This window comes from Chroicocephalus ridibundus, chromosome 3, assembly GCF_963924245.1.
Source record: "Chroicocephalus ridibundus chromosome 3, bChrRid1.1, whole genome shotgun sequence".
Taxonomy (NCBI): Eukaryota; Metazoa; Chordata; class Aves; order Charadriiformes; family Laridae; genus Chroicocephalus; species Chroicocephalus ridibundus.
The window spans coordinates 67,536,589-67,675,996 of record NC_086286.1 but is presented as its reverse complement, the minus strand read 5'-3'; the positions used below and the strand labels follow the sequence as shown (position 1 = coordinate 67,675,996).

The window sequence follows — 139,408 nt, the reverse complement described above, 5'->3', positions numbered from 1 at the left end:
GGAGAACTGCATCCAGCTCTGGGACCCTCAGCACAAGAAGGAGATGGACCTGTTAGAGCAGGTCCAGAGGAGGGCCACAAGGATGATCAGAGGGGGCTGGAGCACCTCTCCTGTGAAGACAGACTGAGAGAGTTGCAACTGTTCAGTCTGGAGAAGGCTCTGGGGAGACTTTATAGCAGCCTTCCAGTGTCTGAAGGAGGCCTACACAAAAGCTGGAGATGGACTTTTTACAAGGGCATGTAGTGATAGGATGAGCCGTAATGGCTTCAAACTGGAACAGGGTACATTTAGATTAGATATCATGAAGAAATTTTTCACTGAGGGTGGTGAGACACTGGAACAGGTTGCTCAGGGAGGCTGTGGATGCCCCATCCCTGGAAGTGTTCAAGGCCAGGCTGGATGGGGCTTCGAGCAGCCTGGTCTAGTAGTCCATGCCCATGGCAGGGGGGTTGGAACTAGACCGTCTTTAAGGTCCCTTCCAACCCAAACCATTCTACGATTCCATGATTTACAGTATTTAGCTGAGAGGGGGGGGCGAGTGATGCCAGGAACAACGGAAAATGAAGGGTGCACTCACATAACAGCCATCAGTGGGCCCAGTGGGCCAGAGGAGCAGGCCACGCATGGCTACCAGGGCAGCAGTAGCAGCAGCGGCACCAGGGAGTGACGGGAGCAGAGACGTGGGCAGACCCAGTCTCCTCATGGCTCAGCTACTGGAGGAGAATCATCAGGTGAGCCTCAAGGCTGTCTGCATAGTAGCTGAGGCACTTCTGCATCCTCCCCAGTTCTTCAAAGGGAAAATTATAGGACCAGATGCTCCCCAGAGCCCTGGGGCTGGGCTCCTTCATCTGCAGGATACCCCTGTGCACATTAAATACCACAGGGCATGCAGCGCCTGGTTGCTGCAAAGGCTGTCTCCTCTGCAAAGGCCAGCCTTGGCTAAGGGAAGAGATGCAGAAGTTGGGAAGCACAAGTTTATTTCTGCTACATCATAGATCTCGGTCATCACTAAGATTTAGAAATAACTAGAGCAGTGGAAACCTTAATAACATCTTAACCAAATAAGACTAATAAGCAAGTCCAATAAACTACCAACAAAATAGAGTGAAGTAAAGGCCTGGAACAGACCGACTACCCTTTACGTAGGTGGTTCTTGATGTATCTCAAAGCATGCTGAAAGGAGAGACAACACAGCCTCTGAGACTTGTACGTAGAGTACATGTGTTTCTTATGTTAATTGATGCCTGGAAATGTCCTTTTCTCACTTTCATAAATTAAAGTTACTCAGAAAAAACATTCTGATATTCCTACTTGCTGCAGGAACACTGTATACATCTTCATTTTAGTTTTAATAAGATATTTTGATTAGAAAAATGATTTTAGCACTGCTATACACACAGGTGTTTGTCCCCATACAGTTGACATAGCAAAGCTGATCCAAAATGATCCCACTAGATGGTGCGCTAATTAGAGTATAATACATACCCCTTCTGAATTAAAGCCTCACCTTGATCTTTATCTCCAAGTGTTTCTCATATTAACTCTGTTTATTGATCCCAGTCACTCTTGTATAAAGCTTCGGCTGAGCTCACTGTCAGTTTTTCTCCAGAAAGCAATACACCTTTTGCTATCTGTTTTCAGATATGTACTTCCAATTAAAAATTGAGAAGTGGCCCTTTGTCAGTGAGAGTACTTTATCTAGAGATCACTGCTTCGTTACTTTTCTTTGTAGCTTGGAGGTAATACACAGTTATCACTGATCACTGTTCATTCTCATGCTATGGAAAAGAGGTATCTGAACACCTTTCTAGTGATGCTGTATGTTTTGTGAAGGAAATGCTGGTGCTCACCTGCTCAGTTATCATCAGCATCCACCTTTTATTGTTCAATAACTAACAATCTTTGTGATATGATGCTTTAAAGTAACTGGTTGCAGCAAAGATACTGCAGCCTGGGTGGAAAAGCTGGATCATGAAACAGACTTTTCATTAAAACATTGTCCATAGTATGAAAATATTTAAATGGCCTCTTTAATATAATCATATAACATAATTAGGAAGATGCAGTTAAGAGACAAGCCAGAAATTGACAAGCCTTTATTGATCAGATGCTCCTAAGAGCATGGTATGTCCTCAAAAGATTTTTGTTAACTCCTATAGAAAAGCTGTTGGCTGGGAGAAGGTGCTCTGTTTCACCCTTTAGATAAAACAGGAGGATTCCTTCGGTTTCCACATGCTTTCCTTTGCTAGCAAAGAAGAATGTTTTCAGTGATGTGTAATCCAGGGACAGAAGTTGTAAAGAAGCTGTCTCTAAGTGTTATTGTCATAGATGCTGAAGAGGAGTTCTGTCTCTAAACTTATTTAATTGGCTTAGTTCTAGAGCTCCCACACCTGCGTTGCCTGGGGTTTGAGTTCAGAATCACCTACTTACGGACTTTTCCTGTTGCTTTTGGAGCGTGATCAGATTTTAATTCATTAAATGAAATGGGGAAAGAAAGGGGAACATGTTGAGACCCTGCTATTCACAGGTACAGCGTACCATGGAGGATGCTCTGGAGATTCGCTAGCTGAAGATCAGAGTATGTGGCACTTATATTCCTGTTGATGTATGTAAAACTGAGCTAAAAGGGATGCCACTTCAAACACATGCTCTTTGAGGATCCATACTCAGTATGGCATCTGATGTTTAAAGAATTGGAAATTAAACCAAAACCAGCAGAGTGTGATTTTGAAAGGGCCTGCCTTCCTCCTAGCCCAGTATCTGAATCTTCCCCACCTTCCTGACTCCCTGTTTCTGCCTCCCACCCCCTGCTCCCTCCCTGGCACCGCACCAGCAGGCACACAAGCCCAGCAGGGTGGGTGGCACAAGCATCGGGGCCGCTGGTAACACAGGAACATGACACTCATTCCCGTGCAGCTCCCCGTGCCCACATGATGCATGATGAAATGAAGGGGAAGCCGCCCAACCCTAGCCTCATATTGCCGATGAGTGCCCTCTTTCCGAGGCGTGAGCAGTGCCTAAGTGGTGGGTAATTTACCTTATGGGCACATTTCATTCTCTGCTGTCACATTGTACTTGAGCAACTCTAACTTTATATAGGGAGGGCAATGCTGACAGTAGTTGGTACCGATGGCAAACCACCTGTCAGAGCTTCCCAGGCAGTTGTTACTGATGCATTCCACCAGCTGGAAGAATTCCTCTTATTGTTGTCGTCATCTCCATTTGCTAATTTAGTTAAAATATCCGGTCCAGAGCCTGAAATAAGATTAGGTTCCTATTACACCTGATGCTGTACAAAATTATGATGGATAACAGTTTCCAGCCTGAATGAGCTTATGAGTTAATTACATTGCAGAACAGCATGTAAAACCTATTTGTTTAAGAAAAATGTAATGAAAAATGTATTGACCATTTGCATGTTATTTAGGCTGGTACTTGCTCTCCAGCAGCAGTAATTAACGTGATAGCATAGAATTCTGTTCCCAATGTTGATAATGTTTCCTAAAAAAAAAAAAAAAGAAGAAAATGAAGTTTACTGGCAACTAATTTTCAAATCTTTCTTTGCCTTTCTGTTTTATTTTCAAAGACTATAATATAATTTAATCTGCACTAGTGAAATAAGCTGACATTATTATTTCAAAGCCCAGTCTTTAATTAAGAAGTACCTGCAAATACATAATCTTTCTAACTTCAGCCAAACCATTTTAAAATGATGAAGAGTTACAAGGGGCATAAAATTTAATGGTGATACTTTGTTCAGATAAAGAAATACAAATCTACAGAAGGAAATATATTAAAATAAAATGTATGGACTTTGAGGTCAGCAGCTAGCTCTGATAGGATCGAGTAGATTGTAATTTGGAAAATGAGGTCATTGTTGAGCAATTGATCTTCATCATTTTACAGCTCCTCCTCTTCATCATCATCATTTTACAATTCATAATTAACTTCATTGCTTTTTGAAACCATGGAGAAAGAAAAACACACAGAGAGATCCTGACAGAATTTGTCTGTGTAAACCAAACGGACGTCAAAGGCAAGGGGACAGAGGGGGAGTTACAAACATGAGGAAAGCGTCACTTAATGATAGTTGTGAAATGCAGTGTCAGAAAATCAGGAAAGCAATCATGGCTACTCCCAGTGTTTTAGCAGCTTTTCCTTGTCACTTGTTTGCTCTGCCACTGTTGCTGTACATATTGGTAGCCTAGTTCTGCTTTTCCCTCTCTCCATTGTTCCAGCCTGCTGTCTAGCCAAAAAGGAGATATAGTAACACCAGGTGTTATACAGTAGTCCTTATACTGTGACATAGACCCTTGTAACACATCAAGGGAATAATGCTGATCCGCTTCCACAGGAGAAAAGAAAACTATAAAGACAGATTATGCAATGGGACTCAAAAAAGAAGTGGCCAATTGAATACATTCATGTCATATACCGTCTGTAATCTGTTGAGAAGTGGTAGAAAATATCTCAAAAACAACTAGAAACTCAGTGGAAGCTTTCCCTCTTGCTTTGACTGCAGTGAGTTCAGAGCAAAAGGTGTCAATTAAAGATGTTAAGATGCCCCTAGGACGTGACGCTGTTCAAGACCTGCAGATTTCTACATAGCTAAATGTCTAAACTCTATTATATGCCTTGCTTAAACTCGATGTCCCACAGGTGGGCATCTAGTGCTGTTTTAGATGCCCAGATTTGTCCCCCCTGGTTCCCAGCTGCTGCTTCGTTGGTGCTGGATGCTAGCCCCATGTAGACATCTCAGGTTCTCTAAGACACCTTAGGTGGCACTGAACAAATGATTCATATCCTAAATATCCACTGACTACAGCCTGAGTTTAAACAGCCATTCTGGCTGGAGCTATGATCAGTGCTTAGACATTTACCATAATTAAAAACACCTACCCATGCACATTACATTTAAGAGTCTTAATCTCGAAACTCGTCCCACAGCCTAGGTCTTTCAAGAACTACTGCAGCTTTCCTATATATTTCTATGGTAATTTGGCACCTGAATTTTTCTAAGAATCCGATTCTGCTTTTCACTCTTTAGCCTGATCCCTGGCTTTGGTATCCTTATTATAGAAAGTCTACAGCTGTATGCAATAGGGGTCAAGTTTTTACCTTCTGCTACAGCATGAGTAGACAGAGGAACAGTAGAAGAAGCCTTGGCTTCTGCCCTAAGAAACAATGAAGGTTAATATAGCAAACTGGAAGTATATCAGACGCTGGGAGAATAAAGTGAGATTAAATGACACTCCAACTCCAGACACAGGGCTTCGTAAATGTCTCAGTTTAAAAACACCAACATTTTATGGTCACTTGCTGAAAATAATACATAAACCCTCTTTCTTTTCACCTTCCTCCAGACATGTGCGTTAGATTTAAATATTTTGAATACTGGTATTTTTTCCTGACTGGGGTCTTAAGATTATGGACAAAACCAAAAAAGGGTTTGAGGTAAAGAGATGTCAGAACAGATTACAACATCCCAAAGCTGCATCTCATTTGTATTAGTAGAGGAAGCTGTTCTTGCCATGCAAAACCATAACGAGATAAAAAGGAAGGAAAAGAGTTTTACCATTTAGTTTATCGCATACATTAAAATATGCATCTGCTACAATAATCACTGTATTGCATTGTTTTCCTACAGAATATCTGCTGTGCAATTCCTTCCTTCTGTTCTTACACATGTAGGGCCTGATTCATTTGCCTACCGCATTTAGTGAAAAATGGACCACTCTTCTCAGTAGGCTGTAGGGCATCTGCTGGTTTCTTACTATTAGTTACGTGCTTTCTGTAGCTGCTCATTCTTTTAGTGTTTGTCACTCAGAAAATACACAGCTGGCTATAGGGCAGAATGACTTCTTTTAGAAGGCACTAAATTTTGAACAACCTTCAAACCTAATAGTAGTTTTACATACCATTAGCAGAAGAAGACAAAATTACTAGAGTTGTTATTTAACTGCTTGTTAATTTTTTATACAAGAGTTACTACTGCTTACTACAATTTAGGGTTTTTTTCTGATAAAATGTTCATACCAGTGAGATAGAAAATAACTTCCTTACAAACAGTACAAAGTTTTACCATGCAGCTTGCTGCTGAACTGAGATCTCAATTTATCAGCATCTACAGTTTTAAAATGGGCTTCATGAACGCACATAAACAGAGCTGAAGAAAACTGAGAACCTACACTGACATTTTTTGCTCAGCCCAAGGATGTAAGCATATGTTATGTTTCTAAGCAGATCTACTCATTTCTTTGGAAACAAGCAAACAAAAGAGTATGTGGCATCCTAGGATTGTCAGGGAAAGAAATTAAAAGAAGAAAACATAAACCAGCATAACACCTATTGGTATCTGGAGCTGGAGTACCCAGTGCAGTTCCTGTCCTCTCTCTTCCCCCTTCTTCTACTCCCCTTATGCAGTAGGAGTAGAAAAGATACAGAGCAAGGCAAAAAGGGTGTACAGAGGTGTGGAGCAGCCACCTTGCACAAATGGTAAAACAGACAAAGGTTCCACAGATTTCAATAGACACTGCTGAGGAATTCAGGCTTGTGTCACCCGTATGTAGCCTTCGTCTCAGGGGCGTGTCCCTGTGGGCTAGAAAAAGAATGTAAAAAATATCAGTATAATCTTACTTTCCCACCTACTGTTGGCCACTAGCTTAGGTAGACATTTGTTCTTACCTGTAGTTGCATCCTTATGCCTTTTTGTGTTTAAAAACTGACATACACTCTGTGTAACTTTGTAAATCAACATCTCTTGCTTTGTGTAAAAATAAGACAAATAAGACAATTGCCTGAGAAGAAAGTCTCTTCAGAAACAGGCAGCAACTATTTAAGGATGCCCGAGGAATAGTATTGACAGGAATAGTATGAAGAGGAATAGTATCCTCTTTATATCTGATTACAGCCAATTTTCAAATGCTTGTTGGCAACAAATAACAAACACAAGACTTTAATTAGGCATGTGTGCTGGGACAATTGTTGTGGAAGGTGAGTCACGGAATGGCATGTCTATTTAAACCTGGGATCTGCCCAAGCCATCTGTTTTAAGAAAAATAGAAAATAAGGAGAGAAATACTAGCTAAGTGTATGTTGAAGAATATCCATGAGAAATGTTGTGATATAGCTTACGGTATTTTCTACAGTGCGCATGGAGGTTCTCGTCATTCCTGGTACAAGTCTGCTGTAGATGTCTTGGAACAAAAGATCCCATGAGTTAAGACTAGTTTCACAGCTTTCCTGAACCAACGGTAGGAAAATACATAGATCAAGGGATTGCAGGCAGAATTGAAGTAAGCGAACCAAATTAGGATATCAAACAAAACTGGGGGGGTAATGAAATTCAGAAGACTGTCTACCATAGTGTCAATAGTAAAGGGCAGCCAGCACAGGAGATAGACTCCTACAGCTATGCCAAGGGTCTTTGCTGCTTTCCTTTCTCTTATGGATGCTCCTATGTGTAGCTGAGACCCAATGCTCCTATTCATGTTGTTTATCAGCCTGGCTTGCCTATTAGCCACAGTAAATATTTTTACATACAAAACTATCATTATGAGGCAAGGGAAGAAGAATACTGGGAAGTTCAACCACCCCCAGAGCCTGTTGAACAGCAGCTGACAGCTACCAACACAGGGCATGTCTTGCAAAAAACGGCCCAGTCCTTCTTCAATCGCTTTAGCGTAGAGGAAGACAGAAGTATAAGCCATAGGGACTGACCACCCCACCCCAATGTAAGTGCAGGCCACTCTTACGGTGAACTTGGTGGGATAGAGCAAAGGGTCACAGATGGCACAATGCCGATCAACGGAAATGAAACACAGATGAAATATGGAGGTCAAGCAAAAGAGCGTGTCCAGAAAGGTGTGCAGCCTACAGAAGTCCTCTCCGAAATACCAGCAGCTCTCTACAGACCGGATGGTGCTAAAAGGCAGCACGGTTAGCCCCAGGAGGAGGTCGGCAAGGGCGAGGGAGAGGAGCAGGAGGTTGGTGGGGGTGTGCAGCACTTTGAAATGGGAAATTACGATGACGACAAGCAGGTTCCCCAGCACTGTGATCAGCGTGCCCAAGGCACAGGCCAGATAAATGGCCAGCTGGATCCTGAAGGGGTGTAAGGTCCTGTAGCAGGAGTCGTTTGCCTCGTAGCACAAGGTGACGAGCATCCCCTCCTCAGCAGCAGTGCCCTGGGCTGAGCTCATGCCAGCCTGCCCAGCTCCCACTGCCTCCCCTGGCTCTGCCACAAACCTGGAAAAGGATTCACCTTCCAGCAGAAGTGCCAAATGACTAACCTAAAAAAAAAGTAATAAAAAGGCAGGTTAGAGGAGAGATGTCTTTTAACCAAATACTTTTATTAAAGCCATTGGGGAGTTTCCATTTTTCAAGTGAAAAAATGAGCCTGTTTTATCTGTTCAGACCAGTGTGTTCAATTTTTGTAGCATCCTTTTTTTATATTTTGGTTTTCTTTCAGCCAACACCACGAGTAGTGCAGGAAATGCAGCAAATCCAGATATGTGTGGGCAAGCGGTAAATAAAGAGAAGGTCTGCCTTAGAAGGAAAACCAGTGCTGAGTAACAGGCACTGTAAGCCAAAGCTCCTTAAGGGATTTGAAAGCTGACTCAAGTATAATGGTACACTAGTTCTCTTGAACTTCCCTGGAAATGAAGTTCCAATTTAGTTATGATTCTTTTTATTAAGTGGAAGCTGTGAAGTGATTATTATGAAACAATATCTGATGCCCCCTCAGGGCAAGTTGCTCATTTTATAGTGTTCTGGCTATGGGGATATATACAGATATCCATTTTGTTGATGACATAAATATTCAGCAAGGCAAACAGACGTATTTGTATATGCTCTAAAGGTTTCTACTGCTTTTTTCTTATGAAATTGCTATTTAAGTTTTAAGTTATTTAATTTTTAATTGGAACTGTAAGAAATATATTAATGGATTATAATGGGTTATTCCACTAGTCTTTGATAAATCAGATAACTGAATGGTACAATAATTTACAGTAGGACAGCTACAGTTAAATACATGACATTTTTCTATGTGTATTCTTTTTCTTGAAATGACTTGTATGATAGCTGGAAATTATTCCTACCTTTCCCATCCTTCCCTGCAGCAACAAAACATAATAGCAAATCTCTTAATTGTGTTTCCATAAACTTTTAAATCAGGAATACTTACAGTGAAATACCTCTTTTCATAGAATGGGAGCTGTACTGCAGTGCACCGAAATCCTTTTCTAAGTACGTATCTATTGCCTGAGTGGAAAGCAGGAGACGTTATATAAACCAGATGGAGAGACAGTCCCTATGGATGACTAATGTACCTTAGAGGCATAGAGGGACTGTTGTGTATTTGGACAAATTTGCCATTTTCTAAGAAGTTTAAATGCACACATACCCAGCTGCTGAAGATTTATATCAGAGTTTGTCTGTGGATTTTCTTTCTTCAGGTATTCCTGTAAGAAGATGCAGCTAATGCCAGCTCATCCTGTGGCATCAATGACCCTCATCTCATGGAGGCCTCCTGGACAATTTTCTGATATTTCTTTGATGTAGTGGAATGGTCTGTATTAACGTGGATATTATAAGGACAAATATCACTCAGGAAAGTCCTGGATTTTTGATCCTAAACAGGATACATGGTTTTAAAAAAAGCTTCTCACTTCTCAGTGAAAGTTTTCCCAGTGCTCATATCCTCCACTCTTGTCTCCTGCTCAGTCAGGGCAAACATATACCAGCTCCTAAAGGGACTCCGATGGTACGTCTCTCAGAGCTTGGCTTCTTCCCTGCTCTGCAATCAGTTTTTTACAAGCTCTCCAATGTGACTGCTGTCCTTCATCTTCCCTACTTTGAGTTTCTTCAGTTAAGAAGTTGCCTGCTGCCCAGCTCCCCTCCCTCTTCATCTTTTTGAGACGCTCTGTGACAAAAGCTGCTGACACCCAGCAGAGACACTGTTAGGATAAGGCTGAGGCAAGTTTTTAGACTGAGTTTTTAATACAAGAAAGCTAAAGTCGGCATCAGTTTCCATACCATTCTGGTTTATGTCAGGACATGAGTAGCAGCTGTTACTATAGGGATTTAAAAACTCCTACAAAGCAAGAATATTTTTTTCCAGTTATGCTTCAACAACAATTCAAGGTGACATTTCCACACTATTGAAAATCCTAGTGCCAAAAAAAGTATAAATTGGGCATAGTTCTATGAAGCACTGTGCTTAGCTGGAACTTGCCATAAAACTTCAGAGAGATTAATTTCTGCTTTTCTTATTTCCACATTTTAATAAATGATCATTTATATGAAGATTGTCAGAGGCTTTTGGATAGCTCTTGATGTGAACAATAGGGTTTTTGTCCTTGGTGCTCTGACATTTTCATTAGTTTTCATTTTTCCTGTATTTTATATGCAATAAAGTATCATCCTCATCCAAGTACTTTGTCTTTCAAATTCCAAGTAAAATCATGTACTTGTCAAAATCCTTGCTATCATGATGCTTCTGAAGTGATTATCACCAACCTTAAAGGGAGCAACCTGTAACAAAACAATCACAGCTCGCCCTTCCTGCACAGGTTACTTGTTGGAATCACTTTGCATTTTTTCCCCTCTCTTCTCATCTGGTCATGGGAAAGGAGACTGGTTCACGATTAGGAGAAGACTCAATGTAAGTCTATAGTTTGAAACAAGAAGAGCTTTTTAACATGTATCAACTCTCAACGTAAGAATGCTATCATAAAATAAAAAATGCCAATCATACTCAAGATGTTTCTTCTCTTTACCATTGCTTTTTCAGATAAAATTGCTGGATTTTGTCTCAAACCAACCTTTTGTTGAATGTACTATGCAGCCTCGTAGTCCACAGGAAAACACACAAAATAATAGAAGGACAAGTGTGCTATCTGATATGGTTCAATCTTCAGGGAAGACATGCAGAGCCAATATCTTTTTTTATTGAAACTGCTGCACATAACTCTAAGGTCTAAATTCCTCTAAGTAACCTCTGAGTCTGAGTTCCTTAAAATAGAACAAGACAGTTTGAAAGGATTACGGACTTTCTAAGAGGGCCATCATCAGTGCCCCTTTGCCGTGAAATTTTTCCTCACAGCTTCCAAAAGAGTCAGTCTGGGATCCCTAAATAGAGTAAAATAGTATGAGAAGGCTATGGGTTTACTAAGATGACCTACATTGAGCTAGCGAGCCTAAATCTCAATCTTCTATCATGTGTATTACACCATATAGCCTATAGTGCAGCCTTTTGCTCTCCCTTGTACTAGTGAGCATCGTTGTCTCTGAAGAGGTCGACATAACATCTGTGAGTGTTCTATCATTACTGCCGAGTGGTGGAAATGTTTATACATACCCAGTCCAGCTTAAAATTCTGCTAGGTGTAGCACACCCCACTGTGGTGCAGGCAGGGGATCTCCCTAGGGTACGGCGTGTATTTTTTTCTTCATTTTTCTTACACAAATAGCATCATTTGGCCTTCAGGTTTGTAAATATAGACAATTCTCGCCCACAGCACTCACAAGAAATTGTTCCACCTGCCGCATCCCATTTTTATGTAACTTTTGCTTTTGTGTTTTCCTGCTCTTGGTTCCACTGGTCTATGTTCTGTCCATTCAAGTACTCATATAGGACACGCCTATATGAGCAGTTTTAGAAGCAGTACCTCTGTAAGCTAACTGCAGTGGCTTAAACCGTGTTAAAAATGGAAGTGGAGAGAGCGGAACTCACTGGCGTTGTCAGATGAAGGATTAAAACCGAGGAGATTGTGGATTACAGAAGGAGTGAAAAAAGATATTTTAGTTCAGGAAGTTAATAAAAAGAATTAATAAATTCAAATATTTTATCTTCTGTCTTTGGACCAACTCATATATTTGTTTCAGTCTAGGATTGTCTTAAGCCAAAATAAATTTTTTTTTCTTTCATTTTATTTATATTGTTACCCTTTTATTGTCTCCTTTTTTTTTCCGTTTATGTCAAATTTGAGATTAATATCGTAATAAAGTGAAAAATCACAATTGTTCCTCATCTTCAAAACTTTCCCTCTCATCATTTTTTTCTGTCCAAACTTTTTTTCTAAAAGTGGCCCCAAAGTGCAGTTTTTAGTGAATTTAGTGTTTAGTGACGCAGCACAGGAATTGCAAAAGATATGACAGAAGAAGTCAAAATACACACAGAAAAAAGTTTAAGGTGACATACTGTGGTTCAAGAGTTCTCTGCAGAAGAATTCATTAATAACAAGTGTTAAAGTTAATCCCAAGAGCGCAAAAGAGGGCTGCAGGTACAACCAATAGAGCCCTTCCCCAGAGCACCCAGTTCCCTTTGCTGTTGTTTGCAGCCAGCAAAACATGTGGCAACTGGGAATAATCTAACCAAAACAAGCAATATGTTAATAGGGCCTGTTAATTCACATTTCAGAAGAAAAATTAGAAACTTGAAGTATTTTAAGCTGTTAAAAGGGGAAGGGAGAGGAAGAAGTAAAGTGTTGTGCTGCACAGCACTGGCAGAACAAAATAAAGAGTTAATACTGAAACACAAACCACCAAGAAGCCCAGCCTGTGAAAAGCATCAAATGGCCGTCAAACACCTGGATGTGGCCCATGCAAAGCTTCCTTTTTATACTGGGCAATTTTTTAGAATAGAATTGTTAGAATTGTTAGGGTTGGAAGGGACCTTAAAGGTCATCTAGCTCCAACCCTCCTGCCATGGGCAGGGACATCTCCCACTAGATCAGGTTGCTCAAAGCCCCATCCAGCCTGGCCTTGAACACTTCCAGGGATGGGGCTTCCACCACCTCTCTGGGCAACCTGTTCCTGTGTCTCACCGCCCTCATGGTGAAGAACTTCTTCCTAACGCCCAATCTGAGTTGTCCCATCTCTAATTTCAATCCATTCCCTCTGGTCCTACCATTACCCGACATCGTAAAAAGTCCCTCACCAGCTTTCTTGTAGGCCCCCTTAAGATACTGGTAGGCCACTATAATGTCTCCTGGGAGCCTTCTTTTCTCCAGACTGAACAACCCCAACTCTCTCAGTCTGTCCTCACAGGAGAGGTGCTCCAGCCCTCTGATCATCCTCGTGGCCCTTCTCTGGACACCTTCCAGCATGTCCATATCTCTCTTGTAGCAGGGGCTCCAGAATTGGACGCAGTACTCCAGGTGGGGTCTCACGAGAGTGGAGTAGAGGGGGAGAATCGCCTCCCTCAACCTGCTGGCCACGCTTATCCTGATGCAGCCCAGGATAGTGGCACAAATTGGGCAGGGGTGGCCAAAATCCCCTGGGCACGGGCAGTTCCTGCCACCTGGGGTAGCGCAAGGAGCAGGAGAGCACAAGGCAGGCTAAAGCAGACCTCCCTGTCATCCATCTTCTGCTGGTTCAAGGCACCTGCATAACAATGACCTGCAGACAGGATTCTGATCCCAGACCAAGCAGATATCACTCACTCCCTGCAATTTCCACCAAAGGAAGCAGAAATGGCCAATCTAATTGCCCACAATTTCTTCCTTGCTCAGCTGGTGTAGGGCCTGTGAGACTCGAGGGGATGTTCTGGTCCAGGGCTGCTCCATGGGCACAAACCATCACTGTCAAACCCTGTAGAAACACATTGCCTTCCTGTCCGACCTGGCAATGTTGCGCTGCTGGTAGTGTTACTTGAATGAGATATTGATTTCTGCTAAATTGTCACAATGAGGAATAAGAAGCACTTGTCTGCCCATAATAATATTAGAAAAGCCAGATGCACTGGAATGTCCTGCGTCACCAAACAGGACCACGCTCCTTTTGTACTCACACAGCGGAGCAGCGGCGTGGCAGCACCCAGCCATCACTTCGGTGTCCTGACCGTGGGGAAGGGGCACAGTGCAGTGACCACCGGGGAGACAGAACTGAAGCTTTGCCCGGGAAACACTTGACAAATATGATAGGGAGTTTTTATTTATATTTTATTTATTCCCTTTTTAAAACTCTAACCTTTAATTCCTCTGAGGGAATGTACCCACCTTCATAGGTGACTATTCTGATGATAACTTGTTTTCATAAGCTGTGCAGGGCAGCACATGGAGAGAGAGGCAGTTGTTCAGAAGCTGGACCATCATACCCTAAATGAACATACATTTAAAATATTTTTCAGTTACAGATGGAAAAATTACATTTACAAAAGCAGGTTGAGGTCGGTTTACCAGCACTTGTAAGATTGTGTCCGGAGTCCTGTGAGTAGATAAAGACAACGGAGTGTTTTCAGCTGGAAAAAATGTTTTGGCTTCATTCTGCTCCCTTGGTTCGTTTGGAAAGTTTGGCTAATAGATGGGGATGACTAGGGTGCTAAATTTCAGATAATGATATCGGAATAATTACCTCATGTAGCTTAAACATGAGAGGTCTTGCTGGCCCTTGGACATAATGGTTCTTCAGTGTCATGGCCACGTAGCTTGTCTCTGTGCGCAGGGCAGAGAATCTGGACAATGTATCCTGTATAGGTTGTCAGCGTGCTGGGTCATTTCCTAGCATCTGGACTCAACATTTCCAAGGATATTGTATTATCTTGCTAAATGCAAGTCCACCCATAGGTTACCTATTATTGGTTTTGGCAGTATATGAAAATACTGTAAAGACAAAAGAATACATAAAAATATTTACAAAATAATTCCAGGAGTTGCTAATTCATTTATAAAGTATGTGACTAGTTAACCAAGTTTTTACAGAAAGGCAGTGGAGTACATTGAAGATAGAAGACTCCGAGTATTGCACCTGCAATAACCATTTTCAAAGGTTTTTTGAAACAAAGGGTAAAACAAACCATAAATGATAAGGCTGCAGGCAGAGCTGAAACAACCCAGCCAGAAGGTGGCATTGCACAAGTCCTTAGGTGTTGAGAAGTTAATAAAAACGTCAACTATTGAGAGAAAGGCAGCCAACAACAACAACAAAAACAACCAACCAATGAAAAAAATACCCAAATTTCCATGATTATGCATGATGTTTCCGTTACTTTGTCCTGGTTTTGAAGGAACTCTGATTCTTGTGACACATGGAGAGTTTTAGTAATTTTTCTGGAATGTTTTCCTGCTCGAAACAATAAGTGGACTTGCATCTCTACTATCAGTGTACCTGGAAAAGACAAAGCAAAGGGAGAAGCCAGCACTCCTCAGCATTTGTTAAGTGTGAGAGAAACACAGAAACTGCTGCAGGTGATGGGTGCTACATATTCTTCAACAACGTCAGTATTTACCCCTGAGAAAACCATGCTAAAGGCAAACAAGAATAAAATTGACTAGCTATCTAAGAAAGTAACTTATATCATAGGGATGGTCTTTTTGGTGATGTAATGAAATGGGTCAAAGACAGTATAATTACAGTCAAGAGAGAGAAATCAGACAAAAAGGAGAGGCGCTATACAACTGCATCGCAGGAAGCGTGGAGTTTGCAGGAGAGAGCCCTGAGGTACCAGCATGATTTGGTGGAGCTGGCTGTGCTGTGGGGCATAACATGACACTCAGGAAAAGCCAGTTTTGACCATGGAGCAGACCAGAAACTTGGTGGGAGAGTGGATTGCTGGAGCTGATGGATGGAAGCAGTCATAGACATATTTCCCCCCCCCATTTTGGACAGGACAGTTCCTCCCGTGTGCATGTAAATAGCACAGGGGCAAAGCCCACGCCTTGCATTTCTAGGGTCTAAACTCTTAACAAAATCAAAGCAATACTAGACCAGCTCTGAGGTCCAGAGGCTGGATGAAGTCATCATTTAGCAGCATGGATTCTTCACCAAAGCATTACAATGCAGCCACTCCTGGGGAAGAAAACCAGACAAAATAAAATTGTTTAAATATTGAAGAACAAGATTTGTAAGGGAAAGGTTTTTTTGTGGGAAAAAGTGTTCTTGAGCACACAATCCCTTCTTTCGATCAAATCTTGCCTCTCTTAATTTATTTAAAATGTATCTTGATATCTTTAAACCAGCATTATTACAGTGTTATATCAGATCTAGAGACAAATACGACAGTTGCAAGTGCTGTGACTGTCCCTTCTGTCACTCGGCATCTGACCTGAAGGACAAGGGGACAAAATCTGTCCCTTAGCTCTGGTGATGTCATGTACCTGCAGTGCCAGCGTACTTCAGTCATGGGCGGGCTCTCAAATGGAGGTGTCTGAGGGCAGGATCCCAAGCGCAGGATGGAGCTCAGGAGTCCTATGAACATGCTGATGCGGGGTGGGGGCACAGGGTAGCTGTCACCCTCCTTGCTGGCCTCGCTGAGAGCTCCTGCGGCCACAGCCTCTGCGTGCAGGCAGCGAGCGAGAGAAGGGTGCTCCCCAGCAGAGTTAAACAAATATATTTGCCTGGTTTTCCCTCCAGCCTCTGAGGGTTCCCTTCCCCTGCCTCTCCATCTCGCTCCCGTCTATACCTCAGAGCACTCCCAGATTTTTATTTTGTGTTTAAATATGCTTTCTCATATTAAAATCCGAAGCTGCTTTGGATTTTCTCAATCCTGCATTTTGGTGGAAATGTGTAATTAAAAATACAACTGAAAGCACTCCTCCTTTCTTACAAGAAAAACTGGGTTGCTCTTAGTTGATCTATTGCTAAGAAGTCTCATGGCTGTCCCTTGAGAAACTGCACGTCCTTTTCTACGTCAGTTTACTCTGTAATGCTTCATCGATGCTTTGTTGCTGCTGCAGCCAGGAAGACTGACACACAACCGATCCAGTGGGAAGATGATTTGATTAGGTTACGTAAATGGAAGAATAAATAAATTATTTTAAGGTATTACTGTTACAGCTGTATATGTCAGGAGCTTCTTGGAACAGTTACTTTCATTTACTTAATTTTCACTAAAGCTGATTAAAATGTTGTGGGGGTTTTGTCAAAAAAACATTGTAACTGAAAATTGGGTGCTGACTATTGGGCATTAATTTACCTGAACTTATCTGACTTCTTTGGCATATTTTCATTAAGAAGAAAAAAATAATGTCTGTAAACCAAAATTTTTAATTTAAATCTTGAGGAATTTATTTTGGAAATGCTACTGCAGTGTCTCCAGAGAATTGCCATTTGGATGTTTTATGTTATTGCTCACTTTCTTCACCTCCAGAACATACCTGCCTTCAGAACCAGTTATATCAGTGACTTCATGCTAAATATTTGTTAAGTGCTCTGCAGTATTAAGTTATAAAATAAAAATCAACATAGAGCTTGCAAAAATCAATCAATCTATTTCTCAAAGTTTTCAGCTGGTATTTTTGCAACCCAACCTGTCTTAATGTAAGATGTCGATCTTTTTCTTTAAAGCTGCTTTTGCCTATGGACTCCACAAGGGGGTGGGAAATCCTTTCTCACGGTTTAGGCTGTGACAGAAAAGATCAAAAGAAAAAAGAAAATAATAGTGAACTTAACTATTCTGACCGCAAGCAGGCACTGCAGATAATACCTTACAGTTGCTGAGTTGCAAACCATTAAGAACAGAAATATAGCAATTGTTTGAATAAAGATCACTGTCTTTGAAGACAGCTCTGAATGTTGCTGTTAGAGGCAAACATGTGAGGATTACCCGGCTGGGATGCCTTAAAGCATGTCTTGCTGTCCTGCGTATTCAAACTGGGATGTACCAGAGAGGAAGAGGACCATGGGGGTGCTCTCAGACTGAGGTGCCCACCTGGATGCGGCAGCTTGAACTCCCTCCTGAATCTGGGATTGGAAATATATCCTCCGAGGGCAATGTTAGAATCATTCACAGTAAAAAACATAAAAGAAGTCCCAACCCTTCTGGCTGCCGCCCTGAGGAAAAGAACACGGTCTGGATTTGATATAGACCAGAATTCATGCTAAAATGGTTCACTATGTTGTTTGGAAAAATAGATTAATGGGTGAGCATGTGTTTCAGAAAAAATAAAACAATTTACCATGATATTTAAGGAGATGAAGAAATTAACAGGTCTGCAGTGTTTGCATCTGAACATAAATGCTGTACCGCATTGAATTGAATGTGATGAATATGTTATAGCAAAACCCACAGCCACTCAGGTTCTGCTGTGTACCAGCAGATCACCTATGCTATGAGGACAGGCTGAGAGAGTTGGGGTTGTTCAGCCTGGAGAAGGCTCCGGGGAGACCTAGCAGCCTTCCAGCACCTAAAGGGGGCCTACAGGAAAGATGGGGAGGGATTCTTTACCAGGGATTGGAGCGATAGGATGAAGGGTAACGGTTTTAAACTGAAAGAGGGGAGATTTAGATGAGATACTAGGAAGAAATTCTTTCCTGTGAGGGTGGTGAGGCAGTGGAACAGATTGCCCAGGGAAGTTGTGGATGCCCCATCCCTGGAAGTGTTCAAGGCCAGGCTGGATGGGGCTTTGAGCAGCCTGGTCTAGTGGGAGGTGTCCCTGACCATGGCAGGGGGGCTGGAACTAGATGGTCTTTAAGATCCCTTCCAACCTGAACCATTCTATGATTCTATGTGGTCCACAAAAAAATCCCTTTTACTCTGATGCCCTAGGTTTTGTGCAAAGCAGTGCTTTTAACAGCAGATGGAATGGCATGTCAGTTCAGGAACGTTGAGGAACCAAACCCTATCATCTGACAGATAGGCAAGTCCCATTGGCCAGAAGAACTGCTGAAGAACACCTAGCTGCAGGCTGCAAGTTGTGTAGCAAGACTGACTAAGTAGATACTCCTTTAACATCCAAGGGCACACACTGGACATACAGAAGGACATGCCACACTGAAGCCTCAGAGATAGTTCAAAATTGTTCCCTGAAGATTTTCAGTCTGGAAGAAATGTTGTCTTTGTAGGAGATGTAATGTATTGGGCTGATTCTGAATGATATGGTGTAGGGGAGAACATTGTAGAGTGGGGCTGATGGTTGGACTCGATGATCCCAAGGGTCTTTTCCAACCTAAATGATTCTGTGATTCTATGATTTATACTATGTGTTAATGAAGTAATTCAATCATTACTTAAAATGTCTCCAATTGCATCATGTGTCACCAGCTCGACATTTAATATATAGAAGAATTTTCATAAATGCCTAAATGTGGACTTAGAGACTTAATTAGACACCTAACATTAACTTAACCCATTCTTGTGTAACTAGCAGAAGGGATTCAAACTCGCTCTGCAGAATAATTGAGTACAGTGGCAAATACTGCTCAGAGCAAACATTGTGAAGACACTTAAAAAGGATCTGTAGGTGCCTCCAAGTCTAGCATTATATCTAATTTTTTGTGGCCCATCATCTGACTCATGGTTTCACTGCTGGAAGTGTGTCAGGGACATTTAGCATTTGTTAGCTTTCAATTAAAACCCTTCAGGGATTAGTCTTAATACAAAGACAGATCTAATAGTGCTCAAGTTTCTCTGAAGAAGCCACACTGTGCTGCAGGCAGACATGACCTGGCACAGCTGGCCACGACACCATCTCTACTGCCTCCCCCATCACCTGGCATGGAGCTTCTCTCTTCCTGCCAGCACCGGCAGGCCGCGGGCTCTCCGTGTCACCCCCAAACACTGTGTAGCTACATTTCATGTAGCTCAGCTGCAAAAGGAGATGTGGAAAGTCCCTGACAGCATCCCAGATGGTACCCTGGCAAGTAAGGCGTCGTGTGAAATGTATGCAAGGTTGTCCTCTTCAACAGAGCTTCCAGAAACCTGGCCCTGAGGAAGAACACTGTAGGAGCAAAACCAGACTAAGATGAGTCTAGACAAACCTGAGGCGACAGCACAGGCTCTGAAAGTCAGGGCTGGGCTGTGCTAAAGAGATCCAGCTCTCTAGAGCTGGGCCATTGGCTGCGAGTAACTTGCTGCTCAGCTTTCTTGCTCAGCCTGAGCCCCGCTCCTGCTGCCCTCCTGTTTAATCCGGGGGTCTCCCTGGACACATATTGAGCAACAATATGGGACAATCTATTATCCAACTTCTAGGTGCCTAAAGTCTTTGTTGCATCCGGCCCTGCTCTGTCTGTTCAGCTAGTGGCAATCGCACGCAGGGAGAGTATTTGCATCAACCTAAAGGCCTTGGCTTTTATGTTTTTTATTATGAAAGTTTAGAACCTTACACACCACCCCAGACAAGTCTGTGACCTTCCGTCTCCTTGTTGTCTCAAGTGTTTCAGGGTTGGGGTGAAACTGTGATTCTCCAGATCCAAAATAGAACATGTTCATGTTATCACAGATAAAATAAAATGTTTTTAGCAAAGAAAATGAGCTACCACTGATATGCCATGATATAATAGATGTAATAAACAAAGAAGGGAATGAACATGTGGGTGGCTTTTTGGTAGTCAGACTTTAATAAGACTTTAATACACTGTATGCATACCGTGAAAGGTAAGTCAGAGGTATAATTCACAATAAAAAGACTGTGGTAGCTGTGTCCAGTACAACAGCTCAGCAAACCTTATTTTAAGGATGTAACTGTTGTGAACTCTGGCAGGGACTCTTACTGACTTCAGAGGGAGCTCGGCGTGGCAAGGACCTCAGTTAAAGCCTCCAGATCAGGGTTAAAGTTTGGTGGGGTGAATATAGGGTGGACTAACAGCAAGAATATTTTATAACATCTGGAGCGTGATGTCTAAACAAAGAAAGGACAAGCATATACCTGAGTGTGAGCAGTACTCTCGTTCCCAAGTACTCCTCCCCAAGTACGAGGCACACGGAGGATAAGGGCTGAAAACCTGATTCTGTTGTTTTCAGGGGAAATGATCGACTTGAAGCCAAAATTATGCTTAAATTCTATTTGCTTGGGAATAACAGAGACTCTATACATCTGCTAATGCCCAAGTCACAAAAGGGTGACAAAGACTGCCACCATATTAGTCTGGGATGTATTCAGATTATTGATGAACCTCAAGAAAGATTAGCTGCACACGTACAAGATTAGGTGAAATATTGAGTTTATGGACTGTAATTAAATACTTTCTGAAATTAAAAAGAACAACCAGTGCATTAAGATATTGTAGAAAGGCTTAAAATTCTGAAACACTATCAAGGCATTAAGAGTGAACACAAGAAGTAAATAAGTATCATATAAAATGAGTCTGATTTTATTAAAGAAATATTTGATGAGATAATTCTTCAGGACTGAGTCATATAATTCTTATTGCACATTTCAGGCTTTTACTGAACCATGAATATCCAGTAATTCACTGTTTCTTTTTCATTTCTAGAGCTACTGTCAATAGTAGAATCTGTAACTATGACTGATCTTCAGATAAAATTTTTGTTGTATGAAAATGTGGGTTAAATATTTTACCTTTTAAGATGTATTTAAAAGTTTTCCGAAACCATGGATAGAAAAAGCCATATATTAATGGATTGCAGAAAGAATTTAAATACCCAAGCCAGTTTAGAGCATCAAACAAAGGTAAAGGAGTAGAGAAATTTAAAAATGGATCAATTAAGACTGTGAACAAACAAGGAAACCAGCATATTAAGAAACCCAACATAACTATACTCAAAGTCTTGGCAGCTTTCCTATCTTTGTTCTTAGAATGCTCATTTTTCATATCACTTTTTGTGTGCCTGTGTGCCTGGCTCAACTCGCATGTGTGCCTTTGGGAGACTGTGAAAATTTTCACATAAATCCCCATCATAATACAAGCAGGAGCAAATAAACCAACTGTAAATAAAACAGCCCCCCACAGTTTGTTGAACACAATAGGGCACAAGCTTGAGCATTTAACCAACATCTCATAGCCCTCAATGCCGGAAGCATAAGCTTCTGAGAAAACCAGACCAAAAGCGAAAGCCGCAGGCACTGACCAGCACACGGCTACGATTTGTTTTATGGCTGCGATGGTCATGGTGCTGGCGTAATGCAGAGGGTGGCAGATTGCGTAAAACCGATCCACGGCAATGGAACAAAGGTGGAAAATGGAAGCTAAGCAGAGCATCAGGTCGAAACTGTAATGAACCTTGCAGAACGTCATCCCAAAATACCAGCAGTTCTCCACAGACCTCACCATGCTGTAGGGCATGATGGCAAAGCCCATCAGGAAATCTGTGCCGGCCATGGATAGGATGAGGAAATTGGTCGGAGAATGAAGCTGCTTGAAATACGAGATGGAGACAATTATGGCCAGATTCCCTAAGATGGTGAGAATGAAGGCTGCTGTAATGAGTAGATACATTACCCCTCGTACTCCTGGTGACCTAAAGCTCTCAGGACAGGATCTGTTTCCAAACTCAGAGCAATCAGTCAAATCCCTCGAGATATTCGGAGAAAGCATTATCAATCCTTTATTAGATTTTTCTCTTGGACATGAAGTTCCGCAGGCAGATTTAATTTTCACAAGTTTCCAAAAGCTTCCAAATCCTGATGTGAGAACACAAGATAAAGTAAGTCAAGAGAATGAATTAAATTACTGAGTGAAATGCAGTAATTCAGAGGCAAACTTTCTCTTGGCTTAAACAGGGACCAGCTGCAACCCATTGTTTTTCTGAAATGGAACATGAAATCTGATAACTGGAAGCTATTATAAAATTCATTGCAAATAGTATTTAAAACAAAGCAGATGAAAGTAAACTTAATTACCTCTTAAATTAACCAAATTACATGATACCATCAATTCCATCAATTTTATTCTGTGCATTGTATTGTACCTGCAACATTTTGTAAAATATGGTTCTTGTATTTGATATACATCATAATATTAGTAATTTTTATGTGGCGGAAGAAAAAGATGCATAGGCAAAGAAAACTCCTAAAGTTCATTTCTGTCTGTAAATACTGTGTATATTTGTCTCTTCAATCTTAGAATGCCGATCTTTTTCTATAGGAAAAATGTTACGCGAGCTCACACACCTCACCTTTCTTGGAGATCTCAGTTAATGAGCTATTCACCTAAACACTCATCTTAAGAGAGTCACAAATCAGCTGCCAAAGTCTCCTTTTCCAAATTATGTGTGATGCTAAACTCACCTGCTGTGGATTATGAAGTACTAGCAATGAACACATCTGATGGAAATCTGTTGCAAAATTGGTAAGATAAGAAATATTCCTTTCTTTCCCTACATATACGCTTGTTTTCTGTCATAATTCCACCAACTGAAAGGGAGGGGAGATAGGCTGTCTCTCGTCTCCTGTAATAGACTGTGGTCCAGCTGCAGTAGTTCTAAATTAATACACTTGTGAATATTTTCAAGGGTCAGGAAATTCCCTTCATATATCTGGGGAGAACCAGACGTATTTCTACCACCTCTTTCCCTGATCGCTTGTTTGGGGCTAAAGGCATATTTAGAAATAGAAGCAGAAAGAGATACTCCTCTCCACAGCAATTTAACCCACTTAAAAGGAACTTGGGAAGCACCTTGGTCCACTGACTTTTTCCAATAGGTATCACCCTGAAATGAAAATAATAAAGAAATAGGCCATCAAAAGATTAAAAAGATTGCTTGGAAGTTAGTTTTATAGGCTAACCCTACCTGCATCTGTTTTAGTAATACCACCAATAGATTCTTTAAGTAGGCTTTTTCCTGTTTTGTTTTTGTCCTGCAAAACTGCAGTGTCTGTAAAAGGCAGACCTCCCTTGTAACTTGGCTCAGATCAATGAAAGGTGGGAATTTATTTTTCTTTTGTGACATTACATTGAAGTCCCAGGAGATTTTGAGTTAAAAAAATATGTATAATTTAGACGTTTACATGGACAGGAGATAAACAAAGCCAAGTGTCTGCATTCCCAAGACTATTATTTTTGTGTGCTCTATTAATTCATTTACCCTCACGTATAGCTGAGCTATTTTGGTGACCCAAAGTAGATACAAGTCATATCAAAAAGAGTCTTTGAAAGGAGAGGGTAAAGGTGAAGAAAAGGTATTCTGGTTTTTATCTTTTTTAGTGGCCAATACATTCTAGCTTTCACATTTTTTAGTAATGACCATTTCTAATGAAACTTCAAAATGAAATATTTAATAACCTTGAAGAAGATTGCCATCTTGTAATTTAATGGGCTGAAACAGCACTTTCTGTCATGCTGGCTGTATATGCAGCTTTCACATAATGTACAGAAAATCTTCACCAGGCATTACACAAACAGATAAAAAGAAATGTTAATTTAGGTCAATCTACCATTGTTATTGGACTATCTATTATTTATACAAAAATAAAAGTAAGAAAAGTAGCATTTATTTTCTTAAAAAAAAAAAAAGACAAAATGAATTCATTATTAATGTGAATAAATTGAGTCCTGTGAGGTCAGAGGTGGATGGTCAGACTTAATGCTGAGCCTTATGCAGGTGTATTGAAAATGGATTACAAATCCAAGCAGGGACTAGATTTTTATTGAATGTGATATACACTATGTCATAAGAACAAAGCAGAAAATAAACAGGAAAAATAAGAACGCTTAAAGGATTCTACCTTTATGGCAGTTGCTCTAAAGACAAACAAGGGAATTTTCTGTTGGGAATGCAAATCTCTGGGATTATCTACAACAGAATCATTTACAGAATCCAAAAATAGTAAAATCTTGTTATTGTGTACAGCAGAAATGTGCTATCTTTGAGATCTGTCAGTATTTTTGAGACAGGCATGTCTAATAACTTTAAGTAATCAAGTGAGAGATATGCAAGCTTCACACAGGTGACCCTTTATTAAAAGAAGTTACTAAAACATAAATCCATGCAGAAATCTGTGCAGACACAATTATATTACATTTAAAACATAAATAAATCTGTGGGTAGAGGCTACAATTCAAAAAGCATTGCCTTCAGAAAGCAGTGTCCCGTGCACCTCACCATTGGCCCTCCTTCAGCATGGGACAGAAGACGGTGAAAGGGGGAACAGTTTGACACCTCGTGTCTCAGAAACGAAATGACTAAAAACTGATAACAAATGTATAGGAACTGAAACATTTATAAAATAAGCTGTTTAACAGAAAGGACCTTAGAAATTGTGTTTGAGAATTAGTCATATGAGGCACTGCTGTACTGCAAAGGCAGTGGGGAGAGAAAATTGTTGTAGTCATTATTTTCACTGCTAAAACAGTTCAGTTTTATTACAGCCTATGAATTTCCTTCATGTTATACCTCATCATTTCCATGTTGTTCTTAATTATTGGTTGGAGAGGACTATTTGGTTACTTGTTACTAACCGCTCTTATTCCTCTGGGCTGGCTTCAGTAAAGCAGAAATCACAGCAATACACAGCAAAGGACAAGCTCAATTTTTCTCAAAGAATTGTTTTCTCATGTTGGTAACTAAGAAAGTCCAAAGGTATAGGACACACTCTGTTATCAGTGATTGATGTATTTTTAACTGGCAGATATCTTTTAGTTAGTATGCAGTCACTATTCAGTGTTTAAGCAGATTGATTTTTCCTGTATCTATGGGAAATAAGTCTTATTCTAGGAGTGGGTTGTGGAGTTCCCACTAAGTTACCTGTGGATCCAGTCTCTTAGCAAATGAATTTGTTTTACAAAGGCTATTGCATGGTCATCACATAGAAACATTTTCAGCTACCTACGCAGTCAGTTGGATTTAAAGTGGCAGCACGAAGGTGAAAAGATCTTATTAAAAAACCTACAAAGTAGGAAATTAAATTTAGTTGGAAAAATCTAGTTATGCAAGACTATGTGGCATTATGCAAGACAGTAAATATTGTGGGAATTAAATTTCGTAGAATCACAGAATCACAGAATGGTTGAGGTTGGAAGGGTACACTTTGCTCCATCATCCAGATCAAAAATGAAGATGTGGAACCGGATTGGACCCAGTATTAACCCCTGGGGTACACCGCTAGTTGCTGGCCTACAGCTGGACTTTGTGCCAATGATCACCACCCTCTGGGCCTGGCCGTTCAGCCAGTTTTCAATCCACTTCACTGTCTGGTCATCCACCCCATACTTCATTACCTTCTCTATGAAGATCTTATGGGAGACAGTGTTGAAAGCCCTGCTGATGTCTAGGTTGACAATAACCACTGCTCTCCCCTAGTCATTTCATCATAGAAGTTTATAAAATCTAGGCTATGTCTAATGGAAACAGACTAGTCAAAATGTGCTTACAGATAGGCATAGTTGTCTTCTGAATTATGTCTTCAGATGCAGTAGGGTAGAACTAGTGTTGTAGATAACTAAGATGATCAGAAAAACTACAGAAGTAAGACTTTTGGTAGAACGCTAAGCATCTTATGTTTGAATGTATCTAGTATTTTCTTCCTTGTTGAATGGCTATTAATGCATTATAGAGGACAGAGAGTGCACAGTGTGCACAACCTAGATGAGTTAATGATTTAAGGAAAGTCATACACTTTGCAATGTTTACACAGTTTGAGAGCCTGAATTTTCTGTTTGAACACTGCACTAATGTATTTTTTTTTATCTACATGTTTAAAATACTCCATTTTGGAGCAAAGTTTTCCTTGTGAGGCTTATAGAAGGGTCCTGCTTGGAGAGTTGGTGCTCCTCCTCTTCCCCCGTCCTGCTGCATCTGGTGACTGAGGGGCAGATGGGAGGCTTGGCCGCAGGTGGGACCACCGTGCATGAGGCCATAGCAGGTGACAGCCCACAGGTTGCAGCACTGTGTTACAACCACCAAAACACGAGCTACAGGCAGAGGGGACAGGCTCAGGTCCGTGACTCTGAAATTTACTGTCAGTTTCGTACAAAGCATGAGAGGAAGGTGACATTGCAAAACGTGCTCACTGGTGGCAAAATGAACAGACATAGGTTTACTGGTGAAACAGATCCTTTCATCATGCTGGAGTAATTGCTTGGCTCAAGTTTTCAGGGAAGTTAAAACATATGAAATCACCCACTGGAGACTCATTTGTTTTGAAAAAGGTAGCCGTCTGGGAAGTGTTTAATAAGGTCACTAATTAAATGTGTTGATAAGGAACTTAACAATACCCTTTGCACTTCATTTACATGATGACACTTTGAGATTGCCATCAGGTAGATTTTGCTTCACCTGACCTAGCTCATAATCTGATTGGACAACAGCATGAGGCATTTTTCTTGTGGTCTCCTAATTTATCAAAACCTGGGGTTCAAATAGAGACCCTGTGGCCTCATTAACACACCTCATTTGTACATCTCCTTCACAGCAAGAAATAACTTTGTGCTGCCTGTGATTATAGCTGATGAGAGAAAGTAACCTGGGATTTGATTAAAGTTGCTCTGCCAGAGAAGGCACTCTGTAAACAGAAGGCAAGGAGGCTCTTTGGGGAAGTGCCACCCTTAGGTAATAGGACACCAGAGGAAAAAAGTTACTTCTAAACTTTCTCAGCTGGGCCACACACAAAGCTAACTTATACTTGTAGGTTATTAAGAACAAGGAGAACTGCCTTCTAGGTGTGGATGAAGGTCACCAGCAGTCTGCGTGTGGAAGTCCCTTCTTACTTCAGCAGAGAATAACTGTTGGTGACATCTTGGCTAGACTTGCTTGCAGGACAGTTCTTGGTTTACATACTGAAAATTTCTTCTTGTACTATTTTCATTTACACTAAATAGATTGTGGTGATCTTGTGCAGCCACAATGCTGGGAGGCCCTCTCTGCTGGTTTTGTCTGGGATAGGGTTAGTTTTCTTCGTAGTAGTTTGTATAGCACTATGTTCTGGATTTGCGATGAAAACTCTTCATAACACAACTATGTTTTATCTCTTGCTGAGCAACGCCTCAAGGCCTTCTGTGGGAGTAGGCTGGGGGTGCCTCTTGTGCAAAGAGGTTGGGAGGGGGCAGAGTTGGGACAGCTGACCCCAACCGACCAAAGGGATACCCCACACCATATAATGCCATGCTCAGCAATAAAACCTTGAGGGAAGAAGGAGGACATTCAGAGTTCATCTTCCCAAGTAACTATTATGCATGGTGGAGCCCTGTTTTCCTGGAAATGCCTGAAGATCTGCTTGCAGGTGGGAAATAGTGATGAATTCCTTAATTTGCTCTGCTTGTGCACACAGCTTTGCTTTACCTATCAAACTGTCTTTATCTCAACCCACAAGTTTTCTCGATTTTACCCTTTCAATTCTCCCACAATCCCACCAGGGGAGTGAGCAAGGGGCTGCGTGGGGCTGAGTTGCTTACTGGGGTTAGACCACGACACCCTCCAGACTTCTGCGCAGCATGCATGGAATGGCTGAGACTCCTCTAAGTCAAGGTCTCCCCTATCTGCCCTGCCTGGCAGCTCACTCACAATAACCTGCTGGCTGTTGACAATTTTTGACTTGCTTCCCTCCTGACGTGCTCCAGGGCAGGACATAAGGAACTGCATGTGTGCCTCTGGGACTTCACAAGCCACTGTCCCACCACCGTCTCCCAGCTGCAGCTATTCAGGCAAATCTCCAGTAGTAGCTCCACAGATCGCTGCCTAGACCCAAAATCTCATTTCAGGGCTCTTGCTAGTTAAGAGTTGGTCCTGAGAAGACATCTAACTGCTAGTTCTAGAAAACTGGCCTTTGACACATGCATTCTTGGAGTCCCAGGGTCATCTCAACTTTTCCACGGTGTAGGATTTACCTATACTGAGTGATCCTTATCTCAGCTACCTAAAAAAATCTATCTAAAAGCATCAAAGCATCCATTCTAGTGACTGAAAGATCCCTCTTAGTCGTAAGAAAAAGAACATCTGCAGGAACAATTCATCTTACCTAAAAATGGATAAGCTGGTGCGATAAAACACCCCACAAAGGTGACTGTTTTTCTACAGTGAGTTTAAAGAGAGCTACTAACACTAGAGCAGATGTGGTGCCTAACTTTTAGATGTCTAAATTTAGGTTAGATAGCTATCAGTCTTCAGGAGCGTGGGTCTGGTTTTTATGGTTTTAAGTGGATTAGCTTTGCACTAGGGTCTAGGCACAGATTGCAGAGGCGTGTGCTCTATTTAGACTAGAGGGTATCCTGCAAGCAAGCTGGCATCATATTCACTCACAGGCTCCTCCTGCAACCAGAAAAGATGCCAGAACAATTTATGAAGAGAGACTGACCAGCTGTGAACTCTGGTACAGCTGAAATTCTGGAAATACAGTAATGCTTCCATATTTTCAGGCAGACAGGCAGTAGATGAGGGGAAGGAAATAACTTCTCCATTGACTTCCTGAAGGGACTATGTTAATATGCACTGAACTTACCAAATATACTTAAAAAGCCTCAGATGGCAAAATTCCTCATAGGGAAAGATCACTTTCCCATTCAATCTATAATGCTACCAGAAGAAAGGCGTTATTACCTGGCAGCACTGAAACTGCTATTTCAAGAGAGATCAAGATGTCCAAGTGATCATGCAGTTCATTACAGAAGGTAACACTGAGCATAAGAAAATTAACTACATCAGGCCAGTCTCACTGGGGATGAAAGAAGAGGGGAATTACCCATTAAGTTACCAGAAAGATAGATTTTTTTTATCTTAACTTGCTTTATTTCTGTGAGATAAAGTATTAAAGTACTCATATTGTCACTCACAAGGAACATCGTCCACAGCGCAGGTGCTGATGTCGTGTTTTGTTCATTTTTATGTCACTTTGGAAAGTGCAAACTTACAAGATGGCAATGAAACAGTAAAAAAGACAATTTCAGATGCTGATATTTTTCTCTGCTGAAATGTTGCATCATTCAACTTTTATGCTTTACTGCATAGGGTTTGCTTCGGTGCTCTACAAAACACAGAAAAGAAAGCCAAGGTACACATACTGCGTCACTTAAACAAGCAACATAAATGGAGGACATAATTTGCTGCTAAGCATAGCTCTCCAGTACAGAGTCATCAGTTTCTCTCCATAGTCTCTTCTCAGGTACTAATCCTTTACTGTCCATCTCCAGGACTAGTCCTTCATGGTCCAACCAGATATCACAGGATCAGGTATTATTTCCTTCTGCTTGGCGATATGTTGACTCTAGAAAAGTCAGGTCATACATTAAAAAAAACCACCGTCTGTGGGTCTTTGTCAGCTGGTGATCATGTGCTAGTTTTTGACTTACTTGCCAGTCCTTCGTTCTCCCATCTGGGTGTCCTGAGAAGCTGCCCACAGATGTAACCTTGACAGTCTGCTCACCCAGGTGCCAGCACCCCAAGCCATCCCTATAGGCCTTCTTCTGCCACTTCTGGTGCTTCCACATCCACCCGGCCCCATTCACCCTCCATTCAGGCCACTATAGCATTTCTTCACAGTTCTCTATATGCTTTCCTCACCAGCTGTCACAGCGTTGCCATCAGACAAAATAACAACATGTCCAAGCTAAAGAAAAAGTTCTGTAAGATGCAAATTGGCAAATATTTTACATCAAAACATTCGTTAGACAAGCATAATTTTTTGTCCTTGTCAGGTTCAATGTTGCTTTTCACTATTGCTTGTCATTCCAGACATTGTGTTTTCCTTGTCTTTGATCCTGTAAAACATGCTTTTGATCTCATGAAGCAGAAAAGCATTTAAGTGACAAACTTGTAAGTGACAAGCACTAGCTGAAATAGAAACAGAAAGAGTAGCACGACTTTTTTCTGACCCATCTTCCCTCCTTGGAGCGTGCTGGTATGGCTGGTTATGTGCCTGTTTTGACCTCTGCACATGTACTGAAGGAGAGGGACAAAACTTAAAAGCTTTGGATTATTACTCAAAGATGTCTAGGAATTCAAAAGGAAAGGCTTTCCTGCTCTTTCTAGAGGACAATAAATAAACACTAATATTTTAATATGAACACATGTTGTTCAATAAATTCATCTGTTGTATCAGAATAATTTCTTAATTATTAAGAGCAGGGATATAATCTGCTCTAAGTTTTTTGTAAACTTAAGTCTTGCTCTCCCGTGCATTGCATGCAAATAGCTATAACCCAAACACCACATACAATTCCCAATCTGGAATGAAAGAAGATGTAAAGCACAATAGTGGCTTATATGCTTGAACCAGATTTGGTAAATGAGTAAACAAATAGGTGTTTCCTTCATTTTCAACTCTTACATCTGGGACTTCAGCCTCCAGACAAAAATTGAAAGCCATGAATCCAAACATTTAAAGCAAGTTACTCTAAAAACAAATGAGTCCTGGATGAGTCCTGTTGAAAAACTTTTCCAAACAGAATCATCTTTAATGCCCTGCGAAACCACATGTAAAAAAACGCATAAACAATCGGGTTAAATGTAGAATTTAAATAACCAAACCAAACCAAAGCATCAATGAGAATAGGGGGTATCACATAATTCATAAATGGATTGGTTGCTGTAAAGAAGAAGAATGGACTCCAGCAAATGAGAAACACTCCTATTATTATGCCTAATGTCCTGGCAGCTTTCCTTTCTCTGCGTAATGAAATGTGGTGCTTCATTTCAAATTGCTTCTTTTTTTGGCTAATTGCGTCAATGGATCTTGCCTGACTCTTGGCTACAGAGTATATTTTCCTATAGATGTACAACATAACAAATCCAGGGATGTAAAAAGAGACTATGGAGGCCACAACACCTGAAGTTTCACTAAAAAAGACAAAGCATCCTCCTGCACAGTGGACATTATTATAAATCTCTTCTGCCCCTCGCAAGTTTAGGTCTAGAAAGATCATCCCAAAAGCAAAAGCAGCAGGGACTGTCCAACTTACAAATATCATGACTAGGATAACAAAAGTATTTATCTTTGATTTGTATCTTAGAGGGTCACACACAGCATAGTAGCGGTCGATGGATAAGAAGGAAAGATGGAAGATGGAAGCTGTGCTCAGCATAATGTCCGTGCTCGTGTGGATCTTGCAGAAGAACTCCCCAAAGTACCAGCAGTGCTCTACAGAGCGCACCATGCTGCAAGGCATGATGAGGAATCCCAGCAAAAAGTCTACTGTAGCCACAGAAAGTATCAGGAAATTGGTAGGTGTATGGAGCTGCTTGAAATGTGATATTGAGATGATAACTGTCAAGTTTCCTACCACTGTGGCCAGAATAATGCAAACCATGAAGATATACATGGAAACACGGATACTGTTTGACCAGCTGCTCCGTATGCAAGAGCCGTTTACGGATTCACAGCACAGTTGCATCCTTACTGAGGTCTCAAATCCACATAGGTATGCAGCACAGGTACTGTTTTTCCTATTGCTGAGATACATTTACGACTGGTTTTGTCCTTTCTATACAGGGAGAGCTGCAGGGAGGAAAATAAAAAAAAGATAGTTGTAAACACCTTCATTTATTTGGATGTGTAAGAGATTCACATTTCATTACTTATGAAGGATGAAACTGTTTTGCAATTATACTTTTAACAGAATGACACCTTTATCATTAGACTTCCCTTGAAATGGGAATCTCATTTGATGAAATAAACTGTACAATAGCAGTGGCTCCCAAAGGTGTGCACAGGACAATATCTTGTGTAGTGGTCAGACGAGAAGTCCTTTTCATTATTTTCTGCTTAAACAGTCCTACTCTTCTTCATCAAAATTTTGGAGTCCTGTATCTCCACTTTGCTCTGGAAAATCAGCAATTTTAGATCCTGAAGCTCCCTCAACTTACTCTTTTGATACATAAGTCTAAGATCTACAAGTTTAAAACAGAAGGCTAAAGTTGAGGAGCCCACGCTCAACTTCTCCTCCAGCCCTGTCCTGACAGCGACAACTGAACCCTCTATGCAGCCTGGCAAAACCAAAGAGTTCCCACAGGCCCTCAGTTTTTAGGCAGATGGCACTGCCTGAAGAGGAGAAAAGAGGAGAAAAAACTTTTCTGACCTTCTGCTGCCAAAATATAATGTAAGAGCCCAACTAATGTGAAGCATTAGCTGCTGTATAAGCAAATGTCTTTTCTGTCTGGCTCTTGTTTATTTCAGTGCTAGTAGTTTTGCATTGTTTTGTATATTTATTATGTTAATACTGGTTTTATCCAAGGCACAAACATGAAGGGAAGCATTTTCTGAACATTGGTTTAGCCTACAACTGATGTCACAAATCCTGGCTGTCCTCTCTTGTATGCAGTAGCACATCCCTTTTGCGAGTCTCTCTACAAAGACGTTTCATGAAAGTACTTAAGCACTTAGCAGTCTATATTCATTCTTAAAGATCTGGTTTTCCTTTAATTAACAGAAAAATAGTATTGTTGTGAAAAATAAAGAACATTAGCATGTGATATTCACTAGCATTATCGTTCTGGTATAGCGTGGTTGTTTAAGTCAGAAGAATACTGACACGGCAATTTAGCCAGTACTAATTTAATCCATTTGCTTCAGGATTTTGCGACCTCTGATTATTCCGGATAGAACACAACAGAATAATTAATTTTTTCCTATGTTGAAACCAATGTTATTACAAGCACACCATGTGATTAGAAGCTGAATGGAAGCTGAATATAGATGATAAACTATAGCTTGCAAAACCCTGGAAGCTACAGGTTTATAACTAACAGCTTGCATTTACAGAGTGAATTTCCAGGCAGTGGCACCCAAGTGCCAGGGAGAAGGTGCATCCAGAGGCACTCTCTGGAGCACAGGACACAATCTGAGTACATTTAGTTACTGTTTGGGGTGCCTCTTGCTTCCCCCTTTTTCTACCTACTAAGGTTTAACTCTATCTCTGCTCTTTCCACCTCACTTTAACTATCACTTCATATATATCAATTTTGGTCAGTCTCTTCACGTTTCTTTTCCTGCCCAGCATTCCTTCTTTTGATGTATTTACACCCAGATAGAAGGAGGGCAGCCAGATGGATCTTTATTAACTCAAATCTTCACTTTTCACAGCAGAAAGAATTAAATACTGATTTAACTGTATATACTAGAAATAATTATAAAAGCTTTAAGCTCATTCAGGTTATAAAGGTGTCACATAGATTTCAACCTTCATTTGTTTTATATGTAAATAAATTAAAAAATATGGTAAAATAGGCTATGAAGCCAATCAAAAAGAATTAAGATGCTATCTCTAGTTTTATATTTAAAAGATGAACAACTTCCCTATTGTTCTCTCACAGAGAAATTGTTTAGCTTAAAGAAATATGATCTCCCCTGGAAACAGTTCTTCTTTAAAAAGTCTTATTTTCAGGAGATTGTGGTTTTCGTTAAACAGAAAGAAGAAACTCCAACCAAAATATTGAGCAACCTGAGATCAAGTGTGTGGCTTTGCATGAAATGGAAACAAAATAAATCAAAACTCATGGGGCCAACTGCCCAAATAAGCTAAACACTGAAGAAGTTTTCAACAAGAAAGCAGAACACTTCTCCACCATAATTAATTACAAAGTTCAATAAAATGGAAATACGGAGAAGCATCCTTTTAAAAACATATCTTCCTACCTTTCTCCCCTCACACTGAGCTGAAGTCTTCTCTTGGTGCTCATTTGTTTTCTGCTCATTGAGTGGCACCGCTTCCTTTTAAAGACCATCTCAAGAGACAGCTGAGCCTCTTCACTATTGTAACGGTTCTGGGTGACACAAATTTTGAGAGAACAGGCACTTAATCCACAGCCAGAGCAGCTTCCAGAAGCCCCCGGCACATTGCTGGAGGATGTTGGGTGCAATGAAGAGCGTTCTTGGCCCCTTGCTCAGGAACAGCTGCTAATTGAATAGTAGCTCAAACTGTTTATTTTGTCACCCACTTAAGAACAAAATCATGTCTGTAACGGTCATATTTATTTAACGGGCCTTATTTATAGGTAAATTGAACACATTTGAAGTGCGTTTACTTGTTTTATTAAATGTTGTGGTCACATTGTGAGCAGCCCAGGATTATCTAGATGCAGAACAAAAGCCACCATGTAGTCTTCCTTCCATAAGCTTCTAAAATACGTAGCAAAATACGTATTTTACGTAGCAAAATACGTAAGTATAGGTAGGTTACAGCAGCACGTAAGATTTCCCTGAAAAGGTATATTGTGTACAGATTACCAGTCTAGTTCTGATTACTCTACTGAACAAACAGGTTTAATCTAACAGTTTAATCAGTTAACAGCTATTTGCAAGGTACCACTACTAAAAAGGTGTTTAAAATAAACACCTATTATTGGCTGTACTGGAGTCACAGATGAGGAGAATCAATTTTTTGCTCCACAAAAGACCATGCAGCCTTTTAAAACAGTGATACTGCTTAGCATAAAAGACAATGTTACTGTGGTGACTATCAGCTAAAGCCCAGTTATGCGGGGTGCCTCAGTGACATAGGCAACAGGGTAGATTAAGATACTATTTCTTGCAAACTATGTTGCATGACCTGGGTTAGCTGCTTCGTTATGTGCACAAAAATCAAAATGAATGCAAGCAACTCACTTTTATTTTTCTTGAGGCTGCACTTATAGAGGGACTGCGGTGTTGCAACACAAGCTTCTCCTTGCTGTGGGAAGAGAGTTTGCCAAGTAAAAAAACTGCAGAAACAACCATGAGGCTGAGTGAGAAACTAGTTGAGAGAGTCACAGAATCACAGAATCTTCAGAGTTGGAAGGGACCTCTAGAGATCATCTAGTCCAACTCCCCTGCTAGAGCAGGATTGCCTAGAGCACATCCCTCAGGGCTGCATCCAGGCGGGTCTTGAAAATCTCCAGAGAAGGGGACTCCACAACCTCCCTGGGCAGCCTGTGCCAGTGCTCTGTCACCCTCACTGTAAAGAAGTTTTTCCGTGTATTTGAACAGAACTTCCTATGTTCTAGCTTGTGCCCATTGCCCCTTGTCCTGTCACTGGGAACCGTTGAAAAGAGTCTGGCACCATCCTCCTTCAACCTTACAAGTACCCTTTAGGTACTTGTAAACATTAATCAGGTCCCCCCTCAACCTTCTCTTCTCCAGGCTAAAGAGTCCCAGCTCAAGAGGATAAAGCGAGGAGAGGGCAAGTTGCTCAGAGTTGGGGAAATGTTAAAGAGACGTTAGGCACCCAAATACTGGTCTCTGAGAGAGGTCTTCACCCTTTTGAGATTCATAGCTGTGGGCCTTCCTTGGAGCCAGGCACTTCGCTTTGAGGAGTGAAAGTTTATGCCTTGATAATTGCCATCTTGACATATATATTTTATAGTAAGGTAAAATTTAGGTGAGCATGTCCATGTTGCCTTACTCTATACAAAACTCGTATCTATAAAGAAGTCTGGCGGCCAGCTCATTATGGGGAGTTAGTGGAAGGACATCTGTGCACACACACACTGCTCTCCTGCTGCGCCTCTCCGTCGAGTGATGCGGTGGCCAGAACTCAAGGGGACAATCCAGAAGGGCAGCTCTGCTTGAAGCGTTCGTTTCAGAAGCAGCTATCTGCCAGCAGGCAGCCAAACCCTTGGGGGAACCTCTGGGTCTGGGGAGACCTCCCACTGCCACGGCCAGCTCTGCTGGGCTGCAGGAGGGCAGGCAGCTCCCGGAGTCCAAGTTTTCGCACTGCCTCCCTTCACCACCAGATTTTGAGTCCGGTCAGGGAGCGTTTCCCTCCAGTTTCTGACTTGCAATAAAATGCAAGAACAGCTTGGCATTCTTCCTCTCATGCGTGACTTTTCTCCAGGAGGCAACCTGCTTCTTTTTAGACCCACTGAGGATTTTGGAAAGGTTAGGAGTCCTCAGGGAGATGAAATAAAATGAAGAGGAAGATTCAAAACCCGATGATGCAAAACGATATGTTGTAGGGTTATTATATTTATCAGATGGCTGTACAACAGTCGTATCTTTCCTGCCTGCACTGTGCCTGCACTGTGCACTTAGCACTGCAATATGCTGGCCGGGGGGGGAAGTTCAAATAACCAATCTGAAAGCAGACAGTTTGAGCCCAGGTCCCTGGGGCAGGCCACGTCTGCTCTCTAGCTGACTACCGGCAAGGCCTATATACTTTAAAATAATTAAATGCATTTAATCAAAAAGAAAAAAATGCAGAGAAAGGCACCCGGTGACACTAAAGGTGAGTTTTGTCCCTGATACCAGCATGTCTGGGCTCTCGCCTCCATGTTACCTCTAAAGAAGAGACTTATCTGTGGAGCCGGCCAGCCTTCCTGCTCCTACCAAATTCCTCTTGGGACCAAGGGCTGCAAAACACGTGCCACATACTTTGCAAAGCAGAGGGGAGAGAGTGGGCTGGGGCCAGGGGTGAGCGTGACTCCCCGTGGCGGGGACAGCACCGGGGCTGGGTCCAGCAGGTGCCTTTGGCAGCACCATGGCCACAGGAGGCTGCCCGGGGCCAGAGCCGCTGGAGGGCCACGGGGGGGCTACTGAGCACACAGCAGGATGTCTCTGCATAGGCTGTTTTTGGAGGTGCCCTTCGTTCTTCTACCGAAGACCAACGCACAGGCATAGCACTTCACACTCATTATTTCTGAATAGGCCAGCTTGTACCGCAGGACCCATACAGCTTGGAAAGGAATGATCCACAGACCTAGAGGTTGCTGAGAGTACAGGAAGGGTGCTATTTACTGGTACATTTACTGAAAAGAATGTAAAGTGGCAGCTTATAAGATATCAAGATACTTAAGTAATTAAGCAGGCCAAATTGTCAACTGATTTAGAGCAACAAGGAACGCTTTGGTAAGAGGCTTTCATGCTGTTGGCGCCGGTTCTTCAAACAGGCATTTGCTTGCGGCTTGGTGGTGATGTGGATCATGAAAATATTCTCAAACTTGCTATTTATAATATGAAAGAGAAATATGTCAAGCTCTATTTTTGGGAAACCTCAGAGCACTTATAAATAGTCAGTGGTCCACAGTCTTTTGAGTCTGTAATATAGTAAAGCAGTTATACATCAAAATGCAAAGTAAAAACTTGTCTACAAAATTGTTGCTGTGGCTTTTTTTATTTTCTGCAAAATTTATATTTCTCTAATAATTAGTTTACAGATTTTTGGAAAAAAACAAGAAAAAGAGATGTTGTCACACTGTCTAGCATACCTTGGGTCACCTATACTTCCTGTCTGTTTGTTTTTAAAAGAGAAAAGAATTAAAATGGAAAAAGGCAGAGAAGCAAATGGAAATAGCACTTTTGCCAGACACCAAACCCATTTGGACAATGTGTTAAAAACGATTCTGTCCTTCTTAGGCAGGACTGTGAAAGGGACACTGGAAATAGGAAGGAACAGAATGGGAATGAGAACTTGGGAATGAGAACTGTTACCATGAAAAAAAATTAAAAGGCAGGACAGCATTGATTTCTACTGTGATTCTTTCAGCTTGCATTTCAAGAGTACAGTTTGGTCATTTGGCAGAAAATATCATTTTACAGTATCCATTAAAGAGAGGAAAGTTTCTCATTTTCATATGGTTCATTTTAAAAACTGGTTCTCTACAAGGGAAACTATGAATTTAAAACTACTGGAGGCTCTAAGGTGGCCCCATGGTTGGAGAGAAATTTTGAAAGCATATCACTCTACTCACCATTTATGCAGTCCTCAGGAAAAAAAGCACAGCATTACAAAAAATTACCTGCTTAAATTTACATTCATATGTTTGAAATCTGAGGGGAAGACGCACAAGTTCCCAATGAGTTATTAGTTCAAAATAAATATTTCATTCTATGGGTTAAATGAGAAGATGTGCCAGCCACTACTCTGAATGCTGTTGCTGCAAACCTGGCATAATTCCACTGAAGACAATCTGAAATCAGCCTAGATTATACTAGAGGAATTTAAAGAACAGATGAGGTGATTGACCTCTAGATCTTTCCCCATGGCTTATATTCTTACTTTTCAGTGGAAACCAGCACTTTTCCTTGGCAAGTAGAAATAGCTGTTTATACAGAGTAATGCGATGTTTGTGCTCTTTCTCAAAGTGTAGTGCTCAGGATCAGGACTATAAATCCAAATACTAAGATAAATGCAAATCTCCGAAATGCACAGAGGAATAAGAGATTCCAAGAAAATTATGTTTTTACAGCAAAGGAAAACATGTCCATCCAAAGCCAAGAAACTATCTCTGCATGGCGGGGAGAGGGATAGGGGGGTCTACGTGTTTGATAGCCCTGCTAAGTAATGCCAAAATGCAGCCCAGGCAGTGCGGCAGGTCCTCAGTGTTCCCATGCATCCATCAATCCCACGGGAGTGAATTTAGGACTCTGGCTGTTTTTTTGTAGGTTTTAGGCAGCCTCCAAACACCATCTCTAACATGAAGGCGAATGCGGAGAAGGAAGGCGGTGAGCAGTAAGCAGGTACAATCCCAGCTTCATCATTCTGCATCCTCATGGCTTTGGAATAACTTCACAGAAAGTAAAGAGCCTTACTCTGAACCCATAGCTGCACCTGAAAAGAGTTTTGCCCCCTAACTATGCTTCTTTTTCAGCTATTGGGAATGAAAAACTTTAAATTGTCTTCCCAGCCACCACCAAAACCTCATTGCTGTTGGTGCTAGTGCTGTTTGCTACAGAAAGAACGCAGTGATCCATGCTATTATCCTCAGTGCTAGCCATAAAAGATTCATCTTTGAAGCAAAATAGTTTCCCAGACCAGCATATTAGCAGCTCACCGTGTTTCAGAGTGCGTGACACGGAGACGGTACCTGCTCAGGAGTTATTTCCTCATCACGAACCGGTGCAGCCTGTGGATGCAGCGCGATAGTGACAACCCACATGAATCCCACAGCTGAGCGGCTGCACGCTCGGTCTGACTCTGGTTTACAGCCTGCTGGAAAAATCTCATCAGCTGCATGACGTAAATATTAAATATTCAGAAAAGATAAGCAGATAATAAATCTATTCTGACATAAGCCACTAGCGTCTGCAAAGATGAATCCATTTGAATTGAGTTATAAACCAAGCTCATGGAAAGAAACACAAAATAAAGACAAATGTTTATTATAGTCAAAGTACAGATGAAGCTAACAGCACTGAACTATTTCTCACCCTCCTTCCAATTTTGTGTAACTTTGCCAAGCCTTAGCAATTTCAGTAATCTTTAAAAGTTTTATTTGTCTACCCCATACTGGATATTTAAAAAAAAATTCTGACCACAATACTTCAGCAGTGTCTGAGAACAAGACCAATTAAAAATATATTGTTTCCTCCTAATTAAAAAATTGTCTTTTATTTATGGTGCTCTGGTGCTTATATGCTTTGTAGCAGGGACTTAAGGGATGTTGACTGCCTGTTTGTGTATCTTTTACCATACCAGAGGAACTATACGTAAATATGGCCAAATTACAAATCAGAAGTGCCCAAACTGCAACTTGTTGCTTTTTAAAGCACAGCTCATTGACCAGCACCCTCATCTTCAAATCGTAAGAGTTTTAGTATCGCTGTGGAAACCGAGGAGGAGAGTCCTTCCAGAAAGAAGGAATCCCAGGGAGGAAAACTGACCCACTTTGGGTCGGTTTGTATGCATCAGCTGGTGGGCTGTGCTGGTGGAGAGCCAGCCTTCCAGCTCCTGCTCCCCTGAGGTTCCTCTGAGCCCTGAGCAGGACCTGCTCTGTGGGCCGTTTTTAAGGGGGATGACCTGCCGGTGCCATCCTTTGCCTCCACAGTTGTTTACTGCTGCAAGAAGCATCAGTGCTGTGCATGAGCATCTCTGGCATCATGGCACTGCAGGAACAGCAACTCAACTAGCACAGAAACTACCAGTGTTAGAGGCTGTGCCCCTTCATGCCCACCATCCGCTGCCCAGTCTCGGGAAGAAATCCCTGGGCAACATGATTTTTCAACAGAAGAGCTTCATTTATCTTCTCAGTAGCTGCTGTATGTCCTTTGAATATGCTTTTTGGACCACCAAAGAGGGGCATAAGTGTGCACTGGAGTAATTTAGAATTCAATTTATTATATATTATCAAGTCCCTGCTTGCTAGCCATCTCCTGCACAATACCTGGGAGACTGAAAGGGAACATCTGTTTGCAGCAATAGGAGTTTTAGCCATTCGAATGTACCTCTGCCACTCTATCAGCCTGCATAACTTTTTGCTCATGCACGTGACAGTTAGTGAAAAGAAAGTAAATCTCTCTCTCTTTTCTTCTCCCCCTCCCCTTTGCCCTCCTCTGTAGTCCATTTTCTTCTTATCTGCAATTGTTGCCGCTTCTTCCTCCTGTGCATTGCGAGCCCTGTTGTCCCAGCTGCCCACGTGGGCTAATGCCCTAAAAGGACCCCCTTGTACAGATCCCTTTCCTCCTTTCCCTCTTTTCTAACACGCCGTGTATGTATCTGTTACCACATGTTATTAGGTGGGTCATTTCATAACACAGGTTTTGAAGCTTTGACTGAACACGTGCTCCTCATTTTCCAGGTGCATGCCAGGACTTGGTTTTTACAGGTAGTCAGCACTTGTAGCTAAAGTCAGTGACAATCACATTTTGACAATATACACAGTACTTTTGTAATATGAATTATTCTGGCATGTCAAGTTAGCCGCCTGAATTACTGTGAACTGTAAAGATCAGTTCCTTTGCTCTTCATCCCCTCATCTACATTATAGGATAAAAATTATTCCTAGCTTTATGGAAGTGCTGTGATTGCAAATGTTTGTAAGACCTCAAGATGTTATCTAATGATGAGCCTTGGCAAATCAAGGAGGGGTACGGGTCTCATCCTTAGTGATAGAAGAGCAATGATCCATAAGAAAAGACTAAGCAGAAAACAACTGGCACTGTAAGACTCCCTTGGCAAAACACAAGAGTGGTTACATTAAGTGTTGCATGACCCTCAAATTAGAGAGTTTCCATGCCTGCTTTTTGTTTAGTCTAACGCTGAACTTGGAAGAATCCCTGCAAACAGAAGCTAACGTTAACATGAATAAACAATCTAAAATCCCTCGTGTAACATTAAAGATAGGCTCAGAAAGACTTCAACAAAATGACTGTTTAAACCTCTTGCTAGGTAATGATTATTGATCAAACCTGAGCTTTTTTTTTATAGCTCTGGTCCTTATACATACAGCCATCTGATACTCTTGAGGTATAAATAAGTGACATCTGTTATGAGAGGCATCACACCCGTGTTTTTACCCACACCTGCCAAAGCTTTCTGTCTTTCAGCCTAGCTACCAGGAAGTACATCATTGACCATTAATAGCCGTGTTTAACAGCTTCCTCTTCCCTTTTATAGCTCAGTGTAAGATAGATTTGGTTTCTACTGAGGAAGCATAATGCTTTTTTCAAACAATAAGTTTGATTGAATGAATTATAATGTGCTTTCACAATTTAGTTTTGTTAGCTATTACGACCAACTCAGTGTAAGACCATCTCTGCAAAAACTGGAGAAGACAACTACTAACTGAGTAGGGGATGGGAAGAAAACAAAGGTTTGAACTTGGAGAAGTTCATGGAGAACGGTCTCCTGTGGGAGGGACCTCACACTGGAGCAGGAGAAGAGCGTGAGGAGTCCTCCCCCTGGAGAGGAAGGAACAGCAGAGATGTTTGATGCACTGACCACAACCCCCATTCCCCATCCCCCTGCACTGCTTGGCAGGAAAGAGAGAAAATAGCGAGTAACGTTAAGCCCAGGAAAAAGGGAGGGGTGGGGGGAAGGTGTTTTTAAGATTTGGTTTTATTTCTCATTGTCCTACTCTGATTTGATTGGTAATAAATTAAACTAATTTACCCAATCAAGTCTGTTTTGCCCGTGATAGTAATTGTTGAGTGATCTCTCCCTGTCCTTATCTTGACTCACAAGCCTTTCTTTATATTTTCTCTCCCCTGTGTAGCTGAGGAGGGGAGTGATAGAGCTGCTTTGGTGGGCACCTGGCGTCCAGCCAGGGTCAAACCACCACATACTTTCACAGGTGGAGGCCCCAAGTGCTTCTGCTAATTCTCAATTATTTTCTAATCTGAAAGAGAAATTAACATATTGTTGTCAATATGCTAAGTTTCTGTTTCACCGAGACCGATCATTTCTAGCTACGTCTGATCCACAGGTGGACAACACTGGGTAATACTGTTATGCTGATCTGTGGCTTCAGCAGGAGGTGCTGTTTGTCTATGGTGTTGAGAGGATGATTTTTAGAAGGTATACTGGAATTATTTCTTTGTTGGGCTCCATGACACCTCATAGCCCATCACAAGCCACTGAGAAGCATTCCTGTATTCCCTGTGGGAAGCCTGTGTTAAGGAGTTAGGTCTCCTGGGAAGATAACTAGATTTTAAAATGAATGTTTTCTCTTCATTCGAGGGTAGAGTTTATGCCACATTCTGCTCCCTTGCCACTATTCAGGCTGTGATAATTGGACATAAAAAACTCTCACATCTTGCTTGCTGGCATTTCTGAAGTATGGAGTAGTTCCCAGATGCATGCAGAGCTGACTGTCTGAGGCTGTCAGAGTTGGAAATGGGTAAGATACAATTGATATTGCTAGCTAAGTAGCTTATAGGATATCAGAAAAGGACGCTCGGACCCTATCTGTTAGGGATGCAGAAGTCCAGGATTCTTTGAAAATGACAGTAAAACAAAATTTGAAGAATGGTTGGCCTGTAGTTTTTAAGATTTGCTGCACAGCTTTCCTCTCCCTGAGAGGGTGACAAGGGTGCTATACAATGGACCTCTGGGGAGTTTGTTAATCCCTTTCTCATTTCTGATGATAAAACAAGAATTAAACCAAGCAGGGGGTGAAGTTACATGGACTGTTGCAGCAGTCTCAGAATAGTTCCATCATTATAATGCACAAGAACCACGAACCAGGGTTTCCTGGAAGGAGTGCAAAAACCAACCAGATCTTCAGCTGAGGAACTTGGTGGTCACAGTGAAGTTCAGTTTTAGGAAATGGGATGGGGCTTTGAGCAACCTGGTCTAGTGGGAGGTGTCCTTGCCCATGGCAGAGGGGTTGGAACTAGGTGATCTTTAAGGTCCCTTCCAAACTAAAGCATTCTATGATTCTATGACTCTGTGAAATGTGAGGTTTTGTAATAAAGGCCGATTTTAAATGATGCAAATCGCAGACACTTTCAGAATACAGACACAGAGAGATGATAAATGACCGATGCAACAAATCACATTCATCTATAACAGTTTCTGTTGAATTCACGGAAAGCTAACTGGCTATGCACTTACTTTCCTACCTGCTATGTGGGAGTTAGAAAAGAGAGAATGTTAGCTCATCTTTAGGAAAAAAAATAAATAAAGCCCCTCCTACATTTTCCTTATGGGACAGAATTTGAGTTTCTGGAAGAACAGGAGTGTTTAGTGACTCTGGGACAGATGTGCCAGAAGAGAAGAATCGAATTAATTTATATGTAATTCACGTCAATGACTCCACCTCAAAAGCTACTACAGATGGTATCCTAATGAACCTCATCCTTTTCTGAGCTGGAAAAGCCTTCTTTTCACACGTCAATATTTCTTCCTTATACCTTGATGCTGGTCAAAGCAAATAAGACTCACCTGTCCACAGTGCTTCTGATCACACAGAGAAAAGCAAGTCCTCAATAGATTTTATTGATGCAAGGCTTCAGATGAAGGTAGAAAAATACAGTGTTAAAACAAGCATGATCCAAACCTTATAGCTGACTATAAGTAAGACTGGTGACAACTTTAGAGAAACTAACCGTGAGTAAAATCTAATAGGCAAGGAAGGAGAGGTGGTGGGGTGGCCCTCTATGTTAGGGGCAGTTTTGAAAGTCTAGAACTTAACAGTGTGAATGACAGTGTTGAGCGTGTACGGATAAGAATTAAGGGGAAGGCCAACAAGGCACACATCATGATGGGAGTTTGTTATAGACCCCCTAATCAGGATGTAGAAACTGATGAAGTATTCTATAAGCAGCTGGCAGAGGTCTCACGATCATTTGTCCTTGTTCTTGTGGGGGCCTTCAACTTCCCAGATATCTGCTGGAAATACTACGCAGCAGAGAGAGAACAGTCCTGGAGGTTCCTGGAGTGTGTGGAAGACAACTTCCTAACACAGCTGGTGAAGGAACCAACTAGGGGAAGTGCCCCACTGGACCTACTGTTTGTTAACAGAGAAGGTCTTGTGGGGGATTTAAAGGTTGGAGGTCGTCTTGGGCACAGTGACCATGAAATGGTAGAATTTTCTATTCTTGGTGAAGCAAGGCGGGGAGTGAGCAGAACTGCCACCTTGGATTTCCGAAGGGCAGACTTTAGCCTGTTTAGGAGCATGGTCGAGAGTGTCCCTTGGGAGGCAGTGTTGAAGAGCAACAGTGCCCAGGAAGGCTGGTCATACTTCAAGCAGGTGCTCTTAGAAGCACAGGAGAAGGCCATCCCCATGTCTTGAAAAACGAGCCGACGGGGAAGAAGGCCAGCCTGGCTAAATAGAGAGCTTTGGCTGGACCTCAGGAAAAAAAGGAAAGCTTACATTCTCTGGAAAAGGGGGTTGGCAATTTATGAGGATTATCAAGATATAACGAAGCTATGTAGGGGGAAAATTAGAAGGGCCAAAGCTCAATCAGAACTCAGCTTGGCCACTGCAGTTAAAGACAATAAGAAGAGATTCTTTCAGTATATCAGTAGAAAAAGGAAGACTAGGGAAAATGTAGGCCCACTGATGAATGACACAGGTGCCCTAGTGGTGGAAGACACAGAGAAGGCAGAGTTATTGAATGCCTTCTTTTCTTCGGTCTTTACTGCTAAAGTTGTCCCTCACGAATCCCATACCCTGGAGGCAAGGGGGGAAGGTCTGGAGAGAGGAAGATTTTCCCTCAGTTGAGGAGAACCGGGTCAGAGACCACTTGGCCAAGCTGGACATTCATAAGTTCATGGGCACTGATGGGATGCACCCGCGAGTGCTGAGAGAGCTGGCAGATGTTATTGCTAGACCACTCTCCATCGTCTTTGAAAGGTCATGGGGAACAGGAGAGATGCCTGAGGACTGGAGGAAGGCTGACATCACTCCAATCTTCCAAAAAGGCAAGAAGGAAGACCCAGGGAACTACAGACCGGTTAGTCTCACCTCTGTCCCTGGGAAGGTAATGGAGCGACTCATTCTGGATGTCATCTTCAAACACGTTGAGGAACAGGAAGTTATTGGAAGTGGTCAACATGGATTTACCAAGGGTAATTCATGCTTGACAAATCTGATAGCTTTCTATGATGTTATAACGGGTTGGCTGGATGAGGGGAGAGCCGTAGATGCCATCTACCTTGACTTTAGCAAGGCTTTTGACACTGTCTCCCATAACATCCTCATTAGGAAGCTGAGGAAGTATGGGCTAGATAAGGTGACACTGAGGTGGACTGAGAGCTGGCTGTGTGACAGAACTCAGAGGGTTGTGATCAGCGGCACAGAGTCTAGTTGGAGGCCTGTAACCAGTGGTGTCCCTCAGGGGTCAATACTCGGTCCAATTTTGTTCAGTATATCCGTTAATGACCTGGATGATGGGACAGAGTGTATCCTCAGTAAGTTCGCTGATGATACCAAACTGGGAGGGGTGGCTGGCACCCCAGAGGGCCATGCTGCCATCCAGCATGACCTGGACAGGCTGGAGAGCTGGTCAGAGAAGAACCTAATGAGGTTCAACAAAAGCAAGTGCAAGGTCCTGCACCTGGGGAGGAAGAATGCTAAGCACCAGTATAGGTTAGGGGTGGACCTGCTGGGAAGTAGTTCTGAGGAGAAGGATCTGGGGGTCCTAGTAGACAGTAAATTATCCATGAGCCAACAATGTGCCCTTGTTGCCAAAAAGGCCAATGGAATCCTGGGCTGCATAGGGAAGAGTGTGGCCAGTAGGTCGAAGGAGGTCATTCTCCCCCTCTACTCTGCACTGGTGAGACCACAACTGGAGTACTGTGTCCAGTTTTGGGCTCCCCAGTTCAAGAGGGACAGGGAACTACTGGAGCGGGTCCAGCGTAGGGCAACTAAGATGATTGAGGGGCTGGAGCACCTCCCTTATGAGGAAAGGCTGAAAGAGCTGGGACTCTTTAGCCTGGAGAAGAGAAGGCTGAGGGGAGAGGAGACCTTATTAACATTTACAAGTATCTAAAGGGTGGGTTGAAGGAGGATGGTGCCAGACTCTTTTCAATGGTTCCCAGTGACAGGACGAGGGGCAATGGGCACAAGTTGGAACATAGGAAGTTCCTTTCAAATACACAGAAAAACTTCTTTACGGTGAGGGTGACAGAGCACTGGCACAGGCTGCCCAGGGAGGTTGTGGAGTCCCCTTCTCTGGAGATTTTCAAGACTTGCCTGGATGCAGCCCTGAGTGTTGTGCTCTAGGCAGTCCTGCTCTAGCAGGGGAGTTGGACTAGATGATCTCTAGAGGTCCCTTCCAACTCTGAAGATTCTGTGATTCTGTGATTTATTGTACATATTGAATTAAAGCAAGCAGACTTTGAGCAAAAATAGGGTGACGGAATCTTAATAATCTGTTTGGGTTTTTTTTAAAGAGAGCAGGACACCACAGCCATGTCTTTGTATGCATAACCTTAAGTTGTCCATTAAATAATGTGGAACAGCTAGGTGCAGTCAGAGGTTGTGCAACTATTAGACCCAGTAATACAATACTAAATGTTTATGAACTCAGGAGCTTGAATTAACTCTCACTGACTCTTTTGGGACAGAGAGTTTAGAAAAGTTTAACCTAATATGTAAAGATAAACCTAGCGATAATATACTGAAAGTCCACAATTCTCTTTAGTCTATGTCTCCCGACTGTATTCCTCTTCATCTTCGGAAAGATTTTTATAAATTCCACATGCGTTTGGAGTGCATGAAATACTCATGATATCGGCAACCTACAAAGGATTTGTTTGTTTCAAGTGCCACTGATATATCTGTGAGGCATTTCTTTCTAAAATGTCCCAAGAGTCTTCTTTTTTGTGTATTAGCAGGTAAAACTATTGATGCCAAACAGTGAAAAAAGATTTTAATGAAGTGATCTGACTGAACAACAAAACCAAAAGTCAAACTGCGTTTACATGCCACTCCAGTATCAGTTTGTCTTTTTTTTTTTCTTTTCCACATGAGCAATTCTAGGCCAGGTAATAAAAGTATATTTTGCATGAAGGGCAGACAAATGGGAGATGGAGGTGAGCGGCAGGGAGCATGAGAATGAGGTGCAGTGTTGGCTCCACACCTGAGCTGGCAGGTCCTGCAGCACCTGTGTGGTCAGAAGGCTGCAGGAGACAGTGGCCATCCTCCCCAGCGGGGTTCCCTCTTTCTTCCAGACCTACCACGCTGGAGCCAAGGCCTGAGCTGTCTCAAGGAGTGACCAAGACTAGAACAGAAAGGTATCAGAGGTACCTCCTCAGGGGTGGAGAGGGGAAAAGCAGGGTTCAGAGGCAGCAGAGAAAATTATGTTTTGAAGTTAAAAACCATTTTAGGATCTTTTTCAATACTGGAGTTTACACTCCAGGGTAGCTCTTACCCCTCTCAGAGCATTTCCTTGACCTCTGCCAGGGCAGACAGCTGAGTGAGCAGCGCTGAGGATGGATGGGGAAGCACCACTGTGGGGACCAGCCCCAGGGCAGAGCTCCTTGCTGCTCTGCTGCAGAGACACTTGCTGCCACACGCGCCTGATTGTGCTGAGCCCAGTGCAAACCAAGAGACCTGCATGGTCAACGGGATGATGCTGCAAACCGTCATAACTAGCATGCTCAGTCTCCTTTGTCCTTCCCAAACTGCTTCTCTTCACGTGTGAGACAAGGGGCTGCTGGAGTGTACCAGACTGGCTCAGGGAGCATTAAAAGGACTGTAGTTCCGATATTTGCCTGTCAGAGTCCCAGGACTTTCACTGATTTACTATCAGAGTCCCAGCAAAGGAATTTCACTGAGTCAGTTTCACAAATAATCGAAACTGGTCTAGCAAAAATAATAACACTTACAATATTTGTCTGTCAGAGTCCCACCAAAGGACTTCCACTGAATCAGATTCACAAATAATTTAAATTAGTTATTTTATTGAGAGCGACAGAAGCAGATTCTAGATTGCCATTGATAAATTCGCTAACTACTATAGCTCTAATTAATTAAGGTTAATATTGCTAGCAAAAATAATGATAGTACAACAACCTGGGGTAACATTCACCAGAGGTGAAAGGCGCAGCGCTTAGCCAGAGAGTCCTGGGGTGGAGGGAGAGAACGCAGCCCGTCAACTGGTCCGTCAGGTATCAAATTTCTTCTCTCCCAATTTAACAGTCATTTTCTCCATCCTTTTATCCCCAAAATTACCAGGTTTCCCTCCCCTAGGTGACATGTAGTATGATTTGGGTAGAGAGAGAAGTGCTATAGTCCTATATGTTTAGCATGATCTCTAAAATCTTCATTAGCATATACAGGGGTGTCAACTTTAATATGCATTTCACAGGTAATGAGGCAAAGGTCAATTACCGGGCATGGTAGCCTCTCAAGGAAACAAAGAACTACACAAAGTCTCTGTTATCTTGATTTTACTGTCTCTGCTGACGAAAAGCAGGGCTGTCCTGGCTCCCCAAGACTATCCTGTTATTTATATTTCCTTGACAGCCAGGCGAGTCTTCACTCCCCTGGGTTGCACAGGAGATAACAAAGCCAGTCTTAATTGCTCTTTGAGCACAGAGACTTCACCTCATTATGCAAATTCCACTGGAGCGGGGTCAGCTACGACCCTTCAGCATGGCCCTTTGCCTCTTGGAATTCTAGACTCTGTACGTACTGCACACCCAGCAGTCGTATGGGATTAGCGCTGCCACAGGTCGGTCATAACCTCTCTTGACCAAAACCTCCTCTATTTGATGAAAGACTAGTCTGGGTTACAACCACAAGACAGGTGAGAAAAGGGTGAGGTGCTGGACAAGCCACCAGCAAGCATGACCTCGAGGTCCTGCCCACCTTGGATAACTGCTCCCAAGCAGTACAGTCCTCCCCCTGAGTATGAGCTCAGCTTTTTATTTCCAAGATGAAACAAGCCCTGGAAGGAGCCTCCAAAGTTGTGTGCTGAGAAGCAACAGCACATGGGAAAACAGAAAGTATGTGCTTTCAAGAACTTGTGGATAACATACATTGGTGTGTATGGGGTGGGAAGCCACAGAGTGTTTCTTATGTGCCACATATAGGGCAGCTCAGTGCTAAGCATGGTGCAGGCTGTATGACAGTGCTGTGAAGGGCAGTAGATCCAAAAGACTATGGGACGAACATTGAGGCAGGGACCACACCAAGGCGTATGTGGTGCAAATGAGGCCTGGTTGCTGCAGAACATGATAGACACACACCAGGTCCAGGACCACCAAGTTGTACATGTCATTGCCAGAAGTTTTGAATAATGCCCATTTCTCTCACTATATGGTCAAATGTGTTTCAGGTACTAAAATGTTGCCCATTTCCTATGTTTTCAGAGTTTTGAAGAAATTTCCCAAATACCCTGGAGATTGTGTTGGTGTGTGTGTTTATACGGTAAGTGTGGTCTGAAGTGCATTGGACCGAGCACGCGTACGCCACGCACAAAGCAGTGCAAGCTCAGAGGGACTGTAGAACTGGAGATGCTTCACAGAGCTCGGCCAGACTCAGTGCCTGTGTGGGTTGTGGAGGACCACTTTCTCCCTTTAAGGCTGCACCTGAACCCATTTCGAATCTCGATTTTTCTCTTCATTGTACAGTCCCGTGGTCAGAATGGGGCCCAGGCCCACAGAGCATTAGGGAGGCCCTATCGATTGGTGTGTAAGGCTGAGAAACACAGACACTTAGTGCTTATACAGTCTGAAAAACAGGAAGGGGCAAAAGGGGCAGAAAGGCTTTCTTGGCGAAGATTTGTTCTGCAGCAAATTGGCAAACTTCACATTTCACACATTTCAGTATCAGTCACCTTGCTAGTTTTATTCTGGCAATCTACATGATTGGGAAAAAAAAAATAATTTCAAATTAAAGATTTCACGTGACAGGGCATTCACACTAAAAAATTATTACACTAGCTCAAGCACTATTAAAAAAAAATACCATTCATATAGGTACACAACAGAGTGTTCGCATTGCTTTCTACTAAATAAACTCAACTACCACAGCTGCTGAGCAGAAGTGCAAGATTGCAGAGCAGGAGTGATACAGGATAACTGCCACGTCTCATGAGGAAGTGGATCACTGTAGGGAATTCTCCTCCTGTCTGTGGTGACTGTGTAATACCTAAAGAGTTACATTACGGGGAGGTTCGCAGAGGATGCGGCAGGTCCTTTTCATAAAGCCTTCCAAAAAGCGTCGCTGTTAAGAGCGGTTTCGATGTGCCGTGCTTACTTTTCAAACGTCCATCACGTAGCACCTAGTTGAAAAGAAAAAGAATGATACTAATGTTCCACTAACAGAGTAGCAATACTGCGTGCTACAGAAAGGATAGGCCTTAGAGGCTGAATATTTTGGTGCAGCACTTTTAAAACACAATCGTGAGAATGAAAGAAACCAGAATTCTTTCTGGCTCTGCCATAGCCTTGACACATTTCCTTGGACCTGAAGGTCCTTAAAACTTCCTTCAATTCTATCTTTGGAAAAAAAAGATAATTTTCAATACCTCATAAGAAGGTGTAAGTGACAGTAACTGATTTGTTAGGTTCTCGTTAGTTACTCATAGGTTATATACATATCTAGGATATTAATTTGAAATCTTTTTTCATTTGTAGACCCCAAAACAATTTCCAGATGGAAATAGAGAATTTCAGGCTACTGGCCATATGTTGCTTTTCTTAGTTACTTTTTACAGACCGATTTGAAAACACTGTTGTTCATAGACTATGAATACAGTCAACTTTTTAAGAGCCTCTGTGACAAAAAATAAGCATGTACTTGTTAAGAAAATATAACTGTTTAAAAAAAATTAGGCCATGATCATATTTTAGCATACCAATAAATCCTTTGATGTGTATGTTTTTACAGTCTCATTCAGAACAAATGAAAATGAGCAATGCTTTTCCATTCTCCACCTTGTAGAAAAGTCACCCTTGTTTCCCCTAAAACTTTTCAAGTCCTTTTCACTCTCTTCATTGTCTCTTGTAACCTATTTAATAGCTCTTCCAAATCAATTGAGATTTCATCTAGCCTCTTACATAAATGTAATCTAAGGTTTATTAATGAAAACATCTTTTGGTAAAAATATACGCTGAAGTTTCAAATAAAAAACCTAAACCCTACGAAACCCTTGCAAATCCCTTTTAACATTTTTAACTGCATAGGATCTCTACTCTTATGCATGATACTCATTAGTATTTTTTCTTGCTTTGGCAATTTCTCCAGTATTTGATTTCTTTGTTTCTTAAAGTGCCCGTTAGCAAAATCTGCAGAAAACAGGTCCTTGAAGGCTGTTATTTATAGATTTGGGACCTGAAGTGGGAAGGCATATTTGCTAAAGAGAACCCTGAAGAGATTCTTGGCCTTAGCGTTTATATGTTCTCCTCAGTAAGGATTAATTCAATCCATCAGTTTAAATGTCCCCTTGAGTTACGGTCTGCAGAACGAAAGAAAGTGGTTCTTGGATGGGACTTTGCTGCCCTATCCGTTTCCAGTAACAGAGCCTGGAAGACCTTGTGCCAAACAGCTCCCAGTTGCCCCATTACCTCGAACTCCCCGGGGGCCAGCTCTACCCCGCTGTACAAGACTTCTGGAAAGACGTAGTTAGTGCCAAACGTGCCGCTGAGGGAGAACATCTCAAACTTGGTCTGAGCCGTCTCCACCGGCTGCCCACACGTGTTCCGGTCCGTGCTCTGGCACTTGAGCAGCGTGCAGATCTGCGGGGAGGAGGGTACAGAAAGGCAAAATACCACTAAGCTTTCAACAATCAAGAGGTGGATTTGACAGCAAGAAAAGTTCTCACGATGCAGTAACAGACAAGTGTTTTGGGTTGGTTGGGGTGTAGGTATATACAACCCACACTTGCCCCTACAAAACCAATTACCTGCCAATGGTACTTTATGAGAGAACCATGAAGGCCATCAAATGCACCCAGGACATAAACTTCGTCTTTGCTCTTGTTTGACATCTGATAGACCAAATGACAGCAGAGGTCTCCTTGGCAAACCGTGTAATTTCCAGCTTTGCACCTGAGTTCACTGAAAGTGAATATGTCCCGCCGAACAGCTCCCGAAAAGGTGTCATTTCCTTCTGGAAATTTCTTGATGCTTGTGGCGTACGAGCTCCAGTTGACAGCAGGGGGGTAGGTGGGGGAGAGACGGGGGCGTGCGCTCAGCTCCGCTAGCAGGAGACATCCCTCCTCTGTCCTGCTGTCATAATGGTAGGCAAGGGGTCCCTCCGGCGTGAACAGCCCGCTACCTGCCAAGGACACCCACCAGCCCTCCGTCAGCCAGCACCCCGGAGCACGGCCCAGCAAGGGGGTCAGTTGCCCCCTGTGCCACACCGGTGGGCTTTTTTGGTGATGCTATTTTCAGTCAACACGTTACAGAGAATTTTGGAAGAATTTTAAAAAGCAGAACCACTGAAATACCCATCGTAGTATAAAAACATCACCTAAACTTCATAGCTTTTGTGGTTCACTGGATCCTGAATCTGAGCCTTAAATGGCATTTTAACACTCGACCATCTCTTTTTTTTTTTTTAGGAACTTATGTTAATTTAAATATAAATCAGAGCTCCAAGAGTGGCTTATTTGCCAAAGAAGGAAATCACGGGGGTAATTACATTTTAAAGAAAGAAACCTGGGGCTGTGGCCTAAACTCAGCTCAATCTATTTAGACAGGCAAAAATGTTCTTTTGGGGCCTTCATTTCTGCATCAGGGAAGAGTTACAGATGCAGCTACAGCAACATTTTCTCAGTTTACAGAAAAGAAATTGGCAGTAAATATCAATTCAGATCAACCCAAAATATAAATAGCTCTAATTCTTCAGCAGTGACAAAAACCTTGAAATATTTTATTCAATATTCAACAGGACTTGGTTTTGGGTTATTAAGTTCTGTTTATAACTTTTTTTCCTCCATTTAACATAGCATTGATTTTTAAACAAAAAATGCTGTTTTAAAGGAAAGGCTGAAAATTTAAGTAAAACTGTGTTATTTTTAAAGAAAATTTCACTTTTGAAATATCAGAATTTAATGTCATACAGTTTCTAATTTTACCTCTCCCAGAACATTTAACGTTTCCTCGCTTGAAGCTGTTTACCACTGTCAATACAACATCAAGAGTATTTTTAGTCTGAGTGAAAGACTGTTTTCCAGAGACTTCACTATTTTTAAAACACTTTTGCCTGCTTCTGAATCCAGTACTCTGTAGACAATATCCCATTTCCCAAATGCAACTCACCTGTCATTGCCAAGTTGATGTTGTGCGTATTTGCTGAAAGCAAATTGACGCCCATGCCCATAGCCCAGGCAGAGTGAAACTCAACCGCGGTCAGAAACGGCAGGACGTTCATCCACGCCGTTGGGAAGAGCACGGTGTCCACCTGCAACTCGCTCACCAGGACCACGGCAGGCTCCCGGAAAAGGATGTCGAAGCACGTGAAAATGCCGAACTTCCCAAAGGGAGTCTCAAAGGTGACAGCTTCCGGCTCTTTTGGGTAATTAAACTGAGTTTCTCTTCTGAACAGGTTGTACTGCAGGTGAAGAAAATGGCATGTTAGAAACTAAAAATAAGGCAAGATTATGAACAGCTACTTTTGCACCTGAGAGAGGCTTTAAGGCAAAGCTGGGGGTTGAGACACCTGAGCTGGCCGGCACAGCGGGTTTGCATCCATCCAACCAACCCTCTCCCCCTACAAAATAGGGTGGCTGCGCCCCAGCTGCCTCCTGGAAGAGATGCCTAGCTACCTGGCTTGGCTAAAACTCTGCTGACATTTACTGAGTATGGAAAACTCTGACACTGCTTCTTTCCCTGTTACTATCATAAACGTAGCCCTTAGGTGTTTGGTATCTGGTATGCGCTCTGCAGCTGCAATGCTCTTGGGAACGATGCCTGATCGATCATTGACTTGCCTGCTTTTCTTTCTGGCCATAAGGGCCTTGCATCAGATCATCCTAGATTGGTTGTCTCTCTACAGCTATGTAAAATTACTGTATAAACCATCTGAAGTTGGTGCCAGAGAGATGAAAAGTATATTGATAATCATTTACAGGGTGATGCTGAAGTGCCTCTTTACCTTGTGGTAACGAGCCACCAGTTTGCCCTCTGGGTCAAAGACGACATCAGTGTTGTACTGATAGCGACCGTCGCTGGGGCAGCTGGGATCACTGGCGTTACACGGCTTCTTGTCCCCCATGTTCGCAACCACATAGATGGAGTTATTCCTGGCCATGCAGCTCAGTCGTTCCTGCACTGGAGCTGGAGCAAATCTAATGCATTTTGGTGAGAGAAAAAAAAAAACAAAAACCTTTACAAGTTTAAGTTCAGACATGGAAGGAATGCATTCAAAATTACCGTTCCACTAACTGTGTGTCCCCAGGTGCAGAAAAGGTATAGATCAAATCAAGATTTATGTTCTTTTTCTTCTCTGTTCATAGCATAATTTTAAATTGCTCTTTTAGCTTTAAAAAATGCTCTCCTCTCCTGTACTCCTAACAAGACTAAGTTATTATTTTCTGTGTGGATACAATTTGGAGCTAACACACATGCAAAGATATGAAAAGCTTCAGAAAATAGGCGGGGAAATAAATAAGTATACAGATAACTTAAATTATAAGGCAGATCTAAGTCTCCATTTCAAAAGACCATTTTAACCTTTTTTAAGACTCTTCAATCTCTTTAAGGCAGCTATCCATACACCTTTAGCAATAAGTGGCCACAGCATTTACAGAGCTGGAGACTCCTGAAATCTAGCTTCATAAAGACTCGGAACAGAAAAATACAAAAGCTTAGCTTAGAAACAAACCTGGTCCTCTTGGTGTCCCCTGCTGACACACATTCAGAGCAATGCTGTATAACACAGCAGACTGTACAAGCAGATGAATTTCTAGAGTGCATTTCTTTCAGATCTAGAGAAGTATTTTGTGCAATTTGATTTAGGGATCGCCCAGCCACACAAGCTGAGGACTGAATCCCCTTGTCTAATCTATGCATCCGACGTGATAATAAACTAGCTTATACTTACAGGAGATTTTCACAATTGTTCTGGAGTGATAAAGTTTTACACGTTTTAGAAATAATGATTTTGCCTCATATTTCCTCATTTTCCTCCTTTTGCGAATTTTAAAAGTGAGACTGTATCAATGCATTTTACCTTGCATATTCCCATTACCATTTCAATTAGAGTTCTTTTTGATGCATTTCATTTCTACAGTACTTGGGATTTTTAATAGATTAAAAAAATAGCAGTTGTTCAGCAGTTACCGGGAGCATGACTCTGTGACACACTAATTTGAAACCATATAAATCACTGCAGAAGGAATCACCTTGTGGGGTCGGTACAGGGAACCCAGTTCACCGCCGGATCAGGGATATCCTCCAGGTACGGGTAGATGGCTTCTCTGGTGAAACGCCAGCCATAAATGCCGTCTTCAGGAGTCACAATGATGTGGGCACCCTGACACAATAGGCTCCGTTAAGAATTCAGTCACCAACAGATAATCAGGAGGGTCGGCAGGAGAAGAAAACACTAATTAACAACATTCCCAATAGACCTAGTACCTGCTGGGCGGCTTCCTTGATGGCCCCTTCCAAGACATCCATGTTTTTGTTCATCAGGGCCAAAGCATCGTTGGGAGAAACGGGCTCGTCAGTGGCATCTGGCAGGATGACGGCATGCTCGTAGACGGCTGCAATGAAGGTGTCGGAGGCCAGGGCCTGAAGGGCTGCGAGCGCAAACACCGCAGCGTGCAGGAGAGGCTGGGAAGGGAGCATGGTTGTGCCTCGCAGCTCCTGCATCGGGCATGCGGAATATAAACCGGATAGAAAGAGGAGGAGTAAAGACTAGTAAGTTTGCTTTGGAAGTAATCTCCTATTGAGCAATCTGGCAAGGTACAGTACAGTTCTGCCAATAATTAGGGCATCTCTTTACGGTAAGAAGTAAAAGAAACATTTCTAGGAACTGGATCTTGTTTCCAATTTGAAATGCTGTGAAGAAAAGGTGAACAAAAGGCTAAGAAAGCGTGTCAGATGCAATGCTGATCTACGGGGGGCTCCGTGGAAGGAACACTTGCATACTCTCTTTGTACTTCCCTCTCCAGGTTTTCAAACCCATCTCGGGGCAAGCCCAGACTCCCCTGGTTAGGGCACTCTACTCCATATAACCTTACTGCCTGTGGTTGCCATCGGTTAAAAATTCAGCCAGTGCTGAAGGCAGACCACCTGTGTGAAGGACAGCCCTCATGCTTCAGAGTGCAGACGATTCATCTACACTTAGGAGACACGTGGTCCTGCCATGCCTCTTGCCTTTGGCCAATGACTTATTACAGTTGTAGCAGATGACCTGAGAATGTCCTCCCTCCTGGGCTCATGCTAACCCTTGAACTGTGCTGATCTCCCTGCCTAGAGCTTTCACGCTCTTTTTTTGAGAAATAATTGATTTTAACTATTTTTGTTATGAAAAGCAATTTTTGCATAAAACAAAATTTGAAATTGCTCATACAAAGCAATTTTTTTCTTCTGAAAAGTAATTTTTGCATGGTATTTTGGAAATAGCGTATTACTACTGTAGTTTCAGATGCTTCATAAAAAACCACCCTTTTTTAGAACCTGTGGTATGTCCGTGAGGGTAAAGGAACATAACCTGCCCAATCACATTTACCGCTATGTAACAAATCAAGGAATATATTCTTCATCTGACAATATCTTCCTCTTCACTATGTAATTTTACCCGGAAGTCTTATTTTTGTCCATCACCATCAAGGCCTGCTCAGGAGCAACCAGCACTGCAGTGTCCTCTGACAGGAGCAAACACTGGAACAGGCTTCCTAGAGAGGTGGTCGATGCCCCAAGCCTGTCGGTGGTTAAGAGGCGTTTGGACAATGCCCTTAATAATGTGCTTTAATTTGGTCAGCCCTGAAGCGGTCAGGCCGTTGGACTAGATGATTGTTGTAGGTCCCTTCCAACTGAAATAGTCGATTCCATTCTAAATGTCTTGAAAAAGACCACTTTGTGCTTGTAGATGGCTGTGATGTGGCCGTCCAGGGCACAGGCCTCCAGAGCAGACAGCACCAAAAGCACAGGCTTTAGGAAGCCCCATGTCTGCAGCCTCCAAGAGGAGGACGGGGGCAAGCAAAGAAAAGCAATTAAAGGGGAAGCAATCCCTTTAAAGGGGGAAGTTTTGCACAAAACCTGGGAATTCCCCAGAGTGGCAGAAAGCTGACACCAGGAGATGCAAGCACCCTGCCTCACAACACCAAAGCCAAGAGAGCCGCCAGCATTGAGCAATTCTGCCTTACACCACCAGCAGAGAAGTCACGGAGAAGTCACCACTGTGCTGCAGCTGAAGAAACGTGTCGCCCGCCAGATCTGCGAAAGGTTCAGGTGTGGCATTGCTGTAGTAACGCAGCTCAAGGCAAGCCCAGGTCACAGCAGGAGAACAAGCCAGAGTTTGGGAAATCTCAGCAAAGACCAGCACGGACACATTCCTGGCCAAACTCGAGGGTGCGGGGCACAGGCGGGGCTGCAGGAGGCAGGCGGCCGGCCCCGAGCTCGGTGCTGCCGTAGCTCAGCACAGCACTGGCTCAGAGTTGCAGGGCCGCTGGGGGCCTTTGCGATGCTCGGCATCACAGGGGCGCTGCCGGGCAGGCCGTTTGTCTGAGCAAAACCCGTCAGCGCGCCACTCAGTAACGGAGCTCTGAAGATCTCAGGTCCCCAACGGCACATTCCCAAAAATCACTTGTATCTGGCTGCCCAGTTTTCTTACCTTCTTTGGGTTCTGACTCAGCTGTCAGGTAACAAAATGCTTTTTTGTTGCCCTTCCCTTGAAGAAGAGTTTATTGTTCTCAGTGGTTACAGGCAGCCTTGTTTTTATACAGGCTGAGTTGGTATGTGGATACTGGGTAGACTTGCACAGGATTACTTTCTGTATGCTTGACTCACTACACAGTAACACATTTCACAACGATAAATGTTATGCAATCTTTGTAGCAAAAAGAATTTAGTGCCACGGCGGCTCGTGCCAGTCTTCTATAAGAAAATATTCAATGTACAAATATACCTAAACCAGACAACAATGCCTCGAACCAAATCCAGAATTCAAGATACTCACCAGATTCAGGGCTGGGATCATATACTACCTGCACGCACATTCCCTCAGCCAGAAGACTGGTACCAGCAGTGAACAGACCTAAAGGAGCTGCCTCCCAACTCCGAGACTGGCCACACGCTCCTGCTGAATACCTTCTGCATTGCAGGATCAGACCTTCTTGAGTGTCATAGCACTCTTTAATTCCAGGTTCTTTCCCTGGGAGAGAGTTGCAGTATCACCCGCCACGTTCCTGGGGTACAGGTGCAGCGTCTGCACTGAGTTTGTACCCATGGGAAGAAGATCATGCTGGATAATCCCTTGCTGGACAGTAGCTGACTCCAGCAGTGACCAAGGTTTTAAGAGAGCGTGGCTCTGGCAGCAATGATGTTGAGCTTCCATGAGTCAGAACACCTTGTCTAGGGCTTTTGATAAACATGTCATTATGTTAAGCATGACACTACGTTATGTCACACGTGAGTTTCTATTTACATTTGAAAACAGAGAAGGTCATATGTGCACAACAGTGATAACCAGTGCCGGACTCTGGGTAGTATTTGCACTCCAAACTTCTCATCAGCTCCATAACTGAAGTGTATGGGACTGAGGACCTCGAGAGCACCATGCTGAGACCAGGAACAGTGTGGGGAAAAGGAAGGAGAAGTTCGTCCACTCTTAAAGACACAGCCCCAGAACACGCACATCTTTATACACTGATATGCTGAAGGAAGGTCACTAGGTTCCAGCAGCAGCAACAAAGCACAGGCGGCTGGCGGGCAAGAGGAAGCTTCTTGTGATGTGAAGATGGGAACAGTGCCTTCACACCAGCAGTAGCTGGTCTTAAGTAGAAATGTAAACCACCTAATTCCTACAGTAAATGAATTGGCAGGGCAGCACTACCCAGCATCGTCATGAAGGAGCAAAGGAAAAGGCTTATTTCACATGTGTTGGTGTTATACGACGAGAAAGAAATAGAGAAGATGGGAGGAAGGAGCTGCTATACTATACCAGGTCACTCGGGACCTCTTTACTGGACGCAAACAGTTCCAGCACTGAATAGCATCCAGTGCAGCCAGCAGGTGTTGACAAGCTGTTGTTCAGAACTGTCAAGCAGAATATTTTGAGGTTTCAGTTCCAAGTTTTGGTTCAACAGAGATTTCAAAGTAATGGCGATTCATGTTGAGGTCTGACCAAGAAGCGGTGGCAGGTTTTGTTTTAGGATTGGCTCTTCTTGCTCAGCCTCCGTGATGCGCTATTCTGTGCTGCCATGTGCCACACAACGTGCACCAATAGCATAAAGACAACAAACCCAAGGCAACACAAATAGGGAAAATAACGTATAAGTGGGGAAAAGAGCAGACTTGCATGAGTCAGCATAAGTAACTGTATATCAGAGACAAAGCATTATTGATTTTTTTTTGTCTAGAGCTGCCATGAATGACATTTTTCACTGTTTTATTTACTGGTCTCATAATAATCTGCAATTACAAAATATGCAATGTTATGTTAGTAAGAATGTATCCTCTGGCCCACAATATAGATTTTCTGAGGGCTAGAAAAAGAAAAATCCAGAAAACAGAGAAAGAAACACAACTGTTGTTTTACACCAATAAAAGATTAGTAATCTTATGATATAGAAATAGATACTTCTCAATAAATGGTAGCAACAAAATAATATTGCTGCATTATTACTCAACAAAGCACATCGATAAGAAGTTTGTGCAACTGGAAATAAGAAACATAGCTGGGATTGTTGCAGTAGAGGATGCTGTATCTCATTTGGACATAAGATTAATAGTACACAGCTTCACTTATGGTAATATCATGGGAAGGCTGGTGGTTGTGGGTCTCATTTCAGATGATCCTTTTCATACCACCGTCCAAAAAGCGTCACAGTGATGACTGGTTTTGTTGGTCTTGTCTTGCTCATCAAGCGCCCATCATTCAATACCTGATTGAAAAAGGTAAGAGAATGACATGATTAGAGAAGTACTCATATGAACAGGCCAAGAGCTCATAAAGATGTGACAAAACAGGAAGAAGGTGCATCAGACCATATCTCTTACTGAAACTAGTGACTTCATTAAAAGGTATTTAATTGGTCTGATTATTCATTATGAGCAAGTTCACTTTGGCTGTTTTGAGACAGTTTATTCCATTACTATCCCACAGAGAACCTAGCATGACACAGCTCCCAGTTGCCCCATTACCTCGAACTCCCCGGGGGCCAGCTCTACCCCGCTGTACAAGACTTCTGGAAAGACATAGTTAGTGCCAAACGTGCCGCTGAGGGAGAACATCTCAAACATGGTCTGAGCCGTCTCCACCGGCTGCCCACACGTGTTCCGGTCCGTGCTCTGGCACTTGAGCAGTGTGCAGATCTGCGGGGAGGAGAAGACAACAACCTATTCAGCAAGACAGAAACACTCTGGTAGGAAAGCCTTGTGCCATCAAAGCTAGCCTGTGTTGGAGTATGTGACTGTCACAGGATCTCTTTCATAATCTTTAAGCAACTCCTTTTTAGTTGTAGTTTATTTTTTTACTCCTTGATCTGACCAGGGGTATTCCAGACCTGCATTGCTTTAGTAGTTAGAAATAACCTGTTTCTGATGTAAGTGCTGCAAGGGCACCTTATTTCATCCATGAAATAGATGAAATCATGAAAATCATGAAATCCATGAAAAAGATTCAAAGGATGCTAGCTGGTTTTGCTGACAGGTTACAGAGGAGTTTGTCTATTTGTGGCAGATATTGTGGGGTAGAAGTGTATTTGCAAAGATCAGAAGTATTATTCATTAGCAAATACGGTTTCATGTTGAAATGCAGACAAGCAGAGAAATAAACAATCAGATTCTCTCAGTATGTTCTAAGGAAATGAAAAAATACTGAGGGAAAAATTAAGGGTAGAAATTCCTGTCTTCTCTAGAAAATTCAGTACTGGTAGAGGCCATCTGGCAAAATCACCAAAATAAATTTCCCAAGCAAGCTCACTGAATCTATTCAAGCTACCTTCTTAAATGTATTAGTTGACCTGTTTGCTGGCTAAGACCTCCCCCATATCCTGGAATCTGTACCAGCTAGTATGCAAAGGCTGAGTTGACAGACAGAAGTAACTAACTAAAGAAAAGTATAATCTGCTGGCACAATAACTTAGTTATGAAGGCAAAGAAGGTTTTCTAATGTGGCTTTAAGCAAATTCAACTAGGATGTAATTCACTGTCTTCCCAAACATTTGATTAGAAGATAGGAAGAGTGGATATTTCTAGTAAAAGTCATATGCCACTCAGTAAACTTCATTGCTATAATTTGAGTAATGACAAAAAATTAACATCTCTGTGAATCTAAATTATCAGAGCGTCTCATAAAGATAGATAGAATGAACAGATTTTTTAACAGCAACCTTTTGATGAGGATTACAGAGGAGATTCAGAACACTTACTGGAGATAGTCACAAAAGACAACCTAAATTTAGCCCATATTGCATGCTTAAAATAATAGTGAGAGCACTCTGGGAACTTAAAAGAGGTTTAAAGACCTCTCCACTGCATTCGTTGTATTTAAAAGTAAGCAGGCTTGGATGTTTTAGCAACTACTTCCTATTGCTAACAAACAGGACATCAAGACTCCAGCATAAAAGAAAGTAATTGTCTTTTTCCCCCCACAGGAGCTGAAGGTTTCTCCCTGTAACGAAGCTTCCTAAAATATGTAGTCATCCCCCCCGCCCCGAGAATCATTACCTGCAGGTAGTATTGTCCTTCAACGACATGAAGCCCATCAAAAGCACCTAGCACATAAACTTCGTCTTCTCGTTTCCCTGCCATCTTGTAGTTCAAGTGACAGCAGAGGTCCTTCTGGCAAACGGTGATATTCCCCTCAGGCTTAGTGAGCTCAGTGAAAGTGAACTTGTCATGGAAGATGAGTCCTTCAAAATCATGGTCATTTGGTGAGAATCTTTTGACACTCGAAGCATATGAGCTCCAGCTGACAGCAGGCGGGGAGGCGGGAGAAAGGCGAGGGTGTGAATCTAGTTTAGCAACTAGGAGGCGACCATCCTCAGTTTTCATATTGTAGTAGTACGTTCTGGCTCCGTCTGGTGCATAAATGCCGCTCCCTGAGGACAGTGCAATAGTCAGTCCAAACAGAATAAAAGATTTCATATTGTCCTTTAATTGTCCCTGCAGCTAGCTTGTCTGCTATTTTATAAATATTACACAAATTTTAGTCTCACTGAAGGTGACCATTAGCAACTCAGTCCATAGAGCTCATGCTTTGGCAAAGAATAGCATTTATTTCTCTGGCCGAGGCTTGCTCAGCGTAGCCAAAGACAGAGGATGTTATGTTATGGTTGTGTTTATGGCCTCCACAGTTCTCTTTCCTCCTCTGTGCAACAGAGATTCTCGAGAATTCCTTTATTCTTGGCTAATTGATGTAAAAGGACCATCTACTGATTGAGACCATCCAAAACACAACATAGGCCCATATCACAGGCCCGTCCTGGTGAACACAGAAGGAGACAGTGGGTGTCCAGCCCTGTTTGCACTGGCTGAGGACTCGTATTCCCGGTATGGGGAATTCCCACCCGACCAGTGCCAAGCAACAGAGGGAAATCAAAGATGATCTGTCGTACCCATCACGGCCAGAGCGCCACATAAAATGGACAACACGGATTGGCCTGTCAGGCATTTCAAATGAGAAGCCCCAAGCCAATACTGTGGTTTCGCAGCTCAGTGAAGATACCAGTCAAGCTGAAATATGCTATCTCATAAGCTAAGCTCTAGAAAATCAGTGCTGCACTCTTAAAAAAAAATGCAGAATTCTTAGCAGTGTTACTGCGCAGGTCTGAAAATTTGTTTTTAACACTTTTCCACAACTGTGTTAAATACAGCTACAAACAGGTCTTTCATTTGGACAGAATAAATGGAACCATGTGTTTGGCTTATATTTATTGTTCGGCATTCAGTTGTAGACTTACAGGTGGAGAGGAAAAGAACCTACACTTCAGAAGTTTCTACTCAGATAGAAGGGGCAGTACCTTACTACTTCTTTAGAAGGAGGGGAGGGGAGGGGAGGGGAGGGAAGGCAAGGCAAGGCAAGGCAAGGCAAGGCAAGGCAAGGCAAGGGAAAAAGGTGCTAAGAAATCAGGGAGAAGAAAAGAAAACACCACAAGTTTTGCTATGCTTTGTATGGCATCAGTAGAGACAGGGGTTGTCAGGTTTAAAATTTGGTGACCAGACTCTTCACTTTCCAAATAAATATATTCCTCCACAAAATCAACTTGCAGAACAGAGAATAAAGATTCATGGCTATAAAGATTTTTCAGACAGAGTGAGAATTAATTACCTGTCATAGACAAGTTGGTATGGTGTGTATTGGCAGCTAAGAAGTTGACACGCATGCCCATAGCCCAGGCAGAGTGAAACTCAACTGCAGTCAGAAATGGCAGGACGTTCATCCATGCTGTTGGGAAGAGCACGGTGTCCACCTGCAGCTCACTCACCAGGACCACGGCAGGCTTCCGGAAAAGGATGTCAAAGCACGTGAAAATGCCAAACTTCCCAAAGGGAGTCTCAAAGGTGACAGCTTCTGGCTCTTTTGGGTAATTAAAAAACAGAGCTTCTGACATAAAGAGATTATGCTGTAAGGGAAGGTAAAAAGAGAAACCAGTTAAAGGCACCTACTGCAATATCCTGGACTCATTCCCTAAAATTTTTCAGAATGACAAGAGAATTTTTTTTAAGATGCGTTTGAAGTCTTCACATCTAGGAAGTCAGGCTAACATTGTATGATCGCAATAGTGCCCAAAAGGTGGATATGGGGAGGCACTTCTAGCTAGGAAAGCAACCAACTGTCTGCAGGTCTGTTGGTGTCGGCCACCCGCAACTCCCCTATGAATAATCTCTCCAGTTTCCCCACCTGCTTTATAATTCTGGTGACCCAAAAGACACACAGAAGAAAAATAGTAATGATGAGGAGCAGGGAGGATCTGGTGCCAAGAGACAAGATTGGTGACCTTGGTGCGGAGAGGCATCGAAGGACTGGAAGCACCCAGCACCAGCAGGAAGTGCGAGACAGTCCAGGGAGATTGCAGAGTGGAGAAGAAAACAAAAGCGATGGTGACGGGGGAAAGGCAGATGATGGTCTCAGCTGACAGAAAAATCCAAGTTTGCAACATTCTCAGCTTTCCAACGTTTTCCTTGTTCCTTTGCGTTCATGTTTACTAAAAGAGCCCTTTAATCTCCAGGTGACCTGGACAATATACACGTGCCACTGAGCCAGAAAAGAGGTTCAAGTTTACTGAACTTGAAACTCATTGCCTGGGCCATGCCAGGCTGGCACACGGAGGACCATCCTCCAGAGTATCAGAGTCCCTCTCACCCAGTTTGCTCACAAAGAAATATCTTGGCACCGCCTCTGAAGAACCAGATGAAATACTGGGCCTGAAGTGCATTAAATAAACACCTGACTTCAAGTCTAGCCATATCGGCATATCTGACACATGACCTTCAAACAACTTTGATGAACCTTGCAGGTGGGCACACAAAACGGAGAGAAGGTACTTTTATTGGGTGTAAATATTTCAAGACCTTCATCTCTTTTTACACCCAGCTTATGTCCATGGGTTTGTCCAGATAATTTCTGTTATGCAAAAACTGTGCTGAAACACCATCAGAAAAACAAATGATAGGAAAGGGCCTGTCTTGCTTAAATCAGACTACTTATGTAAGATGAGATGCAGATGAACATTTTTAAATCCTGGAACGTGAAGAGGTAGTCTGGTGAAGACCTGGTACTGAAAAATAAAGCTGCTCAAGCAGCAGAATTTCCAGTAATAGGGAGTTAATGAACTGAGGAAGTCAACCAAAACCACATGCCAGTAAATTGGACTTGAGTAATCATTTTGCATTCTGTTCTGTTTTGAGAAACATGACAGCAAATGCAAATTTGAAGTCAACACTTCACAGCAAGAGAGAGATACTTTTAAATTATAAACAGAAGCAAAAAGCTGCCATGGGACTATGACTGGTGTTTAATTCTCTTGCTAAATGAAGAAATTTTGGAAGAAGTGGAAAAAAAGCTCCTAACTTTCCAAGGCCACTTTACCTTGTGGTAACGAGCCACCAGTTTGCCCTCTGGGTCAAAGACGACATCAGTGTTGTACTGATAGCGACCGTCGCTGGGGCAGCTGGGATCACTGGCGTTACACGGCTTCTTGTCCCCCACGTTCGCAACCACATAGATGGAGTTATTCCTGGCCATGCAGCTGAGTCGTTCCTGCACTGGAGCTGGAGCAAATCTAATGCATTTTAGGGAGAAGGAAAAAAAAAAAGACTAAGAAAAACTGTGCTGTCAGAGGTGTCCATCACTGAGGGCACACCGGCAGCCCCTCTGATCCTGCAGGCAGGGCAGGGCAGGCAGGTACACAGGGTGGCTGCAGCAATCCCTCAGGTTGCTTCCTGCATCTTGGAGAAGGTCCTGGAGGCCTCCCATCGGCATCTGGAGGGACGTGCCACCCTTGGGCTGCCTGTCAGCACCCCTTGGCACCCAGAATGTGCTCTGCAGCAATCGGATAATTCTAGGGCTGAGAAATGGCAGGAGAGGAATCACTGGGCAGAGGAAGAGACTTAACTTGGTGTCACACAGGAGAATCCCTCGCATCTGGCATAGCAGTACCTGAGGACCATAGCTCTGGGCCCTCGACACACCAAGCAGAGTCGAGCTGTCGAATGCTGCAGCTGATGTGGTCAAGACAATTCATCTCCTCCCGCGGATGGGAGTACACAGTCCTCTAGCCATGGCATAAACAGCAGTGGGATATTTATTTCAAGATGCGATAGGCCACGTGCCATAAACTGCCAGCACCTCTGAAGCACCCGTACCAGGGCAGAAGAGAGCAGACATCGCCCTCTGCAAGGTGTGCATTTGGTTTTGCAAGGCGTGCATGAACTTTGGCAACCTCATCACAGTCGTTCTGTGAAAGGTCATAGGAGGACTGGGCCATACAGGTCCACCATCATGCAAGATACATAGGTAGCACCAAGGAACAGCGCATACCAGACTGTGATGGCAGGCATTATATTCCCACAAGGTGCTAATGAAAAGCCTGATTTAGGACAGTGAAGAGACACACAGATCACCTTCACAAAAATGAACTGTACGAAGAACTGGAATAAAGACCTGCTTAGACACGCTGCCACCCCACATTCACTGAAAGACTATGTATATTTTAGCTACTTATGTCTCAGTAGAAAGTTGCACATCCTGGACTTCTCCCCATTGTGAATCTTCCTCTCAGTACTGTTGAGGAATTACATCCTCACAAGATGCAATAACATGCTCTAAGCACCTCATCATCGAGCAGCTGCAGAAAGCTGTGGTGAAAAAGCCACACCACAGCTATAGTTCCATGGCTGAGCAAATATTGCATGCTGTATGGATCTGCAGTCCAGCACTCGGCTATAGGTTAGCTTGTCTCTGCTGGAACATGATGTTTGAATGACAGATCATGTTCTACAGGGAGAGAGACTCTAGCAATTCGGACTTTACCTTGTCTTATCTCTGAAAAGCTAAGACCGAAAGTTCCTGGGCTTGTATCATTCAGAGGTTTGGACTTTGACTACTAACCTCTCCTCACCTCTGTTATTAGCTCCTCAGAAACTAGTTCTTGGCTGTCCACAAAAATAGTATGTGTGCTTTTATTTGAACACAGCATTTCTAAAAAAAACAAAACAACAAAATAAACAAAAACTAGTGTTAAGAATTTACAATCAGTTCTGTTCAAAATAGTGTGAAAAAACTGACAGCAGAATGAGAAGCAGCATATTTTGGCATTAAAGCTTTCCCAAGTGCAAAAAACAACAAAAAAAAGATGTTTCCTTTACATTCAGTAACCCAAATTCTGCGTATTGTTTGAATTTCTCTTTAAAGTGTCTAATTCAAAAAACATTTTTTTTAACAGGGTTCCCTTGTCAATTAGTCTTGGACATGATGTATATTTTATCATGTAACTTACCTTCATATGCAACTTTAATTGTAACTTACCCTCATGTCAAAAGCATTAGCAGTTCTCAGGCATTTATTGGGAGAAGCTCACGATCCATGAGACACCAGTTTGAAACCACATAAATCATAGAATGACAGAATGGTTTGGGCTGGAAGGGACCTTAAAGATCATTTAGTTCCAACCCCCCTGCCATAGGCAGGGACACCTCCCACCAGACCAGGTTGCTCAAAGCCCCATCCAGCCTGGCCTCGAACACTTCCAGGGATGGGGCATCCACAGCCTCCCTGGGCAACCTGTTCCAGTGCCTCACCACCCTCATAGTGAAAAATCACTGCAGAAGGAATCACCTTGTGGGGTCGGTACAGGGAACCCAGTTCACCGCCGGATCAGGGATATCCTCCAGGTACGGGTAGATGGCTTCTCTGGTGAAACGCCAGCCATAAATGCCGACTTCAGGAGTCACAATGATGTGGGCACCCTGAGACAATGGGCTCCGTTAAGAATTCAGTCACCAACAGATAATCAGGAGGGTCAGCAGGAGAAGAAAACACTAATTAACAACATTCCCAATAGACCTAGTACCTGCTGGGCGGCTTCCTTGATGGCCCCTTCCAAGACATCCATGTTTTTGTTCATCAGGGCCAAAGCATCGTCGGGAGAAACGGGCTCATCAGTGGCATCTGGCAGGATGACGGCATGCTCGTAGATGGCTGCAATGAAGGTGTCGGAGGCCAGGGCCTGAAGGGCTGCGAGCGCAAACACCGCAGCGTGCAGGAGAGGCTGGGAAGGGAGCATGGCTGTGCCTCGCAGCTCCTGGAATGCTCTGAGTCACAGACAAACGGTGCAAAAGAAGCATGCACAGAAAAGTAAAGTGGGACAAAGTTTAACTTTGAAGGAGGGAGGGAGGGAGGGAGGGAGGGAGGGAGGAAGGTCAGTTGAAGCCATTACCTTGGAATCTGTTGCTGTTGATATACAGGAAAGTATAACAGTACACAGTAAGGATGTCGCAACTCAACTAGATTAAAAAAGTGGGCAATGCCAAGACTAACTGTGCCAATATCAAAATAAGTCATTAAACACATGGCTAGGAAGAAGGGTTCTGGTTTTGTTGTTATGCTTTTCTCTGCCATTTATTGCAATAGACTTTTGCTATCTATGCTGGCTCAACTCTGACAGCCAGGGGAAAGGTGGATGTGTCACCCCTGGAGCTAGTCTTCTGTAAAGTTTGACTAGCAAAACTGAAGGTCTTAAAAACTGCTTAATTCTAGTGTCTTCATATTCCCCAATTCCTATGCTATGTGCCAGTATGCGCAGCTCACTTCCCCAAGTTTTTTTAGACCAAAGTCATTACATTAGCATCTCGCTGTACTTAGATGTAACATACATGCCAGCAACAGAACTGTCCCTTGGATTTATCCCAGTGGCTCTCCCAGTTGCTTCTGTTTGGCAGTACATCACTTTCCAACAGCCTTCCCCCAGAAAATATGCATCTGGGGGAATATTTTCCTCTGAAATCAGGCAAGTAAGCCACTAGCTGGACCATTTACAGAGTACCTCATTGCCTGGCTGCTGTTAGCCTGAAGCAGAGAGTTCGTTCACCAGGTGCAGTGGCATGCCTGCTCCTCCGCTCACCTTTCCTGTCCCCAGGAACATGCTGCGTATTGAGAGGCTTTCATATTTAATCTTCATTTCAGTTCAAATGCATTTTTTGCTATGACATTTTCCATTTTTTTGACTTTCTAGTAATTGCAGTATTCTCATTTGGAAAAGGTTTTCTGAATAGTGGGAAGCAGACCAGGCTGTCTGCCTTTAGCTACAGCAGACTGTCACTGCAGACCTGTCTCAGAAAAGACAGAAATGTGGGTGAACGCAAGCATCAGAGGGTTTCCTGCAAGAGTAGCACTGACTGAGGCTTTCAACCATTAGGAACATTGATTTGCCTCTGGTAACGTTCGCCTCTAAGTACTTCTTTCCATACATTACTAGATACAGCATGCTCATTCAGAGCCTTAAATACGAGCCTTTAAAAGGCTGCAGTAGAGATTTCAGTGATAGCTGAAGTAATGGAGCTTGGAAGCCTTCCCCACCCTTCCCGCTTTTCTTACCAAATGAAATAGGGCTTGAGTCACATTAACTGTAATCAGACAGAAGTCTAAAGGAGGAAGCAGTAAACGCTCCCTTGTTTAGCAACAGCTGGCACAACAGTCAGCCCAGAAAGGTGACTACCCTGGCAGGGCTGAGCAGAAAAAGTTACAGGCGCAGGGCCGGGGCACTGCCCCACAAAGCTCAAGTCACACTGCCACGACAGGGGGGTTTCCGCAGTACGGTGGGATGGAGGCGTCCCTGTCTGCCTCCGGACCAGCAGGCAGCACCGCCTACTGCCTGCAGCGCTGGGAGCTCACCCAGGAACAAGGAACTAACTCCGGTTGAACAAACCAACCCACTAAAAAAAACTTAATGAAACTACAGCACTCCCGGCTACACATGGCTGAGGGCAACGTAAGGGGAAATTCATCCCAGACCTCTCTCTACTTTTCAAACCTCCATCCTCCCAGTCCACTCTCCTCACCCCTCTACTGCACTCTCCCCTGTCTCTGCTACTGCGCGAGGGTGGCAGTAATCCGAGGACTTACTTTTGTGACAAACAGCATGCGATTTGATGTTAATGGTAGTAGATTTGATGGTAGTCTGTCTTCAGATTGTGGTCCTGCTCCTTTTCTTGTGCTAAGAGAGGCTGAGTGGATGACTACTCCTTGTCTGAAGGGTTAATCTTGCTGTGGAGAAGCCCGTGTGAAGGGTCATGCCTGGAACCATGCAATCACTGCAAAGCGGTGAGGACATGTGGGCAGAGTGAGGAAATCACAAGCTTCTCATTTTTAGCAACAGCGAGTAGTTATGTTGCTTAGCTGTAACAAGACACCATGTCCTAGGGCGCAGATATAAATGTAGAGATACGGTACTTTTTCTCCACAAACAAGTAGAAAACACTCTAGAAATCTAGAAAACAATCTAGAAAACACATTACTTCTATTATATGAATTGTAGAGGGTGACAATTTAGTACATTTACAGACTGAGATTTCATTTTTCACAACGTTCCACTTTGTTCAAAAATGATATATTTTGCATCCTGCCAGTCTATTTTTTTAAGTTGCTGGTCAGATTAAGTGTGAACAATGTTTTTACTTCAAAACAAACCTGCAGAACAAACAACAGAATTAGCCGCACATAGAAATCTCAGCCGCGCCACGCTAAGGAATCCAGTCCGTTTGCTTAGAAAGCACAGTCTATAGGGCCTGCACCCGCACACATGCTTGTGTGTTCAAGCTATTCAAGCTGTTCACTTGCCTTTCCCAACACCTGCCTGCACAGTCCTGACTCTCCCTCGCGCCAGCGTGAGTAACCACTTCATGGGAAGACAGATATGCACCTTCAAAATGGCTTGTTTTGAGAATTTTTTATATGGACTCACCTGACTCCTTGAAAAAGTTGACACAGTTATCAATAGTTTCACGGAAAGGAAATTTTCCACACCCTAATACCGTCACTAGAGAGATTCAAGTAGACTCATCCAACTGTAAGTTAGGGCATGGCATAACACATCACACTGTGTGCTGAGTTGAATAACTGGTTTTGAAGTAACAGTGTTTCAAGGCTTGTTTTCTTTTTCTAAGTTAATGATAAAAGTTCGACCATTGGCCTTCGAAGGCTCTGTTAATCTCTGGTTTAGGAAATCTCTGGTTTAGGAAAGCGTATGTTCAGAGATGGGGTGGAACAGTGTAGTGGAAACGACTTCTAATCCTCCACCAAAAATTTCAAAGAATTAAAAATCGGTTGTTATTGGGCCACAACCCACTGCCTGAATCCTACACGACTTAAGTCAGAGAAATTTATTTTCTGTTGTCCCCAGTGTCAAGGTCAAGCCTACAACAAACAACGCTATCGTAAAAATACATACAGAACTGCCCAGTAGAGTAATTTATTTTTGCTGCAGAAACAAGTAAAAAAATCAGTGTGCAGTGCTGTTAGATAAGGCAACTTAAGAAATAGAATGCCACTATAATTATGGGTATTAACATTAATTAACATTGATTAGCATTATGACTAACTATGATTAATTAGCATTACAGAAACAAGCAGATGAGATCTTAAAAGATGTGGAGTGAAATCATGGTGAAGCTTGCTGGGTGTGTGGAGGGTCCTTTTCATACCACCTCCCAAAGAGTGTTACACTCAAAACTGGCTTTGATGTACTAGTCCGACTTATCAGATGTCCATCAGTTAGCACCTAATTATGAAAAAGTAAAATAAACAGGAACATCAGCAAAGCAGTACTATTTTATGACCAACACCAAATAATATATTCATTAATTTTGACCCAGCTGAGAGATATCGTAGCTCACTTGGAGCTACCATGAAGTCTGAGATAAACGAGGAGATTTGGCGGGACAGGGAAGAAGGGAATTGGCAAAACGGACCTGCTGTATGAATGCAGCCAGGAGAATCAGGCAGAAATAAAGCTGCTTTGAACTCAAGCCAGTTACTGAAATAGAGGACACTGATAACTACCAAGTTGCTGCTTTGTCTTGTAGTGGCTTTTTGACCATTTGTGTTACAAGTCTGACAACTCACAAGGGTGCCCCATTACCTGGAACCCCCCCTGGGGGGCCAGCTCTACCCCGCTGTACAGGACTTCTGGAACGACGTAGTTAGTGCCAAACGTGCTGCTGAGGGAGAACATCTCAAACTTGGTCTGAGCCGTCTCCACCGGCTGCCCACACGTGTTCCGGTCTGTGCTCTGGCACTTGAGCAGCGTGCAGATCTGTGGATACAGAAAGGCAAAATACCTTTAACTTTCAACAATCAAGAGCTGGATTTGATAGCAAGAAAAGCTGTCATGATAAAGAAATGATTCAATACATCTACTCGTTTATTCAGGGCAAGAGGATCTGTGGGTGGCACCTGAAACTTTATAAAAAGACTGTTCTTTGCCAGCACCACAGCAAAGCACTCTGTCTTGTGCACACACATGTGTTTATAAGTTACGTGTGCATCATGCACAATACATATGCATTTAGTCATAGATGTGGAATAGTTTGTGACCTAGGTAAGTTACTTCAGCTCTGGCTGAGTTTTCTAAAAAATTGAAGCCATACTTATTTGCCTACTCTAGTGGGAATACTCTCCAGACACAGGGAAAAGATATAAAGATACAACACATTAAAAAATTAAAGCCTAACAATGAATTTTAAAAGAACCAATACACTGACAAGCCCTGTGAATACAAAGGTTATATCCGTATTTAGTGTCATCATTTTGTTAGGTAACCGCATGTTGGAGAATCACATCAGCTCAATGGCACAATCCACTGAGCAGGAAACAGCTCTCTGCTGTGATAAGAGCATCCCTATGATGCATCCCTACGACCTTCTTTCCCTGTTGAACATATATATGGAAATCTCCTTGAAGCGTAACAGCACAGGGTCACCTCAGGGTCTTGACTTTCAGCATTTATAACCTAGGCAGAGAAGCAGGATCAACACCCCGAATGAAGTCAAAATGCATCAAAAAGAAAACAGTTGTTTTCAGGGGGGCCTAAAAAATGTCTCCTCTTGAACCCCCTCAACCAAAAAAAAAGATAAATGCAAACGGGCTGCAAAGAGATTATTCCAGCCTTCCCACTGTCCAAACAACAAGAATACTCTCCTTCAACAACTTGTAGCCCATCAAAGGCGCCCAGAACATAAACGTCATCCTTCTGCTTCTCTGCCGTCTTGTAACCCAGATGGCAACAGAGGTCCTGCTGGCAAATGGCACGGTCTCCCTCAGGTTCAGCAAGCTCTGTAAAGGAGAAGAGATCATGGTAAATGACCCCGCTGAAACAGCGACTGTTTGATGGAAGCTGTTCAATACTGCTGGCATACAATTTCCAGTTAACAGCAGCAGGATAGTCAGGAGACAGACGTGGGTGTGAACTCGGTTCTGTCACGAAAAGGTGACCATTTTCTGTTTCTGTATTGTAATAATACTCTCTCGGACCATCTGGGGCATATATACCACTCCCTGCAAACACATAACACCAGCAAGCTTTTAGTCTGAAAGCAAGTGTATGGTACAAGAAACCAGTTTTCACTAATTAAACATGTGCCAAATTTTATTCAAATGTTTACCAGATTGTTTTGAAACTAAATTAAGTCTTCACCGACTACAATCCTAACCTGATGCTTTTTGCAGTCAATGGAAACTAGATCAAACTCTGACGTTTCATGTATGGTAAGTGGCAAGATTAGTGTGCTAATTATATGCCATTATATTTGATTTAAGTGGCTGAAGCTATACATTCCTCATTGAGTTTAGCTGCATCAAAAATCAGTATTTCTGATTGAAACGAATGATAACATTGTCAAGACAAAAAAAATCTGTAAGGAAAAGGTACTACCACAAGCTACATCTTTATGCAAGCTCTTTACGTAAATACATAAATCTTTACAGCCCAGAGTAAAACCTATCCATAAAGAATGAGTTATGTGACACAGGGTCATCAATGACTGAGAATCAAAGGAACGGCCCATATCTGCTTTTATTCGGATGGCAAAGTTCAGGGCTACATTTTAGCAACACCAGTAAATTACTCTCAGTTCTACAAGCACGTGCCTATGAAACTTATGCGTGACTTCCATCATCTGTTCAGGAAAAATATTCAGTGAAAACACAGCCTGCAAAGAAAATTTGACACGAGGTGGCCAGCCCAGAAGCTGTTTGCAAGACTGACAAGCACATTTCTCAGAGTTAGGTTTCCACCTAGTGGAGAAAAAAAAGTTTGGGCCTTCACATCAACAAACTGATAAACGCCAAGGTCAGGGTGAGAAGGTGAAAAATCACATGCATAAAATCTCAGAACTGATCGTTTAACAAATAACTGAAGGTGTTCTACTCAACTTAAGCATTTCTGAGTTCCTACATATCACATTTTGATTTCCTTTTTGTCTGTACAAATTCTCTTGTCCTAATTCCATTGACATGTGCATACATGCCTACAGCTGATAGGAATTCCTGCTCAGGTAAACATAGAATCAAAAAATCATAGAATCGTTGTGATTGGAAGAGACCTTTAAAATCATCAGGTCCATCTGTTAACCTAGCACTGCCAAGTCCTCCACTAAACCATGTCCCTCAGCACCACATGTACATGTCTTTTAAATACCTCCAGGGATGGCGACTCAACCTCTTCCCTGGGCAGCCTGTGCCCATGCTAGTCATGCAAACTGCACTACATAGAAATAAAAGTTGCCTATGTGAACAAGATCAATGAGCGCAATATATCGTATTACCTGTCATATCTAAAGTGGAGCTGTGCGTATTTGCTGAAAGAAAGTTGACGCCCATTCCCACGGCCCATGCTGAGTGAAACTGGACCGACGATAAAAGCGGAAGAGCATTTCCCCAAGTGGTTTGGGAACAGAATGGTGTTAACCTGAAATCTGTTTGCCAAGACCACAGCTGGGTCATGATGGAGTATGTCTGCGCAAGTGAAAATGCCAAAGTAGCCAAAGGATATGTTGAAAGTCACAAATTCTGGATCCTTGGGGTAATTAAACTGTTTCTCTGCCACAAAAAGGTTGTACTGTTCATGGAAAGGAAGGAATAGAAAAAAAAAGATTAGAAAAGAAATTAAAACATTTAAATCAGACTAATATTGACTATAGTACTCATTCACTTAAATACAAGTAATGGAGAACAGGTTTTGTGAATAAGCTGTATCTTAATTTCGAAAAGGAGAATTCATACCACTGCAAGAGGAGTCAAGCACAAATACCCGTGGTTCTGATTTATACCAGTGAAGGAGATTTGTACTTAAATAGCAAGAATTTAGGACATTAATGTTTTAATATCTCATGTGTCACTTCCTATTGAGAAGCAGTGAAAATAGAGGGCTTATTGAGTTTTAATTAATTTCCTTTTATTAATTGCTATTAATGAAGATATCTTAAGGCAGTGACTTTCACCTGCCCTATAATGACTCTACGTACAAATACATTTAAGCCTGGGAAGCAGCTTCTATTTCACGTTTTTATCACCTGAGGATCATGCACTTCCTGAACACTGTAAAATCCTCTTTACCTTGTGATAACGAGCCACCAGTTTCCCTTCTGAGTCAAAGATAACGTTGGTATTGAACTGATAGTGACCATCGCTTGGGCACCTTGGGTCACTGGAATTACACAGCTTCTTGTCTTCCATATTTGCAACCACATAGATGGAGTTATTCCTTGCCAGACAGCTCAGTCTTTCCAGCACGGGTGAGGGAGCAAACCTGAACAGCAGGGAAGGAAGAAAGGAAATAAAACATCAAAACCAGTCAATCCGTAAAAAGGCCAACACTGAGACTACACATCACGAGCATGATAGATTTAAGTCATTTCTAATATGAGGCTGTTGTTTTCTGTTATTCAACAGGAGGCAGCAGTTTTGTGCTTCAAAGATTAGCGTGCTGAAACTCTGGCTTGACCTCACGTTAGATAAGTGAGGAACACAGGGGTTTCCCCACAGTGACAGCAAATCTTCGCGCCTTTGAGTCTCCCTTCTGCTGCCAGCGTGTGGCATAGCGTTGATGTTACACCGACACACGGGCTAATCTCAGCTTTCTGCTTCAGATCTTGATTCAGCTGCTGCGCTCAAGTAGCTTAGGATTTGTTGCTTCTATGGCGCATTATGTTATCTTCCACCAGCCTCAAAAAATGTTGCAAATTATTAAGGAAAAAATGGAATATAAAGGCTACCGCATCATGATTCAAAAATATAAACTTGAAATTGTGCAGTATGTCCTTTCAGTAGTAGCAGTTATTTTATTCACAAATATTCCTAATATATCTGTATCTTAAAAAATTTTCTATAATGTGTGTGGAAAATATTACTGAAATGTAGATTTTTGTACATTTTTTTTTCTTTTAAATAAATCTTGACCTTTATGAGTATACTAACTGAAATCAAAAGAATTACAGTGATAAAAAATGACAGAGAAGCCATTTATGGCAACTACATGATGTCTAACCTGCCTTCATTTCACAGCGCTTGTTCCAAAACATTTAAAACCACCAACCACCACTCCTAAAGGTCAGCTGTGTTTCCCATGGGACCATTCCCCTGTGCACAGCAGGGACGATACCTTCCAGGATCAGCACACAGAATCCAGTCCACCTGTGGGTCTGGGATATCCTCAAGATAAGGGTATGTTGTTTCCCTTGAGAAGACACAGCCGTAAACGCCATCTTCAGGAGTCACAATGATATGGGCACCCTGATACCAACATACAGAACCAAAAAACACCATTAAGAAAATAAATAAATGGTCCGTGTTTACCAAAACAAATGTCTCACTCTGTGATAATACCTGTCTGGCTGCTTCTTTGATGGCTGCTTCCAAAATTGCCATATTTTTGTCCATCAGCATCAAGGCCTCCTCAGGAGCCACTGGCACTTCAGTGTCCTCTGACAAGACTACGTTATGCACATAGACGTCTGCAACCTAGGTGTGCAGGGCACAGGCCTCCAGAGCAGACAGCACCAAAAGCATGGCAGAGGCACAGGCTTTAGGAAGACCCATGTCTGCAGCCTGGAAGTCACCCAAGAGGAGGATGGGGACAAGGAAAGACGGGGGCTTTAAAAGGGAAAGTTTTGCACAAAATCTGGGAATTCCCCAGAGTGGCAGAAAGCCGACACCAGGAGATGCAAGCACCCTGCCTCACAACACCAAAGCCAAGAGAGCTGCCAGCATTCAGCAATTCTGCCTTACACCACCAGCAGAGAAGTCACGGAGAAGTCACCACTGTGCTGCAGCTGAAGAAACGTGTCGCCCGCCAGATCTGCGAAAGGTTCAGGTGTGGCATTGCTGTAGTAACGCAGCTCAAGGCAAGCCCAGGTCACAGCAGGAGAACAAGCCAGAGTTTGGGAAATCTCAGCAAAGACCAGCATGGACACATTCCTGGCCAAACTCGAGGGTGCAGGGCACAGGCGGGGCTGCAGGAGGCAGGCGGCTGGCCCCAAGCTCGGTGCTGCCACATGGGCACTGCTGGTGCCATCCCAGCTCGGGGCTCCTCCAATCTAGCCAAATGTACTTTGTCTAGACCTGGCATGGTCCCTACCTATCCCAGATTCACAGGCTGTACAACTGTGTTAGCAAATGAATATTTAGACCTGCCACCACATGAGACAAGCATAGGACTAGCCAGGGGGTTGCTGAGTTTCCCAGAGGAGACTCCACTGCTCTGCTTTAATCGTGGTTCCAGGACCCCTGGACAATCATGGCAGGAGAACATGCTTGTGAGTTGATTTGAACAACAAGCGTGGAAACCAGGATTCCTCTTCAGGTTTCTTTCGCCTCCATTGTGCACATGAAAGAATGAAGACGGGGGAAAACGTGTTGCCAGAAACCTAGAGGGGTTAGTTAAGCCTGTCTAGTTTCTACTGGAGGTCTGGTGAAGTTCATGCATTGCAGGACAGCTCATTAATTTCAATATTTGTGTTCCTTCTGGTAATCCTGGCCACTTCAAGCCCTAACAGCACAATTTGGGTTAAGTGAACAAGTCATTCCCCAGAGAGAGCTAATTAAGTCTCATGTCTACAGATCTGCACCTCGCGCACCTTGTGTCTACCTCTAGTCCTCTCAGCTCCTTCTCACCTGCCTCGCCATTGGCACCGGCAGGGTCAGCGCTTCACAATTGGTTGAGGTGTACATTCCCGTTTTCAATGAAGTCTAACACCTGATACAAAAGGAAAGGGAGATACTGCCAGAATGTTCCCAGGGGAAGCCTGCCCTTTGGTACCCTGATGCTTCACAGTTCTGCTGGCTACAGAGCAGTTCTTCTTGCTAGTGCCCCCAAAAAGGGCTCTGGCAGAGAAAGAAGTATTTCTCATGTAAATTCCAGTAGCTTCTCAAAAGAGAAACTAGGACTAGACCACTTTTCTTATTTAGGGAAAAATGGGTAGAACCCATTCTAGGACCCAGTTCTGTGGCAACAGTCTTTTATTTGTCCTTAAGCCCAACCAAGGTCAAGAAGTCTAGCGTCAGTTTGCCAAGCATGCCCTTGTCTCAGTTCTCCTTGCCTCTTTTTCCAAGCCTCTGGTGGAGGTGAGATTTTTTTCCCCCCATTGCTGGAAAATAGTAGCCCTAGACTTTTGATAGATTTACTGTCGCAGAGGCAATTATTACAAAAATTTCAGCAGGCATTTATTAGTAAAATAGATCTCACACACACTAAGCAGGGTCTTCATGTACAAGACAAACATACATATGTCTGTGCCTGTACGTATATACACACCATACGCCTCCAGGACCGAACATCCGATAGCTGTCTTCTCTTAATTACCTTTCCTTCCCCTCTGTAGGCACTTTCAAGATAATACAAGTGCTGGTAGATGCAAAGTCTTTTAAACTCTTATTGTCTTAGAAAAATTCACAAAACTTAGGAAAAAAAGTTGCTTTATTGAAAACAATATTGTGCTTAATGCTTTGTCATTTCAAATTCCATTTCAACATTTCATGTTATCAGTTAAAGTATTACAAGATAATGAACTTTCTTTAAAAAAATACAGAAAAATCACGGTAGCAAAATAGTAGCTTTACCCAAGAATAATGCACAGCAGGCTCAAGTATAGAAACCAGACATTTGAAAACACACATCTTCACATACAGTGGTGCACTGTATGTGGAACACAATTAAACAGGCTGACATCTGAGGGTTACTCATCACTTCAGCCAATCTACACAAGGACTTACAAAAGAAAGGCAGTCAGTGTTTAGTGTTTCAAAACAGTGATGCAGCTACGATTAAACCACAACTAGTTGTTCACCAAGGGATCATGTATGCCAGCGCCAGAATAATGAAACACTGTTAAGTCCACTCATCTCAACACTAGGTTAAACCACAACAGTAAACAGAGAATTGAAAGTATGCCTGGCTATGTGTCACTGCCCATCAGATGAGTTCTTTCTTCATTATTACCAGGAGGATTGTGAAGACTGGAACTGGAACTGTTTTCAGAAGGAGAGGAACAGGAGGGAAGAAACAGGTTTAATATTCTCTAGATACTTCTATTCAACGCCAACATCATAGCAAAAAAGCCACACATTATGTGGAAAGAACTATGTGGATCACTGGATTTTGTTCCTCACTATTGCACAGAACCGCATACTATCACTTTCATACCTATCGTTTCACAGAATGGTTCAGGTTGGAAGTGACCTTTAGAAGTCATCTAGTCCAACCTCCCTGCAACAAGCAGGGACTTCTTCACGTAGATCAGGTTGCTCAAAGCCCTGTCCAACCTTACCCTGAATGCTTCCAGGGATGGGGTGTCTACCACCTCTCTAGGCAACCTGTTCCAGTGTTTCACCACCCTCAGAGTGAAAAATTTCTTCCTCACATCTAGTCTGCATATACCCTCTTTTAGTTTAAAACCATTATCCCTTGTCCTATTGCTATAGGCCCTATTAAAAAGTTTCTCCCCATCTTTTCTGTAGCCCCCCTTTAAGTACTGGAAGGCTGCTATAAGATCCCCCTGGAGCCTTCTCTTCTCCAGGCTGAATGATTCCATCTCTCTCAGCCTGTCCTTATGGGGGAGGTGCTCCATCCCTCTGATCATCTTTCATGGCCCTCTGCTGGACCTGTTCCAACAGGTCCATGTCCTTCTTGTGGTGAGGACTCCAGACCTGGATGCAGTACTCCCGGTGAGGTCTCACCAGAGCAGAGTAGAGGGTCAGAATCACCTCCCTCAACCTGCTGGCTATGCTTCTTTTGATGCAGCCGGCTTTCTGGGATGCAAGTGCAGTGTCAGCTCATGGCCAGCTTTTCATTCTCCAGTACCCCCAAGTGCCTCTCAGCAGGGCTACTCTCAATCCCTTCATACTCCAGCCCATGTTGATACCAGATGGAATCCTGTCCCTCAGGTGTGTCAATTGTACCACACAGCTTGGTGTCATCTGCAAATTGGCTGAGGGTGCACTTGATCCCACTATGTCATTGATGAAGATACTGAACGGTACTGGTCCCAATACAGACCCCTGAGGGCCACCACTCGTCACTGATCTCCATCCGGACATTGAGCTGTTGACCACTACCTTCTGGATGCGACCATCCAGCTATATTCCAGCTCACAGACACCCTCCTGGAGGAACCATCAGTAGGGTTTGCTTGTTAATGTCACAGTCCTGGTTTAGGTCTCTGTTTAGGTCAGTAGGGATTTAGGAAAGCATACAAAGAATTTAAGCAATACTTTTACTGCACATCTTTTCATTCATTATCAGGTTGCTAGTGAGATAAAAATGGAATCACAGCTTCCAAAGGTTTGCTTTAGATGGCTGCAAGTAAAATAAAGAATAACTATCTCAACATACCTTCTCCTTGTTGCCTCAGTGATATAGAATATTCCAGTTGCAAGACCCTTTGAGGAAACAGTTACAACTGTAATAATAATAATAACCTTATGCAACAGCTCATAACTGCAATAGATATAAAAATCAAAAAAAACGTTACTTACAGTTAATAGTGCCCATCCTCCTTGGATGGCTGACGCCCATTCAAAACCCAGCTTTTCATTTAGAAATCCTCCGAGAGTGGGACCTGCAAATGCCCTGCAACAAATCAAATCAGGTATTGTCATCCCAAACAGAAAAGATAACATCATATTCTCAGAGAACTTTTTATTGTGTTTTGTGGCCTCCCTCCATTGATTCTCTCTTCTTTGTCAATAAAGAGATTGTCTTCCACAGACCTAACTTTCCTATAATCCACAGTAAGCATTAATTCTTTGTTTGCCATGGCCCCAATAATAGTTACCTCCTCATCTGGAAATAGGATCGTCATCAGGAAGCTGAATGCGCTTTTTCTGTATCTGGGGTAGCTCAGAGATCCCATTCAGGACCATGTTCTAACAGGGCATCTACACCGATCAATTCTAGCATAAAAGAAATTTAAACTCTCATCCCTCAAAATGTAAACCTTCCAAACTTCAAGACCAAAGACTGATGGAAACAGGCAGGTAGGGAGGCACATTGTGACGGATGTGGTCACTGTAAGGTTGAGCTGTACGTAACCGCCCTACACCTTCATACCTGTCTAGGAATGCCATGAAAAATTATGCAGCTGCTGTCACGTTATGAAAGCTCTTGCATGACATGGTCTCTTGCTACAGAAAGGGACAAAACTGTAAAACTAGAAAGACTTCCTGGAACCAAGTCACATAATAAAACCATGTTTGATAACATGGTTTGGTAACTTTATCCTACCTATCTCTATCTGTACTGAACCCTATGCCAAATAAACAGGACAGCTAGAACTTCGGTTAGCTTGGAAAAAACAGTGCAAATTTGTACCACTGAAACCCACCTGCAGCCACAAAGGACTACAAGCACAGATAAAAAAATCCTGGAAATGGCTGTCAACAGGGGGACTCTGTCACTTCCCATCAAGTGACCATTCTGAAGAGTCACATGGCCAGTAGTGCCTTTCACTCATTTCTGCGATGACCACTGGGTAATAAATACAGACACACTCTGTGAAGCTACGCAAACACAGACCTTAAATAATGTCTGTGGCTGAAAGACAAGATTCTACCCTAAGCTATCCCAGACAAAAAGAGGAAATGTGGAAAATGAAAAGGGAAGAACAGAGTAAGTCAGGAGCAAACACCTTCTAGCTCCCTCCACGTGAGTGGACTTAGCTTTGTAAAAAATTACGGTCCACCTCTCTCTATATTGAGCATTAAATATTTCAGTGACAACAAAAAACACCGCACAGAAGTGCAAGCTAACATCCACTCAATCACTGTAGCTTTTTGATATGCAGGGCAATACATTTCAAGGAAGGCAAGTTCAGCCCTTTGTTGGGTAAAAAGCTTTGTTTTAACATGTCCACCAGGCACTTTTTTAGCAAGAACTTTTTGAATCAAGGTCAACACAATGACTGCAATGCAAGACTTCTGGTTGTAATGCAGCAGGCTTTTGTGTGGCAATAGCGTGGAAGAAACAAACACTTACAAAGAGGTGACTATACACCTACCCAAGGGACCACATGGCATTGAAGAGCCCAGACACCAGTCCCAGCAGACTCAGACCTTCTTCAAATCCATTCTCACTACAGAAAGACAGACCAGTTGGAGTAGTACAATACAGTATTGCATCTCAGCCTATAGCCTTCCCCTACAGACAGTTTTTTCCCTCCTTTTAATTTAGACACAGCATAAATAGTTAACAAACAAAACTGTACAGTGGAATCACGTCTGTTTACCCAGTACTTACTACTTTGCTGCCTCTCTGGAAGATTGCAGTGCTACTCCTCATCTCTGATGTCTTCCGAGTATCATTCCTAACATCACACCATTGCTCATTCCCCATGTTTCATACGGCAAGTGTAAAACAGTGACAGGTGGCTTTTAAGAGGGAAAGGCATTGTTCCAAGAGGAACATACTAGTAAATCAAGACCCTTCTAGGTCATTACTGCTAAGCCACATCACAGACCTTGTACTTTGCACAACTATGACTCCTGTAGGCGCAGCTCTCAAAGCCAATGCAGTCTGAAAAACCCAATGAAAACTGCTTGCTATTAATCGTCCTCAGAAGCTGAAATAAATCCTATGTATATGCAACCACACACAGGTCACCCCACAGTATAAGACCCAAAGTCTGATGGACTTCAGTGTGTTCATAGTACTGAGGTACACGTTTCCAAAATTATATTTGTAGTATAATGACTGGGGTGCTCAGTCAGAAAAAACTAAGACAAAAGAGTAGTGGAAGCATTTAAGTGTTACTCCCTGCCTTTGTCAAAGAGGGAGGAAAAAGCCACACCAAACCCCCACTTCATATTCACCCCTGAAAATTAGTTGCAGTTTCCTACTGTCAGTAACATGAAAGATGCGTTGGACCGAGTTACTTACTATGCACAGTGCAGTATCTCTGGAAACACTGGGATAGCACTCATGCCAAGGGAAAAGCCAATCAAAACCAGCACTAGCACAAACATCCACAGCTGACTGAAAAAAGAGGCATTTAAAAGAAGTTAGCTGCTGAAGACTCTTTTCAAGTAAGGACCCTGTTAGACTGAAGGCTGCTATATCATCTCTCCGTGACTGATCAGAAAACTAGGTTTCTTGAAGACAAAAGGAATTGTACTTTAATTGAACGCTAAGACTTGAAAAACACATTTCTATGCTTAAAAGACTTTGTAAAAGAATTTGAATATCCTGTGCTCAAATGAAGTATTTGTCAAATGCAGTATTTGTCAAATGCAGTTCATTTTCAGAGAAGCACATAAAGAGGTAGATAGCCAAGCTTAAATCAGCAATACATACGTTCAAGCTCTAGACATGGTTTGTTGCACAAGTGAAGGATTTTGCAGCTCAAATTTTGTAGCCCAATATATTACAACCAAATAGACATAGCTAAAGAAAAGAACGTTTAAGATTTTACTCATTTCTTTTTCTCACCAGCTCAAATGTATGATCTCACAAGTTTCAGATGTATGAACTTCTTTAAAAATGAGAAGTCTAGGAGGAAGGAGTTGACTAATTCTGCAGACTAGCAAGTCTATCATCTTTAACAGAGTATATAACCTAGGACAAAAGGACTGTACAGCTGTTTTGTAAATGTAGCAGCGTTTTGCTGTGAATTAATTTGAGAGACATGGCAATGCAGTGTTCAGGTGCAACAGACGTTGTCTTTACTTAGCTAGCTGAAAACAAAGCTATAATCTTGGCATTTTCCTCAGTAAGCTATACGTAGAGAGGTGAAAAAAATAATACTGCTGCATAGACACACAAATAAACCCCATAGTTAAGAAACACTCGTGAAAAAGAGAAAATTGAAAAGTAAGACAGAAAGAGAACTTCGTTTTGCTGCACTGGAAGTGCCACAGAACTTGAAGGAAAGGAAAATAAAAACCAGCATTCTTCCCACCACATGCATTAACATGAGGAAACACAGTAACAGTAAAAAGCAAAGGAAAAGGATCTATTTTACAAAGCTGTAAAGTCTCCATTTTCAGATGCTTCCACTGCTTTGTATTCATGGTCTCACGTTAGAAAAAACACCTGTTTCATGGTCAGAGGTGCTAATTATAGACTTGCAGACACACATGACAACGGTCATGATAGCTATTGCAAAAACATCACATAAAGGGACAGGTTCAAGAAGAGGCACTTCTGTACCTTTCAATGTGCAGTACAGGGGCAGGTCCTAACATGAAAAAGCACAGTGCTGTCATTAAGCCTCCAAATACCAGCAGCCACTTCCTGAGGTTCTGTGAAAGAAAAGAAGTATATAATTTAAAGATGTGAATTTGTAATTTAACTATTTTGTCTTTCCTAAAAACCCTCTTCTAAATCTTCATCTCCTAGAGAGTCCTGCTCCTGTAGAGACCACCATTACACACAAACTGGCAGTTCACAATTTCTCTGCCAGTTCTGAACACCATCAAGAAACAATGAATTCACATTTCCTTGCCACCAGTGCAATCACTGGCAGCAGCTGCTTAATAGAGATTTCTTCAGGATACTGAGTAATGGAGTTGTGAGCAGCTTTGCTCTGTTAGTGAAGTATTTTAGGTCTTACTCTTCCTTAGTATAAGAAATATCATGTAGCATTGCATGTAATTCTCATGTGCAAAAGGCCATCATTATAGAATCATAGAATCTTCATAGTTGGAAAGGACCTTTGAGATCATCAAGTCCAACCATACATGCACAAAAAAAAAAAACCCAAAAAAACAAAACAAAACAAAAAAACAAAATCCAACAACCTACAATCTCTGCCACTAGAGCATGCCCTGAAGTGCCAAATCTAGATGCTTCTTAAACACCTCTGGGGATGGTGACTCAACCACCTCCCTGGGCAGGCTGTTCCAGTGCCTGACCACTCTTTCAGGAAAGTAATTCCTCCTAATATCTAATCTACACCTCCCCTGCCGCAACTTCAGACCATTTCCTCCGGTCCTGTCATTATTCACCTGGGAGAAGAGGCCAACGCCCGCCTCTCTCCAACCTCCTTTCAGGTAGTTGTAGAGGGCAATGAGGTCTCCCCTCAGCCTCCTCTTCTCCAAGCTAAACACGCCCAGCTCCCTCAGCCTCTCCTCATACGACCTGGTCTCCAGACCCCTCACCAGCCTGGTAGCTCTCCTCCGGACACGCTCCAGCACTTCAATGTCCCTCTTGTACAGAGGGGCCCAGAACTGAACACAGGACTCGAGGTGAGGCCTCACCAGTGCCGAGTACAGAGGCACGATCACTTCCCTGCTCCTGCTGGCCACGCTATTCCTGATACAAGCCAGAATGCTGTTGGCCTTCTTGGCCACCTGGGCACACTGCTGGCTCATGTTAAGCTGGCCGTCCACCAGCACCCCCAGGTCCTTTTCTGCCGGGCAGCTTTCCAGCCACTCTTCCCCAAGCCTGTAGCGTTGCTTGGGGTTATTGTGACCAAAATGCAGGACCCGGCACTTGGCCTTATTAAACCTCATACAGTTGGCCTTGGCCCATCGATCCAGCCTGTCCAGGTCCCTCTGTAGAGCCTTCCTACCCTCAAGCAGATCAACACTCCCACCTAGCTTGGTGTCATCTGCAAACTTACTGAGGGTGCACTCAATCCCCTTATCCAAATCATTGATAAAGATATTAAACAAAACCGGCCCCAAAACTGAGCCCTGAGGGACACCACTGGTGACCGGACGCCAAGAGGATTTCACCCCATTAATCACAACTCTCTGGGCACGGCCATCCAGCCAGTTTTTAACCCAGCGAAGAGTACACTTGTCTATGCCATGATTCGCCAGCTTCTCCAGGAGAACGCTGTGGGGGACGCTGTCAAAGGCCTTACCAAAGTCCAGATAGACAACGTCCACCGCCTTCCCCGCATCCAGAAGGTGGGTCACATGGTCATAGAAAGAGATCAGGTTGGTTAAGCAGGAGCTCCCTTTCCTAAACCCCTGCTGGCTGGCCCTGATCCCTTGGCTGCCCTGCACTTGCCGTGAGAGCTCACTCAAGATGATCCTCTCCATGATCTTTCCTGGTACCGAGGTCAGGCTGACAGGCCTGTAGTTCCCCGGATCCTCCTTCTGACCCTTCTTGTAGATGGGTGTCACATTAGCCACCCTCCAGTCATCTGGCACCTGCCCTGTTGACCAAGATTGTTGATAAATGATGGAGAGAGGCTTGGTGAGCTCTCCCGCCAGCTCCCTGAGTACTCTTGGGTGAATCCCATCCAGTCCCATAGACTTATTAGTTTGTGGTGGGAAAAAAAAACAGCATCAGAAAACTGGCAGTGCCATTCATGCACAGCATTCAGTGTATGTTTTCTTGATCAATTAGCAGTGGCTGTCAACCAGACAGTTTTAGGTATATCACTGTCATAGGCTCTTTCTATGGTGCAGCTAAGAGCTAGAGAACCATAGCCAGTCAGTGTGCTGATCTAATTTGAATGTTACACTTTTTAAGAGACAAAGTCAATACAGCTAACCAGAACATCTTTACTCCTCTTCTCAGAAGCTGATAAACTTAGATGTGGACAAAAGCATGAGTAAGTGGGACACGTTTTCCTACTCTCTGTTCCCTATTGGCTGGAACTCGATTGTGCCTAGTCCACCAGAAAAGCTCAACACATTTCAACTACAGGATATTTGCCTGACATCCTTTACTATTTTGGACATTACTTGGACTTGGCAAAAGAGACCTTCTGCTTGACAGTATTCAGTGCATATGCAAGGTCCTGAAAGACAGATCCCTTTACAGGACCAGGCCTACATCCACTGCTTCGATATGAGAAGTCCACAGAGTGCTTTACTAATCCTGCACAAGCAGCGGGGTAGTACTCACTGGCCGTTTGTCGCTTATGAGTCCAAGGAGGGGAGAAGACAGGGAGTACGAGAGTGCCAAACCGAGGAATACCAAGCCCACGTAGCCAGCTGGGAGTTTAAACTATGGGAAGGAAGACAAATAAAACAAAAAAAACACCAAAGCAACAAACCATATGTGCTACGTTCATTACACAACAACCCAATAATTATATTTTAGGTCAAAATACTGAAATGTGTGATTTTAAGTATTTTACTGGTACCATACAGAGGTTTTTCAAGTATTTGAAGTCATCAGCAGAGCTTGCTCCAGTTTCCTTCAATTATATTTCTAGGCATGGACTGAGAGCACCTGACACAGCCATACTCAGATAAAGCCTAAATAATCTCAGGAGGAAACACTATGCTATGTCCCTATGCCAGCACACTGGATTCTAACATTAATATCCGGCACATTTGAAACTGACACTTCAGACATGGAAATTTACGTGGATTTAGTCTTTACCTCTCCAATCCAGTTGGTGTTTCCACTTAGAAAAGCATAAATACTGTACTCATCCACTGCATATCAGTGCATCTTAAAAGTAAGTAGTGCTATAAAACACAACTCTGGCCTTTCAACCAAAGACTGTTTTTTATGAAAATGAGTAAGAGTCTTTTTGCAAACACCCCGAGGTCTACATTTTCCTAATGCAGAGTCATATTTCTATATTGAAACAAAATGTGTAATGAACCAAAAGCATACTAGACTCTCAAATGAGTGCTTTAATTACCAGGTAGAGGGAATTCCAGGATGTTTCATGTGGCACGGACTACATAAATATTCACTATTTCCTTGCCATACGCAAGTATATGATAATAACTCTAATTTAGTGGTTAGAACACCTGCCAAGAAGGCTACGGCCCTCTCACAGCAAGTATCTGTTAGCACAGTGCAGAGGGAAAGCGGAAGAGTTACACCAGTGTGCGATACTCTACAGTGGAATAATTACAGATCCCTCCCCTGGGTGGTGGAAGACGTACGTTCACATCTCCACTGATGGAAGAGGTTAGCACCAAGTCTCCTCCACCCTGGATGAGTGCTCTTACGTACTGAATTACACAGATGAAAAGTAGGAGCACAACAATCTGTGAAACGCTATTCCCTGAAAAAACAATTAATAAATAAATCACTCAAAGAGCATTGCTTACTATCACACAGGAACAGAATCTTAAACAGTTTACTTCAAAGTCATTACCCATGGGGAAAATAAATAAATAAAATTAAGTAGGAAACAAATAAATAAATATTAAAATAAATTAAAAATAAATAAATAAGTAAAATGGCATTTGCTTTTTTAGTGAGTAAGTGAAGAAATCAGCTGGCAGGCTACATAGTTGCAATCAGTTTGATTTTGGCATTGCTGTAAGATGTGGCAGAGCTGCAACATCATGTCCCGTAAAAAACAAATGTCCACATCAAAAGATATAACGCTGTCAGTGTCTGTTGCAGTTTTACAGGATTTGCTTTCAGAAAGGAGTAAAGAGTCCTCTGTTTACAAAACCAGCTGCTTTGCCCTGTTCATAGAAGGTACTCTGCAGCTGAAAGACAATTAAGGTGAAAAAAAGCACAATTTTATAGGCCTTACATTTCCTCAAAGTTACCAAGACCCAGAGGCAACAGACAGTGACTTGTCAGTACTGTGGAAATCAAGTTATTTGGAAATCATATTATTACCAGTTAATTAAAGCAGTGTACTTGGATAAGGCCTAATTTTGTTTAGGACAGTTAAACTACATTTATAACCAGTTATTTACTATTTAGCAAGCCAAGACTTCCCTGCACGTTAACAGGACTTACCTTCTTTAGTATAAACAGAGACATTGTGGGATCCAAAAAGCCCAAGCATGCACTTAGAGAAAATATAGTAAGACAGAGTAGTAAGACTTTCGGCAGAAGAACGAGCTTCCAAAAGGAATCCTTGCTAGGGATCGAATCTGTTTCAAGAGAAAAGAGGGGAAAAATGCATTATTTTCAGCAGTATAAGCTCATGGTTGATCTTCTTGCTTTAGAAAAGAAATCACTATTTCCCTTTCTCTAGTCCTATTACTCTTCTTAACTAATAAATGAAAGTCAATAGTAGACTATTATGCACTATACTATTTTTATACTAAAAAACCCAATCTGATAGGGGAATAAAAAAAGAAAAGTACGTTTAAAAATGCAAATGTGATAGATGAATGAAAGAAGTAAAGTACAAAATTTAGCTTCCAACATTGCAAATCCCCAACTCGTAAAGAACAAAAGCACGTACTATCCCCAATTATGTGAAAATACAATTACTTCTCCACTAGCCCTATAAAATGAAAATCTCGGATACATCTCAACTCAAAACAACATCCACGAATCATTCATATCCAACCAGAGAAACACACTGTGAAAGTAAAATAAAGAGATTGCTATTTATCAGTTGAGGTCTGTTTGAATTTTTAAGCAACTAGTCATTCGGGTCTCCTACATGTTCAATCCGCACTCCAGACAGGAAACTTCTTTAGATGTCACGGTGAGGTGTCATTTCTAAGTCATGCTCCCTTCCTGATGCTGGTGGTCTCCTAGTAGTTGAATGGGGTCTCAAAGTACACACCGAACTAAAGTTCATCCATTAGCATCCACCAGCTCAGAGCTGGCATTTATTTAATGTAGTTTCAAACTGGGCAGTAATATCACGACCCCATTCAATTTCAGAGGTTGGGGAGCTGGGGGGGAAGTCAGCAGTAGCAGCCCATGGTTAACCACTGTAAGTTTTCTCTAAAAGCCAATATATATGAAGTTATTCTCCAAGGTTTTCATAATAAGCTGCAATGACGAGCTGACACAAAGAAGACACAACAGATCCTTTACAAGCCCTGAAGCTAAAGAGACAAAAGAAAACAAAAAGTTATCTCACTTCACTTCCACACAGACTTCTTAGTGTTTGCGGAGATAGGCATGAGGTGTTGGATTCATTCCAGGCCATCTGCACACATTAATTTTAGTTCGCATTAAAACACAGGCCTGACCAAGGTCACAAGTTAATTCAGCTGGAGCTTTGCCCTCCGAGTTATATCAGACACCAGAAATGGATATTTTTCTAAAACACAGCTATGTACTTGAGAAATTGAAGCGCATGAAAGAGATGGGAAGAAGGGTTCTTACCGTATTTTGGTAATATGCACATATTCACAGGCACCAAGACCAACACTACACATCCTAGTGTAATAAAAGGGACCTCGTAACCAAACGATTGATACAAAAAGCCACCTAAAGGTGGGCCCAGCACCAGTCCGAGTCCTGTAAAAATTTCAAGGCTGCCCTAAAAGATGAAAAAAAAAAGCAAGCAAAAAAAAGTCAGAATGCTGAGAAACTCTAGCGTAACAGTAAAAGCAATCCATTTTTCGGAGGAGCAGCACAACATAGGCTAGTGAAAAGAAAAAGGCAGTGCATCACACCAAGGGGGATAAGGGTGAGTAGAGAGCTTCCCACAAAGTGGGATAGCAAAAGGAATTTTGCAGTTGTCTGCGTGACAGCAATCACTTCCTTTGCTTCACACTACAGGGAGCGTTAGCCACTCTGCTGCCACCTAACACATCCCAGTCCTGAGGAGAGACAAATGCGCTACCGATGGAAAGCATCTGTAGAACAACTCAGGCTGAAGTGATCCCACCTGCATTTACCCTCCAGCCTGAGGGAGAGGACACAAGCAAGCCTACTCCGATGGATCATTATCTTGTGGGATGAGGTACTTGTGCCAAGTAAAAGCTTTCTCTCCATAACCGACTGTTTGGATTCACTGAGTAAGGGTAGGAAATAACAGTGAAATTACAATAGGGATAACTGAGATTATTTTGGCTATAATTTAATAATGTGGCATCTTTTACAAGATACTAATTTTCAAAAGGACAATAATACAGTTACACTTAGATCTTGTGTCACAACACCATAGTCACCACTGTCAACATCTGCCTCAATGCTTGACTGATCAATGCTTAGACCACGCCCTTTTAGCAAGTAACAGCTGGTGGTAATAGTTGCTTAAAGTTTTACTAACTTCTGGGACCCAGAGAAGTAGTACAGGGATTCATCCTGATTTTTAGTTTTACTGATGCCAGAGTGGTCAACTGGCCTCAGAGCGGGCACAGTCTGTAATAGCCAAGTTCTTTACCCTCGGTCACAAGGGGTCCCACCCTCTTCCTTTCCTAGGAAAGGAAATCACAGCATATGACTGGCAAATCCTTAAAATTAGTTCTAGATAGATTTGAGGCATTTTGGTAAACTTCAACACGTGGCATAACCATGAGTTCACATAATTGCATCCAAATAATGCGTTTACTTGTGTTGCTCACCAACCACAAAAAACTATGTATGATTGGCAAGACTTCAGTTCAAATCAGGCTGTACGTCATTTAGTCCTTCTAAATTAAAGAATTATTTGTGGGGAGAGGGAAGGGAGGAGGAGCTGAGGCATTGCATTACTACAGATCAGAGAAGGATAAAGGTAAACCTGACATTGTAAGAAAAGTGATATTGCTTATGTTCTGAAGTTCGTACCTCCTCCAGCAGAGGAATCATGTTGACAGATACTGAACTTCCCACTTCAACAAGGCTGACATGCCTACATTTAATAACTTCCCCATACATTCTCTAGGGTACCTGATGGGTAAAAGGTGGGCTGAAAACTGGTACTAAAAGGGTAAGAAGAGGAAAAGTGCTTTTCAGTATCTAGCACTAACAAGGAGGGCAACGGAAAGCAAGGCTAAAGATCCCTCATCCATTCCTTCAGCCTTTATGGTTTTATCATAGGATGCATCTTGCTTTAACTAATCAGCTCTTCCTTCTACCTCCAGCCTCTGCCACCCCCAGGAGCTGAGCTCACAGTAACAAGAACTCTCCATCATGTCCATTTAAGGACAGTAAATCTACATGAATGAATTTGAAAAGGTTTTATTCTCATGCAGAACAAGACATTAGAGTATGTAGTATGGAAAACAGACCAACATTTAAAAGCGATTTGTCTTCTGACAGCACCCTTTCTAGACTTAAAACAAAAGTAGCTACCAAGCCACAGCTGTCTAGCGTTTCTAATGAAGGTCACCTTCATCACCTCGTACCCTGTTCAGCTATGCATCAGGTTTATGGTGCTACCACCACAGAATTTCATTTAAGTATTATTATAAGATAGATAACTAAATCCCTTTAAGTCAAAGTTACTTCACTTACCTATTTAAATTACATTTTAAAATTTGCAAACATGAAACCTTAACCTTATTGACTGAATAAATCCAAAAAATGATTACAATGTATAACCTACTTTCCAAAGAAATTGTGAGCTCCTCACCGCTGATACAATTTAGTCTGTTTTTTGCTAGTTAAGAGGTCAAATTTTTATAGACGTTTATTTATAGAAGTAACTATACAGCTTAACAACAATATTAATAAAAGCACCAACTTTTCCAATTTTATTAAATGTTCTGAAGGATGTTCTTAACATTTGTTCACTCATTAAAATTTAACCCAGTTATTTCTGTCACCTTATATTTGAATCAAAACCAGAATTCACTGAAAAAAAGAAAGAAAAAGCAGCATTTTATTAAATGCAAATTATTTTTTTTCCTAACACCATAAAACCTGATTAAATAATTGTAATATCTCTGGTTGAAACGAACCATTGATGACCAGAAATACTGCCCTCCAGATTTCAAGAAGTTCTAACTCTCCTCTACTCATACATCACTTTGATCAACAGATTAGAAAAATGACATCAAAATTGTTTCCAGTTTTGCATCTTTAAGTCATTTAAATCAACACTATTTGAATGAATCAATCAAATTTCTTGAATCAATCCAGATGGATTCTTACCACCCATGTAGAAGTAGTCACTAAAAGCTGTATTAGTATTTTAACAATCTGATTTCAACTGAAGAGATAACTACTGCCATCAATGGTCAGCTGTTTTCAAAACATAAGCAACCAATATACACTGCTTAATTTATATTTAATTGAAGTCATGCTAAGGTCTAAACTTGTTCTAGGACTGTCACATTATGTGACAATTTCAAATATGCCTGCACGTGAGACAGCAGATCTTCTCCTGGTGTTAGGCTGCCTACTGGCAATTTATCGTATTGCAGGTTACTCAGCTGTAACACTGTTTTTTGTACTTACCAGAACAGTAGCTATATTATTGGGAAATGCCTTTGCAAGGATTGAAAATGATGCTGTCATTGCTGCTGCAAAACCGACTGCATCCATTGCTCTTACTAAAAAGCACAAACCAATGAACATTGGTCCACTGGGCACCTTGTCCAGCATTCTGAAAAAAAAAACCAACACAGTACATGGAGATGTCTCAGGATGCAACAACTCATCTACTAAAGGCCCTGGAGCATCATTTTTTACTCATTAAAGGACACAGTTACAAGACACTCAATGCTTTCAATTGCCACATCTTTTTGAATCACATAGGTGAAGTAATTCAAACTTTACCAAACTATTTTTGGCAGCTTTCGCCTTTTCCCCATTCTTTGGTGGTGAAAAGACCACAAAAAACCTAACCTGTGAAAAACTCCAATGCCATTTTCTGTTGTATTTCATAGCTCTTCCAAGGAACTGTGCAAGAAGCCTGACGCAATGAGTTACAACTACCTAGTAAGAGCTTCCTTCATTGTTAATAAAATTTTTATTTTGCTAAAATGAGTGGCTTAGCCCCTCTACCTGCCAGGCAAAGCTGCTCATTTGCACACAATATTTTTAACAAAAGAATTAAAAAATTATGCATAAATAGTTCCCTTATTGCTGCACTTTGACAGATTTCTTGCTGTTCATGAACTACATAGATAGATACATAAATTTATTAATGTATATAAATACATATGCATTTAACATATATAAATTAATAAATTTAAATACATAGAACCTTCGCTTTCAAAGCGGTAAACAGGCTTTGAAACTTACTGAAAATGAGAAGTGTTAATTCTGCTTTACAAGGGACAGATAAAAAGTAAAGATATAAAAAGTTACATGACCTAACCAACACCTAAAGGATACCCAAGAGTTTCTAGTTTTGTTTTGTGTCCATCTTTTCATATGGATGAAAATGATTAGAAGATAAATGCAACAAAACCAACCAAGAAAAATCACTCACCCGAACAGAATGGTCACACATCCTGAAACAAACATCCCCGCCACAAACATGAATTTTGCTCCAATATGTGTAAGCTGTAAATTAAATGCAATTTTTACATGTTATTATTTCAAGCCTAGATCAAAAATCTTTCAAAGTAAATTACTGTTAAGAAATTAAAACATTGTGGCACTTTATAGCATATGTAACTAAAAGACCTGGAGACACTGCTCCTGCCTGCGTGCCTTCACGCAATACTGAACCTAAAAATATTCTAAACGGTTAAGTGACTTAACCCAGTTTTCAGAATGGTAAGACAATGGTGCAGTTAACTATTTCACAGCTTCTGCAGAGCAGCAGGTTACAGCAGCACCTCTCATTGCAAACAAACAGAAAGTAATACATTCCCCCTCCAGCACCGTCAGTGATGACAAGTCAGCAATACCTGCCACGTATGTGGCTCAGGAGAGTCAATGGAAGCTGATTTTAAAGCAAATTTATCACAAGCTTTATAGCACAAAGCTTTGCCATAGGAAGCACAGTAGCTTCGGGCTTCCCCATTCATTACCAGGGAAAGCACCCCACTTTCCTTCATTTCAGACTCCACCACCAGGGTGAAGGACGACAAGAGGCATGCTGTAAAGCCAACTCAGTCCTGTAACAAAGTGCACCTAAGCTTCTAATTCCATGCTGTAACTTCCCCTAAGGACAACAGGTATTTCAGACTCTTTTCTTGTTCAGGCCTGGAAGAAATCCCTGTGTTTCAGCCATTATTACTGAAGCCCACATTTTGCCAAGTTTCACCGAAACTCTCAGGATTTCTGATTGCTGGACTGTCCACCTCTGCTGGTGCTCCCTTCACCTGCCTGCAGTGAGGATGGTGCACTCACTCTCTCTCTCCCCCCTGCAAGGTACCTGGTGAAGGTTGTGCCATAGTTGAATGCCATCACAGGCACCGAGAGAGACTGGGCTCACCAATGGCACTTGTGTGACACCTTGATAAGCCACCTCACCACCAGAGAAAAACCATTTACCATGGAGTCAGCAAAGAGACTGCCCAGCCAAAGAAAGAGAATAACATGAAACTGCAGCAGCCCAAATTTAGGGTATGATCCTGAGCAGTCATAGCCAAAAATGCATAGACAGTGGTGCTCCAGCATATAAACAAACAAACTTATAAAATTTATTCATAATTTCTCCAGCATGAGAAAATCCTGAATTTGTCGGAAAACTGAAGCTGCAAGAACTGCAGACATTTATCTCGCATTGCTGTAAAATGAAGTGGAAACCAAGTTAAACAGCAGAGTCATAATGGGAGGAAGTGTTAAGAAAAAGACAACATACCAGAAAAGAAGAAGGGGTGCAGCTAACTAAGGAAATAAAAACAAAACAAACCACCTTCAGAATGGTGCCAAAAGCAAACAGAATATGTAAGTAAGTGCAATAAATAAAATGGGGGGTAGGGGGAAAGGAGGTAATAGAAAGGAGAATTGATCAGCAAATTACTCTGAAGCAAACGGTTAACCAGAGAAACAAAAACTGCTACATATCCGCCACGCTATGCTACCCTCAAGAATTGTAGAAGGCTAATTTTTAAATTGTACTGACGAGACTTAGATCAGATTCAGACTGACTGGCCAGGCTCCAGTTACTACAGACAGAAGCCTGCAGGAATGCTACTGGAGACACATCTCTTTTCTCAGCCTTAGAGAAATGTCTTCATGTACCAACCTGTGTCATCACAGAAATAAATTACAGCTTCAATTATACTTACATAATTTCCCAAGATTAAAGAAGTCAAGAAATTGACCAAAGCAAAGCATCCAAAAATCAGGCCAACAAAGGTGTTACTGGCACCTTTTTTTTCTGCCTGCAAAAAAGATCACAACTGAGCAAAGACGGAGGCAAATTCTTGAGATGAATAACGTTCATACCTGTACTTTTTTTTTTTCTAAATTCATGCAGTTACAAAGCAATTTCCTTTCTCAAAGACAGTAGGGGCTCATAAAGGAGTAACACAGCAATTTAAAGACATGTTGCACTTCTACTAAAACTCCATGTGATCAAGGTAAAAACATCAGTGATTCTTCAATGAATAGAAACACTGTGCTGTTTGATGAATACTGAACAGGTGACCAGCTTTTATATAGGTGCCTTCAGGTGGTGTGCAGTGGAGCTAGCTACAAAGCTTCAATCCCTCACATGGTGAGAGGGCAGTGAACAGAGATATCCATTATTTTCACTGTGTCATGCCTCCCCGTAATACGCACCAGGTACATTTTTGACTTATCCAGATGGCAAAATACAGTTACTTGGGTACAAGCTGTACGTTGGAATATTTAGAACAAAAAATCATCTTAATGTTTCTTTGTTAATACTTGGGAACAACTTGGTCATGAGAGAAACGGCCTTCTGCTGCAAAGGTACCGCAACCATTGTTTTTTCATCCTACATTTAAGCATTGTATTCACTCAACATAAGCTGAGTTTTGGGGGGTTTTTCCCTCCAGTTGCTCGGTCAGGAAGTTTAACACAGTGAACGATGGCCCAGCATGAGTTAACAGAGTGGCAGCTATAAATAAAAAGTCACTGAGTGGCTGAGGCACTGAAATACAAGTCAGGACACGGGCAGTTTTAATCTCAGCTCTACTACCAAACTGCTATACAACAACTGGGCAAATACTATTTCACTTCTCCAAGCATTCATTTCAACTTCTATCTCGTATCATTAGTTTGCCATCTTCTCTGCAGCCACCGGGAAAATGAAATTAGTCCATGGACAGGATTCAGGTCACCATTACGCACACTCTCATCTATTCTAGCCAGCATCATGCTATCACTACGAATTCCCACAACTGAAAAGTCTAACTCGGAGCTTACAGCCAGCCATAAAGGTCCCGCAGCATTCAGGATCCTTTCAAAGCTTTCAACGTGCAAAAAAAAAAAAAAATAATCTAAAGAGTAGCTGGCTAAATTGTTTCTTTACCTCTGAAGGGAAAAAGGGTCCCAGGATTGAATAGCATATCATTGAACTGAAGTTTATCGAAGCTGTTGCTGCCATCGTATATAGCTGTTCTCTGGTAAGCCTTCTTGACTCCTCACCGAGTGCTTCTGGCATGCCATCTTCTTAAAACGCAAAACAAAAAGGAAAAAAAAAAGTATTATAAATTGATAGAGGGAATTAAAATTTGCAAATGAGGTTTGAGAATTAAAATCCGCCCAAAACTTCTAGCCTCCCCTGTCGGGGGAACTACACCAAGCCGTGACACTTCTCTCCCTCACGAGGGACCGGGCCCAGCCCGCCGCCCCTCAGCCCACCCGGCACGGGCTTTCGCAGGGGCTGCCGCGCCGTGCACCGGGCCCGGCCCCACGCCTGCAGGCACGCACCCCCGCGGGGACAGCCCTGGGACACAACCTCGGGGACAAACCCGCCCTCTCCCCTTCCCAGCGCAGGCTCCGGCGCTGCGGAGCGGCCCTTCGGCGCCGTCCCGCTCACGCCGTCGATCACCGGCGGAGAAACGCGGGGCAGCCGCCGCCTCCCCACCTGGGGGCCGCTCGCTCCCCGCGCCCTCCGCCTCACGGTTGCTCATGGGGAAGGAGCTCCGCGCCCGCAACGGCCGGTGCAGCGCGACACCTCCCCGCCGCCCCGTCTGGCAGCGCTAACCGGGGCCAACGCCGGCCCCGCCGCCCCGTCCGCCGCCACTGAGCATGCTCGGCCTGCGGGGGCGGCCCGCCGCGCCCCGACACACGCCGCGGGACACCGGGGCCCCGCCGGGAGGCAGCGGCAGGGCGGCCGCGGGGGCTGCCAGGCGGGGTGGGGAGAGCACAACCGGCGCCGGGCTTTGGGCAGGGTGAGGGTAAGCCGGCGGCTGACAGGGAGGGCTGAGCATGAGGCGGAGGGGAACCGGTTACTGCCCGGACCTGGCAGAATGTGAAATGCTGTAGGTACAGCCGCTGCGACAGGTTACAGGTGAAGGAAACCGGAGAGGTAGCGGGCAAAGCTGTCACAGGAACAAGTGGGTATCGGCTGAATACGGCTGTGCCTCCCCTGGGCTGTAGAAAGATGTTTTCTACAAGCGGAACAATGCACGTTCCAGAGAAGTCTCGCAATGGAAGCATAAATCCCAAGTGTATTAAAACAGGAGCTCAAACAGTTTATGAATCCTACATTGTTGTGACTGCTAGGGACCATGGGGAGCTGGGATCAGGGACCCAGGAGGTGCATCCCACGAAGTTTGGATGGTAAAGGAGGGATCAGCTCCAGGGACTCTGCCTGGCTACAGCTGAATAAGCTGATTACGGTTCCTGAAAACTTAACCACTTTGGCCCAGCTTTGCTCACTAAGGTTCGTCGGGGTGGCTAGTGGTTTGCCACTGATTTTGCCTTGTATGCACAAGCATTCATCTGTTTTAAAAAGGGATACCAAAGGGAGATGCAGGATGGCTGAATAGACTGATAGACCAAGTAAGATCGATGATCATCTTCACAGCCTTTGGCAAGTTACAGGGACCATAAAACAGTAACAGAAGAGCTGAATGACAAAGTTGTCAGAGGAATTAATAGCTAGAAACTGGGCAGGAGTAAATTTAAGCTGGAGATTAGGAAGAGGTGATACAATGAACACGTTTGGCACAAGTTCCTATTGGGAGGGGAGGAAAGTGAGGAACAAGAGCTGTGGACCTCGTCAAAATGTAATAGAAGACAGACCACCCATGTCTTGAAGAGAAAAACCAGTAATTCTTAAAAGCACTATTTTTACTAGGCCATCAGTATTCCATCTAGTCTCCAGTTATATAAGATGCATAATAAGGACATTTCAGAGCAAATGTTGCCATGTACCTAACTTTAGAATCCCACACTGCATGTGACAGGAAAACACAGAGTTACTTTCTTATCACAAGATTAGGAAACTTAAAAAATATTTAGCAGCCACAAAGAACAACAGACACACATTCCTTGCTGAAACCTATTTTGACAATATATTGTGTGTGGCATATATTACGGCTGTGAAGTTGAAAAATCCCCTTGATTTTTTCCTGTCTGCCTCCAGAAAAAGATAGAAACGTAAATCTTTTTCATAGATACAACCTTACCCCTTGAACAGCCTTACCCCCACAAAAAAGAGGAAGAGCACTTGCAAGTCATCCCGAGTCTGGCAAAAGGATAATAAGAAAAAAGTGATGCATGCAAAGCACGACACGTGAACTTCAGCCTGGAGAAGAGAAGGCTCCAGGGAGACCTTATAGTGGCCTTCCAGTACCTGAAGGGGGCCTACAGGAAGGATGGGGAGGGACTCTTTATCAGGGAGTGTAGTGATAGGACGAGGAGTAACCATTTTAAACTGAAAGAGGGGAGATTTAGATGAGATATTAGGAAGAAATTCTTTAATGTGAGGGTGGTGAGGCACTGGAACAGGTTGCCCAGAGAAGTTGTGGATGCCCCATCCCTGGAGGTGTTCAAGGCCAGGCTGGATGGGGCTTTGAGCAGCCTGGTCTAGTGGGAGGTGTCCCTGCCCATGGCAGGGGGGTTGGAACTGGATGATCTTTAAGGTCCTTTCTAACCCGAACCATTCTATGAACTTATAGAGAGACATTAAAATCATGGAGGGAGAATAAGCTTGTCTTTTGTGGCTAGAGACAGACAGGTAATTACGTTCAGGAGATGAAATAGTTTTTACTCCAACTATTTGCTCTTTTCAGCCTAGGCTCGCACTCAACAGATTCCAACTACTTTCAAAGCCAGTCCTCCTCTCATTAATAATTACATGTAAGTAATGAGTAAACCAATAAAGCCTATGGAGTCAGATTTCCACAAAGTCAATGCATGCAGTAGAAGGCTGAAGTGCGGGAAGTTGCAGTGAGGTACAGTGATCAGCATGAGCTACGGCTCCAATAATGAAACGGGGCTATGAACTCCCTATTAGTGCACACAATTCACTTATGCACTGCTCATTATTGCCAGAAGATACTGTTTGATTGAACGCGTTTGTTAATTGTTCATATATTCTTCATAACCTATAAATATTTGTTAACCTTTGAGTCGGGACTTGTTACCAGCCTGTTACAATAGTTTTTCAAGTCTAACAAAAATATTTTTTTTAAAAGCATACAAGCCTTTCTTGCTTATGTCATGTCTGCAGCAACTTAAAAAAAATATTTCTTTCCTTTCAGGTACAAAAATCACGTGTAGAATCCATGCCTTGGAGCACTGAGCCCTCTATAAATACTGCAAATAGAGTCTACATCCATTGCTTATGTCCACAAGATAAAAACATATTAAGAACCATTGCTTTAAGAACAGCTTCCTTTGTGGACTTCCAGGACATTCTGAAATGCTCAGCACATGTGAGAGTATATATCCCTTATTATTGTTCTGTGTATTTGCAGAGATGTTAGACATACTTTTGCATTACAATCCAGAAATCACTTAGACAGTGCTTATTTGCATCATATTACTATTTATTTGCCAGAAGTCATAGTGGCTGCACACAGGCATTTGAAAAGAGTATAAAATGGCTGTAATGTAACCACATCATAACCACATCCTCTGAGAGTCTAGTGCAGAACCTGTGAAAGGCAATGAAAACCGGCAAACTGCTTTGTTCAGTTATCATGGCATCAAAGTCTTTCTTCTTCTCAAATTGGTATTGAAATGCCATAGCCTGTCCTCTTTCTGGGACCCCAGAATTGGTCTCACCATACTTTCTCCAGGACCTTGGAACTTAATGCCGACATCCCTTGCACTCCTGAGCAGCAGCACGTTGTTGGTTGTTCTGAACTGTTAACCTGGAGGTGCTTGGAAATGCACATCTCTCTCTGCTGGGCCGGGGAGCAGGACTTCTATGGAAGGTAGAGAAAATGGGTAAAAATAGCCTGACTTCTACAAAAATCTTTATGATGCAGAACCTTGTTCTGGACTGTATGACCAGGAAATGGATAATTGTTTAGGAAGAGTAGGGTGAAATGTGCACTGGTGTTACTTGCAAGAAAGCTTCCAACTTGACATTCCACAGGGCTGAGAAATTATGTCAGTTTTGGAGTGAAAATGAGATAATTCTATCTTGTGATATTAGAAATCTAATCATAGCACATGCCTGTGCTTTGTATTTCTAGAAACAGATGTCAGAGGGAAAGACATTTTGCATGGATTATTCAGAACTGAAATTCAGAACTGATTGTTCAGAGTTCAGCAGTGTCAGGGACCTCTCTTGGGAGTTTGTAATACCTGACACTTTCACCTGCCTACCTGGCTGCCTCACCGTACTCTGACGCTGTCTGAACTACTCATTATTCAGTTCCTGAGTCTCCACAGTTTATAACACGGCACTTAAGCTATCACTGGAGTCCGGCAATTTGAACAAAAGCTGGGTTGTGGTTGCCAGGGTGAGCACAGGGTGAAGGTAAAGGTTACTGCAGCAAAAGACAAGGAGAGAAACAGAGAAAGCCAAAAGGAGCAGGAAGAGGATGGCCAAGACAGAGTCAACCATTATATCCTTGCTACAATATCACTCTTGTGAAAAAGCCCCCAAGTTCAGTTGCCATTTTGATCATACGGATTAAAAAGAGGAAGGCTGCCACCCTGGAAAGGGGCGACAGTCAGGGGGAGTCAAGAAATTGAATGGAGAGCACAGAGGGTAGTAGCTATAACCAAAGCATTTTTAAATATATGCAGCAAGAAGGTGAGTCAGAATGGTTTGCCCAGAACAGCAACCTGGTGAGAATCCAAATTCTTGAATGTCATGTGACAGCAGCTTGTGGTTACTTTTCCTGCCCCCAAATCCAAGTTTGTAGACAGCATGTTATGCTGTTTATAAGATAAACAAATCTTGAGAGGACCAAATTCCTCTGTTGGAGCTGGCTGCTCAGTGAAACACCAGGCCAGCATTTGCACTGACACCCCCTCAGCCCGTTGGAGCCCAGGCAGGCTCTTTCACTGCATCTGGCAGCTTCTCATTTTCTGGCACTCTGCTTGTTACCCTGCTCACCCACCCTCAAGTGCGCTAGAAGTACTCCTTAGCACAGGACTGCAATCCTTGACTTAAACGTGTCATGCCCTGTGGCTCTATGCCAGCATTTAAACAGCAGGGTGCTAAATGGACATTGTAACTCAGAAGAGAAAATACAGAGGTTAAGAAACTAGCTACTCCTTGTAGGAATCTGGACAGGAAGGTGGAGCAGGTGGAGTAGTGCCAACAGTGTGCAGAGTGCCCACATGAACGCTGAGCTCACATTAACACACTGTGCAGCGGAGTGGACTTTCAAACAAGATCACACACTTCCATTAATCATTACATACAAATACGTACTCCTACTATGCTATACCAACATTTCAACACAGCGTTCAGTGCCAATGCAAACCTCCCCTCTACATATACATAACTTTTATCTTAGCGCAGCTTTGTTTTCTTGCAGCTGTGCTAGGAAAACTATTTTTACATATTCTACTTCTAGAATATGAGATGATAATTTGACTGTGATTATCACTTTTGCTGTAATACAAATCTTTTACGTGTGCATACTTCCATCTGCTGGACAGAATGTATATTGCACTTATCCGGCAATACTGATGTGTCTTATGGCTGGCTGTGGAGTTGTTATTACGCTTTGATGACCCTGAGGGAGGTAATGGTTTATTGTTCTACTCAGTACAAAACCTCCTCTATAGATTAGGCATATTTAGGGCTTTTTAAGGGGCACAAGAAGATTGAGAGTGTGTGAGCCAGTGCGGGTGGGATGCAGAAACAACCACAAAACCATGGATGAAAAGCAAAGAGTAAATTTATTTTCATTACCTCGCCAACTAGGGCATCCCTGAAGCAGCACCTGGGCAGAGGCACACAAGCGGGGACACAGGCACCACGGAGCTTGGTCCATGCTCGAGGATCACCGAACCTGCTGTTTTACCTGTATATGAGGGATTTGCACAGGCGTAGTTTATCACTGCTTTGATTGTTCACACAGGAGGGCAGGAATCTCAAGCATGTTTGATGGGGTGCCTCTAAGTCTATCACAGGCCTGTGTTATCTGCTTGATCTACACAGATGTTCTACTTGTCAAACGCACAAGACTAAGCAACGTTTAGTATGATAGGTGTTTTTGACACCTCAGCTGCAAGTCACTTGAGCATGTTTACAATCCTCCTCACCAATCTTCCATTGTTTTCCCACAAAGTGATAGATGGATATAGGGAAGAACATTCTCCTTGGGGAGAGGGACAGAAGGTGGGCATTATAAACTGTGTGTGTTTGCGTGCTTTCTGGGGTCTGAGCAACATGAAGGAAATTGTATGTTCCCACTTCTTGTGGAGGAAGGAGGGGAGAAGTCATGGCCAGATGTCCCACAGGAGCTGCTATATTTTGTCATGATGTATTGTTTACAAAGATAGCAATATGTAGATTGCCCAATGGTCAAATTGTCAAGTCTGAAACAGATAGGATGGACAAAGTCCCGTGTCAGACTGACAGCACCTGAGCAAGTAAGACACTGGAAGTGTAGTGGCCATGCTGCAGGTGCCCAGATCAACTGCATTACTTGTGAATGCTCACACACACCTGACGTGTGTGAGCACCTGATGGCAAGCGCAGTCGCACTTTCTAGATTTCCAAGGTACAGCTAAGTGCAGTAACCGGCCCCCCCCCGCCAGAGATTTCAGTCAGGTTTGTTCCCTGTCTTCCACTAGGGTGCCAGGCATTGACAAATGCTGCCTGCCATTGGAGGCCTGACCGCTTCGGCAGCAACAGGTGCCCGTACTGCCCTAGGGAACATGATGGGACCCAGCCCCAGATGGCCCATAGACCCAGGTAGCCCCTACCCGGCTGCTGAAGATGTCTTACCCCTCAGGAGGCCGCGCTCCCTGCGGCCGGGCCGGGCTGGGCCGGCTCCGGCGGCCCCGCCGCTGCCGTCTCCATGGTTACGCGGGGGCGGGCGAGGTGGCGGATCAGGCAGCGCCGCGGACAGCCCGCGCGCCCGCGCGGGCTGGGGTCCTGGCGGGCTATAAGAGCGCCACGCGGAAGGCCCGCCCTTCTCTTTCTCTGGCGGCTGGCGGCGGCGCCGGGGTGAGTAGCCGTGATGGCGCCGGGGCCTGCCGGGCTGAATCCCCGCCGCTGGCGGGGCATCGCGGCGGGAGCGGGCCGGGCGGGGGCTCCGGGGCGGCCGGCGCCACTCACCAGGGCGGCCTGTGTCTGTATTTGCAGCAGGAACCCGGGCGGGAGCAACATCCACCGAGAGCGCCATGGCCGAGGAAGGGTGAGCGGGGCCGGGGCGGTGGGGGACGGTGGAGCCGGGTGGGCCGCATCTCGCCTTACCGACCGCGCCGTGTGGCGCCGCTCCGTGTCGGGGCTGGTAGTTGCGGCCTGCGCAGGCCCTGCCATGGAGCTGCCGCATGCTTCCTGCAGGGGAGAGGCTGGGCGTGGGTCTGGCTGTGTGCGTGGCTTCCCTTCTTTGTGAGGGAGCGTGGGGAGAGCATAGCCGGCTGGCAGGCCAGAAAGATTTAAGCTCTTCAGTTTCTTTGGGTTTTTCCTCTTTTTCGTCTTCTTTCTTTGAGTTTTTTCTTTGGCCTTATTCTATAGCTTGCTTTTCTTCTGTATTTTTTTTTAACGATTGGATGCTTGCAGGTGAACGGGAAACTTTGGCTTATAGTTGGAAGGTGTTGGTACGATCAGAGTGATATCTGTCTTCTCTTTAGCATTACTGCTGGAGGTGTAATGGATGTTAACACCGCCCTGCAAGAAGTGCTGAAGACCGCACTTATCCATGATGGCCTAGCTCGTGGTATCCGTGAAGCAGCCAAAGCCTTGGACAAGTAAGTGTTGTTTTCCCACTTTGTCTATGGTGAATAACAAAACTGGGTGAGATGTGCTGAACACATACAGTGCTCACTTTGTCCAGATTTTTTACTTAAGAGCTTTTGTAAGAATATGTTTTTCTGCCAATGAGTTTTGGTTTTTGTTATCTCAGTTTTGGGTCTTTAACTGTGGTCTTAAAATACAGATGCTAAACTTGATGACTCAAGAATAACAGAGTCTAGTGTGTTAGCTTCTGGGGTTTTTTGACCCTGGTGCTATCAAGTTTTCATGTAGGTTGGTTTTGTGAAGAAAATGGCATGGTCTTGGCAGTATGTAGTCACAGAAATATGGGGCTCAAGAATCTGTGTTTTAAGAAACATAACTCTTCCCAAAACTTTCTAAAAACTTTAGTTGGGAAGGTTAATATATATGTCAGACTTAACCTGGAAGAGTTGGTTTAGTTTTTATAAAAATAACCCTGAAATTCATAGGTAGCCTTTACTTTTTCTACCCTCATTTTTTTGTGTTGCAGCTGTAAATAATTGCTTTGGTACAATATGAAAACAATATTAGACTTGTCATACATGCCATGTGCCAACCATGGTAACTAGTTATGGTTTCTTGGTAGGGTGAAGTATTACACATGGGCATATACATGCATACATACACCTACTTCTAGTGTGTATGTATATAGGCATGTACTTTTAAGAATAGACAGTGCTTAAGTGTAATGCTACAGTGTTTGGGTGATGACTTAATCATTTGTCGGATACCCCTTCACTCGCCTTATGAGTGAGAACAGCAGTCTGACAAACCTGTATGCAAAAAGCTCTAAGACAAAGTACCAAATGATGGAAGAGAAATACAACTTAGGTGACTGGCTGCTAGTTTGTTAGAGTTCTTTGAGTTCAGATGCAACTTCATATGCTGTGCGTTGTGAGGATGATGTATGTATAAGGTTTATATACACTGGTGTGTGATGGTTCTTGCTTGGAAACATTTCTCAAATGTTCTGGTGAAACTCATGATAAGGAAGGGCGTAGAGAAAACTGACTGTTTGCAGTGGTCAAATTGCATTAGGTTAAGCACAGAAGACCTATACAGCTCTTCTTGTTGTCAGGTATCCCTTTGGTATTCTTAACATTGTACCACAGTATACAAAGATCCTAATTAGAAACGAGGCCCTGACATAACAGCTTCTTTTAAGGTAAGTAGAAAAGATTGTTCTGAAGAGTTTAAAACAACTCGAGATGGAAATTCACGCTTTTAATAACTACAATTAAAATTATTGTAATCTGAGGTAAATGAGAAAAAGCAACTTTTGACTTGATTGCTTTCTAATAGTGGCACTGGTGTTTATCCAGTTATTACACCTTTTTTCCAATGGCTGAGAGTTTATTTAGTGGGGTTTTTAAGAAGCCTCCAAAACTGGAAAGAATCTGATAATAAAGCCAACAATGTATGAGTGTTTTATTACATATATGAAAAAAAGTAGTAGATCATATCAAAAGTATACTTAGTATTTCAAAAGCACATGGTGTCTCAAAACCAAAAATTAAACTTAGGAAGTGATTGTCTAGAAATGCAGGTGCTGAACTTTCTTTGTGGTTTTGATTATCGAAGAAAGCTTAAGCAGCATCTGAAGTTACATTTCTATGTTTTCATTTTTTTTAGACGCCAGGCCCATCTTTGTGTTCTGGCTTCAAATTGTGATGAACCCACGTATGTAAAATTAGTCGAAGCACTTTGTGCAGAACATCAGATAAACTTAATAAAGGTGAGTGGTGGAACTTGACACACAAGTTTGGAACAGTTATCCCGCTTGCAATATAAGCTGCTTGTTTGAGCACATAGAGAGATGAATCTTTGAAACACTTTGCTGTAATTCTGTGTGTGGCTTATCTAAGTAAAACTTCTCTTAGCTGCAGAGCATGTTTTAGTTCTGTGTGATTGTCGTAGGAGCAGTACAAAAACTGCAGATGTAAATGGCAAAGGATGTCTATCAAGTGTCTTACAAAGTTAAAATGAATTCTTATGTCCTGTATAATAAGAGATAGATTTAATGCTGCAAGTGGTTGGTGGAGTAAAGGGGGAGTCTCAATGTGACCTCAAAATATTTAGAAGCTTACAATGATGCTACTTTGCTCCACCACAAACTGATACTTGAGGAAAGCATCACCCCATTACTCAGTAATGTAGTTAGTACAGCAGCTTTTTTGCTAAACCCTGTTTAGCTAGAAATGACTAGTTCTAATGTGATGCAATGTTTTAACACAGGTTGATGACAACAAGAAGCTGGGTGAATGGGTCGGTCTCTGCAAGATCGACAGAGAAGGAAAACCTCGCAAAGTAGTGGGCTGCAGTTGCGTGGTTGTCAAAGTAAGATGATGCTAATTATAGCTTATTTCTTGACTTCTGGAAATAAGCAGTAGAGATAAGGTTGCTGTAGATAAGGGAATATTAAATAGAGCTCTTGGATTTTATTTTTTTAAACAGTTATTCTCCAGTGTTGCTAGTGAAGATAAACTGCTTCTCTGTTCTATAGGCCCTTTCATGTTTATTCATAATACTCATTTTGTGGGTTAATGGTTGTGTCCTTAAAGTATCTATGCCTGCTTGCCAGTAAGGAAAGACATTTTAACTAGAAGAGATGAAGTTTGGCCTCAGAAAAAAAAAAAAGCCAGTTCAAAGTCTCTGCTCAACTTGAAAATGTTTTGCAGAGCATTATTTTTAAAAAGACACTGGTAAAGCAAAGCCACAGTACGAGCCTTGAAGACTTTGTTGTCTTTGAGGTCCCAACAGATGGCTACATCTTCACAATAAAGCCTGATTCTTTCTGCATGTATTCCACACTTTTGCTACTGTTTTGCATACTTCACTTGGCTTTCTTTAAGCAGAAATGAAGAATTTGTTTGGATCCGTACCAATAGGTGTTATACTTTGAGACTAGCTTCTTAGTAGAGAACAAAGGCAAAGCAGCTTGGCAGATTGCTTGAGGTTACGTGTCTGGAATTTTGGGAGTATTTGTGAATGCCTTGAGAAAGAGTCAGAATCTGTTCTAAAATTTTTGAATGGGTCTGTGTTATTAATATGTTATCTTGTGTTACAGGACTATGGCAAGGAATCTCAGGCCAAAGATGTCATCGAAGAGTACTTCAAGTGCAAGAAATGAATGGAAAATAAATTTTGAACCTGACGTGTGTGTGTGATTAATGGGTGGGTATCTGTGGAATAGTTCTTTAAGTTGCAGAGGAGAACATCAGAAGATGAAAGGACTTTGCAGGTCTTGGTGTGGTTTATTAGTATGTTAACTCTTGTCAGCTGCTAAAAAGATAATGGCAGTCCCTGCGATTCCATACTAGGGTCCTTCTGTTTCCTGTTTTTACCTACCCCAGAGGTTACCAACCTGCTGAACGTAGCACACAGTCTTAAAAACACTGACAGTGTGTTGGTTTGACAGTGTTTAGGCCTGTGCTTGGTTTTTGAGTAACTTATTAGGGAGTCTGAAGTACTGCTGCATCTGTGATGAAACTTTGGCTCCCTCTACTGAAACAAATGAGGAGAACAGCCTTAACCGTTACCCAAGTCTTCTGAGATGTTGCAGGAAACTTCTAAATGCTCCCTTAATTTATTCAGGGAATTTACTTCACAGATAGTGTGTTTTGTTGGGTTCTCCCTGCCCCCAAGCCCCTCCAGTTCTGAAGCAAATCGTTGGTAGAACTAGCTCCTTAGAAGTGTTGTCATGTACTTCTAGATCTGATCCTGTAGTTCTCAAGAGTCAGTGTAGCCAAGTAGTTGAGATCTCATTGCTCAAAGAAGGCAGTGTTGAGCTGTGACTTGCCCTGTGTCTTGGTTTCCCTAGTAGTTTGATATTGTACAGAACTTGTGGGGTTTTTTTTGTCAGTGTTTTTGCTTTTTGACAATAAGGTGGTATTGGAATTCAAGGTTACTTTCTCTTCTTTCTTATGCAAGTTGTTTTCTATGTCTTACATTTTCTGTGGAGCAGCTCTAAGGAGTCATAAGGAATTGCTCCATTATGCTGATAAGGAAGACATGAATGTAAGTGTGTCAGGCTGGCCACCTGTTGACTGAGAAGATGGGAATGTGTATCTCTGTTTACTTATGTTCTTGAGCTTGAATTTTCCTTATGATTTGTAACCTCTTTTTTTTTTTGATATCCCCAGTCATTCATGTAGTGTAGAGGTGGACATCTTCTCCAGGTGCTGGGCTTAGATGCACTTACAGCTCTCAAAGCTTTTAAAGTGTCAGGGGTTTTTCCCCTGTCACAGCTTTGTAATAGCTAGATCTGGGTGACTTGGATTTGTGAGAGGTTCCTGTAGTAACATTTTTGTTTGTACTTTTAATAATAGTCACCTGTTCCAAGTCAGGTTAAAAACAAGAAGTGTATCCTTGTGCTGAACTTTGTGTGTTCAGTCTTGTGTGTGAGCTTCTCAGGAGAGGCGTTAAAGTAGCTTTTAATGTTTTAGTTAATGTCAAGCTAGTATTGCAAATAGAGGGAAGTTAGCACAAATGTAAAAATGTCAACATTTTCTATTTGGATGTTTTTAAATATAGTTGAAATGACAGAAAATCACTTGTGTGGATAAGAGCTTTAGTTGCAGATCTAATTTCATGCAGCTACTAGAGGTTTCTAAACACTGAGAACAGGAATAATTTCTAAGAGTATTTTTAAGTGGAATTGAAAGACACTATTGAAAAACTTTAAATGTCACTTGAGTTTAGGTAATAATGTTGAGTAGCTGACTCTTGCACACAGAAGCACACCAAAGCACACTTCATCCTTTGTCCTGTCTTAAGAAGCTTCATCTTCCAAGAGTTTTGGACAAAATACACTTACAACATTTGTGCTTTGTTATTTTTATAATGTAGTTTGCAGGTACATTCCAGAGAAAGAACTGTCTGAAATGGTGGCAGTGTTGGCAGTCTAATAGGATTTATGGGTTGCTTTTCTTTGGCTGGTTGTTCTATCAGAGTTAAATTCACAAAGGGAACTGGGATCCAAGACTGAAGTTCAGTACCTGGGTTCAATGGCCTGTGTGGCTGAGGGCTGAAAATTCTTTAATTGAACAGGCTTCTGTACCAGAAGCATTTTTTTACCTGCCAGGAGTACTAAAGTTATGTTCATTCCTTACATCTCTGGACGCAGTGTAACAAATGTGCAATTCAGTAAGCTTCTCCAGGGTAGCGGGTGAAGATTTTTAAAAATAAAGCCCATAGACTTAAATTCTCAAATTTGAGCAAGTCTTTGCAAGGAAACTGCTTTTCTAGATGATTTTGGTTTTTGGCTAAAATACAGCTTTTCATTTTGTTGTGTTTTTAACACAAAATGGCCCAGGAGAATGGAGAAGAGCGTGGTCCCTAATTCATCCACACTTCATTGACTACAAAGGGAGTTCAGGCAAGTAAATCGTCTACAGATCCTTACCTTCTGGATGTATATGATTATGTGAATCAGACCTTAGATTATTTCTTTTAAACTGGATTTCCCTTTTAAGTGTAACTTAATTTAGTTTGAGCTCAGCTCATTATTCAGAATTTCTGCTGGTACATTACTTTCTCACAAATCTAATGGCACTTGTGATGTGAAGCACTAATGCCAACACCCACTAAAGACTGAGGGGACTATTTCCCATTTGCTGTTGGGGGTGGGAGGGAATAGGGATGATGACGGTGGAAGAAGAAAGAAAATGTCCAAGATGGTGATCTTGAAGTGAAAAGGATTTGCAAAAATAAAGGTGATGACCTGTTGCTATAATAAAATTTAGAAGTTGTCTGGCTTTTACTTCTTTACCTTCATCCTCTAAGGATGTGGAATTCTCTTCATCTTGTTGTGTATTTTAATATCTGAAGTTGTTCCCCTTTGCACTTCCCTCCGTACTTCTTTATGGAGAAAGCTAATTCAAAATAATGTGCTGCATTCCTGTATCACTGCATTTCCTGTCCATCATTAACTCTATAGAGTGTCTCTTACCTCAGTGGGATTGCATTTTAAGAAAAAGGTCATAGTCATGAAGTTGTATGGCCTACAAGTGGAGGAAATCTGTCCATAAGGATAGACAATCTTACAGCAACGTGAGGAGATCATTTCATGATTCAGGGTGTATTTACAGTGCTTCAGAGGGAAGATATTTCAGAAATGGGATATGCTGTGCAAAGAAAAATGAGCACTCACAACCTACAAGGAGGATGCAGCAAGATTACGTTCATTTGGTTGGGTTAGAATAGTACAGTGGCACCAGGTTTGGATTCAAGCTAAATGTAGTTCATGGATTTGGAGTTAGTGTGCTGCTTTTTACTTTTAACAAGAGCAATGCAATTCCTTACAATTTTTTTTTTAAGCTATATACGTGGAAGGTGCATACCGAATCCACAGTTGTATAAGAATTAAAAATTGTTAAGGCATTGCAAATGGCTGTTTTCAGCCAAGTTATTAGTCTTAATTGTAATGTAAATGGATCCTTAAGGAGTTTTACATAATTTAACCTGAAAACAATTTGGCACGTAGGAGTCTGGCACACTCCATCTGTTCAACTTCACAGAATACTCTACTTCATTTAATGCATATTATCTTCTTTATTTTTGGGATGTGGGGAGGAGTATCTTCATTATCGAAATGGTTTCTGTGTTTAATTTACACCATGGGGTATTGGAATTGCTGTGTCTGCAGTAGCTGGATTATGCATTGCCTCTTAATTGGTATCAAGTTTGATCAATTAACTCTTAAGGAGTTCAAGTAAGGAGAGCTGTAATACAGGAGCAAGTTTGTTAGGCAGCATTTCTTCTGCAACAATGGAAAGATACCTCAACATCAAGTTCAGGACTATGATTTTTTTTTTTAATAATTCGCTTGATCGTTTTACATGGCAATGAGTATTAATATTAGGGAATGACAACTCTCTTCATGCCAAGGTTTTTCTCATTGGAACAGAACCAACACTTTCTGAATATTTTTGCCAGAAGGAACTGAGTTGAGATCTTAATTCTGTGATCAAAATGCTTAGGTATCAAGCTAGGGTTTTTTTCTATAATGTTTCGTTTCCTGGAAGTGATGTTAGAACCTATGCAGGGTTAGCACTGGAGAACTGATTAAGACTACTTTTTGGAGACTGTCCCTAGTGCTTGACTTCTCAAAAGTATCCTGAGAACTAAATTCCACCCAAACTTTTTGGTTCACCTTCGTCTTTCATGAAAGTTAATTTTTCATTCAAATTGGCGAGAAAGATGAGTGCTGCTAGTTGTTCATACTGGAAGACTTGTCATATGCTGCTGCGAGACCTCTGCCTTGTTGACTAAAGAGACACGGTTTCCTCACACTTCCTTGAGAGATGGTATTTTTGTTTTGCTGTAGAAGATGTATTGATATTGGTATGTCCTGCAGGATTTCAGATAAGGTTTCAGAGGTGTAGACTTCGGATTATTTTTTATATAGCCATCTGTAATCACCCCAATGGTACCCATGACCTGTCCCCTGAAAGGGTGTGGTTAGGCAGTGTTGAGCACAGGACTGGGAATTAAAAAGAGTTGGGACTTAGAGTTTCGGGACTGCCCCTGACTTTTCTTCTGTTGCGGATCATATTTAATGTTGCTTGCAGGCTTTCCTTGTTGTGAAACAGGGATAATGCAGAATGGTTTGCTCAACAATGCATGTTTTGTGGCTTTTGGTTAGCAGAAGAAGCAAAACTAATCTATTTTTCTGGACTAAAATACCAGTTCTTGGTGGGTTTGCATGGATTGGTAGTACTTTCCAAGCCTAAATTCTTACGTTTCCATGTGAAGAATAAAGCTAAGAAAGCGCTTTGAAGAAATGCTGGTAAGTCCTTACGAGAGGTGTTAAGTACAGACTTCTAGATAGTACTGGAAGAACATCCTATGTGAGATCCAAAATAAAGAACATCTTGGGAACAGTTAAGCTCATTTTGTCTTGGGAGCACCTGTGTGTCATCCTGGCCAGGACAGCTTTTCTGTGTCTTGTGCATTTTGCCTTAAATGATAAAAGCTTGAGCATCAGGACAGCAGCACCACCACCATGTATTTGCACAGCTCCTACTTGGATGGAGCGTGGGCCCTGACTGTGGCTCCAGTAGGGGAGCTGGTTATAGCTGCCCTCTGGGCTTTCCCGTGACAGTGCCCCCGTTGCTGTTTCAGTCCCTTGGAGCTGGGATCACAGCAGTGCTACTCTGCTAATTCTGGTTTGAGAAGGAAATCTGTGCTTGTAATGTGTGGTGAGAGCCCAAGCACTCACTTGAAGGTAACGTCTTACCAGGACATCTCATTCACATCATCTTGTGTTGTCGGATGCTGGTGGGTTTTGCAGTAGCACAAAGGTCAGGGGATCGGGGCTTGTCAGCAAGTCGCTGCTGCAGACGCTCTTCTGCAGGCTCCAGCCATTCTGTTGGAGAGCCTTGTTTACTCTGCGTGCTTTGCCAGGAGCAACGCATATCTTCTAGTCTTGTTTAATGCATACATACGGAGGATGAGCACTAATCCCACATGAAGAAAAGTATTAAAATACACAGTATCCTTCACACGTAAGCATAGACCCTGATATTTTCTGACCAATGTTCCTGATTTAGAATTACCTCCACCTGTTTGGTTTCGTTCCTTGTTTGCACTACAGAACCTGGTTATCTCAGCTGTGAGCCAGTGCCCCTCTCGTGTCCGTGTCACTGAAGCTGGTGGCAAACAGGGATGCTAAAACATGCTCCCTTTTCTGGAGACCTCAGGAAGGTCATCCAGTGTTGTAAAGGAACTCTGACCATACATCCTTTTGTTAGCCTTGTCTTCTCCTTTGGAGTTTATGTGTTTGGAATGTAAGGATTTTTAACTTTGTGTTAGGCCATTGAACCAGATCCTGGCTGTTGGATGAGCACAGCTGTGGCTTGATTTATGTAGCCTGAAGGGAAATAGAAGAAATGGCAATTTATTTTCTCAGTAGTTTTGGACAGCTAAGTTAACTTAGATGGCTAAGTAAATACACAGAATCTTTTACAGCCATTGGTCAGCAAGCGAATGTTTATTTTGAGGGCCTTTTTAACAAATTGAGCAGATGAAGTGGTTAGTACGCTGTTGTATATAATGATCCTGTGTGCATTCGTAATTTTCTCAGGCATTGCCATTATTTTTGAATGAAGGTCCACCCACAAAAATCCTAAATCCACATTAACTGCTTATGTAGCTGATCTGTTGTAAATGATACAATCTTTATGGAAGTAAAACAATATTCAAATATGAACTTTCAGCCACTGGTAATGGTTCCTTCCTCCTTTTAATTCCAAAAGTGTCTGGGTCATATAGTATTATATGAATTAGTGAAAAATAATTTTAAAATCACTGACTTAGAGGAGCTTTTCCACTTCCAATTAATAAGTGGGGGGGGGGTCTTAAGCAATAGTATTTAAAAAACTTTCGCGGAGACCTGTGCAAGAAATTTGGTATTCCATAAAATGGGGATACTTTCAATAAGTAAAGAAACGACTACCCTTTTCAAAAATTTACAAACCGATATAGTAATTTTGTACCTCATTGGTTTGTTTTTAAAAAAAACCTTTTGATGATCATCTGATATTTCATATTGCTGAAAGATTATTAGGCACAAAGACTTATATAAAAATAGATCTCTACAAGGGGAAGAATGCTTATGTACAAATCAACCTAGCTGTTGTTTTGCTTACCTACCTGGAAGCTTGTTACCTTCAAGTAGTCCTCTAGCTCAGTCAGTGTCAAGTACCCGTTCATCTTTGCTGTAGCCTGGCTGGGGCTAGTGTCCATGAGAGAAATTTCGCTGTTTGAAGCACAACGATAAGAGTTTGTATGTCAATACTCTACAAAAATACCAAGGCGTAAGCAGTCAGATATTCTTTTCTAAAAGCAGTGAAAGAATAGGCATTTAGGTCACTGCCTGGCATGCCAAGTTCCTGCCCTGTAAAATTTTACAATCAAGTTATGAAACTGGAAAAAACATATTTTATGCTGACATGCAGAAAAATATTTATTCAAGCAAATTTCCTGTTTTCATACGCTAAAAAATTGTAATTCCAGTGTGCTTCATTTATTCTTTTTTTTTTTTCCTTTTTTGAATGGTTCTAAGACATTTTCCACAGTGAAAGTTCAAATCCCTGTTACAATAAGCTTTGTATTTTGAGGACAGAAAAAAGCCATGCCCCCTAAGTAACCTTTTATATTGATTGTCTTGTTAGCAGCCAGTGTGTTGGATAACATAATACAGATGCTTAGGACAGGTTTAGAAAGGCAAATAGGGGGGGAAAAAACCCAAAATGTTTCTAGTTTTAAGAGTATGTGTTTAAGGGAACGGAGGTCATGTTTTGTAGAACCCCTCCACGAAAAAATGAAACACCCTCAGATATCCATATATAAAAAAGTGTTTGTATGTCAATACAAGCTATGGTATATATTCTCTTTTTCATCCATTTATTTGAATGGACAATATTCAAGTAACACCTTTCAGCTTTACTATTTTCAGGGCAGCAAAATACAATGTTTGTCAGCACGTGTACAAGAAATGCCTTTATGCGCATGGAATTTAGCAAGCTACTGTACTTTTAAAAACATAAATTCAACTCCCATTTCTGCAGAGACTGACTTTCACCCTTCCATTCCTTCCATAGGTATGTCTTATACCCAAATCAAAGTCTCAACTGCTTCTGACTCTTCCCTCATGGCTATCTAACCATCTGTTTTAAACTCACCATGACAGCTTTTAACATTTCCTTTTAAGACCGGCATGTCTTGATCCTTTTCTGATGATTCTGAACAGCATCATCATTCTGTCTGACCCTCAAGCCTATTTACACGTCCTCTTCAAATGAAAGTTTTTGAATATACATGCCTCTTCTACTTGCAATTATGTGAAAGCACCCTTAAAAATGCTGTTTGGACATGACCTATGAGTGATTTTGCATATATTCAGAAGAGAAGAAAAACTTTTAGCCAAACTAGCCTACAGCCAAGAGACAGGAATGGAATTGCAGTGTCCTTTGTATGGCTGTCTCCATTATCTTACGATAAAATCCATCATGTCGTTATTGACTGGGCCAGTATGGTTGTGAATATAGATAATGTTAGCTAGCCCTTCCCATAAGATCCTAATTATGTCTTTGAGAACTTGGCTAAGATTATTTTATGTGGCCTGAAATTGTGCTTTGTAGAGGATCCATCTCAAATATATATATATTTTTTTAACTGTAGTCAAAGCAACATAGCTATTTCTGAGACTCTGGTTGAGTATAAGGTGTTTGATAGGGGTTTATTTACTTCTTTTTTTTTTTAAACCTCAGCTAACTTCTTAAAATTTTTTCAGTGGGAATTTCAAGTGTTTGCATTCATGGACTTGAGATGTAATAGGAAAGTGGGGGGACAGAAGGAGTGCTTCCAGATGATGGGTGAAGGGGGAGATTGGATGTGTAGGAAGGAAAAGGCAGACTGGTCAACACAATTAATAGTAACTGGGGGCAGAGCAGGAATAGCAAGAGACTGAGTCAATGAGACGCAGGAGAATCTGGTATTGAGCCTCAAGAGGGCCCTGTCTCACCATTAATTTCTTGCCAATAATCATGGAGTGGGAAAGTGTGTTTGTCATTGTCCTCTAGCACTGGTCCATAGGCAGGATGACTGTCAAGGGACGGAAGACTTCAGTGGAGGGGTGCAGACTCAAAGGCAGATTTCAGAGCTCCAGGTAATATTAGGGGAAAAAAAGGCTGCATGTGCCACCCTCTTTATGTCTCTTGGCACATATATATTCTTTAAACACACGAGTCATATGCTGTTGTTTCTATGTAGTTTGAAGGCAAAGCAGACCCTAAAAATGATCCAGGGCTCTGTGGGGAAGGCAGCTGCTATGCAGGGGGGAAAAAAAGACTACGATTTTGTGGTTAAAAATGGTGCTGGAAGGAGGTTGTAGTGTGGTGGGGGTCGGTCTCTTCTCCCAAGTAACAAGCGACAGGACAAGAAGAAATGGCTTCAAGTTGCACCAGGGGAGGTTTAGACTGGATATTAGGAAGAATTTCTTCACTGAAAGGGTTATCAAACATTGGTGCAGGCTGCCCAGGGAAGGGGTGGAATCACCATCCCTGGAGGCATTTAAAAGATGGGTAGACATGGTGCTGAGGGATATGGTTTAGTGGTATTTTTGGCAGTGTTACGTTAATGGTTGGACTTGATGATCTGAAACGTCCCCTCCAACCCAGATGATTCTATTAGATATACCTCTGCCACTGAGTTCCTATGCAGAGGACAGCAAGTCACTTAGACACGCTCACAAAGGGGAACTGATGGTGTGTTTTCACCTTCTGGGTGCCCCAGCCTGCTTCTGCCTTCTTCTGTAGGAATGCCGAACCTTCACAGCTATTGACATTTTGGCTTCAGCACAGAAAGCCACCAGGCAACTTTGTTTTCCTGAAAAAAAAGAAACAATTGCAAGAGCGTCACATTGGTTAGCCGCCAGGGATGGGCCTGTAGCTCGCCATCCCCACCCGTGCCGCTCTGCTGGTGGACGCCCTGCAGCCCGTAGGGACCGCTCACCCCGGCGGCGGGCGACCGCTGGAGCCCGGCCTGTGCCCGCGGTGTCCGGCTCCCCCCAGAGTCGGGCGGCCCCGGCGGCGCTTCCCCCGCCAGGCAGGAGGTGGCACCCGTGCGACAGCCGGCGGTAGCCCCGTGGCTGCGGGGTGGGCTGGCTCCCCCCGGGCCGGGGCTGCGGCAGCAGGTGCTGCGGCGATCCCAGCGAGCTGGCGGCGTAGGAAGCAAACGTGAAAGGAAACGGGTTTAATACCTTTGGATGTTGTCGATTTCTATGCCTATTTCCCGGTATTGTAGCCTTGTAAAATCCAAGCGAGTCAGATGTTTGGGCTTTTACGGCGCGCAGAAGTGTGTTTGCAGAAAGCAAAGGGCTTTCTTGTTACAGCTGCGAGTCCTTTAATCTGGTTTTTCGCAGAGTTGTACCGCACAGCGCAAGCGCCCGCGGCTGCTTTCTTTCACAGAGGCGCTTCATGAACAAGGTACAAACTTACAGAAGTTTGGGGATATGTTTAAGTTGTTTGGAAGTTCGCTTTTTTTTTTTGGAAGTTAAGTTGTCAGTTGTTTGGAAGTTCGCTTTGTACGTTGTAAGTAGCACCATCTATGAGACTAGAGAACACCAGTGTCAAGCACTTAAAGAACAATATAGACTTAAGATAAGAGCCAAGATAGGTGAAGGATTTTTTTTTCCCTGCTGCCTCAAGTGTCTGATGTATTACAGCGTTCAAAGCATTTCAGTATGCTTATATTGTATTCACACATATGCAATGTATTTGAAACATTCCTACCAAGGAGATTGTGGTAAAAACTGTAACATGCAGCTTGCTGGGTTTCATTGTAAAGTAATATAATCTCCACATGTGCGAAGGCCAGTGCAATATTTTATTTTTTGCTTACCCCAGGGAATGTGATATTAAATTTATCAGCTGAAGTATTTGAATGAGAACTCATAAATATTTTTTGAGGCGCATCAGTGGCGTACATGGGGAGGGAGAAGACATGCAGCACTGGGTGAAGAGGAAGTAGTTCATACTTTTCATCCTCCTCTGTCACATAACAGCTATGCCTTGGCCTTCAGATGGGGTACTGGTGAATTTTCCCAGTGACTGAAAACAAGTTTTAAATTGGGGAGCATTTGTTAGGTGCTGATTTTTATTGATAATTATTAACTCTATAGTGCATGGACTTCAAATGCTGTTCACATTGGATTCAGAGCTCCAGACACCTTGGAGGGGAGAGAAGGCTCCCCAAAAGAGAGGTATCGTTCTGCAAACATTTCAGATGTACAGGGCGACTGTTGGCCTGCCCGTTTTTTCCGAAACGCTGTGATCGTAGGCACCCCAGCTGGGCAAGGGACTGCCAGATCTCAGAGGAGTCTGCACGCTGTGGTGTTGTAAATGTAGTTGTAAATCTTCCAGGGCTTAAGCAAGTATCTCTGCATGGCATTATCCGGTGTTGTTGTGTGATCTAGTCTTTTGTCTGGAGTTAATTTGGGCATCTCCAAAACAGCTCTGTGGTGCTTTAGAATAATCCAAGCCATGCTGAGTTAGCAGTTCTTTGTCATCGTTGGCTCAGTGTTCAGCTTCAGCCCAAATTGCCCATAGCAGGAAGGGTACTGAGAACATCACCAAAGATGACATTTTGCCACTGTAGAAAAACTTCTTGCCTCGACATCTTGAGTACTGCATACTTTGAAAAAAAGACTAAAAGGTATGGAAAAGAACATCTGAAGCTATTAAGGGGAAGTAATAGCAGGCTTATGGTGTCACTTCAGGTTGGAGAGACAGCTGAGTGGGGATGAAGCTGATTTACAAAATCAAGAAGGCGACACAGAAGATTAGTGCTAAACCTGTTTACCAAACCCTACCACAGTAGATCAGGGAACATGCATTGAAACTGATAGAATGTAATATAAAATAGGTTTTTTAAAGTGCCTTTCTTCAAAGCATGTGATAAATTTCTACAACTTGCTGTTGCAAGAAAGTGTGGAGTCAGAACCCATCAAGAGGTTCAGAATGGATTAGACAAATCAATGGATAAAAGGTGCAAACCAGATACTCCTGGGAGTAGGCAGTGGTGTTCCCTCTGACATCTGAAATCTAATAGCAGGATGCAGGAGAAGCATGAGGATTGGCCCTCAGATAGTGTCTTATTTCACACGCCTTCCCTAAGCAACTTCTGCAACAGCCGCTGTAGGAGACAGAAAACTGGGTGATGGACATTGGTCTCACCCTGTGGGGCATTTCTGATAGGAAAAGATAAGATGGACATGCTCCCATGAGTGCTGAAACAGCCCAAATGGGTGCCTAAAACCTCTGGTTTCATGGTCACAGCCATAAAAAGTTACAAAAGGAATTGTTAGCACTTTAGGAGAAAGCAAAGAGGAGGTGGCTGCTTCAATCCTTTGGAAGCCAAGGAGTTAGACTTTTTCAGGAATCTGCTTGATTAGCTCAAAACTGAAGGCTAGCAGAGAGTGAAAGTGGCTCAGGGTGGTAGATTAAAGACATGAAAGAAGCAATAAGCCTTTTTACTATCATTTAATTTGAGAATATTAGAACTGTGAACATTCCTAATGCAGTTAGCTTTCTAGATACTTATTAAAAAGTATCTCATTAAAAAGCTCTAGGGTTTTTTTTCCCCCTGAGGTTGCTCTGGTTTTGCAGTGGACATATCTTCTGTGCCTTTGTCATTTTAGGTATTACGTTGCCACGATGCACTTCACTTGGAACTACTTAGGGAGCCAGCTCAGAAACGGAAGTCAGTCCAGGGCTGGATTTGTCACTCACCGTCTGCTGCCCCGCGTGTATATTGCCTTTGTGCATCAGGACGGGCTATTTCCACCCCATAGAGTCGTTAGTGACCCGGGCCTGCCCATATTAGACACCAGCTCTTCTCTCTCCGTGATACTTCATCCAGCAGAGAAGGTGAGCTGGCAGTTTTTTGGTGGAATGGTGAGGGAGCTCTTGGCGCTTCAGAAGGCATTTCTCCCTTTGATCTAAAATAGTCTATGTGCACCGGCTTCTCTGGCACACTGCAAAGTTCACCAGTTCTCTTAAGTTTTTCTGAGAGGAACAGAATTGTGAAGGTGGTGAAAGGGTGAGTGGGGGCAAGGATTTATTTGTTTTTTTCTTTCTCTTAGCTGTTGTTGGCCTGAGATCTGAGGAGTGAAGCTAAATTTGTAATTTGTAAGGACTGTATTTTAAAATATTTGCCAGTTGCTCCAGATAATAAAATAGGGATTTTTGTCCAGAGGAGAAGAAATGAAAATAAATAAACATGGATCTTTTTCACCTAATTTACGATGTGCAAATATGGTTCCTCCGCAACCTGCATGATTAACTCTCTTCAGTCAAGAGTGACCATCTTGATTACATCTTCTATCAATAAAAAGTCCTGAAACCTTTTTTTCATAAGAGAAAAGAAATCCAACAATATCAGATGACTGCAGTGTAGATTGTTTTGCCATTTATACTGGGATTTTGACTATATTACAGCCAATATATAAATTACAGTGCCTCACCTTTAACATCGCTGTCAGATTTCGTATAGACAGTTTAATGGAAATTACCCTTACTCATACCAACTTCACACCCAGTAGAGCTGGAAGGCTTTTTTGTATGGGCGTACTACTTGTTCCAACAGATGCTGGTTATGATGCAGTTTTGGTTTCTGACCACGTGGATGTATGAAGAGGGATTAGAAAGACTTGTTTAAAATGTTGCATTTGATTAACATTTTGAAGCCCAGTTTTCTTCTTTTAGAAACACTTTGTGGCTTAAGTGCTTATAGACGATAGTTGATTCCCGAAGGAGAAGGTGCAGCAGTTCCATGTTAAGGTCTCTGTTCAAACTTACTATCCCAACCTCAGAAATGTGTTTTCACTAACCTAAGAGTGTGATAAGCTCAGGCATTTGGCAGTGCTTCCACTGGAGCTGCTGTGCTGGGGTAGTGGTGGAGGTTCATGAAGTGAGGTGTTCTTTCGAGTCTATCATATCTCAGCTACTTTACAGTCTCTCTGGAGGGTCCCAGGCAGAGTTTCTACGAGCTGTGGCTTGGTGTTCACCAGATAGTACATGCGCTGCAGATGTCTTAGGCTGATCACCTGAAGTTTGTGATAACTACAACACATGGTACGTTTTGGATGATCTCAATAGTAAGTCTAGTATCTTATTTCTGAGGCATTTTTGCTGCATGAAGCAATAAATTCAATTCTGTCATCATTAGGCAGGTGTTTATATGTACTGCAAGACTTTAATCTCTCTCCAGGGAACAAAATACTTTAGGGGCCCATTCTACTACTTGGCGTTTGCTTTGCATCTCTGGCATGTTCCTGTTTCTCTCTATGCCAGGTGAGCAAGCATGGTTTCATGGTTAGGACATGGGTCTTGGATCGTTTCCCAGCTTTGCCAGTGATGACTGTGAAACATAGAGCAAGTCTGTCCCTCAGCTCACCAACTACAAAGAGTGAGGGTACTGTGGCTTTTTATTTCTGCTGTGTGTTGGAAGCTGTTTAGAACATAGGCTGCATTGTGCTGGATGTAGGTATCATGGATCACAGTCCTGGATAGGCCTGTACACAAAATCCCGAGTAATAATGGAAAGAAGTTTAATCTATGGAATGTTTGGTAAAGAGTCCCCCAAAATACAAATGATTTCCCGTCATCCTGTGCATTGATAGTCACATGATGTGCCAACTAGAGATACACGGTTGTGATGTGACTACTGTAATGTTTGGGTTTGGGAGAGTGTCAGTGTGTACCAACTCCATTTTCCTAAAACAGGTTTATGTAGGTGGTGAGCTGATTTATAACTGGATCGTGAATCAATTTTGTTCAGACCTACCCCAGTCTCACCCATGCGATGTCTCCCTGGTTCCTGTAGGAAGTCATGGTGGTCCCTCACATTCGTCATCTCTGAGGGACTGACTGTTACTGGCTGCAGAGGTTTCCAGGTCTGATGGCAGTTTGCAGCACCTGAACGGCCTGGAAAAGCTGGAGTCTGCTCATTGATAGTTGTCAAGCAGTCGTTAGTGAAATTTTGTGCTGAACCTTGGTGAAAACTACTTGAGTAGCCACAAGAAAATTCATAAAACAAAAAAGAGGGTAGAAGGAAATGCCTAGAAGATGCTTTGAGTAGAGAGCTTAGAAGCCCACTAGCTCTTATCATCAGAAACTTGACCTCGGGGAAGAAAAGAATAGCATTTTAAGAGTTTTGGATCCTGGGGGAAAATTCACAAAGAAATTCAGCAGGTTCTTGCAAGATAATTTTGGTATGCTGCATAAACTTGAAACAGCCCAGCCATAAAGGCAATGTTAAAACAATTATCTCAAGGAATTGTGGTCAACTGAAAAAAATAAATAAACATTTCCAAGTAAACTTCCTGTCCTTAGAAGATAGCATGGTAGGATAACATTAAGGCAAACAGAAAGACTATGAGAAGTCCAAACAAATCCTCACAGCTTTAAACATGAGCTAATTTGTTTTATGCATAAAGTCAAGACAGCAGCTACCATTTGCATCAAGCAGTTAGTGTTTTCTTTTAGCTATATTTAAAAAAAAAAAAGTATTCCATCAGATTAAGGTAAAATTCTTTGATTTACTCTTGAAAACATTTACAAATTCATCGCATTATAAAATGTATTTTAGTCTAATACTTCAGAAATCTGTGCTGATACAAAGGAGAAATTTCTACATTGTTATTTTGCAACTTTTAATTTGTTTATTTAAGGAAAAATGCACCATAATCTGATTTTTTTTTCCCTGGGAAGTCTAGGAAAATAATTTTTTATGCTTTCCTGACTCCCCCACTGCATGTGTTGGCACACACATGTATTTCCCTCCCTGAGGGAGGTAGTGTACTTGTAGATACTCACGTTATCTTTACTCATTTAATTCTGGACTTTAATAATAATGATATCAGCATTTCACACTAATTTGTCCTTAAAAATCTGAAGTCCTTAAGAATTTTTAAATGTGCAAGACTTTAATTGGGTATATTTTTATTCTAGCAAACAAATGTCCATTTTATTAGCTGTTTCCTGTGTTAGGAAGTTTCTGTAGTAGTGATTTCTACTGATTTCTCTTCTAAACTAATCCAACCCAATCAGTCTCTCTATGTAGGTAGTGTCCCCCCCTGCCCTGCTGAAGGTGGACCTGCGCAGCCAGGAACGCTGAAGTGTTGGGGCAAGGAGGAGAGGAGGCAGGAGAGATCCCGATCTGTAGTTCAGTTGGATACAATCCTGAGCTGGGAACGGGGAGAGAGAAGTTTTATCCTTGAAGTTCAAGTAATTTCTTAGGACTTTGTTTTGGGGCTTTTTTTCTTCAATGGCTCTCTAAAGAAAAATGCAGAAGCAGTCCATGGGACAAAATGCCAGGAATGCTAGTGACTTCCTTCTGGTTAAGTGCCCTGATCTCTCCCTCGTCGTTTCTGTTTATGACTTCAAGGCTGGTTTGTCAAACCTATGTAACTACATAGAGTTATCACCCCTGACTCACCTTACTGCCAAAGGAAAACAAAACATGGGGGTCACTTCATCTCATCTCAAAGTAGGTATTTAAAAAGGTGAGCGAAATGAAGCGCCTACTCAGGAACTGCGAAGGGAGCCTCTGATGACCAACCCAGATGTCCGCATACCTCTGGTGCGTGGGCCCTTGTGGTGCTGTGAGCAAAGGTACCTCAGGCCAGGTCTGGGTCAGACTCCCCCATTTAATTAGCCCTGTCTTAATGTGTTGCAGAAAAAGCCTGAGTTGAATGACCTTTAGTTTTCTTTTTCCGTGTTTTTTTCTGCTGCAGTCTTAGTAGCAGCCACTAATATTTGTCAAATTTGGTAAGAATGGGGAGAATCTCCCTCCTTAAAAAATACAATAAAAAAAACCCCAGGAATTCCCACAGAGAAAGAAGCGTGTTGTGCTCTGTTAGCGAGCTGTGTGTGGGGGAAGGCACTGGAAGAGGATCAAAGGCAGGGTCAGTGCTTAAAAATAGTGTGTACACAGTACCAAATGGCTGCTTTACACTGACCACAACCATCTAAAAACTGTTCAAAGTTGCAGTTTTGCTCTCAGCATGCAAGCTGGATGTACTCCAAAGCTCCAATTGCAGTCCGTGAGACTACAAACCCAGAATCCAAGTAAATGTGAGCACACTGTATCTGCCTCTTCTTTTAAAGGAAGAACTAGCAAGTAGGTGTAGAGACTTGGGCCCTGCATCCTTACTGGCTTAAGAGGAAGATGATACAGAGACTCAAATCAGGTTTGCCTAGAAATAAAATTCTTTGCAATGAAAACACCTTATGCAACAGAAGATCTTCCACAGCATGTTTATTCGGGATGGTATGTTTTAAAAAGCAATGGCTAGGGTATTTCCTCTCTTCTGAAAAACTTGGAAAGACACAGAGGACACTCATTTTCTCCCCACTTTGTAGTAAGGAGCCAGGTCTGCGTGCCCACCTTTTGTACAAACCAGCTGCTAGGACTTGGAGTTGTATCTAGCCATAGCGATACATCGTATGGGCAAAAAGCACAAAGGTGTCCAACTCTAGGAAAGATGCACAATTTTTCTTTCACTGAATATAGGAAACACAGTGACCCTACAAAATGCAGAACAGGTAAGGTCTAAACCCTTTTCACTCCAGATTGATGCTGAGATCAGCGTGGTACAGGGAACGTGCAGCTCTGGTCCAAATGGTGAGCCACATGAAGTGAAGGAGGAGGAAAGAGCTAAAAGGGGTTTGCTGCATGGCTGAACCTCTTTCAGGTGACACAACCTTCTAGTTTTGCTCGGCAATGCCAACTGATCGCCCAACAGTTCTGGTAGATGTACCCATGCCACAGATCTGCCTAGTGTCTGAGTTACCCAGTCTTAATTTTATGCTTCCTGATTAATTTCCTCTGAATCATTTAATATATCAATCCTGAGGTAACCAAATTACTAGTAGCTCTAGTAGAGTAGCGATGCTGTCAATAAAGCTTGGAGCACTCCTCATTCAGCTGTGGCAGAGACGCTCAGGCTCCCTCACCCTAGGGTAAAATTAAATACCAAAAAAATTCTTTATGGCCTTTTCTCTTGCCTGCCTATAGTAGCACAACTATCTTATGTCTCTGGGTTTTGGCAGAGCAGAGGGTGGGTTGCGTACCCCATTTTATGTCATCGCAAACAGGTAACTACTAAGAGCGCTTGAAAGCGCAGGAGCAGTCCCTGAACGCAACCCGGTGAAATTAACTGCAGGGCCATGTCTCCCCTTAGAGCAGGAAATCACTCAGCTGACAGTATTATAAGGCATTACATAGTTATTAAGTGGTTTTCCAGTAATTTTTCAGTACTCAGCAGAAAACATTATCATAACTGATATACACGAATTTTCTCTTGTTTATGTGTGTGTATACAGTGTAACTGCCATTAAAGTGCCATTACATTTACAAAAGAGATTCTGAAAAAATGGCCTGGGGGTCTCCCAAATTTATTCTTTCAATGGCTGCAGATCAAATTTGCCTACTTAAAACAATATTTTTAAAAATTGACAGTGTTGCGGATCCCACCTGGAATCAAGTTGTGTTCCTTCTGTGTTGCATTTATAATGAGGATGGTTTAATTATTTAGCTGACAATGTTATTAACAATGTGTAAGAGAGAATAGAGTCTGGCCCCCCAAGCCTTTCTCCCTTTCCATCTCACGCTCCCGGGAGTCATCGTAATTGTAGGGTGTTAACAGAGGAAGAATCTGTGTTGGTTAGTCGAGTGAGGAGGTATATCTGGATGACAAAGACAGCATTCGGTGGGAAGGTGCCATACTGAATGTTTTCTGATTGTTGTGATATTTTAAGGCTAATGAGAATTTAGTACACATGTTGAGTGAAAGGATTTAGGCATCTTAAATCAGCGAGAAACTAGCTTCATTCGCGGTTGTCTTCTGTTTCCTTCCACCTTGACTCCGGACGACTTCTGTAAGAGCAACCTGCAGCCCTAAATCCCACCCCAGATTTTTGTGTGTTACTGTTGGACATTGCCCAGGATCCATGAGAAGGCTGCTTCACCGCACGTCACGGCTGTATTGCTTCAGCCCCCTCCGCTCCCCCATCAGCGCTGGAATCATTTGCTGGCCATTGGGCAGCTTCCCCAGAAGTAATAGGTCTGTCTGCATTCAAACATTGTGCATACACAACTTTGTCAGCTAAGAGCATGGGAAGAGAAGAAAAGAAACATACCACTAATTAAATTGTCAGTTCTGGTAAATGTTCTTGTACCAGCAAAAAGCTCTATTGAGAGGTTATAACTTATGTCATTTGGGTAGCTGGTATAAACACTGCTAGCAAAATTCTCTTGCCATTATATGCCACATCTCCACTCGGAGAGTTTGTTGTGAAATTTTGTACTGCAGAGAAGGCCTTAGCCACAGGGTCGAAGTGCTGTTACATTGAAAGTGAAGTTTCAGCTTTCCTGGTCTAGAGTGGAGTCTGAAACTGCATGAAATTGGGATAAATGGGCAAATGTGCCCCAATATCTCCTAACACTTTAAACAGTAGCTTGGCCTTTAGAGCAGACGCTTTGCGAATGGTGTCTCTGGGTGGAAGCTTCTCATCATCCGCAGAGCCTCCAGACGATGATCCAGAGCACGTAGGCTTCAGCAGAATAGTTTCCACCGACTCTTTTGGCAGTCTTGCCCTCTAGTTTCTTCGCCTCCTTTTGCTGACTTGAGATGGTGTGAGTACCTCTGCTCTCTCCGGGTATACGAGAGTGCCTGTGGCTGAGCAGAGCAAACATCTGGGAGCAGCAGCGAGGCTCCTGAGGCTGGTGTGTGGGCATTGGGCAACCAGCAGCTCCATAAAGCCACCGGTGGGAAGGGGAAGAAGTGTAGCTGGACTCTGTCCGTGTGCCCTGTGCCTGTGGGCTGCCAGGACCCATCCCAGGGATTTTCCTGCTGGTGCTGCTAAATGTTTACTTGGTGCAAAAAGTGAAATGTGGAAATCCAATACAGGGCGGGGGGTGTGGTGTGTGTTACAGATAATAACCTTTCCACAGAGCCCACTGGGCCCCCAATCTTCTGTCAGGCAGTGGTGGCTGTTTCCAGTGGTTTGTACAAGTAGAAGAATTCAGATCAGAAATATTTCCCGTCTGTCTGACCTAGAACATCTGGACTTTGCTGAAGTCATTAGTGCAGTTATTTCACTGTGAACTAAATGGCAATTAGCAGAGTGAGGCCACGCTAGACACAGGATGCATGACTGAAGGTTTTAAAACCCGTGGTGATCCAGACAAACCAGTACTAAAGTGCAGAAGAATGAAAGCTGCTGTTCACACAGATTTCATAGCTTTACTTGCAGACAAGAGGGAAATACATCTTAACATAAGCTTCATTTTGAGGGAAATGCACACGTGGATTGTCCAATCTATTAATTATAATCGAATTAAAAGAAAGCGTTATTATATGTTTTAAACAATCCCTAGCAGTGCCACTGCTATCACTGTTAGTGTCTGGAAATTAAAGGAAAAAAAATAAAACCGCGGTTTTCACTGTTTATCTGGTTGTGTGTGTATCTGTTTAACTTGATTTAGACTATGGAATTACTAGACTTGTCTGGTTCACTTTTCTTTAGGGGCAGTGCAATGTTCTGGTTTTCATATCCTATAAAAGTAGCGATGCCACAAAATTACAAGGGAAATGCTTAGGTCCCTCAGTATAGATATAATTAAATCCAACTAAAGTATTTTCATTGCCTGAGATGAGGAATCTTAAATAAAATAAATGAGCTCAGGTAATAACAAAAAGATGATTTTTAACACCATATTATGAGACCATCAATGAGAATGTTCAATTACATATTTAAATTTAAATATTTTCTTTAATAAAACATACAGTCATCATCATATGGTATCATGCCTATAACCAGCTATACCTAACAGGACTGTAATCCTGTTGAGCTGCTGTAATGGCATGAACCACAAAAGCCAAACCCAAGTGGTTTATCAATGTCAACAAACTCCCAGATGGAATTACAGTCTTACATGCACCGTTTAGTTGTATGCTATTCATTATAACATATGACAAAAATTATGCTGCTATTAAAAATGCACAGATGAGAATATGTGTTGTTGAAGGGGACTTGTTTAAAGAGCAGAAGGCATCTATCGCTGCAAAGCAGAGTCATTTCCAGTGCAGTACCTTTTCAGGCGTATTTGCAGGATGATGGGGACTTGGGTTGAAGCTCTGAAAGAAATATAATGCTTCAGGATCAGTCAGTGGAATATTTCTGGTTTTGTCTCTTCAGATGCAGTTTTCTTGTGTTGTCTGCCTTTGGGGAAATCTGGCCACCTCTGGAGAAAGCGTGAGCTGGAGCACAGCACTGAGAATCTTCAGAAAATAAACTGCGAGGTGCTGGCCAGGGAAGTCCCATTGGGACTTTGTAACAGAGCAGGGAAACTTTTAGGATGTTTTAAGGATCATTATTTTGTAAAATCTCAAAACAAGTCGAACAGCACAGATTCCAAAGTTTGATGTGCTGTTGGTGCAGTCACGTTTGTCATCTTTTTAGAAAAGCCCCAATGTAAAGAATATCTTTTTCCCAGCTTAAAATGAAATTGTGACTGGAAAGCAGTGCGATGACACAAACATGGAGCTAAATTGTACCAAGTAAAAGTGTTTTCTGAGTTGGAACTAGTTTGGCAACCCCCGAAGTATTTCAAGGCATCTTCACTGCTTCCAACGCCACAAGGTTCCACCTGTCTGTAGTTGAAATAGATGGACTTTCCAGTATTTACAGGCGTAATAGCTGCACAGCCTGAGAGGAGAGGTAAAAGCAGAAGAGGCTGAACCTGGGGAAGCAGTTCTCCATCCCATAGGACCCCCAGGAGAGATGTTAGTTAGTAGGATGACCAACCCCCAAGAGAGACATCAGCTCTGGGGATGACCAGATGAGTTCAGCAGTTCGCACCAGGGAAATGGTAAGATGGGCTGTGCAGTGAGAACAGTGTGCTGTTGTGGGTTTAATTCCCTGGTACAATATCAGAAACAGGGTGATAGAATTGTAGGATGGTGCTTTCTGTAGCTCTCATAGCTATTTAATTCCACCATCCTAGAGAAATTAAAGGCTTATACCTGCACAGAGCTGGCTGCTCCAAGTGCATTTTATGCAGGAACAACAATGGTGGAAAGAAACGGGGTATGCGGGTGGGCTAAAGGCAGAAAACACTCCTTGAAATTCCACACTGCAGCGGGGAGATGCTTGGTGCGGATTTCTGCAGTACGTGCTGCAAATCTTGGTGTGTAAGTCATGTGTCTGGGGACATAAATCCTGTCCCCACGGTCCCCGATGCACCTCTCCAGTTGCAAACACGAGCAGCTGCCATCAGCAAGGGCGGTTTCTTTGAATTGCTGACCCAGCATCAATCTTGTCATCTGCTTTTCTTCTGAGCTGGATGTGCATGGAGCTGTCTTTCAAACATACTGACCCAGGCTTAGCGGAGGGAAAGCAGGGCACGCCTCGGCTTGAAAGATGGGTGACAGGAGCAGGGCAGTATCGACTGTACATGGAGGACAAGCTCCAATTGCTTCAAAATGGGCAGCATGGACATCAGGTTCATTTGCAAGACAGCAAGAGATTTTGAGGGCAGAGACTAGGAAATCAGCTTGAGCTGGGCAGAAATATTTTCATCAGGTTAATCTTGGATTTTCTTTGTTTTAGTAAAGTAGATTTCATCCCAGTGTTTCCTCAGGCCTCATCCCCTAGATTCCTTCATAAATTTTCCTCATGTATAAGTCCAAATTTCAAACTTTGTTTTCATGAAAAAATAAAAAAAATATGTAGAATGAGAAAGTTTTCCTGTAAGATTTATATTTTGTATTTTTCATTGTCTTTTTTATTCTGTAATTCCATAACATGTCAGAAGAAACATGCTTCAGGATAGTAGAAATACTGCCATAACATGTAATAGTTGCAATATTTCACATTCCTTTTTAAAAACTGAAAGAGCCTGCTTTGTAGTGACTGAAGTATCAAATCCTCTTTTCCATAGCAAATATCTCCTTTTCATCTTCTAATGAAACCACTTGATACCTTTCCATAACAGGCACACTTACAGCTAACAGGAATAAGAGTAAAAATATAAAACCACAAATGAAATTTAAAATGAAGTCTCAATTTGCAGAAGAACATTACCTGTTTTTCAAGGCAAATGCTAAAAAAGCAGAATTTTTTTAGAGAAATGTTGTTGTTATAATTCAGAATTCAATTGTGGAAAAAAAGAGAACTTTAGAAGCTTTCTGCAAGTATGAGTTTGCTATCCTCAGCGATTTTCATGAGGGGACTAAAAGCAAGAATAAAACCAGGTGGGACCGAAATCTCTGCCTGACTCCCCAGTCCCTTCCCAAATCTTTTGGTGCTGGTCTTGTCTGGCTGCAGTTGGGTGGTGGGTAATTCTTGAGAGAACTAGAATTAGCAGGTGAGAGGGTTAAATAAGCTTCTTAAACAATTTCCATCCTGCCACTGCCCTGTTTTAAGGTCCCTGAATTACTTACCAGCAGAACTGTTTATTTCATTATTAAAATGAGGCTTCAGGGCTCTCCCTTCTCCCACCCACGCATGATGTTCACGGAAGGAGAACTACTCCCACATGATTACAAGGTCTGCTATTAAGTGTGAACTTCATATTTAATTGTAATTGCTAGCAAAATATAATTTAACAGCAAAGTATGCTGAATTTGTAACAAAGTACCCCTTTTATTTGAGCAGGAATGTGGATGCTGCCCAAATGTATCCGCATGGTTCCAATTAAGTGGAGGAATGTTTAATGTAAAACTCAACTTGATGAAAATAACTGAAGTTTCTGACAAACCAATAAATTGGAGTCTAGAAAGCTCTGCATATACAGTACAGCCAGGGAGGGGCAACACCCGCTGGGTCATCAATTTTGGTGCAGTCTTCCTGTTCGTTTATGCTAAAATAATACTATGTAGGTAATTCAATTTCTCCCCAGCTGTAAACATAGAGAGGAATGCTGGATGCAGATCTGGCTGAGGATGGGGGGGGGGCCTGGGCTGACTCCGTAGCCCCTGGGCAATTTCCAGGCTGAAATTTTGAGAAACTTCAAATCCAGCGTTTCTTCATCTTTGTTGTCTTCTTCGTTGTCTTCTTCGTCTTCCTCTTCTTCAACATCTTTGTCATCTTCATCATCTTCTTTTTCTTCTTCTTATCTTCATCTTCTTCGTCTTCTTTATCTTCTTCTCTTTGGGGGCTAGCACATCAAGAGTTGTCAAAAGGTCCCAAAAAATATTCACTCATAAGATGTGAGCATTTGTTGATGGAGATCTGAACACAGATCCCTGTAGGAGGTACCAACAATGCTGTGCATGCTGCAGGAGACTTCCAGCCAGCAGGTTCTGCTCCTCTCAGCCCCTGTCGTTACTTGCAGGTCCCACATCGAGGTTTTGTTTAAGCTCAAGGTAATGCTGGAATTCTGATCTTGGATACAGCTACATAAAACTGGATGTGCTCCACCAGCTGAGTTCAGAGCTCTATCTTATACAGGTTTTGGGTTGTTCTTTTCAGCAGAATTGATGAATTATAAACCTAAAGCTGTGTTGGTTAATCAGCCACATACATTAAGAAGGAAGTCTGTGGTGGACTGATTGTTTTAGCAGCTTCAATGTTGTGTATAAAACATACAGTCCTTCACTGGAGTTCTGCCTTCAGGAAGAGGAGAGGCTCAGGGCTATAAAAGCAGCACAAATCCCCAGAGAACTGAAGCTGAGGGATGCTGGTTGTATCCTTGCAACGAGAGGTGCTGTGTGTTGTAACCGAAATAATCATCAGCTCTTCAGCAATCACAGATGCTTCTTCCTCCGAAAGCAGGGAAGATAGGCTAAGTGGGGTGGGTGCAAAATGAAGGCAATAGATTATAAAATGTTTACCTTTCGCTGCTGCTGTTACCAGGCTGTTCCTCACCCTTCTCCACAGCCACGTCTGTGGGCAGCTCAGGCTCAGGCTTTCAGAAGTGGTTGCATGCCCAAAGGGTTTCACCAGTAACTAGATGAGGCTCTGTAGAAGGGACTAACTGTCGGGTACCCCAGCTGAAACCATCGCACACAAACAGCGTGAGAGGAGATCGTGCTGGGAAATCACATGTGCCGGTATGGTCTCCTTATCCTCCTCTGAACTATCCATCTGTGGTCTACCTAATCCTCTTTTGTTCGTTGCAAAATGCATCTTACACGCTCATTTTCCCTCACTCTTGCCCTGTCTTGCCTACTGAAACAGTGAACTCCACAGCAGAGTTTTCCGTACCTACCAGGATAGTGCCTGATCTAAGCCAGGCCACAACATGCTCCTCTGATAAGCATAAAAATTGACTGCAGTTAACATAAATTGTGCTGTAATTCAGCTCAGGGTTTGCGTGTGGGCTGTTTCTCTGAATTTGTCTGACATCTCTTCTTGATCAGTTGTATTGCTAAAGGCTCTTATGCAGGGGCTGTTTGTTTCTCCAGCCCCCCTGCCCTCTCCTCCCCACCTCTGCAAACAGCTTTGTAAGGCAAAAGAAAAGCTGGCTAATTAATTTACCCTTTCTTCTCTACCTACGAGAGATCTGTTCACGCTTGAAATGGAGTGGGCCAGGTTACTCTTGCCCTCCCAAGGCCAATATAAGAGCAGACTTTAAACCAGGACTTTGTAAGCACCTATGTTTGCTAGAAATATTTAGCTTCTTAGTGCTGTGACCAAAGCAAATCATTCACTTGAGCAGAACACGATGGGCTTTTATTTCCCATTCTGGGAAATACAATCTGTGTGATCCTGAGAGTGTCGTTTGGTAGCTGACGTTTGAGGGTCAGTTCAAAGTTACTGTTAGCTGTCTCCTGCTCTTGCCTTCCATTTTCTGGCTGCTCTCTTGATGGGAGTCTGCTATGGTCAGCATTTAAGTGTCCTTTTTTAAGGGTAAAAAGTTATTTTTGCCAATTTTTCTTGTAAATTTACAAATTCAGAATGCGCTCTCTCAGGTCATTTTGAAATATGGTGACAGAAATATGAGCAAAATAATCAGCAGCGACTCAGAGGATCTAATATATATTTAAAAGTATCAGGATATATTGTTCTGTTTTCCCAGAAGCTTAATAATGAATAACCATAAACCTGGCATGCTTATATTAATCTCCGTAGGATATTACAGTTTGCACTCAAGACCTGAAGTATTTTTTCAGTGGCAGCACCAGTTGGGTTGTGCCTTTTCCGTTTCTTCTATGATAGACAGGTCAGTACATAAACCGTGTGCTCTTTTCTTACTGCACAGAGACAACAGCTAGAAGATAATGCAGAGAGAATATAGACCGTATTTATATTTTCTACTGTTGAAATACTATCAACAGGTTCTGTTTACATAAGATATTTGTACACTTTGGAAGACACTTTTTGTTGATATCCCAGAACTTTAAATTGGTACTTCAGGAATAGTTTGTCATTTTTGTGTGTTACCTTTATCTCAGAGTACAAACTTACTCATGAAATTGGCAAAAAGTAGCTTGATAACCAGGAGCAAGTTAAAACTTCAGCATTTAGGCTTAGACACATCAGTGAAGATAGTGGAGGGGAATGGTTATGTTTGGGACTTGTATTTAACTCCCTGTGGGTGTCCTCCATCATGGGTACCCGATCCAGCAGAGCCTGCTGGCTGCGGGAGCCGTCCGTTGGCAGTGGGAAGCTCAAGGGCAGAAGTTACTCCGAGATCATGCAGTTCTTTCCCGGCAACAAGGACTTGGGAACTTCTTGCCCTGGCGAAGCCAACAGCAGCATCGGCATCTTTTCCACCCAGTAAGGTAACAGTGAGAGCTGGAAATAAGTCTCTACATTACGAGCATATGGTTGCTTTAGAGGAGCTTCATAGCAGCTGCAGCTGCATCTCTTCTCTGGCTGCCAGCCTGGCCAGTACCTTGGTAATGCAGCCACGCGGCTCGTTCTGCAGCTAAGTGTGTATTTTAACCTCCTCTTTACTTCCTGATACTGAAGATTAAACACCTCTTTTGTGCTTTTCTAAAGGCTTTACCCAGTTCTTTCAAGCCAGTGCACACACAAAAGCAAATCCCGGCTCTCCTGTCCGCGTGGCCCCTCCCCAGCCCGCTCTGGTCCTGGAGGTATGTGTGGTATTCGTGGCCCTGGTGTGGCCGCGGCCCTGCTGAGGACTGATGTTAGCCGAAGTGAATCTGGTGCTTAAAATGTCAGTAGGTTTTGTGCTCTTAAAAGTGACGGACTAATACTCTTTGGCTTGCAGCTGGGATAATGTAAGTTTCCCCGCGCAGTTTTGCCAAGCTTGCTCAGTCTTGGCCTCTGTTCCTTCTGCTGTAGAGGCTTGAAACCAGACCAGGCAAAGTACTGAAGAATCTCCTGTAGGGAATAATCTTGCCCTGGGATGACAGTGAACAAAAGGATCTAATAAAGCTTCCTCATCTTTAGTTTTTATCATTCCTTTTTCTCCCTAAAACATGTACCTGCTGGCCAGGTAGGGAATTTTGTGATGTGCAGACCAGGAGGACAAGGTCAGACCTGTGGTCTTGGTTTCCCAGCAGTGAAGATCTGGGGCAGCTCCAGCACAGACCCACCGGACAGGGGACGGTTTAACATTGTCATTTACATGGCCCTCAGCGTACAGATGTTCTGCTGGGCATTTCCGTCACCGTGACAAGGAGGCAGTGTTTTCTTCTCACCAGGATTTCCAAATGTCTGGAATATTGCAGCAGGAGAAATCGTATCTTTCTAGAGCGTATTTTTATGGAATGTATTATGAAAAGAGGTCCTTAGGAAATAGCAAGTCACCAGAATGCTTATTAAAATGACCTTAAGGTCAGATTCTGCCACTGTTAATCACAATAGTTGTACCTTACTCTGTGAGCTTTCCCACTGGATTTGGTGGGATTACATAAGGAATTCAGGTACTACCTGATGGGACCAAAGTGGCAGAGAGGCTGGCCCTTAATAAGCTTAGCAGCTGTAACGCAACACGCCTTTGTTTTTCCCTTCTATTTCAGTAGATAAAAATATTTCATATCCAAGTTGGGCTTTTTTGAAGATAACTTCTTCACAAAGATTAAATGTTATGTAGCAATTATTCATTTTTATCAATATTTTAATATATTTATTGTTGCAATGTGAAATCATCTTTTCTGAAATGTACTTCTAGATTAGAAGCTCCCTGGTTTTTGATTTAAAAAAGTTCTGCAATAAGGGAAAGAAAATAATTGTATTCTGAAGTCTCCTTGAAATTCTGCAGGTTTCACAAAGATATTTTCCAGGGTTTATTTGTATTTCTTTTTTATTTTATTTTAAGCCATTTCTGCCAAGTAGCCTGATTTAGAAGACCTGGGCGATACTTCATGCTCTTTCTGAAATTATAAATAGTGGACAATGACTTGATTCAGTATTCTCACAGCTGCATGAAACAGAGTGAGGCTGCTATACAATTGTCAATATAAATGGGAAGCTCACCTATGAAGAATTATTTGTCCTTCCGCAAAATAAAGTGATGAGAACTTATTTACACGCTTTTATGTGCTGTGAGAAAGGGATGCAGGAATAATTTTTTATTAGAAGAAAACGAATTTGGCTTATGTTTCACTCTACTAAATAGGTTCTTTTCAACCAGAGACACAAACCACTTCTTTGAGTGTTTGTGAGAACATTCTTAACTTTGAGTGTTAGTTCAGGTTGTTGAACTTGAACTCAAGGGCTTGAGCACTGCAAGAAGGTATTTTACTAATAAAAGCTTTCATTTTTCAAAGTAACAAAGGGTGGTTCTTTTTTTTTTTTTTTAAAGTCAGCAAATTTTAAAATACTCAAAACCAATGTAATTCTGTGATACATGTGTTGCAGTGCAGCAGCCTGGCCCTTCCAGAGGATTTCAGGGGATGGCAAAGGATACACTCCGTGCTAGTCCTGTGCTCACAGGCAAGCTTAGCCCTGTCTAGTCTAATGGTGAAACTGTTCGCTTCAAACGTCAAAACTAGTTTTTTTGAGAAGAGCTTAATAGTTATTTAACTGCAATCAAGTGTGCACTATGCAAATTTAATCCAGAAGAATCAAATGTCAATGTTCAAGTCAGAAAATACGTGGTTTAATACTGTTTTCTTGTCTCCTGCTGATATGACTGCAGTTACTGAGATGGTTTTCTAACTCCTCTGTGATGGAAACAATCATGATTATAGAAAATAAAAATTAGAATTTAAAGTCAATTTAGGTCTGAATGATGTCAGGTGAAAAGACAGGATTCTTTTGCTTCTTTGCTTGAGCCAAACTGTGCCTTAAAAGCATGTATGGAAATGTCAGTGATTCTTGCAAGTTTCATGGATATAAGGGTGAAAAATCTGGTGGGGTGTTTAGCTAACCAAGAATAATTATTTCTTATTTGTTATTTTTCTAGGTGTAAAATGTTTTCCTCAAATAGAAGCAGAGCCAAAGAACTTTCTTGTTATTTTTGAACATAGATTAGTCAATGTGAACCATTAACAGGCAACTTTTATGCTGAAAATACTTCTGGACTATTTGGACAATATTTCTGAAGAATTAGTACTTTAAAAGGAGAGTATCATAGTACACTCTCCTTTGTATAGTGTATATATATAGTATAGTATAGTATATAGAGCTTGATATCATAGTATATGTAAAAGGAAAAAGGAGATAGTTGTTTACATTTATCGACTTCAGAAAATTCTGCATCATCTATTCGTTTTTTTGACACTATGAGATTGTTCATTTTTGTGTATCTATAAACGGTTTCATCCCTAAAAGCTGAAGGCAATATTACTTCCCTAGAAAATTTTTTGTACACTAATACCTCAGCCTCTTGAGAACTATTTTTCCTCATTTTTAGCTCTAGTGTTCCCCTTTCTTATCCACTGTTACAATGTTGTGTATCTTTCTGTATAATTTCTATCGGAGACATGTCAGATCTTTTAAATATTTGTAATTTATGTTTGCCTCTGAAATAGCCAGTATCCAAGATATACTCACTTTGCTCTTTATATCTCTCACCTGCACGTGGTGGTAGCAGTACTACACCTGCAGACTTTACTTCCCAGTCTTGTGACAGCACCTGGAGAGCGCGGTTACAGGTCACGGTCCCGTGGCACTAAGTGCGACGGCAGCATAAACCAAGGTGCTGTGGAGAGTTGACAGGCTGAGCATAGAATGGGCAGACAGACACCAATGTGGTGAATGCCAGAAGAGCAGGGGCAGTGATGGTCAGCCCTCGGTGCTTAAAAACGAAGGGCTTAGGAAAGGCCCCTCCTTGTCCAAAACTTGAGCGGCGGTTTGCTGAGGCGTCTGGGGTGCGGTTTCCTTCAGTCAGGTCATCTGTGATGGGCTTCTGAAAAAAGGGGCCTAAGTAAGATTGCTTTAAGCCAACAGCACGAAACTTTTCTTGGAGTATGGGGTTAAGCCTCAAGACATTTCCCAGGACGGAGAAATCCCTTGGCTTCCGTGTGTGTATAAGTGTATTTAGTCTCTTTTTCCTTAGGCAGACAGTCCTTGAGTTTCTCGTTTCATAGTTTGAGTTGGCTGGAAGCGAGAGGAGTTTATTATATTTAAATTTATTTATGTTATACTTGTGACTATTATATTTCTTAATATTTTAAAATGTCATAAACATTTCAAGTGCTGAGGGCTGAATCACTGTAAATCACAATAAATCCTAGTGCTCAGAAAGTAAATCAAAGAGGTCTGTCCCCCTCATCCCAAAAGGCACTGGGCTGGAGGAGCCTCCTTCAGGGGGAGCAGAAGAAACCCGTGAGCCCACCAGGGCTGGGGTGCCCAGGTATCCCACTTGAGGTACAAATGGATTTATGTGCTCCAGAAATGCAATGAAATGGCTGGCTGGTAAGTATGTAAATGAAATATCAGGACAGTATCTGGATCGTGACCTCTATGGGAAAGGCAACCTGTCTTGCAAATTGGTGTATCACCTAGCAGGGGACTCTCTGGCCCCAGTGTCCTCCATCCCCTTGTGAGGTCCCTGTCCACAGCAAGAAGTAGGAGATGGAGGTCCCCACCTTGGCTTACCACCCTCGTGGGTCATGGTTGCCTTTGGAGAGAGCTAGGGACTCCCTCCTTCTACTCCCCATCCCCTTTGTACCTCCTGCTTTGGTGGCTTCACACTATCCTTTGCCTTTTTTATTCACCCTGTCAGACTGCACCCCTATATTCACCCCTATTCTAGAAGATCAGGCTGAGGTCCCATGCTGTGGCTCTTATGAGGGCCACACAGGGTCAGCCACACTGACCCCTTGGTTCCCACCAGCTTTGGCTCCTTCCAAGACTGCGACTCCCACATTGCTGCCTGCGACCTGCATTCCTTGTTTCCAGGTGTACCCATTCGCATGTGGCCACTTAAAACGTCTCCTTT

General features: G+C 42.5%; 8 protein-coding genes and 3 non-coding genes across 16 annotated transcripts; 4 read left to right on the top strand and 7 right to left on the bottom strand.

Moving 5' to 3' along the window:
• Window positions 1-7,166: 7,166 nt before the first annotated feature.
• On the bottom strand, window positions 7,167-8,198 carry LOC134513744 (trace amine-associated receptor 5-like). Its single transcript, XM_063330907.1, has one exon. It carries the CDS (start codon window positions 8,196-8,198, stop codon window positions 7,167-7,169), a length of 1,032 nt encoding a protein of 343 aa, XP_063186977.1.
• A 12,981-nt stretch (window positions 8,199-21,179) lies between these two features.
• TAAR2 (trace amine associated receptor 2) lies at window positions 21,180-22,214 on the bottom strand. The gene has a single exon (XM_063331064.1). It carries the CDS (start codon window positions 22,212-22,214, stop codon window positions 21,180-21,182), a length of 1,035 nt encoding a protein of 344 aa, XP_063187134.1.
• An 8,721-nt stretch (window positions 22,215-30,935) lies between these two features.
• Window positions 30,936-32,006, bottom strand: TAAR1 (trace amine associated receptor 1). The gene has a single exon (XM_063331063.1). The coding sequence runs from the start codon at window positions 32,004-32,006 to the stop codon at window positions 30,936-30,938; it is 1,071 nt and encodes a 356-aa protein (XP_063187133.1).
• An 18,017-nt stretch (window positions 32,007-50,023) lies between these two features.
• LOC134513224 (pantetheinase-like) lies at window positions 50,024-56,455 on the bottom strand. The gene is made up of 7 exons (XM_063329569.1): window positions 56,214-56,455; window positions 55,979-56,109; window positions 54,730-54,922; window positions 53,895-54,186; window positions 52,535-52,908; window positions 52,197-52,367; window positions 50,024-50,911 (listed from the first exon to the last, which is right to left on the bottom strand). Exons 1-7 carry the CDS (start codon window positions 56,448-56,450, stop codon window positions 50,792-50,794), a joined length of 1,518 nt encoding a protein of 505 aa, XP_063185639.1. The 5' UTR covers window positions 56,451-56,455; the 3' UTR covers window positions 50,024-50,791.
• A 3,720-nt stretch (window positions 56,456-60,175) lies between these two features.
• LOC134513225 (pantetheinase-like) lies at window positions 60,176-70,557 on the bottom strand. Its single transcript, XM_063329571.1, has 8 exons — window positions 70,372-70,557; window positions 68,321-68,561; window positions 68,086-68,216; window positions 65,839-66,031; window positions 64,078-64,372; window positions 62,475-62,848; window positions 60,948-61,118; window positions 60,176-60,688 (listed from the first exon to the last, which is right to left on the bottom strand). Exons 2-8 carry the CDS (start codon window positions 68,531-68,533, stop codon window positions 60,587-60,589), a joined length of 1,479 nt encoding a protein of 492 aa, XP_063185641.1. The 5' UTR covers window positions 68,534-68,561; window positions 70,372-70,557; the 3' UTR covers window positions 60,176-60,586.
• Window positions 70,558-71,767: 1,210 nt separating this feature from the next.
• On the bottom strand, window positions 71,768-77,340 carry LOC134513226 (pantetheinase-like). Its single transcript, XM_063329572.1, is given in 7 exon segments — window positions 71,768-72,025; window positions 72,386-72,584; window positions 73,440-73,578; window positions 75,069-75,189; window positions 75,191-75,361; window positions 75,859-76,051; window positions 76,904-77,340. Coding segments are annotated over 7 exon segments (1,380 nt in total). The 3' UTR covers window positions 71,768-71,905.
• A 1,755-nt stretch (window positions 77,341-79,095) lies between these two features.
• On the bottom strand, window positions 79,096-104,624 carry SLC18B1 (solute carrier family 18 member B1). Of its 5 annotated transcripts, none has more exons than XM_063329565.1 (15): window positions 104,543-104,624; window positions 103,502-103,613; window positions 97,697-97,836; window positions 96,486-96,581; window positions 94,733-94,806; window positions 93,754-93,901; window positions 90,748-90,904; window positions 89,413-89,549; window positions 87,595-87,696; window positions 84,940-85,031; window positions 83,671-83,766; window positions 82,793-82,867; window positions 81,273-81,366; window positions 81,130-81,176; window positions 79,096-79,767 (listed from the first exon to the last, which is right to left on the bottom strand). In XM_063329565.1, exons 2-15 carry the CDS (start codon window positions 103,581-103,583, stop codon window positions 79,695-79,697), a joined length of 1,413 nt encoding a protein of 470 aa, XP_063185635.1. In that variant the 5' UTR covers window positions 103,584-103,613; window positions 104,543-104,624; the 3' UTR covers window positions 79,096-79,694. The 5 variants fall into 5 exon arrangements, 4 of the variants coding, with proteins under 4 accessions (XP_063185635.1, XP_063185638.1, XP_063185636.1 ...); XR_010070342.1 differs by having other exon boundaries at window positions 79,698-79,767; window positions 81,130-81,196; XM_063329568.1 differs by lacking the exons at window positions 103,502-103,613; window positions 104,543-104,624 and adding an exon at window positions 98,255-98,322.
• A 50-nt stretch (window positions 104,625-104,674) lies between these two features.
• RPS12 (ribosomal protein S12) lies at window positions 104,675-108,689 on the top strand. 2 transcript variants are annotated; one of them, XM_063329563.1, is made up of 6 exons: window positions 104,675-104,764; window positions 104,903-104,954; window positions 105,394-105,510; window positions 107,168-107,270; window positions 107,771-107,872; window positions 108,603-108,689. In XM_063329563.1, the coding sequence occupies exons 2-6, from the start codon at window positions 104,941-104,943 to the stop codon at window positions 108,663-108,665; spliced, it is 399 nt and encodes a 132-aa protein (XP_063185633.1). In that variant the 5' UTR covers window positions 104,675-104,764; window positions 104,903-104,940; the 3' UTR covers window positions 108,666-108,689. The 2 variants fall into 2 exon arrangements, with proteins under 2 accessions (XP_063185633.1, XP_063185634.1); XM_063329564.1 differs by having other exon boundaries at window positions 104,722-104,764; window positions 104,906-104,954.
• LOC134514020 (small nucleolar RNA SNORD101) lies at window positions 106,234-106,308 on the top strand. Its single transcript, XR_010070607.1, has one exon. It is a non-coding gene; the product is annotated as a small nucleolar RNA SNORD101 (small nucleolar RNA).
• On the top strand, window positions 108,171-108,307 carry LOC134514031 (small nucleolar RNA SNORA33). Its single transcript, XR_010070618.1, has one exon. It is a non-coding gene; the product is annotated as a small nucleolar RNA SNORA33 (small nucleolar RNA).
• Window positions 108,690-109,008: 319 nt separating the features above from the next.
• LOC134514032 (small nucleolar RNA SNORD100) lies at window positions 109,009-109,093 on the top strand. The gene has a single exon (XR_010070619.1). It is a non-coding gene; the product is annotated as a small nucleolar RNA SNORD100 (small nucleolar RNA).
• The last annotated feature ends 30,315 nt before the right edge of the window (window positions 109,094-139,408 follow it).

Bases quoted from the DNA above. Each gene is read 5' to 3' on its own strand.
- LOC134513224 (XM_063329569.1), bottom strand. From the start codon at position 56,450: ATGCAGGAGCTGCGAGGCACAACCATGCTCCCTTCCCAGCCTCTCCTG. The intron at 56,110-56,213 runs GTACTAGGTCTA...CTATTGTGTCAG, and splicing joins TCAAGGAAGCCGCCCAGCAG to GGTGCCCACATCATTGTGAC. The intron at 54,923-55,978 runs GTGATTCCTTCT...AAAATGCATTAG, and splicing joins CCCTGTACCGACCCCACAAG to ATTTGCTCCAGCTCCAGTGC.
- SLC18B1 (XM_063329565.1), bottom strand. From the start codon at position 103,583: ATGGACCAAGCTCCGTGGTGCCTGTGTCCCCGCTTGTGTGCCTCTGCC. The intron at 93,902-94,732 runs GTGAGTGATTTT...TTTTTTTTTCAG, and splicing joins TGTGTGACCATTCTGTTCGG to AATGCTGGACAAGGTGCCCA. The intron at 82,868-83,670 runs GTAAGTAACTCG...GTCTTTCTGTAG, and splicing joins GAGATACTGCACTGTGCATA to TGAGAATGGATTTGAAGAAG.
- RPS12 (XM_063329563.1), top strand. The intron at 105,511-107,167 runs GTAAGTGTTGTT...CATTTTTTTTAG, and splicing joins GCAGCCAAAGCCTTGGACAA to ACGCCAGGCCCATCTTTGTG. The intron at 107,271-107,770 runs GTGAGTGGTGGA...GTTTTAACACAG, and splicing joins ATCAGATAAACTTAATAAAG to GTTGATGACAACAAGAAGCT.
- TAAR2 (XM_063331064.1), bottom strand. From the start codon at position 22,214: ATGCTTTCTCCGAATATCTCGAGGGATTTGACTGATTGCTCTGAGTTT.
- LOC134513225 (XM_063329571.1), bottom strand. From the start codon at position 68,533: ATGCTCCCTTCCCAGCCTCTCCTGCACGCTGCGGTGTTTGCGCTCGCA. The intron at 64,373-65,838 runs GTAAAGTGGCCT...CTTCCCTTACAG, and splicing joins TGGTGGCTCGTTACCACAAG to CATAATCTCTTTATGTCAGA. The intron at 61,119-62,474 runs GTAATGATTCTC...TCCTCCCCGCAG, and splicing joins AAGGACAATACTACCTGCAG to ATCTGCACACTGCTCAAGTG.
- LOC134513744 (XM_063330907.1), bottom strand. From the start codon at position 8,198: ATGAGCTCAGCCCAGGGCACTGCTGCTGAGGAGGGGATGCTCGTCACC.
- TAAR1 (XM_063331063.1), bottom strand. From the start codon at position 32,006: ATGTATCTCAGCAATAGGAAAAACAGTACCTGTGCTGCATACCTATGT.